Below are 138,941 nucleotides of genomic sequence, written 5' to 3' on the forward strand. Positions count from 1 at the left end.
GAAACCTAACATACTACTTTATAAGAGATGTGTAATGTAAATGTAACTCATTTACAAACATTTCTGCACCCCCTATAGTCTAAACTATTTCTACCGCTATTAATCCCACGTAAATTAGTTAAATATAATTTGTAGATCTCATAACCTATTACAAATGATCCAAATGTGAATTTAGGTAATTTGATAAGCTTTCTGCATCCACTAAAATGAACATAATAACTTTCAATGGAGCACCTTTCCTTAAAAACACAATTTTAACGGTTACAACGTAATTGCTGTGTCATAATTAAGCATGAGAGTCAACGACACAACACAATGGAGTAGAGTGTGCTGGTTTGACTGACAGCTCACAGGTGCCCTGAACGATGCGCCCAATGACAGGCCTGTTATACGAGTGATGGTTAGACAGCTGACATTGTGGAAATAGTTACCTGCTCCACATACAGTAAAGAGATGATGGGAGGGGGGGGGGTAAGACATTTACAAAGAGCGCCTTGGTGTGGGCGAAACTGACGTGTGCTTATTGAATCAGTTATGCAGCAGTAAGCACAGCACATGGCCGCTGACACCTGCTCCAACATCCAAGTGTTGTCACAACTGTCGAAACACACACACCAACAGTAACTCTACAGAGCTCCCTCACACCCCAGCTGGCCTGAGGACAAGAGTATTAAAACCATGAGTGTGTCGATGCCTTGTCCTCACTTTCTGTTGTCTCAACATGGCACGCTGTTAATTAAGTGCCGGTCTAATCACCCAGACATTAACGGTGTTATCTGTGGCAGCGTAATGGGCAGCAGAACTAAATGATGTCCAGCTCAAGAGCACTTTAAAACTGTTCACTGTCACTGCTAATTATATATGCAAGAAGGGAAGATGAGAGCACACAACTCCACCAAGGCCAAATCCCCTATCTCGCCATGTTAAAGAAAGTCAAAAACAACGTGTGTATCTGATTTGGATTTGCTCCAAAATGCAACAGGTTCGTCATGGGCTCTTGCTTAAACCTTGACATAAGTTTCACAAAAATCAGACAAGTAGTTTCAAGGTAATATTGCTGACAAACAGGTGAACACTGCCTCCTTTACAAAGCTAAACAGTTATTTTTCTACTATAACAATTATATATTTTATGTTGGTTTCCTTTTTAGTTTGACTCAAATCACTCTGCTGTATGGATTCACTGTTACACCCTGTCAGATGATTGGAGAAACAAGTACACAGTATAGTGATGAAAACCGATTGGAGGTATTTGATGGAAACAGTTAAGTTGCTAAAAACAACAAAAATGAAAAAACATCTTGTTTGAAACTTTAAACAGCTGAATTATTTTCTTTCTTTGATAAAATGGCACTATTGCTATCTCTATGCTTCACTAACCTTATTTTATTCTGATTTTTGATACACACACAGTCGATCAAAGAGCTATTGACTCTATACTAGCGTTTTAACAATATACTGTTTGTGAAGGAGTAACCTACAATGATTTGAACAAGAAAACAAGGAACAATCAGGATTAGTATCTATTGTATTTATTTTGCAATTATGAAACCATATCAATGTTGAAGGTTTCTGAAGTAAATGCTTACCAAAAGTGCTCTTGCTCTTATCTTATATAGGCTCTAGTTTACAAAGTGTTTATAATATGAAAATGCACAATAAGACTGATACTGTCTAAAAAAAAATATTTTTAAGAAACAGTGAATACTTTGTGAGATCTCATTATGATTTTCGCAACAAAGAGGGGAAATCATCTTATCCTAACCCTGTCTCCATACCCTCTTCTGTTGCTACCTGAGTAAATACAAAAAATCTGATTGAATCTCATGTTATCAGACTTCCAAAGCCAGAGTAAACAACGAGACAGTCCTCAAATCAGGGCAACTCCGAAAGAATGCTTTTAACTGAGAACAGTGCGATCATGCGCCGGATAGATTTGGACCTTTTTGATCCACAGCCCTGATATGGAGCACACTGAGGCCTTCAGTAGCTTTGGGCCAGAGACAGGACAAGACTTGAGAGGTGGTTTAGGCAGCTAAAATTACAAACTGGAATCAGATACATTTAGAGGTGCAGGGCTAAAACGCTCCTGACAGGATGGTGTGGCTGTCTTCTGTAAATATCGTGTAATATAGCTCCCACTCAACAAGCAAACCGTCACTGGGTTAAACATTATGTAAGCTGATATACAGTATATTTCAGACTCACACATGACTAAATATACAACTGAGGAAGCTAGGTTGCAATGTGTTGGCAGCAACAGTGCACATATAATATTCCATTAAAATGAAGTGAGTAAAAATATGTCTGTCATTCAACTGGTAGATCATTCAACTACTCTTCTGAGCTGAGTAAACACCACAAAGCCACCAATCCTAAAAAGACACACACTGGGGCATAATTAAAACTTTTAAGGACAATATCTGTTTGGTTTTCCACAATTCTAAAAGTTATCTATTGGAAACATCTGTGTTTTAAACAGTATGGAAGCTGGCAAAGTCTACAACAAGCAACAAAATTATGTAGCATGACACCAAATGGGTGGGCCTTATCGACATTCTTTAACAAAAAATACTGCTTACAATCCCAAACCTAATAATGAATAATTATAATTAATATTATGTTAAATGCTTTTGACAAGGGACTTTTGTATAAAAGATGCTGTTTTTCTTATTTGCGGTTTTTCAAATGAAAGCAAATCTCATATCTACTAAGTGTTTATAATGTGAAATATGCGGAATTACACTGAAAACATTTGTTCAAACAACTAGGGTATAATTACTGGATAACTCTTAATTATGTCAAATTATCACTATCCTTTGACAAAAGGGAGGCTCTGCAAGCAGGCTTATACAATACACTGGTCATTCATTGACATCTGATTAAACTGATAATCACTCTGAAATGCAGTCAGTGTGGAGGAGGTCCCTCTGTCGGTGGATAAAGGGAGTGGTCTAATAACGGTGTGGGGAGGGGGGGCTTTCTAAACGAGGCACACGCGGCCATGGACAAAAACACACCACTCCGGATCATCGGTGACAAAAACAACGAAGCAGTACCTACAATACATCCCACAATTACCAAAACAAGCCAGAAGCTGTCCTTGCAGCACATGGCCTGATAAGCAAACAATGTGACAATGTGGTTCAAATTACCATATAGAGACATTACTGTTACTGTTAGTTAATACGAATAAAAGCAGCGCACTGCATTATGCTCCACCCTCCATTATTCACTCATTCAATTGCGCAATAAAAATATTTGCATTCACTCAGTCACTCCAGCTGTATTTACTCATTCATTCCTTCACTCGGTCATCTCTTTACACCCGCCCTCCCTCTTTCTATAATGCACGTGTCCTCTGTAGTACTCACCCTCTCATCCGTACTCCCTCCCTCTTCAGTGAAAAAAATCCACTCACTCCTTCATTCCTCCCTCCCTCCCTTTTTTCACTCATTCAATCCCTCCCGGCTCACGATACTCACCCACCCTCCCTTTAAAACACCAACAAACTAAACATCAACTCAGTGTGAGGACACAGCTGGAGATACAGTAGAGTGGAGTAGAGATATTTTCCTCTCTAAATTAAACTTTATTTTTATTATTTGCACTATTTATCACCCACAAAAAATATTTTAAAAACTCTGGTAGGATATAAAGGTAATTAGGCATAATGTTATTTTAACTAAAGTTCATTGATTCTACACTCCACTCTGCACTGTGAGGACCCCCCACTCCCCTGGTGTTTTTTTTGCACCATAGATGTGGATGAGTACAGAAAAATGGTTATTATCTGAAAAAATAGAGTCCATTACTAAGATTACCATGTCAAAAAAGTCGAGAAAAACACTACTCCAGTGGATGTGACTTTCATATAGGAATCAAAATGGCGTTGCAGGGAGGGACATCAGACCTGCTATTAAAATAAGGAATAACACAGTAGAATTAGGCTAAAGTTAGTCAATTTTGAGTTTTTTGAAGGTCAGCACCAACACCATAGACCCTCATAAAAATGGGGAAAGCCAAATGTGAACGCTGTTATTGAGTGAGCTGTGATGCGCCAGTTCCTGAACAAAAGAAAGCCATCATTGCGCCCTATATTAAAAGGACTCTGCTTTCGGATGCGGTCCCCCTCACAGCTGGACACACAGCAGCCACTTACACCCCTATTAAAAATATTCTGATCAATTTTAAGATCCAATATTCGAGTCCCTGATCTTTGGAGGTGTTGGCAACTTTCCTGACAATGGAGCTCGAGTGGCGACTGCCATAGTGACGGTTATAAGCAATTCTGTCCAAATAACAGCAAACACAGCAAACCCATCCACCGTATTTCAACCTATATAAAGCCACATTATCATCCCAAGTGTCCCCTGTCACTTAGGTGTCGTGACATTTAATTTATAGGAGGTTTAACAGCAAATAATCTCAACCACGTCACTCAAAGTCAATGGCCGGACTGTGTTAGTTGGGAAAATGTATCGATGTATTAAAAGCAAAAACGAAGACGGAATCCGACCGAAGTACGTGCATCCGTTTGAGCATAGATACAATTTCGATATGCATTGGATGATTTGGCCCGAGGTTCCGTCTGTTTGGGTCAATTTAACGCGAATTGTGCAAAATTGTTCACAGCCCGCGTTACTTCCAGCGGGTTTTCCTGGAATAAAAGTTGTTCGCCGGCGCGGATGAATACGGAAAAGTGGTTCGGCGTGAAGCCCAATGTCTCTGCTATCAGCCCATAATGTTTTGTGTGTCAATATTCAGCCGTAGCTTTTATATTTGCCAGAAGTTGGAGGATGAAGAAACACAAACGGGACGGCGCCAGTTCCATGGAGTCCGCTAGATCAGCTGCTGGCAGTTGGTGTTCTCAATCACGTCCGCAGATAGGCTTCATAGGCTCATCGAGGCGCCTGTGGAATAAGACACTTAAGAGATCCCGGCTACTGACACGTCACTTTGTGTGGACAATAATTATACCGTTTTTTTATTGTAAGGGGGGCAATTGTCTGCCAACTCGGACTTTCTAAGGGAAAGCTTTTATTTCTGGCTGCGTTTATTTCTCCGTTTCTGACGCTCCAGCTGAGCAGGGTGAAATTACACCCCCTGGACTTTCTTTCTGTTTGTTAACCAACTCCAAAGAAAAAGTCACCATGGCAGAAACGTCGTCAACTCCAGCCAAATCCAAAAAGACAGCCAAGCCTAAGAAACCTGTGTCTCATCCTAAGTACTCGGACATGATTAAAGCGGCCGTCGTGAACGACGCCAGCCGGAGTGGCGCGTCCCGGCAGTCCATCCAGAAGTACGTGAGGAAGACCTACAAGGTGGGCGAAAACGCCGATGTGCAGATCAAGATGGCCCTGAAGAGGATGGTGGCAGCCGGGACTGTGCGCCATACCAGAGGCGTCGGTGCGTCCGGATCCTTCAGGCTGACCAAACCAGAGGACTCCAAGAAGTCCACCATGGTAGCAGCACCTGCCAAACCAAAGAAGGCAGTGAAGGCAGCCAAACCCAAGAAGGCAGCCAAGCCCAAGAAGGTGGCCAAGACACCGGAGAAAATCAAGAAGGCAGCTCCAAAGAAAGTGAAAAAGGTGGTGAAAAAGGCGACGCCAGTGAAAGCCAAAAAGGCACCAGCTAAGAAGGCAAAGGCACCCAAACCCAAGGCGAAACCAGTCAAGAGGGTCGCCAAGCCCAAGGCAAAAACACCCAAAAAGGCAGCCAAAACAGCGAAAAAGAAGTAAAGGACACTATTATAAAGTCACTGTAAATACTTAAGGAAATGTTTTCGTATATGTATTATTTTTGTAAGGTCTCATGAAAACTTATGCTGTTTATACCAGTAGTTCTCTTCATTGCACTATACACGCTGTAGAATTAATGTTGAGCGTTTTTATTTGGCGTTAATAATAAGGTTAATTTCTGTCTGATCCTTGGAGACAAAAAGGCTAGACTGGGGTCTGCCTGAAGAGGAAGAACATGTACATACAGCTGAACTTATGAATAGTTATTGTTAGTGCACGGGGTCATACTGAAAAAACAAATGTGACAATGGTGATCATTGTTGAGCCTTTACAATGTGCAGACCACAGGCAGTGGACGTCAGCTAGATTTTCTTTTAAAGGCTCTATAGTTGTCATTCAATCTCCATTCTGTATATTTCCTCATGTTCGGACGACTCCTACTCTACCAACATCCCACTGTGATCAGTCACTTTTAAAGACTGTTTATACTGTAATTCAATAAACCTTTGTCATCTTCTACAACATGTGTGGGTCTACTTATTGTGCGCATTTTACGCGTGCGTAATTACACTTAGGATGGAGGGATTTGTGCGCATATCAAAGACTAGTATTTGTAATACATTTAACAGGCACAACGTTGATTCCTACGTTTTGATAAAAATACGTTATCTAAGACATAACACATTTAGCCACGTGCAAGAAATTAGTTATTGTTCATCAAAGTGATGCAACAAACCCCCTTATGGAGCCTCAGATGAGGGATTATATTGCATTGCTGAGGCAGGATGGACATACACAAAATAAAGACAGGTGGTGAAGACTGAAAGGTATTATGTTATAAGTTAGACTTTAGTGTTAACTGCTTAACAACCTAGTCCTGAGGGCAGGGATGGACTTTCTAGGACACTTTGTGATACGAAGTGAACGCTTGTATACCATAGAGAATCGGTTGGGAAGCAAAAGTGCACAGGAATAAAGTCCCTTAAGGGAATAAATCCGTAGTAAACAAGGCCAAGAGATGGACAAGAACGCAGATCTCTGAAAAAAAGGTAAAAACATTAAGTGCAAAAACTGCCCTAAATAGAGGAAATTAAGGTGCATTTTTTATAGTGTTTTACACCCTGGTTGTTCTTGAATATAAAAATACACTCAAAATCTAAACATCCTCCTTCCACAGAGTGAGGAGGAGGCTTTGTAGACACACCCAGCCATCAGTTCCCTGCCTCTCACCTGAATGACATGCAACACTGCCATCTTGTGGTGTCTTTTGGGAACAGCCGACTCCTCTCCACTGCAGTTGGGACCAGCACACAGACAGACTGGAGTCAAACTGATGAAAGTCAAGATGACAGAGACAAATTACCCTCTGTACAGTGTTAGTCATTGTGTCTTCTTTATACAGGTGTAAAATGTTAAAACACCTTGTTGAAGTGACCTAACTGGAACATCCGGATGCCAAGAGAAGCGGTCTTCGTCTGTTGACATCCCATGTGGAGAAGTAGTAGTTGTTGCTTCAACACACAGTAATCCAACATAATATTTTTATAGCACAGCAGAAAAACAACTTAAGAAACAAGGGTTTTGCGATTAAGATTTATCTGGAACAATAACAATACTCAAATAGCCTATAGGTGTTTAGAACAAAATTGATCCGTTAGCATCACTTTAAACGAGTAATGCCTCATTAGCATGGCACACACACATTAAAGAAAAAAAAAAGTGCACTGTCAAGTTTTCGAAGTCTGATAATAGTGTATAAATGCTGGAAAAAAAAAAAAAAATACAAAACAAAATCCAGTTAGAATGTATCAGCCATTACAATTAGCTGCTAGGAATTAAAAAACTGAATTTGTGGTAAAAAGAAAGCACCAAATGTCAGGCATTTTAACTTAAAGCACAGCAATCACCTTCCATCCAACATCCATAACGTCTTTTGGGTAAAAGGTCCCACCCAGTCTAATCTGGTCTTTTATTAAGCATCTCAAATCAGTTCAATTTCAGTAAGAAAAACAGCCATATTTTAAAAGTCACAGAAGCGGATTCTGCAGAAACAGCAGGTCCCCAGCTGAACTGAGCAAGAGAACGTACATAACATGACTGACTCATGTCGGAAAACAATGCAATGGCGGATTATGTAACAAGGTCAAAGTGAATGCACAGTGTCAGGTGTGTGTGAATAGAATAAAATCACAGATCATCACGCTATTTCAGTCTATCAAAATCAACCATTTCAATATGAACAGAAGGAAGCTGATTGGAAGCAGAGATTAATTCAACCAGGTTTTTTCGTTTAACATTTTGTAATTTTTAAAGGTTTGCTTGTCTCCTTATGAGAATATATTTTCGGACCATTCTCCTCATGCACATTTCTTCCTCATCACTGGAGGCCTTACTGCTAAACACTTTAAAATGTTTCATTCATAGGCAAAAATAATATGCCTTGGAGCTAATAACATGCTATGACTTGTCATTGCTGCTGGAGTCATTTGGCAAATCAGATTTGAACATTTAGTATCAGAGGGAAGAGTGTGAGTTCATTGGCGGAGATTGAGTGGCAGCCAATCAGAATGCTAGGTTAAAATGCTCCATGTGTTGCCCTTTGGTTCTTCAGTCTAGTCAATTTGGCATTTTTGTATATTATACTTAATAAACACTGCATGTACATAAAAACCTCTCCAATCTCACCATTAACATTTCACATATAATTGAGGGGAAAGCAATAGATGAAATAACTGTTTTCCTGCATTTCCTCCTCTCTGATAAAGCACCTGATGTGAACAGTTCTTTGTGTATCAATGCACCGAGGTTAGCTCCTACTTAACCTGGTTGGGCAACGTGAGGCGAAAAAAGCAGCGAGGGCAATAATATGACCACTATTTTCCTATTGATTTTGTTGTGATCACCTGACTCAGAGGGTAGGATAAGGTAAAGAAGAGCAGAGATATGACGAGTTTCCTGGGAGGCTTGCAGGTGAAAAGTAAAATGATGTGACTCTGGTCTCTGAGGTTTGGTCTTGATGGATGGATGGAGCGTCAGCTGGTTGTTGATCATTTCAGTCTGGCCACGGCTCTGTAGATGGCAAAGCCCAGAACTGCAACCACAGCCGAGCCCAGCGCCACTCTCAGCCAGTACGACGTGTTGCTCATGTCTGAACCATTCAGGTGTCTGGAGATGGGAGGGAGAAATCATTAGCGGTACGAAGCAACAGCTGATACCATGAGAACAACACATCTAGCTTCTCTACCACATGAACCTTTAATCACTAAATGTATGAAACCACATTTGCATGTAACTCATCTGTATATGTTACACGTTTTCAAGGATGTCCTCAACAAGGCCTGGGACCCTCAGACTCTTTATTCCTCCCAAAGACACAATGCATTACATTAAGGCACATTGTGAGCCATGTCCCTTACAACCTTACTATTATATATATTGCACAATTTTGTAAAATACTATAATATTAGCAAATTGCACAGCTTTTCTACTTCAAATTCTAGTACAGTGCACATATTCTATATCAGTGGTTCTCAACTGGTGGGTCGCGGATGTATGAGTGAAGAAAAAAAAGTTGAAAAAAAAATTGCAATTTTTTTTTTTTTTTTTTTGGGAAAAAATGCAAACTTTTATTTTGAAGGACCGATTTTCTAACGCTGTGCATTCAGTAGGCGTTGGACTGGAAGTACCGGAGACCATAAATGGTTTTGAAAACTTCTGTCACGTAGTGATCATCTTCTCAATAAAACATCTCTGCTGATGTTTTTTCGAGTCTTCTGGCCAATCAGAATCAAGATTGTTGGCGGAAGTCCCCACGGAGAATAACTGAGGTAGAACTATTCTTTATACATCCATGGGTACAACTTCAGATAAAAATGAACACATAATGAAATATGACCCCCGGTTTGATGATTGACAGGTCACAGAACAATGGGAGCTATCTACCCTTACCCACAATTTAAAGTAAATCACACAGACTATCTCCTCTTCTCGCAGCAAGATGTCAGAACTAAGTGAAAAACAAACAATGGCATAAAATATTATTAATATGTCGGGTAGTAATAGATTTATTTATTTTCTTCTCAGAGTGTACCAGAATGCGTAGTTTATGTTAGTATTTTTAAAAATCTCCTGGGGGAGAATCCCCCCAGACCCCCTTCTGGGGTTGGGTTTTCAGCATGTGTGCCTTTTTATATAGTTCAGCTTTGATTCCATCATCTCATTAAACCTTGTTTAAAAGCATACTTTAGTTCTGTGAAGGGATATATGCACTGTACTTCACTTTTATTAATATTGTATTCTGAAAAGCGTATATATATTACAGCACGATTTTTTGTTGAATAGATTTGAGTGCTTCAAAATGTTGGGTCGCGATGTATTGACCAAGTAAAAAGTGGGTCCCGAGGCCTGACCAGTTGAGAACCACTGTTCTATATTATTATTTATGGTAATTTGTCATATTCTTGTTATACTAACTTTCTTGTGAACAATATATATTTTTTTATTTGTATGATAGTTGTTATAATACTTCTATATCTACTTATTTTACAACTTTATTACTCTTCCTCTGTTTACGCACCATTACACACCAAAACAAATTCTTTGTATGTGTCAAATTTGGCAATAAACCATTTTGATTCTGATGTCACATTTATCTCAAGATCAGTAGTTTGTGTGTGGACGACGTACGGATATACTGCTGCCCACGCCAGCCGGGAGTAGATGGTCTTGCTGGTGGAGTCGAGGAACAGGCTGGAGAAGGGCAGCGGGGGAGGCAGCTGGTGTTTATAACAGAACTCGGCCGGAGTCATCCCGTGGAACTGCTTGACTTCAGGAAGGTCCACCTTGGAGGCGACCAGCACACATGGGATGTTGCTCTCCATGTAGTGTTGCTGAGTAACACATTGGATAAAGAGGTAAAGCTCAGTTGTGAAAGAAAAAATAAATGTTTAAATAATGAATGTCAAGTAAAGCTTATTGCAATGCGTAATAAATGTATACAAACTGAAGAAAAATCAGATTTATAATAACACAGATCTTTCAAAGTTGGAAAGGTTACAGTAACGGCCCGTCCACACGGCAGCGTGCGTTGCTTCAACGGAGACGCTTCCCATTCACTTTGAATGGGGTGACGTCAGGCTTTGCCGAACTGCATTGTGGTTCCGTCGCTTTGCCTCCGTTGCTCGCTTCGAAAGTTGAGAAAAGTTCAACTTTTCAAGCGTCGACGGAAGCGTCAGCCAATCGAATCATATGCCAGTACAAGCACTAGCCAATCAAACCGTGTGCTTGTGTGTCTGGGGTGGGAGATTAATGTGATTGGTTGTTGGTCGCGCGCCAGACACGCCCACCGGCAAGCTTCAACGCACGCTGCCGTGTGGACGTACCGTTAGTACGTGTTTATTTAGTTGAATTAAATAGTGGAGACATCCATTTCTTCCTGTGTCAAGTATCAGTAATAAAGTGAAAACAAATGGTTTTGATTATAAAAAAAAAGGTTTATGTAAACAAAGCACCATGAAATTAGAATAAATAGCAGGCAAATAAAATCATTTTAATTTTCATTCCATCATTTGTTTAAGTTAGAATACAGTATATCTTACACATACAATTTCATACTCACCAGAATCAGCTATTTTAATTAAAGTCAGTGTTAGAAACTGCTAAAGGGAAGCAAAGTGAGCTGTAATAATGCTTTTATTAGCAAAACAAACTGTGTGAAAAGACCAGCACACACTGATGGGCAGCCTATCTAAACGGCACACATTTAAACCTTCTAAATAATATTTCCAGCAATGTCAGTGGAACTGTTGTGACTGACCTTGTATATACTGGCACAATAGTCGAAGGAATGTGGGTCACTGGCGTCATACATGAGACAAGCGACATCACAAGAGGCGTCCGATGCCTTCAGGAACTCCACCTCCACATCCACCTCATTGAGCTGCATAAAGAGAAGAGTGTAGGTCACAGTCCTTAGTCAGGGTCAGAGGAGAAGGGTCAGCATTAGGATTAGGATGGAAGGTACTTACGATGAGGTACTTCTCTTGGTTGCTGACTTGGATAGTGTTTATTGCATAGGGGGAGAAGGCACTGCTGGGATTTCCCTTATTCTGTAGAAGGCAAAAGAGAGAGAAAAAACCAACAACAAACAGTCACTTTTTAGCCTCAAGAATGTTGACGAGTGCAGATTTAATATTTTATTCTCTCCAGACTAGCAGATGGTTTCATACCTCAACGCTGCGACCCACAAAGGCCTGCAGGAAGGCCGTCTTTCCTGTCCCCTGCGGTCCAATCACCTTGCAGAGAAAAACTGACCGCTGTGTCTGGTGCTTCTCCAGTTCCACCTCTTTGTCCTGTGTAACTGCACATGTAAACAAGCACAAACACTAGATATAAGTACTAGGGATGCTCCATATCGGCCGATACACACTCTCTGCCGATCGATCGGTGCTCTCTAAAAATGCCGATCACGAGAGCCGATCGCATGATGTAAAATACATGACACTTTTCTCTGTGAGCGGCAAAACAAGCTCGCCAAAATGGCTTCACCAGTCTGGCAGTATTTTAAGGTGTCGTGTAAATATATTTATTCTTCACTGTCGGGTCACTCATTACTGGATCAGTGAGCTGCATGAGACGATACTGACAGGCTGTAAGGAGAGGGAGAGAGAGGGAGAGAGAGCGATTCAGCTAATTTCTCCCGTGTTATTATCCAAAGTTAATGTAAACTTGAATAATGTACTTCATTTGAATGTAATAATTATGTTGGTTGTTGTTTGTGGAAGCGCCAGTGAATGAGCCCCATTAACTGAGTTTTAAACATCACTTTAAATGGAAGATCCCCATGCCCGCCCACTCGACCGGATCGGCCGATACTGATTCCAGCGATCGGCCCCAAAATTGGCGATCGGAGCATCCCTAATAAGTACTAACGCAAGAACACACAATTCTTCCACCTGTCATTTGTCAAGCTTTCACTGACCGTAAGGCAAAGTTAGAAAGATGGAAGTTGTCTAAATTACAATAGACAATATTTTATAAATAGACATTCCTATTAATAGGCCTGAGGTGGGAGGACGACCAGGCCAGAGAAGAGGATGCAATTCCTGCTCCCGCTTAGAAAAAACAACCTGCCATATGAGCTGTTTTTTTTTTAGCACTTCTACACACATCCAATGAGTCTGTTCCCTCCTGTTTAATCACCATGTGGTTTGTCTTGGCTGCCAAACAGAGCAGAGAGCCTACAGCCCAGCCTGCAGACAATATCACTTGTGCGGTGCTAACCAGTTTATCCTAGAAGATCTGCAGCTGTTGCACCTCAGATCTCTTGAAAAAAGCTTGTGGAAAAGTAAAAACAATAGAAAGAGGAATAAAAGTAATACAAAATGAAGAACAAGGTTGTTTCCCTCTTAACAGCTCCCTTATCAGTAACCCACATTATCTTCTATTCAAATGAATCTATTATTTACAAGAATATTAAATAATGAAAAGAGAGAAACGACATGTTTTGATCCCAAACACTAATGATACAAAAACTGTAGTATGGCCTGGGGTTACTGCCACAGGAAAGTTATATCAACAGCAATGATGGCTTGTAGGATAGCCATTTAGGATATGTGTTTCTCATCCGTCAAACTCAAACTTGAGAATTGTTCATCAGTCAAAACTGTACTTTGTTAGCCCCAGCTGTTTTGGCACCAGATGGAAAATCAGGAGTTTAAGAATTGAGTATTTCTTAGGTAATGAACATCTGCTCCAAACACTGTAGAAATCCATCCAACAGTTGTTGAGATGTTTCACTCAGGAACAAAACTGATAATCCAACTGACAGATGATTAGAGCAAGCATCTGAGAGAGCTACTGCTAGTATAGCTAAACATAATTCTATAGTAACAATTACCAACACAAATTCCTAATGAAAGGTTGGTTAAGCACCGAAACAGAGCACATGTTACAACTAGAAACTAGTCCCCTTGTTACAAGAGCTGTGTTAATCTCTGTGGCTTTCACCTGACATCTGTGGCCTCGCCTGACATCTAAAAGATACTCCCCTGAGACAGAATGTGTTTGATTAGCAGCACTGAGACATATTACATCACACTTTCCAAGCTGTCTTTACAAACTGGCTTCAGACTGACACTAGATCACACACAGCCTGCACAGAGACACCACTACCATATAAGAACAAAACAATTAAATCAGTAATCATTGTTCTTTTAGTTAATGCTTACACAAAACAAAATATATAATATGTGTGGAAAGTGCAATATATTTCAAACCATGCATGCATAAACGTGTGGACATACATGCAATTAACAACTGTTCCTTTACATCTCAAGGACGGATGTACAAGAATGTAAATCTATTAGGTGACAGCGGACAGGATTAAGAAGAGCAATCCTCTTACAGAAACGTATTTACCTGGAAAAGTGGTAATTACATTTTGCATTTCAACCTTTCTAATTGATATGCTGTTTGTGGGATTCCCTTCAGTTAAAAGACACAAACACACACCTGTGACAGCGGCAGTCTGGGACTCCTGCTCAGTGAGGATAGGGTAGCCTAGATATCCTAGATGCTCCAGGCAACGGTGGATGTCAAAGTACGCAGAGAGCCTGCATGTGAAGGGATTGACATACATGTGACCTTTGAACCAAAAAAGTGCAGAAAAGTGCAAAAGTAATGCATGCAATCTCATAAAAACCATTAACAATTGTGAGATACGTACGTCCACTGACAACGGTAGCCGTGGTTGGAGATGTAGCCCTCGTCTGTGGTGGGGACCGCCAGGTAGACCTCGGCCCCCCACGGCATGTAAGGACACACACAAAACAGGTTCCTAAGCTCAGCTGGGGACAGGGCTGAGTCTTTGTCCTGAGAGGGAAAACATGTATCTTTGTCAGAACAAGGAAACCTCCATTATTGAATGTGTAGAAAACTGATAGTAGTAACTTGATATTTACATATATTATAACATTTCCCACAGCATTTCACTGTGCAGTGGGATATTGTGACAGGCAGCTCGGATTCTTACTCACTTCATCATACTTGTCGAACTGCCGCTGGAGGAACTGGTAACCTAAAGGATTGAGCTCTGTGGTGCAGCCAACAGGAACTTGGATTCTTAAAAACATAATGAAGAACAAAATACTTGAATACCTCAGCATAAGGGACAAAAATGCACAAACATAAAAAAGTTAAAAGCAGGAGAAACACGGCAAATCTGATGAGAACGCAGGGACAGGTATATCTATTCTAAAATACTAATGCAGAACCACCTGTTGTAATGTTATAGTTATCACCAAAATATGTATTATCTGAATTGAAAGATACAGTAACGTAGTGTCAGTAAACATACTCAGGATAAAGGAAATCATCAGTGAGCTCCAGGTTGTCGTCATAACCAAACTTCCTGAGGATGGTCCACGTGGTTTCATGTCGGCCCCTCTGGATAAATAATGTGTTAAGGAACAAGAAACCTGAAAGAGAGGACATAGAATACATGGGAATTAGCTGAGTGTGACCTTGCAACAACTCTGTTTAAAGACACATGTTGTTATTCTTTTACCATTAAGGGTCAGGCCGTTGTCCTGCACCCCATCGCTGGTGTTCTTCCAAACAACAGTCTTCACGTCTTCTAAGGCTTGAGGTGCCAGAGGGTTCCCAAAACAGGATTTCTACAAATAAAGATGGATGGATTTTATTATATTTTGCGTCAAATAATAACTGAGAAGACCTTATGTTAATTAAGTGATTTAACTGGCTGACCTGAAAGCAGTTGAGTTCTGCGTCGCTGAGGATACGGTCATTGTCCTGGTCGGAGATGTAGAATATTCTGCTGAGGGCTCGGACACACAGGGGCTTCAGCTGCAGGAACATATTGGATGTTTTGATGTTGCATTATTCAACCAATCATTTGCATGCGCATATAAATGGAAAGAAGAGACACATGCTGACTCCATAGTTATATTACCAAATCCAAAATGTCTGACCTGTTTGTCCTCAGGGTCATAAAGAGGGGCAGTGGGGTGCAGAACCGCCTTCTGTGCATAGTAGAACAGCTCAGAAATGTTTTTTAAGTTCTTCGCAGAACACTTGAAGAGAAGAAAATAGGAGAAAGAACATTTAAGGTACAATTACATTTGCAATCTAGAGGTCATATTAAATGTGCACGTGTTCATATTTGTTTGAAGCCAAGCAGCCATGTGTGTATCTCGATGTTGAGGTCAGCAGGTGTGTACATGCTGCAGTGATTAGCCACTGTTCAGTCTCACCTCGACACACGTCTCAATCTCAGAGAACTGGTTCATGATGGGGAGAATGGTTTCCATCGAGCTCCCGCAGCGCAGATCAGACTTGTTCCCCACGAGGATGATGGGAACTCTAGAACATATGGAGACAGGGTAACGCTCAATATGAGATGCAGCGATCGCAGTCTGTCTAAGAACTATAATTGAAAGCGCACAAAAACTTGTATGTACATTTACTTTAATTTGGAAACACTATTAACCAACTATAATAATTTACAATTCTCCAAAACGGCACCAAGTTACAGGACTATCGCTCAATAAAACAAATTCTAAATGAAAGTGCTCCAGAAATATATATCATGCATGACATCATAATAATACAAATCAATAAATCTGTCAGCAATGCTCTCTTACAGAAACACTTCATTGATGAATGATTATTGCTCTTTTACAGCAGCAAATACAATAACCTTTCTTTGTGCATGAGAAAGTAACATTCAGTTTTCCCACACGGTGACTAAATGTGTGCAAATTACAAACTAATTAAGTCTTAAAGCACACTGCCAATGGGCTAAGGTGGGTGTTGCAGCGACATATAACCTGACCTTTTGTTTTTCAGTGGAGTGAAATAGTGGAAGTATGTTGCGTTATAAATATTATATTATCTATATATTATAAAAGGGGACTTAATGTCCTTTTTGGAGTTTTCCCTTCCCTGTAGTGTGTTATAATAGGTTTGTTTTGTGCATGTAAATGGTCTGCAAAGGCTAAGATCCCAAAGTTCCCTCCAGAGGAAGTCTTTTTAAGTGTATTTAAGTAGAAACACACACAAACACACTATTTATGAAAAAAAGAATTACAAAAATAAAACCACTAACAGGAAAGATGTGTGCTAGCAAAGAGGCGCGTTACCATTGATTCAAAGTATTTGAACCACAAAGATTTCTTTTTGCTTAAAAAAGTAATGAAATGCTAACATTCTGTCAGCCATAAAGGATGCATTCAGTTATTAAGTTTTGTCTATAAGCATCACAAATGTTATTTTTTGTTATTTTTTAAATGAACAAACTAAAGCCAAACAGTGACATCATCACGTGACATAACACCGGCTTTGGTTTTGTTTTGTATTGAATAGCAGACTCTCAGAGCTGCAGTCCCTCTTCATTCCAGATCGGTGAGCGTTCAGTTGGATCAGAGAAACCTTACAGTCTCCTACAGAAAACACACATCTCCACCCCAACACAAGTCTACAGACTGTGCCATGGATAGGAGAAGCTATTCAAACAACAGGTGTAATACCAGAGCAGATGACCACGAAAATACAGTGGAAGAATCCCTGAACAAGATCCACTGCAGAAATGGTAAGATATACGGCCTGGCTGATTTCCGCATTGCATATGATTGCGAGAAGATGACTTTTGCCCATAGGATGCGCAAAGAAAATGACATGGTGAAAAGTCTGGAAGAGGCTGCTTGGAAAAAGAAGTTTGAGAAAGAAGACCTGGCTCTTAAACAGAGCAGGGAGAAGAGAGAGCTTGAGGAAAAGTTCTCAAAGATGGAGATGAAACTGAAAGAGGTGGAGAAGGAGAAAAATGACCTGGCTGAAAAACACCTGAGCTCCGAAAATGTGGTCAAACAGTTGGTAGACCAGTTGAAACAACAGGAGGAAAAGTTTTTCAAGAACAAACCCCAGAGCTTGGAGACTGAGCCTACAAAGCTGGAGATCAAATTGAAACGGGTGATGAACAAAAATATCCGCCTGGCCAAAAAGAACAAAAGCTTGGAGACAGAAGTCAAAGTGTTGAAAGACGACAGGCAGGAGCAGGAAGAAAGGGTCAACAAAGACCTGGCCGATCGACACCAGAGCTGGGAGACTGAGCTAAAGCAGGAGATGATGAAGAAGAATTACCTGACCAGGAGGAACAAAACCTTGGAGACGGAGGTCCAAGAGTTGAAAGACCAGAGGAGAGAGCAAGAGGAAAAGGAAAACCTGGCTCAGAAACAACTGAGCTGGGAGGCAAAAGAGAGAATGGTGGAGGATGAACATCAAGTCCTGCAGGACGGGTTCTTCAAGAGGGCGACTGAGGAAAAGGTCATCCCTTTGCAGAAAATGCAAAGCCAGAAGCCACAGAAGGACAGGGCAAGGGAAGCAAAGACGGAGGAAGCTGAGGCAAGTATAAACGCCACAGAGGTGACGGAAAATATGGAGGCGACGGAGAACTACGGGGAGAGTGTGTGGAGCTGGACGCACCAGAAGTGTGACAGCGACATAGAGTAGGAGGAAGCTTGAGAACAGTAACTCCCTCTTCCTCCTCCCCCCTCCCTCCTAACTCCCTCCTCCATTTCTCCCTCAACCCTCTCCTTTTCTCACATTGGGTTTTGTCCTGGACCCCAGGTTTTCCCGCAATCTATATTCTTGGAATTAGGATTACAAAAAAATAACAGCCAACTTCCTTCTCCATTTACCTCACCTCCTTCCTCCTACATCACCCTCTCTCCCCTTACTTCACCCACCACTCCATCCTCCATTTACCTCACCTACAAACTCCCCCCCTAACTCTACCACCAACCGAAGAGTCGCCAAAGACCCATATTCATAATAAAATGAGGGTCAACAAAACGTAAAGGTTACCTGATTCGTTATTGGCTGATTGTTGCACAACCCACAAAACTGTTGTGACATCACAAAGTGGCCAAATCTGATCTAATTTTCAGGTTTTTATATACTCTGGTGTTTTTATTTAGAAGGTGTATGTATAGATTGTTCTTGGTGTTTTTGTCTCAATATACAGGTTCAATTCCATTTTTTTTTTTTTTTTTTAATGTGTTCATTTCATATAAGCTGTTGAAATCAAAAGGTGTTCATCAGGCTGCAAGCTTTATGTCTTCATCACCTGCAAATTGTGTATGTGCGGCTGTGTCATTGTGGCCTGTTCACATGTGTGTGAATTAAATAGATATTAAGCAGTGACTGATCAATCAGTACATCTCTATTCTCGTTGCAACACTATCATGGTTTATTGTGTACATTCAGGTATTCCTGCAATATAATATAATGTGAATCAGTTGACAATCAAATGCACTCAAACCCCCACCGCTCCCATATTGGGCATGTTGCTGATACTTTAAGGTATTTTTTGCGCTACTTAAACATGCACAAATCCAAGATTACCAAGTTTGCCAACATTACGTGCTAACAGTAGGGAGGAGTGCAAAGTTCCATCACATATAAGAGACCAGAGGCCTGTACTACGAAGCTGGTTCAACCTAACCTGGATATGTTTGAGTTAGCCGGTTGGCCCAATCCAAAACATACGCGCTGGCGCTAAGCTGTACTACGACGCTGGTTATCAAGTGGATCGCTCAAGCCAGCCGTGTCCTATCTAGTTAGGTGCGCGTTCACATGAAAGGGGTGGTATTTGGAGCATTCGACCAATCTCAAACACGGACAAGCGTACTGACAGCGCAGCGTCATACTTCCTGAATGAAAAGTGAACTTTAATATTAGTCAAATATGAAGAAGTTAAACTTTAAACATCCATGACTTAAACACTTTATCCAGGATAAAAGCCACATAGCTGCACCTGCAAGGTGAATACAGCTGGTAAAAGAAAAAGTGTTTGAATGCGTACATTAACAGGTTTATGAAATCACTGCCCCGTCCAAGACACGAGTGGATCTGACTTTAATTAGGAGAATTTGACTCGAGTGTTTCATCAACTTAATGTGTTGCTTAAAATAATACTTCTGCATACAGTATGTGACACTGTGAGTGTTGCACGGCCAGATACGGCTCAAGAAGCTGACTCAAATAAGGAAATATATGATACATTATGATGTGATATGATATGAATGATAATGGGACACATCGACGTCTGCCTCACAGTGCCGCGGACTGTACTTAATGTCCGGTTACTTATATCGTGGCAGATATTTAAGTAAGCTTTCTTAACGCTAATATTATAATAGTCAGATTGCTCTGAAGATGGGAGGGGATATTCTATAAATGTTCACGTTCACACAGTCAGTTGATTTTGGCCGGCCGTCGTTCCTGCAACGGCAGTTTTTCTGTATTTCCTCTATCCTGTAATATGAATTGATCGCTTTAAACTCCGCACACGGAGCTCTGATTGGTCAGCAGGCGGTGCTTTCACTGAGTTGATCTCTTAGCCTGCCACCTAACCTGCTCCGGAGCAGGTTTGCCGCTCAGCATAAGTTACCATGGAAATCTAGCCTGCTAAAAAGAGAACCAGCGTCGTAGGACCGGAAAGCCCGAGATTTCCCTGAAGTTAGCCGGCTAAGCGAAAAATCCAGCTTCGTAGTACAGGCCTCTGGTAACATACACCCATAAACAGCTGATACATACTTGTTTCCTTTCTCTGCATCTCCGTTAACTAAAGGGATCCATTTAGTTTTAATCTGAAGAACAAAAGCAGAGACAGGCAAAAATGCATTAAGTCAATGTTATACGTAGTATGTGGAATGCTTATACAGTAAGTTACAATGTAAACCAAGTATCAGGTTACTACCTTGTCTATCGTGTCCTCGTTGGTGACATCGTACACAACACACACCACATTAGCCTGTGTTGTTGAAGAAAGAACAGGTTTATCAAGAAGAATACATTGAGCTAGAAAACAACTAAGAAAAATATGTGGATGTTTATGTTCCTGGCATGAATGATGTAAATACAAGGCCTTGTAGACAAATAACCTATGTCTTAACAAATTATATCTACAATTATATTCATTTATCTGGCTCCAAGTTGTTATTCTAAATGAGGGAATATCAATAATCATTACCCAATTCAGTCCATTAATTTAAATTGTTCAAACAGATGACATTAGTGCAGTTTGGTGTACTTACCTTGATGATCTCATTTTTAAGGACTTCATCACTCTGTTCTGTTTCTGTTGAGGACAAACAACATTTTTGTAAGTCATAGTCAGAGCAATCCAGTTTGACAAACCGCACACACAAACAGACACAGAGGACTGAGTAATGTTGTTGTTAGCGTTCAGGTCATGTTACCCGAGTAGTCCACTATGTGTGTGGGCACTTTCTCTGGAGTCACGTCAGCAGGGATGGTGATTTCCTCGGCTCTGAGAGGAACCTGTCAGAGATTACATCATGGATAGACTGTCAAACTTCACTAAATCAGGCTACAGCCTCCAATAACACAAACGCCAATACTTTCCATAGACATTCCTACCACAGTACAAAGGAAAGTATGCTTATTTCATCATGCTGCAAAAGCACAGGTAAAAGGTAAAAATCTAGTTTAAAATCAACCCAGTGATTCTAGTCATGAAGGGGATCCTTTTCAAATGTGTTTACATGAAACAATGTAAACAATAACAGTTTGTAATATCATATAGGTTTCCATCTTATCCTGCAAGTACTTTTTTGTAAACATATAGAAAAAGCTGAGCATATTGCTGAGTAAACAGCAAAGGAATTTAAACTTGTAATACCTTGCCCTGCGTGGACATCAACAAGCAACAATTAGTTGTCTTCACTGCACACAAATAAACCAGTTTGCTCTGAAGTGGCTACAATAGAGTAACTGTGGCTATAATAAGCAAATCATATTATAGATATTAGAGAGTCAGCTGGTGTAAATGTCCCTAGTTTTCATGGACATACTCTTCGGTAAAATTGACCTTTAGGTACAGCAGGGATACATAGTTAATCTGACACTTACCTCTTCTGGGAACTCCTCTCCAACCAAAGACATGATGAGTGATGTCTTCCCCACCTTGGCTGTTGGAAATAACCACATGAAGAGAATGAGAGGGGCTCACAGAGGAAGAATACATGATCAAAATTGGCTACAGCACCTACTGTAGAAATAAATGTTCTAGAAAGTTAGCTGACTAGTCCTTATGTTTTCATTTACATAAAAACCCTGATATGGACTGACTAGCTCATTATTCAGTACAGGATCTGAGTACTTCTACTTTTACTAAAGTACAAGGTCTGAGTGCTTCTTCCTACTCTGACTGTTAGTTTAGTAGCAGCCGTTATGTTCATGTTAGCTTACATGTCAATAATCTCAAACTAACGGATAACTCAAATATCAGAAAATTAAATAAACATTACATCTGTTTATTAGGTAATGTATATTTCAGTGGACGGCAGCTGATAATTTAGCAAATAATAATAAAACACGTTTATTAACTTCTCTATGGCAGCTAACTAATAACCGTTCAGAAGTTACTGAGCTAACGCTTAGTTAGCATTGCGGAAATCAGCACTTGGAAAGCGGCCAATTCATAAAAAATATAGAATTTAATAACATAGAATACAGTGGGTGCAGCTATACATATTAGGACAGTTTTTGACACCATGCCACCAGGAGTACCCGAGGTAAATTCAGCGACAAGTTGCCAAGTTAGCTTAAACTGCTAATGTTTGCTAGTCTTTTAGCTTGTGGTTAGCTGTCAGTGAAATGACTCACGTTCCCCCAATAACAGAATCCTGACGTCCTGCTTCATGTTTCCTATCTGTTTGACGAACAGTCCGACACGCTGCGGTGCTACAGTAACATTTATCTTGCATTTGAATGTCAAATTCTAGATGAAATCAAACGTGTGGCTGCTCTCCACAGCGATATGCACCCAAGGTGAAAGCATATCATTCCGGTTCACAGAGAGGAGGCGGGGAAACATGCCCCCTGCTGGGCAAATGGACACCCTGCAGACACTGTTTACACCACATTGTATTTAATGAGGTTTGATTGTTGTCTATAAAACAAATAAAGTATCTATTTATCTATCTATAAACGTACATTTGCACAAGTACTGTACCTCAGTACAATTTTTAGATACTTGTACTTTACTTGAGTATTTTCATTTTATGCTACTTTGTACTTCCATACTACTCCACTACGATTAGGTAAACGTTGTACTTTTACTGCACTACATTTATTTTATACCTTTACAGTAGTTACTTTACAGATTTTGATTAATGATGTGAAATATAATCAACAATTAAAAAATACTTTAGTTACACCTGGAGTAAATTCACAAGCTACCCTGCAGTATACAAAGTTATTAAAACTAGCTGCACCTTTACCAGCTTTGATAACACTTTAATGATCAATCATTATAATCAAAACATATGATACATATTCATTTCTGAAATGGACAAATCTGCAGAATGAGTACGTACACTCTGGTACTTCTACTTTTACTCAAGTACCAGATCTGAGTACTTGTCCCACCTCTGTACATTACACCCAAAATGTTACATAACTAATTACAGCATTATTGGTTAATAATTTGGTGTTTAAATATAAAATAAATGAAGTTGCCAATATTTTGTTTACTTTTTATTTATTTCTATTTTTGAAAAAAAAGAGCAGCGATAAAAAAGATGGACGTCTTATTTAATGTAATTATTACCAAAAATAATGGTGCTCTGCCTGAATCTTTAAGACACAGTCATGTAAGGGATCATCATTTGAGTAATTACTGTTTGAATGACTAGGGCCTTTCCTCATTCAAACCTCTAGTGTTGCTTTAGGAAAAGCAACAGATTGTTAAAATCTGGGTTTATTATAGTGTCTATTCCTCAGGGAGATCACAAGGAGACGGAGTTATGTGTATTAAATAACAATCTCATAGCACAGATAAGAGAATAAATAGACAGGATAATTTAAGCCCTCACAAATGATGTTTATTATAGTGCCAGAAACAATGACTATGGCAGCCTCCCCCCTTGTATGTGTGTGTGCACCATCCAATCATTGTGAAAGTCATCTTGCATTATGGTTTTTTATTTTGCATGCTGCTTTTTATTTAAACCCCATACCATCCTTCAGCAGCCCACAAACCATAATTCTATCTACAACTGAAAAACAATAGAAATAACAGCAACGTATCATTATACAAATCTTAAATTTACAGTAAGAAAACCTTAAAGAAATTGTCAAAAATGACAAGAAACTGGACATACAAATCAATCTCTTAAAAATTGTAATATAAAACCATACACGTAAAAAATAAATCTATGTGGCATATCTACAAAAAACCTCTCCACAAATTATAGCTCGACTTGATAAGAAATAAATAAATATGGAACAATAAAACTACAGAAAAATCCCATTTCAACTAGGCACCTGGGAAAGAGGGTACACCTAAAAGTGTTAGAGGGTGAAAAAGGCCCTCAGAGGTCCTGCACCTCCCACAGCAGGATCTCATTATAAGCTACAGTGAAGAGGAGCTTCCCTGAAGGCGAGAAGCGACACGTCTGCAGCGAGTCGCTGTGCTGCAGGAAGTCCTGGAACCTGCCGCTGGACGACTTGATCAGCTTCAACACCCGCCCTGATAAGAGATTAGATATATAGTGAGACATCAAAACGTACCCTTCTTTAATATAACACATTACTGGAACCATATGGTGACACATCATTAAAAAAGTTCACCTTTTGATCCCACAGCTATGAGTTGGCTGTGACAGGAGAGGCTTAAGCATGTGGCCCAGTCGGGAAGGGCAATCGTTTTGATTATCTGTAGTAAAAGAAATATCATTTTATAAGAGGTAACACACATGTCTTCCCTCTACAGTGACAGGAAACATCACACACAGTGGTAGAGGAGAGAAGCAGGGGGAGCTGTTGTACCTGTTTCTTTGCCAGGCTGTAGAACGACAGCTCTTTCTCCACTCCATAGCCGGTGTAGACCACCAGGCCGGGGTCTGCGGGGCAGAAGGCAGCCAGGCTGGGAGGTGGGCTGTCATCCTATTGCATCAAACATTTACAGATGTACATGTATTAGATGTGCAAAGGTCAAACTTAGACTGAGCTTCATTCGGTAGAAATATCCTAAATACACTGCAACAAAATGCTGAAAGAACGCTGAAAAGAACGCTGAAAAAAACGCTGAAATCTCAAAAGACACCTAGAATTTAGAATAAAATAGGCTGTTAAATGCACATGTGTTAGGTTCGAAGGGCTGAGCCTGTCACTTTCCTGAGCTAAGACCCCAAATCAAGAAGCTCATTTAATTGAATCCTGTGAAATGACAAATAACATTAGATTCAGCAAAGACAGTCCTGAGTATTGAATGAATAAAAGGGTTTGGGGTTGAATAACAGCCTTCAAAATACATGTTAATAAGTCATAATGAAGGCTAATATGAATTTATTTTAGATGGAAGATAAGAGTATCTTTCAACATTTGGAGGTACATTTTTTTTCATTACCATGTACTACTACTTAAAATACAAACTGTACCCCGATATAGGCGGGAGCAGGAAATGTCAGCCAGTCAAGTAGATCACATTTGTCATTCAGCCAATCAGCAGCCCACACACTGACGCGTCTGTCAGCACTGGCAGCCAACCACATCTCCTTTCCTTCGAGTTCGAGATTCTTACACTGAGGATTAGGAGATAAAACAGGCGTCAGTTCAAACTAATGAAAAATATCAGAAAATGGCTACAAAGAAAATCAGAGCACACATGTGAATCAATGTCAGACAATCATTTGTATAGGATGAAAGCAGGAAACATGTCAAGAGCACTTGTACTCGAGGAGCCAGGTGCCACTTCATTCTCCAACATACAATATCTGATCAATTGAAGTGCATATGAAAAGATCTTCAATGCCTCTCAAATAGAAAATCAGGCTGCTATTGATTTAAAATTCTGCATGAAAGCCACAATAATAAATTTGTATTTATTTTAAATCGTTTATTTGGCAGAGACAATGCACAGTAATGAACACTTAAAACATTAAAATGTGTCAAGCGTAACAGTGCCAGATTTAGCTTTGAGCTAAATTCCATCCGCAGTCCCTCACATAAAACATTTAAGAAAATTACATTTTACAAACATAGCAAAAACAAAATACATGATATGCAAAAAGTGCAAAAGAGCAATACACAAGTATTTATGATATGGTAATACAATATAGCAGCAACGACAAATGACCAATGGCACTTTTATATAAAGTGATCATACAGTATAAAACCAGTAGTGTAGTGTTTAAACGATAGGTGCAGAAAAAAAACTGTGAACTCTCAGGATCATATTTCCTATTCGATTGACTTGTATCCAATCGGAGGCCATTCTAACCTCCCTCTGTGTTCCTGATGGCTGCCATGTTGAGCAATGTTCAAGCTTTATTACTTGCTCTCATTCAGTGCGCTCACCTGTTCATTCACACACTGGATGGTGGTAATCGGGGCTCCTTTGTGATCCCGGATTATACGAATAGTCGCTCCATTCATCGGGCTGCTGACAGCCACCAGACCATTCTTCCCCGCTGAAAGGATCACATGACCTGTAGAGGGGTTCGGGTTATTAGCTTCAAATAAGCCAAACCATGTTAAGAGCTAGTGCAATAGTTTGAAATCAGTCAAGTACGACAATATTGTATTTATTATTTGTGTTAATTGACCAAGGTGAAGTGGAAAAGGGCGGTTTTCACTCTGTAGGTGCATGGCTCTTCTCTCAAAAGTGTTAAAAGGGCATGTAAGATTAACAGAGACAAGGAAGACTAAGGCAAAGACAGTTACAACAGTTACAGCATTTCATCACGAAGTTACTCCTCAAAAGTCAGTAGCACAATCATCAAAATAAATAAATAAATACATTAAATACAGTACAGTAAATTCTCACCGTCAGCTGAGTACTGGATGGCAGTGACGGCCACTTGATGAGGATGCAGCTTCATCTCCATCTCTGAGGAGGAAAGCCTGAAGATCCTCAGAGTCCCATCGCTGTATCCTCCAGCCACACATGCACTCTCTGTGCTGGAAGAAGGGCTCCAGCACACGCAGCCACAGGCCTGATGCACAGAGAGGAACAGGGGGGCAATATTTGAATAATGTTATGATCAAATCAGAATATATTTTTGTTTCACCACAATATTGAAATGTGCTATGGAGTAGAAACAATGGGAGACCGCCAATCAGTGTAATTCATTCACTTAATATAACTCTCTACCTGAGAGATCATTGAGAGGGGCAACCCCCATTTTAAAAATAAAGGGAAAGGAAAAAAACAAGACGATAACCAAACAGAGGAAAGGCAAAAACTATTATACAAATATTTGAAAAAAAGTAAAATAAATTAAATTAGGGAAAAGGATTTCCTAGAGACATTCATATATTTAAGAAGAAATAAAATACAATATGTAAAACAAAAGCCTAGAAATGTGCAATAAGGATAGAAAATGTGCAATATAAAATACAGATATGTAAAACAATAAGGTCATATTTAAATCTATTTTCCAGAAAGGGCTTTAGAGATAAAAATAGAGAGGACACACAACACTATCATAGCACTATTCTTCTGTTATATTTGTCTTTTTTGTAAAATGCCCCGATATTCTCCAACTTCACCATCAGATGTACAGTCTCAGATCCTCCATGGAGGTGCCCATTAAAAAGCAACAAGCTCCCTCCATACATTACATTAACTCAGAATACTTCCCCACCTGGTTGAGCACCTGGAACTGCACCACCAGCTCGTTGCTAGGCGCCGACCACACCCTCACACTGCCGTCCTCGCTGCAGGTGGCAAACTGTCTCTCGTCAGAGCTGAACACCACATCATTCACCTGGACGACCACACACACACTCATTGATACCGCATGAAATGTGTCTGTGGAAGAATATGTGTTGTTGAGGTAATACTAGGTGGTTGTTATCTCTGAAGTGCTTTTACAGTACATGACTGACTCACGAGTGCGACCACAGAGCATCTTCTCACTCAACCCACACAGGCTTCCTCGACTTTTTATGAAAACACACATTCATAAAAATGCGACACACACACACACACACACACACACAACACACACACACACACACACACATCACACACACACACACACCACACACACACACACACACACACACACACACACACACACACACACACACACACACACACACACACACACACACCACACACACACACACACACACCACACACACACATCACACACACACACACACACCACACACACACCACACACACACACACACACACACACACACACACACACCACAACACACACACACACACACACACCACACACACACACACCACACACACACACACACACACACACAAAATGTGTTCAATCGCATCTAGATATAAACTTCATTTCATCGTCTGGACAGAAAACTGGAAGCTCGAAATGGAACATTTGTAATTAAATTGGTGTTCATCGTGCTGGGGGCTTTTCCATCAGTACTTTGGAATGTCAACAACAGCTGTGGTAATTGCTTCCCTGCTGTTTCTTTGATTTGATTTCATGATTCACACCCCTATGTTCTGAAGAGCTACAACTGCCTAGTAATATGAAATACTCATATCCTCACTTTTATGTGTGATTGACAGGCTGTTTATACAGGTTCCCACTACATACATTAGTATTTTCACATAGCAGAAAATACAGAATTAGTGAATCACTGTCTCCAGTTTCAGCAGCATTTCAGTGGAGTGGTACTAACATTCACCTTCATGTACAGTATTTAAAGAGTACGGCAATAGTTTAGGCAAATATCAAGTCACGAGATTGGTCATGAGAAAGTAATGCTTTGAATTAAATTATAATGTGATACTTAGCAGCTCATGCTGGTGTAAATGCCAATTGTTTTTGTAGATATCTGGCCATATAATAAAAATGTTTTTCAGAGGTTCACCAAACTCAACAATATTTAGTCTGTATATTTAATATATATCTGGACTGAATGTCATTACGATAATTGTTTTTAGATTTGAATAAAAGCCATGAAAATCTACTTTTCGCAAGAGGAAGAGTCAGGGGAGGGACTCCTCTGGTGACTGAATGTTAATATAGAATTTCATGAAATCATCTCATGGTTGTTGAAGTATGCTGAAGTGGTGGACAGTACAACTGAGACTTAGAGGTTTTTAGGTCTTAAAATGATTAAGAAAAGATATGCAGTTCCTATTTCAGCATTACGTTTTGAATTGGAGTTGATACTCTATTTGTAATATAATTTGTTGTTACTATTATAGCTATAGCAGTCATATTAATGCAGACCATGCCATGAAACTATAAGGAATAAGGTGAACAACACACACTAATCCCAGTTAAAAGCTGTATGGAGACACAGGATGTGCATACGGTTATTCTTTGTTTCACAGATCTCTCCCTGATACCTGGGTCTTGTGCCCGCTGACCAGCCGGATGCTGCTGCAGTCCGACCAGTTGATGTACCAGAGGGTTCCCGCTGTGGTGCCAACGATGCCCATGTCCATCGAGGTATCAAACGCAGCGCTGACCGTCGTCCCGTCCAGCATTATCTCCTGCTCCAACACCACCGAGGTGCCACTGAGGGACAGAACAACAACAATGGGCAGACATCGTCACTTAAGGATGAAATGGAACCGTATTTCCACTGTTTTGGTTGCTCGTTTAATCATTAACATCAGTCAGTCAGGTCTAGCAGAAGGGGAAAGCCTCATAAAACTGCATTAAACCACTATATTTAGGACATTCAAAATCCAAAAATATAAATACTTATTTGTCATACTGAGTGCGAGTACCTCAAAAGCAATTACAAGAAATAACACATTTCTTCACGATGCTCCAGCTACTTTACATTGACTGAATTTTGGGAGAAGTGGAACATCCATCTTTCCATAAATTACCCTAAATGTTCCGTTATTGTATCTCAAATGGAAAACACCTACCATTATGATGAGGTACAATGGTAGGTTCAATGTATAAAGACATATATTATGACCTTATACCATTATGTTATTGTTGCCCTGATGCAAAATGTTATATAGACTGAAATGAAACACAGGTGTCCCACTGTGTGTGAAAACTGTATCCGGACGGCATCAATGTATTCATGCCACAAGATAAAGAGAAAAGTATACGGTCTGGATCTCCACAGGAAGAATAAAGCGGAGCTACAGACCTGTCTTCCCCGATGCAGACCTTTTCCTGAGGCTTCACACCCCGAACAGCTTCTACCTCCCACAGACGCAACCAGCGGGTGTTGCTGCCCGTCAACAGATGGTTCCCCCGACACAGCAGCACTCCTACATGAAGACACCAAATCATCCCATTACAACTGGTAGAAACCCAGACCGGAAAAACAAATGCAAGCCACAAAATTCAAAATGACGAAAAGTAATGTTTTAGGCATTTAAAAAAATAAATAATCCATGAATACAACACAAATAGCTTGAAGAGAATAACACTTTTGTAGCAGACTCCTATAGCAGTCAAGTCTCTATTCCCTGATGTTTTAGCTTCACACTGACATAGTAATAGTTGGACAGTGTCAGTGTGTAACTATGGAAACATGGCATTGAGAGGAACATTTTCCAAGGATTTGTGGGTAAGATTTTTCCCCTGTGTTAATAAACGACGCAAACGTTTAGTAGTCAAACACTATTGTGAATTTTTTAACTGTAAGAACAATAAAAAGTATTAAGCAAAAAAAAATGTTATCCAAATTAGATGGTTAGAAAAAAACAAAAGGTTTATTCGTACCAATCTCTCCCTCATCGGCCTCCCAGGTCATGAAGCAGCGCTGTGTGTTTACGTCCCAGACGCAAACGTGTCCTCGATTGGTGGCGGTGAACAGGACGGAGTCGGTGTGGTAGCACAGCGCCGTCAGCTCCACCTCGCCCACCTCTGAGGGGGCTTTCACCCTCTGCACCTACGAGTGTGAGGGAGATGTCAATCATTACCCAACAATGAAAGTACAGTTTCAAAACACTTTTCAAGGTAACAACGTGGATCATCAATTATTATGAATCATGTTTTCTCTGTGGTCCTTTACCTTGAGGTCTACATCTGAACCCTGTGTGTGGATCAGGCAGAAGAAAGCCCCCTGGCGGCCCACGCAGGCCAGCTGGCCGGCTGCGGAGGGGCTGAACGCTGCGTCATGGAGCGGCCCCGACACACTCACACTGGACAGCAGCTGGAAGGTCTTACTGCTCCACAGAGCCACCGCTGGCTCAGAGAAGTCTCCTACGGGGCGAGAATCAGGGGTCAGTAGAAGCAGAGTCACGTGGTTGGCCATGGCTGAAACATTGTCCTAATTTTAAGAATTTAACTGACAGAAGACAAGTCACATTTTTCTATGAATTACTCACAGGAAATGCAATTTGATTGTACTCTAACTTTGCTGCAAGGTAACTAACTACTTTGTCTGAAGCCATTTGCTGCATTAAAATCACATTGGACAGTTATGATTTATAAAAAGGCAACTAACTTCCCGAACTCTATATTTTAAACAGCAATATATTAATGGTACTCTGGGACCTGTAGTATACAACTACATTTCCTGTTCCATATCAAAACAGGACTACAATATTAAGGGTTGCCACTTTATTTGGTCATGACAGTTGAATGCAATCTAATTCATATTTGACTGACCAACAGAGAGAAAGAAGCGATCATCCCTTGAGAAGGCCAGACTCTGCACCCCCCTGTGGTATGAGATGGTACTTCGACAGGTTCCATTCTGGACGTCCCAAATGCAGATGAGGCTCCTGCTGCCGTTACTGCCTCCAGCTGCTGATGCCACCGTCTGAACAGGAAGCAAAACATACACACAGCACTTTCAATTTATATTGCAACTCCATTAGACTCAGGACTAACTATGCCGAACACGAGAAAGCCTGCTTCATAATCCTTGACTTCTTGGGCCCAAGCTTTGTGGAAATGTCATTCACAGACATTAGATCCAATAACTTTTGAGAAGACCTTTAGAAACCCACTTGGACAAAGACATCAATTTAAATAGAACCACTTGCTTTAATACTGCGATGACTCAGCCTTGTAGCCATTAATAACCCTGGTCCATGGTTAACTAACTTAATCGTCACATCGAAAGTGTCAACTTCTGTTCTATAAGAAGTCTGAGTGGTAACACCCTCCCATGGCAAGTGCTGAACACAAAGTGCTCCCACAGCATTGAATAAACCAAGCAGTATTTCAAAGTGTCAAAATCAATCTTTCTCCTGAGCAGACATGTCCTTTTTTGTCCCCTGTTGAGAATGGACTGACGGTGTAATGCATTGCCTGAATGGAATTGCCAATCAGCTAATGTACCCAATTTTCTTTCCTGCTGAACTTACCGGCTGACGCCTGTTAAGCCAATCACTGTCAAATAACTGGGAAGTGTGGAACTAAACGTACCTGTGCATCATGCGTGACTGCGAGACAAGAGATCTCCTCGCTGTGGCCCTGCAGGTGTCTCTGACTTCCTGTGTGAAGATACTCCACCACCACCACGCAGCCACACGAGTACGCAAACAAACCTGCAACAGAAACCCATTCCTGATCAGGCAAAGCAATAAACAATACATTTGTGTAAATCAATTTATAATCAATTATTCTATTAAATTTTGCTTTAGTTAGAAGTTAGACTGTGAAGCATTTTAAGTTGTAATGTTTAAAAGCTATATTTCATATTTTTCAAATCTGAACATTGATTAGAATGATATTCAACATTAACAATGACCTTGTACATATATACAGTATAGATACATATATAGAGCTTCATGTCACGATTTGAGAATGTCTCTGTATACATTTATTATTCACTAATACTAGGAATATTACTGCATAACACTTTAAAGCAATAACCTGGTTTCCGGCATTGATATCTTTATTAATACAAAACTGTATATATTGGAATATACATATGTTTACATATTTATTTTATGTACTACAATGTGGTTAAGTTCTTAAGTTCATATTTATATGTTTAGTTTATTCTAAATAGAGCAACATGAAACCCAATTCTCCCCCAGGATAAATAAAGTATTCTGATTTGTATAACAACAAATATTTAGCACTTGGATTTGACGGACCAATTTCTCACAGTTTTTTATTTTACTTTTAATATAATAGTATATTATAATAACCTCGGTCAGGGCTCCACACCATGTTGCTACGGCCGTTTCCATTGTAGCCGATGACTGCTTTCAGCTTTATGCCCTCTTCTCCTGCCTGAGGAGCCACTGCAGCCTGGATCAGAGAGGACATTAAGACAGGACAGCAAACAAACCAATACATCCAATCACTGCTGTCATTATACAAAGTGCTCTCTACCTGATCCAGAGTGGAGGTCTTGAAGCGTGGAATGAAGTGCCTGTAACAATCAGGACGTACTGGCTTCTTTCCTTTCAACTCAACTATATGGAAATGTGACATAATTAGAGATAAATACATTTGAGAAAGGACAATTGTGCCATTAAGAAGAAAAACAAATTGCAGAAAGAAGTTAAGCTTCGGTAGTTAGCAGGGATGCTCCGATCCATCGGCCGCCGATCGTTATCGGCCGATATTCACCCTCTGCCGATCGATCGGGGCTCTCTATAAAGGCCGATCAGGAGAGCCGATCACATGACGTAAAATACATGACACTTTTCTCTGTGCGCGGCAAAACAAGCTCGCCAAAATGGCTTCACCGGTCTGGCAGTATTTGAAGGTGTCCGAAAAAGACAATAAAATAGCGGTATGCAACGTGTGTGAAGCAGAAATCCTGCAGCTCCACCCGCTGTGACGGACCGGTGAGCGGAGCAGAACACACACTAAGAGTTAACACACTTAGCTATTTGATCTACCTCTGGAACAAGCTAAACTAGTTATAAATATATGTATTCTTCACTGTCGGGTCACTCATTACTGGATCAGTGAGCTGCATGAGATACTGACGGGCTGTCAGGAGAGAGAGACAGGGGGGGAGAGAGGAAAAGAGAGCGCTTCCGCTCATTTCTCCCGTGTTATTATCCAAAGTTAATGTAAACTTGAATAATGTACATAATTTGAATGTAATAATTATGTTGGTTGTTGTTTGTGGAAGCGCCAGTGAATGAGCTGGAGTTTTAAACATCACTTTAAATGGAAGATCCCCATAGGCCCCACGCACTCGATCGGATCGGACGATACTGATTCCGGCGATTGGCCCCAAAATTGGCGATCGGAGCATCCCTAGTAGTTAGCATTGGAAGAACAAGCAAGAGTAAGTTAGATTTTACAAAATTGTCTTATTATTTCTCTCTTTGTCTTTTTTGGTCAGAGCATTCGATGTATTGATGCTGCCAGGAGGTAAAGAGAGTTTCAAAATATATGAAAAAGTGTTTCTAATGGCGCTTTTCCACTGCAGCACGTAGCACGGTTTGGCCCGGCCCGCTTCTTTTTGCTTTTCCACTAGGGGTAGTTCCGGCTCAGGGCTACTTTTTCACCTTTTTTCTGGCCCTCCAAAATCGAGGTTCTTACCGGGCCAACAACCGGGCTGAATATGCTAAACTAGTGACGTCAACACTCGACTGCTGAATGGTCAGAGAGAATCGCTGGCAAGGGGGCTACAACTACAACAAGATGGACATATTTTACCGTGATTTAATTGTAATACACGTTTCAAAATGATGCCGAAGTAACAACATACTGATACCGGTTAGTAAAAACCATGAATTAATGCTTTGACAAGTCTGCAGACAGACGGCAGGCGAAAAACCTTTTAAAATGCGTGTTTTCTGAATGGAGATCGGATCGATCAGGTCAGCTAACGTTGTATATGCTCCGTCCACACTCACAACAACGGCCTGCAGTCATAAATGAACCAGCGACTGTATTCGCCATGACACAGACAGTCTGTGGTTTGTACTTGTTTAACTTTTGTCTAGTTTCTGAACAGATATGAGGAGCTGTGAGCTCTGAGTGCTAACAGCTAACGGCGGATGTTTTGGTTTTGTGGTTCATATTGAAGATGACGTCACAGCAGTTTTACGCAGCGTCGCTCCGCCCGCCGAACAGCCGATCGCCCCGCCTACACTGCGTTACTATAGTTACTACCCCAGTTACTAAACTGTAATGGAAACGCAGCTTAAAGTGAGCCTGGCCTACCAAGGCCAAACTAAGCTGTGCTAAGCCGTGCTAGGTCCTGCAGTGGAAAAGCGCCATTAAATACATTACTAATCCTAGCTTTAATGCAGAACAATGCAATGAGGCCCTTTACCAGCGTCCGTAAGACTTGAGTTGAGTGGAGATGTGTGGGTCAGCTCTGTGACTCTGAGGAAGGAGGATGAAGGTCTGGGGTCAGAGGAAGGGTCTGCAACTGAAGCGGGTGGGACTGTTGGGGGGTCATCAGATATCGACAAGGAGCCCAAAACTGCAGGAGGGGAAACAGGTGAGAAACAACGACTCAGCGTTACAATAAATGATCATCACCAAGCTCATTGAACAAGTATAGCAACACATGCACTCTTGAAACATGTGTTGTGAGCAGAGGTCGCGTTAACCGAATATTTTAACAATGACGGAAAAATCTGAAAGCCGTCCGTCATTTTGACAGATTAGAACAAACTCCGAACAGCGCCAAAGTTTCCCCGCAGCGGGGCTCCGGTATTATGCCGTGTTATGCATGCCAAAAGGAAATGATATCGTTTCCAAACCTAACTTTGTCGAACAGATCAACGAAAGTATTTGCTTTACGCTGTGCGCGTTCCTGCGAGGTGCTGTGGGCACGCATAACACGGCACCCCCCCCCCCGTTGACAGTTCACGAGCGTGCTCTCTCCTCCCCCCCCCCCCCCCCGGCAGAGTTGTGTACAGGTCGATGGGTAATAATGGATTTTGACGGAATTGATGCGATCCTGTCTGTCAAAATGACGGGCAGCGGAAAAGTCTGGCGCAACCACTGGGTGTGAGTAAATGTTGGTGTTTCTAAAAGAAGTGTGTTGCTTGGCATGAGAAATGTGTTTTTAAACTGGAGATTTCATTAGACATTTTGTTGTATATCTATACACTACGTCAGCAGGCATACCTGACTGTATATGGAAATAAAATCAACAAGCTCATGAAAATAATTCAGGGCAAAGAACTCCTATTTGAGCCAGAAATAATCCTGAAAGAGCAATAACATCATTTGGTTCAACCTTTTACTCCTTCAGGTACAAATAAGTAAACAGTGTTTGATTCCATAATAACATATCAAAGGAAAGTGCTTTTGTCAACTTCTGAAGAGCTTCATAAATGGCAGTTACAATTGAACAGTTTTTCAAATACACATTGGCATTTAAGAATCCCACAAGCAAACACAATAAGTGTTGTTAGTGACATTTCAAGATTAGGGGTTAATGAATAGTTACAAACCTATTTTTAAATAATATTTTTGGAAAGGCAGATTTGTCTTATTTCTTTCGTGTGTGACTGGACAGAATTGATCCAGATTAAGCTACAAGTGAGTGTGCTTTCAAAGCTAAATAATACAGATAACAGTAGATAGGGTGTGTTTGTAGGTCATGTTAAAAATAGAAAAAAAATAACTCACCCCCCTGGTCAACTAGGTCGAGGGTGCTGATGTCGAGTCGTGGTGGCGGAGAGGAGGGAAGAGGAGCCGTCCGTCGAGGCATCCCATTGGACAACCGAACTCCATTCACTTCAGTGTGTGGTTGAACTAGGACATAAAAACACAAGACAAACAAATTGAAATCCATTTAATCTGATTTTATTGTAGCATTAATACAACATTCAAATGAAATTACCTGATTTAGGAGCAGGGGTGTGTCTTATTACCAGAGGTGAACTGTGAGTGAGGACAGAGGGTTTCAGATATTCTGCCAATAAAACTACACGGTGTAACACACAGATAAAAACATGCTACAGGGATTACTACCGGCTGTCAGTCAAAGAGTCGACAGGAAGTGCCAGGAAGTCCCAAAGGAAGATGGCGTCTCCCACTGAGACCACGCCCAGTTGGTCGGGGGTGAAGCCCACCTGGCGGATTGGCTGACTGTGGCCGATAAACATCTGGGTGAAAGAAACACACCTTTTACATAATTATTAAACAACATGAAACACTAATACTCCCACTGATCAATCAAAATTAAGACAATTTACTTGAATGCAACAGATTACTACATCATTATATTGTTAAAATCATTTGTTTAAAATACAACAGAATCTGTAGTTTATTTTCCAGTGACTAATACTTATCATAAACTATAAAATGTTTAACGACCTGTGAGTTTATATGGAGCTGCATGTTGTAATCCCACACTTTGACAGCATTGTGTCCCGCTGTCAGCAGGAACCGACTGTCCTCACTCACAGCCAGGGACGAGCACTGGTGTTTGTGCACCTTGGACACCTGTCGGGACAGAAAGACAGACAGTCACAAACAAACACTGGTTAGAAAAAGAATAACATGATTGTGTAGGAACAGAACTGTACTTATTAACACTCTCACTGATGTTAGTCTACTGCATTTATAGACATATTTCCTACAGCAGACACAGCAAGTACTTTCAGGTAATTACCTCTCAGACCCTCTCAACAAGTCCCGTATTGATTTGTACATACAAACTCCCAGAAACCTGCAGGTCCGCTGCAACTCTTACTACTTTTAAATCCAGGCTGAAGACTTTTCTTTTTGCCGCTGCTTTTAATTGAACTATTCACATCTTAAACTGCACTGTAACTTTTAACTTTTATCCATGTATTTTTTCTTTTAATGTTTATTTTATTATCTTTTCTTTTTAATGACTGATTTTAAATGCCATTTTTAAAATGTCTTCCATTTTTGTAAAGCACTTTGAATTACCTTGTGTTGAAAGGTGCTATATAAATAAACTTGCCTTGCCTTGCCTTGCCTTGCCTTGCCTACATAACATAGAATTACGTTTATTTATATGACACGTTGTTGAATAAATGAATAAATACATTTGCCAAGATGAAACATGACAAAAACATATAAGATAAGATTTATTGATTTATCAACTTTTAATACTTTTTAAGACCCCGCGGACACCCTGAATAAGCCATTACGAGGCATTTTTTATTAAAAGGGAGAAATACAAATACTGACACAAAAATAAATTAAAGTTGGCCCTTTATAAAACACATTAAACTTAACTTAAAGCCTGCAGAAAAATAAGACAATGTTGTAAAATAAGAAGATAAGAAGATTAACCTTTATTAATCCCCCTAGGGGGAAATTCAGTTTTTAAAAGACCTGCCATGTGGTAGAACATTTTAGAGTAAGACTGAATAATGACAGAAGGCATCATAGGGTTTTATAAATGTGTCCTTATTTATATATAATAATCTGTCTGGTGTATATGTGACCTGCTCCATCGAAATCAGTCGCATTGACCCGAAGACACATTTTGAGTTGTATACACTGTTGGAAAGAGGAGATTCATAGCTTTCTAATGATATCAGGATTGTTGTTGTACTCCAAATATTAAGCAAAATATGTCACATTATATAATGACTATCACCGAGTCATCACTTCTCTGGAATCCATCGATCTGATTGATTATTAGCGGAGCAAATGATCAAAATACTACGGAGGGAAGATATTTTCGTTTGGATTACTGGTCTGGAGGAGGCTCGCGAGTGTGTGTGCGTGAGTGTGTGCGTGAGTGTGTGTGTGTGTGTGTATACGCGTGTGTGTATTTTTGGGTTTGTGAGTATTGTTTGTTTCCCGGGGAAAACACTCAGGAGAAACACCGGCTGTTGTTATGCCTGCTGTGACGTCAAGTTACTCCGTTCTCCGCTTGTAATTATGCCGTTACAAGCTTCATAGTTGTATTTATCATCTGAATTTGCCGAAACAAGTTTAATATTCTGAAAGCCAAGACTTTGTTTATTTGAAATCAGATGAAAACAAACTGTAACGGGCCCTGCCGTGTTATCTATGATTACTATATGCCTTACATTCATAATTTCAGCCGGAGGGAGGGGGCGGCGCTGCGGAACAGCAGAGTGGCGAGTGAGAGCTGTCATCTTCCCTTTACAAGCTTCAAACATGTATTTATCGTGTGATTTTGGAAATAAAAGTTTCATATTCTGAAAGCCAAGACTTTGTTTATTTAAAATCAAACAAAACACCCGAACCCCGAAGAACTAGTTTTTTACGCAAATCCACGTTTATTTTGAAATGAGCCGTTGCGACTTCCGACTGATTTCGATAGAGCGGGTCACATATAAAGTTAGCCTGTTAACACCTTAGGAAGCAGCTAATCCATTTGTAGACATAACGTATTTTAAGAGTGATTTAGTTTTACTGGGAGACAGTGAAGAGAAGTAAGAATAGGAGTGATGTGTAAGTATTCTGGTTGGTTGCAGCATGGAGTTTATTTAACGTGATCAAACACATGTTCTGCTAATGTGTAAAGGCTTCGAAAAGTTACCTCTCGGAGCAGGCGGCCTGTCTTGGTGCTGACCCAGAGGATCTTGTTAGAAGATGTGGCGACCAACAAGTGTTCAGTGGAGGCCGGAGAGAAGCAGACCCTCAGAGCAGAATCCAGACGGGGGCTCTGCACGTCCAAAATACTCACATCTACATGGAGCAACTAGAGGGAGGTGGAAGGGGGACACAGGAAGAGTAAGACAGAGGAACTCACAACAACATCACCTCCACATTTCAGGAGATATTAACATTATAAGTTGTCGGATATATTACATATTGGTTAATCATTTGATGTAAGGTGTATACAGAAACAACTGAGTGTTCTTTTTCTATATGACTCAAAGAACAGGTTAATTTAAATGCAAAAAATACTTTAGATGAACCGTTTGGATTATGAATTGTTATGCTCAAATGTGTATGAACAGATGACGATTGCAAACAAGCCACATGTAGTTGTTATGTGGAAGGGCAAGAGGGATGGGAAGGGGAGGAGGGATGGGGTGGGCAAGGAACTACCTGTCGTGTTTTCTCTTTTTGGTACCCTTATTTATATCATTTGTATGTGTATATTTGTGTCTCTCTGTACAGGTGACTGAAAAACTTGAAAAAATTCAAAAAGTGAATTTTCGATTGACATGTGGTGCCTCTTTCTCATCAGTGAAGATGATATTGATTATGAGATGATTATGATGAGATATGATAGACTGTAACAATATTCCTATGAAAATAAAATACAAAGACTAAGTTATAGCTAACGTAGGGATTTAAAGAAAAGGTAAGCTAGTTAGCCAGCTAAAGAAAATTAAATTGTTTGGCAAAAAAGTAACTTTCACACATCCCCGTAACATCAAGCTCTAGTTTTAGGTAAGGCTGACGCTCCCTCCCCATTCCTTCACAACTGTTATGTGGAACCAGATCTTAATTTAATTGGCGTTGCGACAAATGGTGTGATGCCGACGTTGTGTAAGGTACCTCATCCAGAGAGCGCGAGTCAGCGATGGTGACGATGTACTCCGAGGGGCCGATGAAAGCCAGACAGCGGCTGTCGCTGCTCACAGCGAGAGCGTCTGGAGCGTGCTCAGTGCCTCGAGCCACCACATTACCTAGCCAATCAGGAACAGAGAGAATCACACAACAGTGATGCTGAACATGGCTGCCTGATAAACTGTGATTCAAACTGGTGATTGAGAAACTCACAATATCAATTGATAACACACAACATATCAGAAAGTGTGTGTTATATATTAAAGTGTTGTTTCCATTGTGAGATTTCTAATGATTGTAAATATGGATCTAAGTGAGGTGTGTTTGTGCAATGTTGTGTGTGTCGCAGCTTCCTCAACTGCGCTTTTCACACAAGTTGCCCATGTCTGTGTCTCTTAAGAGTCTGGCACTGTGGGAAATGTTGTCTTTTATACTTCCTTGACTGCAGAGGTCACAATTAGGTGAACATATTTGGCCCCTTTTACAAAACAAAGACTGGCTCTAACAGTGTGCATACATACACACAACTCTGATCACGTTGAGGTCTTCCTCTGAGGCGTTGTAAAGTGCCAGAGAGCCCTGAGAGTCAGCGCTGTACATGAACTCCCCGTCCGGTGAGAAGGCCAGACCCACCACTTCACCTCTGTGCTGCCTGTATTTTATTGTTGTGAAGAAAGAAAAAACAGAAAGAACATGAGAATAAAAGCAGTCATTACGCTCTCTCTCGAAGGACAGCGTCTAAAAGCTTTTCTATAATGCAACGCAACAGACCCACAAAAACGTCCTTGTTGTAAGTGCATGAGGTCTATGTGATGTACAGTATTTTCACATGCCATACAATATGTTACTGCGCCCACACAAGCTTTTAGAATCCCAGATAAAGAAGTGCTCTTAGTGGGGGAGCTTGAGCTTTGACGTTAGTTCAGACGTACTTGTGTTCAGCCAGCAGCTTGGCAGCGGAGATGTCGAAGACTCTGACGATGCCGGAGCTGAAGCCACAAGAGAAGACCTGCTCGCTGGGATGGAAAGCCACTGAGCAGGGGCTGTCCTCTGACGCGAAATCATACAACTAAGCACAGGAGACAACAGACATTCAGTTAAACAGGTAAAGGTAAACCAATGGTAACAAAGGCAGGAGGAAAGGAGGTTTAATTATACTCATTTGTCGAGCGCCTTCAAAGAAAAAAACATGAAAAATAAAAAAAACATCGACCACGGCATGGCTTTGCTTCAACAGAGAAAGGACAGCTGATATAAAGCCAAATGCCACCTTTTTATTGTATTTGTATTTGTTATTTTTACGTCTTGTCTGGTTCAACACATTGAAATCCATGTTGAATGATTATAATCAGAACATTCAAACAGTAGGAGCTGATTATTAGGTGAACATTTGTTCTGAAAACTCTTAAATGTGGTATTTATTGACCTGATGCAAGGAATCCATGTTCCAAATGCGCACGGTGCCGTCGGAGGAGGCTGAGGTGAGATGCCGGCGGATGCCATCCACGCTGAAGCCGAGCACCGTGTCAGTGTGTGACCTCATCAGCGTGTTGTAACCGCGGCTGCTCACATCGAGGAAACCCAGGTTACCAGTGGAGGTGGCTGCCAGCACTTGAAGGCTGTCAGAAGAGACTGACACCAGGCTCACAGGTCCTTCATGCTCTGGAAGACAAGGCCATGTGTGAGGAAGCACATATACATCTCATAGTTAGGAAGGTCGGTTCACAGAATGATAACATTTTGATGTAATAATGTAGCAAATCTCCAAAACTGTGTTTAATTTTCAAGTTCTCTCAGACATTATTATAAGTTTATGTTAACAGCTTTGTTTGTTTAAAGATTTCTATCATTGCTGCCCTCTGCGGAGGTGAAAGAGACTTTTATGTGGATCATGTTTACTGAAATCAATCAGGATAATGAAATCTCCTCCATGCAAACTATAAAATGTCTAAATATATTGAAGAGTATACAAGGCTTATGCATGCATCACTCCCTGTGGTGTGGGAGCTGCCTGTAAGATATTGTAATTTTGTTGCAGGGAAATATTAATCCACGCCCCGCTGAGCGTACCAGCCTCCAGGAAGACAGCGGAAAAATCCAGGGGCCAGAGTCTCAGGAAGCCATCCTCAGAGCCTGTGGCGCAAAATGATGAGGACACACTGATGCTGTTGATGGCAATGCCTGGACCTGAAACACAAACACACACAAAATTATGACATTAAAGGCTGTTCCCCCTCTACCCAACCCCTGTTTTAAAGGTCTCCTATTATACTATTTTTAGGCATATATTATAGGTCTCAGATACATAAAAAACATGTCTAGTAAGTGTTTTGTTTAAAATAACAAACCGATCACCCATTTTAGCCATGCCTCATATCCCTCTATTTCAGCCCTGTTAAAGAAGTGCTGATTCCGGGTCCGTAGGTTTAAAAGAAAATATATATAGCAACGTTTCTGATAGGGCCGTGGGCGTAAGGCCAGCCCACATTTCCGATATTACGTCATATCGGCAGTAAATCTGGATCAGCTCCGTTGTACCCCCGTTTTTAGGGATGTGGGTAAGGAGGAAAAGAGAGAGGATTTTTCTTTCGGCCACTTTGTGAGTCTCCTGTCACTAGGACTGTCCCGAATACAATTTTTCGGGCTCCGGATATTCGGCGGTAATCGGCAGCGAATATTCGGCCCGCGCGCGCGCGGGGCAGGGGTAGTAATCAGCAGCGAACTGCTTCAACACGTGTATTTCGGTTTATTCACGGCATTCATTTTGTTATTCTACAGTACTGTTGTTTTATAGTTATTCGTTAATGTCTTTAACCCAATTTGTGTTCTTTGAAATTGAAAAGGATATTGCATTGTGTTTGTTACTTTCGTTGCAGTTGTATATGTCTTAAAGGTGGGGTATGTAATTTTGGAGATACCAGCTCGAGTGCGCTAGAATTTGAAAGTACACAACTGGAGAAAATCTGCCACTTCCTTACAGAGCCCCTCCTCCAACACACACGAACTCGCACATGACCAATGAGGGCACGAGATAAGTTTGTGCATAGATGGAAGGCTGACATTTTTTTATGGATTTTTTGTCAAAGCACTTAAGATATTAATTGCTATCGGGATGTTAAGAGCATTCCATGGAATATAACAAAAAGTGTATCTCGAGCCGGTTTCTCAAACTTACCTACCCCACCCTTAAGTGTAATTTGGCTTAGCTTCCAATTTGTATGGACATGCTTTTATTTTGAAGGAGGGTTAGCGCTGTTGACAGAAGTTTATGTTGCTATGGAAACAACGTGACGGAGATTAACGGAGAAAAAGTAATATCTATATATAAAGACGGAGAAAGTAAACGATAACGTTTATTGTTAAGTGTTAGCACCCCCCGAAGAGGCACAAGCTCTTACGTTGATATTGGAGATTTCAATCAATTCAATTTGGCAGCCGCAGTGCAGTCAAAATTGACCCGCGAACACCATGAACGGTAACAGCTTTTGAACACAACACAAGGGTTCAAACATAAAAGCACAGACCTGAGTTAAAAGTCTGTTTCTCCCTGTGGTCTGCATGCTGCTGCTGAGCAGGCAACAGCCGCCTGACGTTTCTAACAACCACTCTGCTGTAGTCGATCTCAAAGATGTAGCCACTCCGACTGCTGGCAAATCTATACGAAGAAAGAATCTTTTAATAATCATGATTTCAGAGGATTTGGGTGTTAAATGAGATGTTTCAGGACTGGTTTGCTCTCTCACAGTGTTCGATCATCAAGATGCTGGTGGAAAGAGTTTCCCTCCTCAAAGGCCACATCGGTGAAGTCCAGTGAGTGGTATTCAGCCAGGTTGACGGGACAGGAGCGCAGCGTTCCATTCCTCACTCTCCACAGGCGGATATTATCACGACCACATGACACCATTCTGAAACCAGCACAGAGTTATTATTTAATGACAAGTCTTCACAAGGCCTACTTTTCTCCTGCTTGAACAGCTAGCATCTTTCCACATCTCTCACCGGGGTTTTACACCTTTCTTTACTAAGTGAGAGTGGACTCGTAAACACTTTGCAAGACCTTCTGCAAGATTAATAGACCTTCTCATTCTATACATGTAGTTGGAAAATACTATTATTCGCTGCAGCATCCTGACATGACATGGTACTCTATATGTGTACGATGTGGACCATTGGCTGTCATGACATAATTAAATGGAGCAGAGCAGTTGAATCTTAACAGAGAAGTTGATATATGCACAGAAATGCAACATGCAGTCAAGTACACTACCAACAAATCTAAATAGAGGGTACCTTGTATCATCAAAGAAGGCCACCTTCATGGTGTGTATGTCCACATCTGTGTGAGCTTTGGCTATAATGCTCACTTCTCCACCTTTACTAACGTTCATAGTGTTCCAGACGACCACCATCTAGAAACACAAACACAGACAGTCAGCTCACAGCTTTGTCCCTTGATTCTTATTAAGAGAATAACTTGTAATTTAAAACATTTTTCAGCCTTAGTAATGATATAAAGTGTTGCTTAGCATTTTTTCATCAAGATCTAATGATACCCCTGGCTCTCCTCAGATTACGCTCAGCTAAAGCTCATTCCACTTGTACAGATATTAGAAAAACTGAATTTTTATGTGAGAAATTTACATTTGTAGCGCTTACAGTTTTATTGTGGCTATCTTTACCCACTCCACAGAGAATACCACCGCTGTATGAGAAGCTTCGAAAAGGGGAAATAGCAAAAAAGACAACATTAGTAACTTATCATAAACTTTGTATGTATGCTAAGAAACTTTCTGCAAATAATGATCTATTTTTGCATAACAGTGACTCACATTGAGAGACTTTCTCTAAATGATGACATTGACAGTCTCTTGAGAATTCCTGGTCATTATTTTTATACAGACAGGTTGTTATTTTTGAGCTACTGAGTTTTCATTTTGAAATGAACAAGTCACTATTTTGAGAAAGTTTCTCATTATATAGGGAGACTTAGTCATTATTTTGAGATATGAGGTAATTCTTTAGGAAATAAATGGCATCCAAGAGTCTCCATAGAGAGGCGAAGTCCCTCCCTTTCCGGGGGACCTCCATGGGACCTTATTTCGGAAAAAGTATGTATTGAAGTCAATGGCGAGAGAAAGATTATCTTTCGATCCCGTTTGAATTGTGCCACGAATTACACATAGGATGTTTGTCAATTTAAAAGATAATTTTGCAAGTCAAAAAAATTCAAATGTGTCGTAAAACTGTGAAGTACTGTAACACTTTTTTTGTGTGAAACCGCTCAATGAACTACATCTCCCGTCTCGCACCACACACCAAGACGGCCGTCACGTTGGCACATTTCACTTCTTTCTTTCAGAATGAGGCGAAAAGTATTAAAAGAGGTGAAAATCACTCCAAGTCTGGGCATGTTGAGAGCTGTACATACACACAAGGAGAGTTAGTCGGTTCTGTAAGAGCCAGCATGCGGGACCGGGATTCTGGGATTTGTAGTCTTTCTAGTTGCGTATTTTTCATAGTCTTATATTTCAACAGTTTTACGAAAAACTGTGACTTTTTTGACATGGAAATTATTTTTTATGATTGACAAACATCATATGTGTAATTCGTGGCACAATTCAAACGGGATCGAAAGATAATCTTTCTCTCCCCATTGACTTCAATACATCATTTTTCCGAAATAAGGTCCCATGGGTCGGAAGTAGATGGGCGGGACTTCGCCTCTCTACTGCTTAAAGCTCATTGATAATGAAAGATATCTGTGGGTCTGTGTGACAGAGTACAGTATATTATGCAGTTGGGTACCTCAGAGAGGACAATGAATGAGCATGAATCCTGGACATGGCCAGACACTTTCCCTTATGGTAATCCCACACTCTGACTACACTGTGGCTGCCGGTTTGTGCTGAGGCCAGCAGTGTTGTGTTGCCATTAAAAGCCAGAGCAGAGACCTACAGAGAGAGCACAAGCACAGATGTTAGAAAAAGTAACAAAAACTCTAGAAAAAAACGTTTCCGATATTACGTCATATCGGCAGTAAATCTGGATCAGCTCCGTTGTACCCCCGTTTTTAGGGATGTGGGCAGTGGTGTAGTGGTCGTTGGACGCCGGGGATCGCTGTACCCCCACTTATTTGGAGCCCCCACTTTTTTTAATAGTCTAATAAATATAAAATCATTGCCAGTGTTATCAGTTGCAAGTGTGTATTTGTTGTAATAATGACGAAAACAGCCTGTGTGTCAGGGGCAGTGCTGTGTGTGTGTGTGTGTGTGTGTGTGTGTGTGTGTGTGTGTGTGTGTGTGTGTGTGTGTGTGTGTGTGTGTGTGTGTGTGGGAGAGAAGCAGCGCTGTCTGCTTGTTTGCAATGACGTAGCTCAAGCATTTATGCAACTTGATTTGAAGCCTGTGTGTGTGAGGGGCAGCACCGTGTGTGTGTGTGTGTGTGTGTGTGTGTGTGTGTGTGTGTGTGTGTGTGTGTGTGTGTGTGTGTGAGAGGGAGAGAAGCAGCGCTGTCTGCTTGTTTGCAATGACGTAGCTCAAGCATTTATGCAACTTGATTTGAAGCCTGCGTGTGTGAGGGGCAGCACTGTGTGTGTGTGTGTGTGTATGTGTGTGTGTGTGTGTGTGTGTGTGTGTGTGTGTGTGTGTGTGTGTGTGCGTGTGTGTGAGAGAGTGAGAGAAAGAGCGCACACGCCAGGAATAATACCGAAGCGTGTGCATACAAGATCCGTTTATTCGCCATGCATGTATAATCAGATGTTAGAAAAAGTAACAAAAACTCTAGAAAAAACGATCTCTCTTTGGATTAGATTTACTATGTTGATCCTAAATTGGGACATTATTTTGTTACAGCATGTTTACAGGGCTTTGCATACAAGTTCATTCATTATATTTTCTTAAAACTAAAGATGTCCGTACAGCTCTTTCAATCATTTGGTGACGAATTCCAGTTTAACCCCAACTACAGAGTTGCTCATCTGTTTTAAAGTAGTATGTGCAAACTGATGCCTGTTGAAAATGTTATAAAACAAACAGTAAATATACATATCCAAAGTAGAAAGATATATTTCTATAGACTATTTTTAGCATACATAATATAGAATATACAGAATAAGTTTGTAATAGACCAACCTACTACAAAGGATACTATATACATACATTATAGAAGTGTGAAAGTTGCAGTTTATAGGTAAGTAAAGTGTGAGTTATTTTAAGCGAAAACAGAGTGAAATCGTTTTTTGTTTTTTTTATTATGAAGCTGGAAGTTGGCAGCAAATATTTCCTGTTTCAGTTCTTGTAAAATCTTGATTGTACAGAATCTAATTGCAAAGGCCAGGACTTGTGTGAATAGCCAAATTATGTTATGTAAGATGATGAGTTAGTATCTCAGTTACCTTATCAGTGTGGCCGATGAAGAATCTCTGCTGGTTAGACGATATCTTCATGGAGACGATGATTGCGTGACACGGATACACAACTTCATCACCTGATTTGCTCCACAGGGCCTGTAAAGTAAAGAAGTCCAGCTGTTAGGCTCCATGGCATCAATTGCATCATTTGTACCCTTTCAAACTGTACGCGAGTCCAGCATGATGAGAGTCTAACATTCACATTTTTCTTTTGTGTGTCAGTCATCCACACCAATCAGAAGTGCTGTGCTCCACATGTTCCAGCCATTGTTAACCAATCAGAAGTGGCCCATGATAGAAGGTGATAGACAGATTGATCCAATCAACTGCCAACTATTTTTGAAAGTGCCTGCCCTTTCATACGACCTTCCTTGCCGGAGATATGGCCGCATTTTACAATAAACTTCCGTTGGGTCACTTAAAAACAAATATCGCAAATCGCAATCGCAATATCTGTCAGAAAAATCGCAATTAGATTATTTCCCCAAATCGTGCAGCCCTACTTCACATGAGCATACATATTTAGTAGTGGCTCCTCCGAAGCCGATGATTCGATTGAGCCTGAGAATGGGGTCTGGGAGCAGCTTCTAAGGAGGAGAGAGTAGAAAAAGTGATGAGCTTCAAACTTTTGATGGACCTGGTTTCACTCTGTACTGATCTCCTCTCTCACCTGCTGTCTGCTTTCGTTGGATGATGATAGATGCACCGGGCGTGGAACTGGAGTGCAAACAACCTGGGAATATAACAAGAAGAGTGTTTATAACGCTGACATGGTGAGCAGGAGAGGACTGTGGTATATACAGTAATGGCTTTTCTGTTGCCGTTAAGCTAAATTGAATGTACGATCTAGTGAAAACAAGCTTCACCTCTTGTTCACTTTCCTCCCCGTGTTGGCTGAAGCCGTCCTCAGGATGAAGGTGCACATGAACGCCCCCGTCATCGGTGTCCCAGAAGGGCCTGGGTGTGAACTGCTCTGAACTAGTTGTCTCCTGCTGATGCTGGTCAGTATTTTGGCCGAGGGAATCATCACTGTGGTGAGTAGAAACTAGACCTAGCTCTGGGATTTCAGTCACCACCATGGGGGGTTGATTCCTTGGGATCTAAGAAGACAGAAGGAGGACACTGAGAAGGAAACATATAGCAGCCTCCTAGGAAACTCTACCATTTCAAAACAAATCTAAAGTCGGCCCTATTTTCAGGGACAAAATTCAAGCTGATTCGATTTTAAATACTTTATTAAAAAGGTAATTAAGTCTAGGGCTGCATGATTTGTAAAAAAAATAGATTAATTTCAAATATTTTGACTGATTTTGCAATTGCAATATGGTTCACAATATTGGAGGGACTGATTATTTTGTAATCATAACATAAATGTATTCAAGGATTATTGTGATTCTACTTAATTCAAAGTGAAGAATATTGCACTAGCATGTTATGGCAGAATCCTTATTACAGCGTATTTCTGGCTTATTCAGTAAGGTCACAAGGTAAGCTATATCATGTGTGTTATTGAATTTCAGTCTCCAGAGTTAGAAAGGCTTATGAGTCTCTTTGCTAATTATCCATGGTCTTTGAATTATCAATAGATGTATTAATTTAAAGTGAGCTGATGCATAGGTCAGAGAGGCCCCATCGTCTTGTTATATCAGTCTTATGCCTAGTCACATGGTTAGTTAAGACAAATGTATATTTGAGTTGGGTTTCCAGAGAAGAGGACCCATCGCCTCTTCCGTAATTATTAGGGGTCAGCAGAAGAGCAGGAGAGGTCTTCCTCAGATATCATTGAGTTAAGTGTTGTTAGTTGGGTAGGTTCAATATCCTGCAAGACTCCTAAAGACGTCATGAGATAATGACCTTTCGACATCTGGAACATACATGTGATAAGGATGTTCGTGTGGTTGGCTGCATGTTGTTCTCATGTGTGTGCGTCATTTAGAAGCTATATATGCCTATGTGAAACTTCTACTCTGGGGGCATTTCTGCGATTGGTTGCTGTGAAGCAAGGTAAATGTTTCCCCATTATTATTTGTTTGTTGCGCAACTGAATAATAATTAATCTCAACCATATTTGTGTTTGTGATTTATTGATCTCTCTCTGTGTTAACATTTAAGGTTGGTGAGCCATAAATTGCACTAAGAAGCACATATTGCGATTTGATAAAATGCAGATTAATTGTGCAACCCCACTTAAGTCTTACTGATTTTGGAGCGGTGATCTGCTGGATGAGGGACACTCGGTCCTGAACGGGTTTGCTGAGGCTGACAAAGCAAGGCTCCTCTCTAATTGGTCTTCTTTGGTCAGAGACACAACCTGGGGAAGAGAGAACATGCAGTACCACAGCTACAAGAAATTCCTGTGAGAGGACATGGATCCTGTCCAAACAGCTTTGATCCTGCGTAATTGTACGGCAATAGTAAAAAATGTTCCCTAATGGCTCTTATATAATTTGATGAGTTAGTAAATCTACAATAAAATTAAAGCAAATAGACAACAAAGGATATAATACAGAGAAAATCATGGTGCAAAATACATTTTAAGTTTCAAAATGCCAAGACTATGGCATGCAAAGACAGTAAAAAAGCTTTAAATACTGTATGAATGTTGAGAAGTGTGATAGTTCATGACTCACTAGCCTCGGGCCTGGGAGGGTCTTTTTGAATGGAGTCAAAGGGTAGCTTCGTTCCCTCTGAGGGAAACCTGTCAAGGAAGGATGAGATCAGATGAGAGACTAAATAGGTGTACACTGTGACGAAAGCAGCAGCTGCAGTTTCCCAAATTCATAAATAGCCAATAATGGGAAGTTTGTATTGTTATGTTTTTATTCTGGTAATGAAAGTATAGCCGATGAATATTTGGTTGATAATACAAAGCCAAATTGCTTTCATTGACTTAACAAGCACAGCATATACACACTGTAGGTGGCACCTTAAACGTTTTTGATCAGCCAATACACTCAGAGAAGAAGACAACAACAACACAAAAAACAACCAGCGCAGCACACTGACTAGAGAGCCCAATATGTTGTCACCAGTCTGGAGAAGAAATGAAATACATTGACATTTGAAGAGTCAGGACTATTCTTTGTTTTGTTAACATCAGTGACAGTCAACAGGGATAATAACTATTTCAAAATAAACTACCAAACATCACAGCCCCAAAAACGACAAAAAGGAGTTCAGGGTAGATTCTGCTTCTAGAATAATATCAGCGATGTACATTGAGTTTCCAGGTGAGGTTACCATACCTGATGTGATCGTAGAGGTCGTGCCAGGAGCCTCCTTTGGGAACAGGAAATGACATGTCTCTGGGGACGGGACCCGTTCCCTCAGAAGAAACCAGACCCATCAGCTTGGCTTCACTGAAGGAAAGACCTGTTGAGTAAAGATGTGATACGTGAGTCACTAAGAGGACACTATCTAGAGATCTGAGGTTGCAGTCTAATGAGGAATAAGATAAGATAAGATAAGATAGGACTTTATTTATCCCGAAGGACATTGTTGTGCCAGAGTTACAAAAATACAATAAACACAGCAGCATAATAATAAAACGGTACACTAACAGTGCAGTAAAAAGAGCAATTAAATATCTACAGGAAACGTAGACGGTCACATAATTAATGTAAAATACTGTACATTGACAAGCAGTATTTAGTAGTGCAAAAAAAACGTAGTGGCAGATACGTAATTGCACGTTATTATAGAACATTATTAATAATAATAATATTGCACATGTTATATAGCAGTGAGTGGGCAGAATGATGGGTATGAGAAGATTTTGTTCCCACTTAAAGGATTTGAAGTGTGCTCTAAATATTCTTGGTTATCAATGTTGGTTGCTAATTGGGATTATTTAATTAAGTGGTTTGAGTGTCCCTTAGAGAACAGCACTTGACATCATCTTTCTTACTTGTATAAAACCACCAGGGATATACACAACTATAAACAAAGAGTATAATAATACTGTACATATCTATGCCATCTTAGTCTCACCTGGATCTAGCAGCAGGTTGCTGGTGAACATGTTTTTTACTGCCATGTTGGCACAAAGCTTAATGCTTTTGAGTTGACTGTAGCAGCGGTTGAGGTAGACGGAGAGAGCGTACTGCAGATCCAGCGTCAGACAGGTCCAACGCACTGACGTGGGAGCAGGACCCACTAAACCTGGACCACAGAAACACAAATATTGCAAGATTATTTACATTATATACAAAATACAGCGAACTATCAGCAAACGCACGCAACAAATGGCTCATATCTAGATGAGTATGGCTGTTCTTGTATCTTACCGTGTCTTGCAGATTTAGCTGTGCTTTCATAGACTGAATCCTTTGCAGCTCCGCACAAGAAAGGAAACTGAAGCCAGGTAGCCGTGGATTTAAATTCTTTGAACATGTTGGAAAAAGAGATACGGACCACCTGGCCCTCCTACAGTACACATCAAAGCACAAGAGAGAAAGGGAAAGAAAATGTATTTCTTTTTAAATCAATTACATCTTACACCATAGCGGCATTTATAGTAGATAGTTATTGAATATTTTGCAACTAAGCAAGTTGCTGTGGTTTTATTTTTAAGAGTTATATAAAACCAATGAAAATCCCCCACTGTGAGAGCTAATTATATCCAACAGTGTGACATGATTTCAAGTACCAGAATCTACGCTAAAACCTTCATAACACACAAGGGGACGGGTAATAACTGGAAAAGCATAACATGGGACCTTTAAAAGAAATGAAATATCGTTAAGATAGCACAAACATATCAATGAAATCTGATCCGATACCTCGACAGAAACATCCAGGTGGACCACAAAGTATTTTCCGGGGGTGGGCCTGAAGAGAAGGTAGAAGAAGCGACCGGTCAGCCCCAGAGACTGGTTGATGTTTTTGGGTATCATGATGAAGCTGTTGGCAGGAACAGGACCTCTGATCCTGAACACTGAGCACTTCAGGCGCTTGTCCTAGGAGATTTATCAAGGACATACAATTAATTATTCTTCTCAGAAAACCACATCAATCAACTTGTCTGTCCTTTAAAGTTGGATGAAAAGCAGTTAATTTAGCATAAATATCACTTTTTCTACATACTGAGCCTACAGAAAATGGAACTATGCTGCAGGATTTGAAAAAAAAATTGTATTGAGGGTTTTCTATCCCGTGTGAAAACCTGTCACTACACAATACTTTGTAGCTGAAATGAAATTCATGCAAAGCTATAGACGAATTTACACTTTTAACAGTCACTTATCAATCATACAGCAGTGAGTGATTGGTAAATAAAAGATAGTTTGGGGGTCAAGTATAACTTCAAATATCATAAGTACAACATTAGTGTGCAGCAAGGTTACCGTGCATGTTGACACTTCCCCCTCTTTGGCCGACCGTTTCCAGTCTTCAACCCTGACATGTTTGAATATGTTGACGTAAGGATGCTGCCAACCTGGGAAGTCAAAACAAGGTGAATAACAGCATTAAACTGTCAAATTGTCTTACAATATTGGTTGCATAATAAGATAAGATAATATATACTTTTATTGATCCAGTTTTTGAAATGATGTTGTCACAGCAGCATTGCACATGAACTCAACATTAAATGAAATACAAAATACAAAAACAACAGCAGATATACATGTATTAACAGTAATAAATAAACAAAAAAGAACAGTACATATATATCAACAGTGAAATATGTATACCTAGAGTATCTCTATGGAATATCAACATTAATATACAGATTAACATTGAGAATTGAAGTCAATGTACTTTGATAGGCCAACTCATAAGTAACAAATGTAAACTATTGACATTATAAGTTAGCAACGTATACTATTTGCGTTATAAGTTAACAAGTGAACAGGACAAGACTTTAATTAAAAAGGTTAATTTTACCTTTGGAGGCCATTGATACACAATGCTTCAAACAGGAGATGTTGATGTCTCAGTGTCTGCAGCTGAGAACACGGGCAGCTAGTGGGGCTTTAGAGAGGTTAGCTAGCAAACAGACAGCTAAATGAACGGAAAAGCTCCTTATCAGAATCCCACAGTGAAGAACTATGATAACACATTTAGTTTCACATCATTTTTTAGATAAGAGACCTTTTCCAGTTCTCCCGGGAAGCAAGTGAACAACAGTTTTGATTTGACAACTGCTAGAGTTGTATCCTTCCCGCTCCAGCCTCCGCCGTTGCCAACGACAGCACGACGCTCATGACGTAAGTACGTTGCTTTTCCTGGTGCTTCTGGGTAATGGAGTTCACTGAGCAAAAAAGCAATTCAGGAAGAAACGGTGTTATTTTAGCAGAGGTTGGAGAAATATTCAGATGTTGTACTTAAATAAAAGTGCTGTATAGGGTAGCTTGTGCAATTTACCCGATCTAACTGATCTTATTAATGTGTTGTTACAAAATGTGCAAAGTAACTAAAGGTATTCAATAAATGTAGTGGAGTAAAAGTACACCATTATCCCTGAATTGTAGTGGGGTAGAAGTACAAAGTAGCACAAATAAATAAATCCTGAAGTAAAGAAGAAGTCTCTCAAAATTGTATATTTTACTTGAGTAAATGTACTTATTTACTTTACACCACTGTTTTTTGTAATATGAAAACAAAAAGGCTAACCCAATATTTGTTATAAAGAACAGTGCATATAGTTCAGGTGTAGATTGACTTAAAGTTTGACATTTATAACCTTTTTCAAGACCTTGTTTCTGATTACTATAATGCTATAATTCTGTTCATTCAACATATATATCTTATCCAGTTGTAACAGTTGTAAATATGCAGTGGGGTTTATTTGTAAATTATTTTGTATAAACACACAAATTCTGTGTTTTATATTAAGTAATTCTGTGTTCTTCATTTTATTGAATGTTCAATACCTGACAAGGTCGGAGATCAGTGGGCGGAACCTCTGAAGTGTGGTCGCTGTGCTCAGGAGATTATTGTTGTGAGGACTTCCCCCCCTATATATTAAAGGCTTCTCAATTCTCTAATTTCCCCTCCTCGACTCCTATCCTCGTGACATAGTCCCGCCCACAGGAGATGCGAGCGGAGGAGTCGAGGAGGGGAACCGAGGAGAGAGGAGTGGAAGCAGCAGGCGGTTAGAGAAATGAGAAATCCTCTCCTCTGAGCGGTCATTTTAAAGAGATGTCCATTAATGATGACAGGAGGCACAGCAGCCCTCTGTCTGATGGACAGATGTGTTCATGACGACTTAAATATTTACTTTTAATTCATTCACAGTGTGGTATAATGAGACAATAACAGGCTACAGATGCGGACATATATACACACATATATTTATATAAATATACAATTTCAGAATCAAACAAGTATGAGAGCACTCTCATAATAACGTAACACAATCAGAGACTGGATTGTCCCTTTTTGTAAATGTTCCACGTGAGAAGAGTCACTGTGAGGGAAACCTAATGTAAAACTGATCATTATATCTGTTATCAGATTGTCAGTAATAAAAGGGAGATCGTCAAAGCTGTATGCTGGCTCGGGTCATCCATGAACAACGCAAAACACAACGCAGAGAACGCTTAACGACACCGGTTACACAGTGACCTACAGGGGCTACATCTTCAATCACATATTAAACAATATAGTGTAAACAAATATACGTTTAATTTATATACTCCATTTGTATGAAAGATAGTAAAGTCTTAAATAATCACAATCACTTGTTCACAATTGTACAACTCATATAACAATTACTTATTCACAATTTTAAGTATTCACAAGTCACAACAGACCAAATATCATCTTAAAATGTACAGTCAATGCCAAAACATATTCAATCTGAGTCCATATTTACAGCATTTGGGAGTGACTCCACAGGGTCTTGAAGGTGAATGAGGAAGGACACCTGCATTGCCACTGACGATTGTCCAATGTCCTCCTGGTCCAAATGCTGCATAGAATTGTCTCGATTCACCACTGATGGATTCTGCAGCAAAGAAGCTTCAGGCTGTGGTGAAGTTGGTTGAAGTTGGCGTCTAGAAAGAAGTGAACCCTCAGGAGTCGGTGAACCATCAGTCATTGCTCTTATGGTCGTTATGGAGGATCTGTTGCGCTCTGCCACTTTGGCGTTGGAGAACGTTTCCACACGAGAGCCAAAAACAGCTAGTCACTGTCCACAGCAAACAACCTCAGCCTCTATCCTCCAGCTGCGAAGCTTCCTCTTCAGCTCTGTCCTAACCTGCAAACAAAGTGGAGGTGAGCCATTTCAAATACCATTCACAATAGTATTTATTATGGTTATAATAAAATCCATTTCAGAGTGACTGTACTATTTGGTGTAACATTTTATGACATTTTCCAGTCCATACTTGAAAAATGAAGTAATTTATCACGGTATTTATGAAATCAAATACACACTGCCCACAAGTAGATGACTAAAACAATGGGCTTTTCATTCTAATGCATTCTTTAATGATCTGTCCAGCTGTACATCTCAACCTGACGACCCTACATGGGTTTCTCAATAAAGATCTCCCCATTATCAGGATTATTAACAATGTTTTAATATGATTTAAGACATACTTCACATTTTCCATATAGATTAATGTACATATTTCAGATAATGTGACATTGAGAACCTTCTATGTATGGTATAGAAAATGTGAGTATGAGATGAAACAACAAACCTCTTTATTAGCATAGCAGTAAAGCACAGCCACCAGAAAGCCCTGCAGAGGAACCACAGAAAAGTCCTGTTTATTTCGTTTGCTATGCAGGAACACAACAGACATTATTTTTGATATATTGGCCAAGAAAGCATCTCTCTCTGATTTAATTAAACCTACCTGAAATGAATTGAGAAAAAGGGTGAAGAAAACTTTAATGTATCGCAGAACACCTGAAGTCTGCTCATCTGTTGCAAAGATGAAAATTATCTCATGAATGCCAAACAGAGGGATGAGGGTGAGTGTTGCCTTGGCAAGCCTAACAGGACAGAACAAACAGCAGAGCAATTAGTCATAACACCATCACAATGCTTCTTGTCAACATTTGTTGTTGTGACATGCTGTAACAGCGAGAATGTTAAGAGTTGAACATATGAAATGTATCATCGACATTGAAAAAAGGCTGAGACAACTTGCCTGAGTTTGTAATCCGCAAATCTGCTTTGGCTGCTGGCTCGTAATTTTGAAAGAACGACTTTCAAGATCTTGATGAAAATCAGAAAGTTGATCTGTTGAAAATCGTAATGTTAATTACTATGTTCTGTGTAGACATTCATATTATCCAGATGTCAGATGATGACTCACTAGTGAAACCAGAAGGATGGGGAAACGTATGATCCACCAGTAGTTCATGTTGGAATTGACAGCCCAACACCTGAGACGAGAAAAGACGCAGCTGTTACCATTTCTCTGCTCTCTAATATGGACCTGTGAAAGCAAAAATGTAATGATGAACAGATGGAAACAGGGCAACCACCTGCACACATTCTTACTCTTTGTTTTCTTTCAATTGCTTCATCACCACCCATGGAACCACAAAAAGAAGTGGAGTTCCTGCGACAAAATCAGAAAATATTGCAGGGTTCAGTGTGGGTGCTTTTAAAAACATTTGGTTTGATAAGTAAACACACTAAAACATTTGTTGAAATCTGGTATGGATATGGTATCAACCTGATGTAATGAGTTCATAATACCAAAAACATGATTGTTATTTATCGAGCTACACTGCTGTTACAGGGGATGCTTTGCTATATTCAAATTAATATAAATATATGATGTTTTGCTATATTATAAATAAAGGTAATGAATCCCAGAGAAGGTACTTACCCCAGCCAAGACAGATGTAAGGTAAGTATTTGTTGTTGTCGATGAACACTGAGGCAATAAGCACAGAGTACAAATAAATGGCCTCTCCAAAGAACCAATAGTGATTGGCCAGGACACAGTACTGCATCACTACCTGAGCTATCCTGCAGCCAATAGCAGCCTAAAAGGAATGGAAATAACACATACAAGTTACAAAAGGCTAATGTTTAAACTTCAACAAATAACAACAAACCCACCTCGTCACTGAGCATGTCCTTTACATCAGTTTGTTTCATGATTTCTCTTCCCCAGTGGCGGTCAAGCATGGTGTCTTTAATAATGACCGATACAGCTCGCAGGATGAAAGACAGGAAGAGGTTGGCATGAATGTAGTTCCTGGTGCAACGCAGTTTCCTGCCAGGAGACATACAAATACCCCACGTTTACATTTGGTATATCAAGGGCATTACATGTGTATATTTATCTTGCTTCTCTGATCTTGATTTTGTTGGCTTCTTCATATTAAAATAGGCAGATTTGATTTTGTATCTTTTGTGTTGTTTTGTAATGCCATTGTTTTATAACCCTTTAATCACTTCTCTCGTTTGACAGCTTACCTCAAGCTCAGAAGAATAATAAGAGCCGTTATGAGCGTAAACAGCGACAAGGAATAGCCGACAGTGTACAACATCCTGAAGCTCAACATCAGTTGTTTGAACCACAGCTGTGAAGACAAATCAAAACCTGTCAATTTCAGGGAAGAAAACAGATTGCTTCACTAAAGTTACCACCTATTATTGACTCTTAACGGCATTAAGATTAAGGGGTGTTGTATCTGCAAGATTTACAAAATCAAAATATTTCTAATTGTGTTGTTTGATTTAAAATCCACCAAGTCTTTTCACTGCAGTTTCTGATAATGCACCTCAGGTGAGTGCAAATCCAGGAAAAAATTGTTTGATTCCAGATTATAAATCCTTTGACAGGGCAATAAAAAGGCAGCAAATCAGCTCAAATTATCAGCAACTGCTAGACAGAAAACAGCAGGGGAAAAAACTAATAACGTCGAGACTCATACCAGGAAATAGAAAGACACCAGGGGTCCATAAAATATAAAATATATATACAATATTAATGAGAAATAGAAAAACACGGTGGTCATTATATACATTCACTAATAGATACCATGAAGGATCAAATACAGATGTAAAAGTATGTAATCATGCAAAAGGAGGTCGACAGGTTAATCAAATAGGATTCCCATCTTCAATCAGGGCTCACATCACACAAGGCTTTGTGTGGATCAGAATTTATAAATACACGATATCAATAATAAACCCAACCAATCAGATAAGGAAGGGGGGACATCCATGTCACTCAAAACATTTTTTTTTAATTCTCTGATGTGGATGAAGGGCTAAAGCAAAATTCCAAGAGGAAGAAACCCTCGGTGGTTATCTGCAAATGTTGTTGTTGTTGTTGTACCCGCAATGAACTTTGTTAAACAGCTAAATAATATTCATAGGATTATATAACAACAATACAGCGTTAATTGCAGATGGATTCTTGCCATTGTGCAAAGGTGAGTCGTTTCAGGTGAAGGTCAATTCATTGTATCTCTCAACTCCTACACCACAGGTTTCCATCATATCCCTAAAAGTAATTAATGGTAATCATAGTGCTCATCTGTTTATTCACACACTGTTGGAGATAAAAGGTTTGCCCTGCCTTAAAGCTCTGATAGCCTTATCATGTCATACATATAAATGAGCAACAAGTAGCAACAAATTAACAACAGAGATGGAGACATTTTGGTTGTTGTACCTCTTGAGACGTGACCTCTTTTTCCTCCTCACACTGAGTCATGTCCCTCCACACCTGCCCGTTGTCCCCTCTTTCCCAGAGGCCATCAGAGCCACACAGCCGACGCACAGCGCCCTGCGACACTGCAGGAGAAACAGTCAGACTGTCAGTCATTACCCAGTCTAATTACACCTTATTATAGTCACAGGGGGTAAAAGCTAATTGCAGCACACATCAGGCAGAAGTGTAAACAGCCTGGACAGGTTATCATTCCAGCATAAAGGGGAAATTAACTCAAAGACATTTGCATACACAAGCACAATAAAATCTAAACATAAATAATACAATAAAAATCAAATCCCTAAAGGTTTTATCATTTTGGTATCATTGGTCATTCCAAAGGAGAAAAAACTACGCTCTCTCAATACAAGGTTGCTGTGGCTAAGGGGGTTAAATGGGCTAACAATCAGAAAGTAGGTGGTTCAATCCCCAGCCCCTGCAATCAACATGTCAAAGTCTAAAAATTGGGGGGGAATGCAGTGGTTCAACTTAACAAATAAGCTTAGATATAAATAAGCTTTTGAGGTCCTGTGAGATGGATTGTATGACCTTGAAACAGATCAAGCTAGCAGCTCTGGCTCCCCCTGATTTCACTCATCATTCTAAACTAAGCTAAGCTAAGCTAATTGTCTGCTGGCTGTAGTTTCTCCTTGAATGATAAATGGTGACTAGTTCTCAAATAAATAATTAGAAGAAAAAAAGATGACAAAAAATACAGATTTCAGTATTCTGAGGCTCTGAGCCCCATTTCTTTTCCTTGCGGACGGCAAAAAAACTCAGACATTATACAATTTAAAATAAAAGGGATAGGGTTAGGCTTAGGGTAAGAAAATATAAGAAAAATGTTTTTATGAACCACACAGCTTCTGGTATTCCAAGACCCGACCGGACAAAAATACATGGTGCAGGCACGAAACATACTACCAATAGAAATACATTGCTTTTAAAATCGTTCTGTGTGACACGAAAAAAATGCGAAAATCGTGTTGGTGAACACGAATCAATAGATTAAATTAATTTCGTGACTATAACACGAAATGCCGTGAGACTGGGTTGAAATATAAAGATGCAGGGTTGCTTAAGCAAATGTACATGTTGCCAGTATTAACTAATTCACTCATTACTGGGGTGAACAATCAATATTGCCCCACATCCAAAACATACTCAAATGTATATTATATTTCAGTTTGTTGAGCTGTCAGTCAGTCTTCTAAAAGTGTGATTTACCTTTGTCATACCAGGGCAGGTAGAAGGGGCATGAGATGTTGACCATAAAGCCGGCAGGAGTATCTGGCCAGCAGGCGTATCTGTCAAATGTCCTGTTGCAGAACAAGCCTGTTATAAACACAAACAAAAAGCAGCTGAAAAATATATTTGCTCCTCAACAAAAAGCCATAGATTTTAGATGGGAATTTGAGTAGCATAATTTGACATTTTCGTTATGATCTTGTCTTCACTTTCAACCTCTGCCATAATCCCTTTTGCTGGAGCAGTCAGTAGTAAATGATTGAAGCTTCCCATACTGTACCTTGAGGGAGAGGCTCATTTTCTATCATTTTGACACAGTCATCTTTATACTGGACCCACTTTAGATAAGTCTCCTCAAAGACTTTCCCGCTGGCCATCGCACACTGTAGGGACATTTACAAAAGAACACTTGTGAAAAACGTTCCTTCATTTTCATGTCAAACTTCCCGGAAAAATAAATCTGCAGTAGGGTTAAAGTCATCAAACCTTTCACGTTAAAGAAATATTGCCATTGTATTTGACCAAAAACTAACCTTTGGCAGTTTGAGAAGCATCAGGCAGAACAGAGCAGTTATCTGTTGTGCCCTGTCCATCACTGCAGTCAAATGTTCTTCCTCTTTGGAAACACTGAGGGGAGAAAAGGAAAAAAAAACTGTTTTGACAGCTGAAACTTTGGTAAGTGCTGAAATTGATTTCAAAAAAGGGTGTGCAGATCAATTCCTGAATAAACGACATGTTATTTTCTCCTTATAGCATTGTGAAGCACCTTGAGATTACGTTGTTTTTAAAGTGTGCTATATAAATGAAATGTATTATTATTATTATTATTATTATTATTATTATTATGTTTGCTGTGTGAAATCCAGCTGAGGTATTTTGAATACACTTATATGAAAAAAACATATAACGGATAATTATTTAGAGTTTTCATTGAGGGCTGTATTTAGATCTCAATTTACTGTCAATCAAACATATTTTTGACCAGGAGGCAGTGTTCATTACCCATAAGACCTGATTTTTCTTCATGGTATGCCATAGGTCCAAAAATATGACATTTAGCTGATAAACACTTGAGAAATGCAGTGTGGCCTGCAGGCCCTGCTGCTGTGGAAACGCTTTTATTAGCAAAGCGACCTCAGAGGCACCCATGTCCCTGTCATCTGTGGGGGTCCGACCTTAGGCTCAGCGTAACCCACCATGGGTACAGACTGACAGACACTGATTTAATGTCACTGCCTGTAGCGGGTTGATAAGGATCAGTTTCTTATACTGTATAGCAGAGCTCCCCCACTCTGTTTGACACAATGGCAGAATAATGTGACTTTAACACTTACAATTTCAAGAGTGGTATATACCTCTCACAGATCAGGAGTATCTTCAACTGTTCAGGGACCAAAAGGAAGTGTGTTGATATCTCTAGTGTTAACATCCCAAGAGGGAATTCAAAAGCAGATACTGTTCTTCTGAATATGAAAACAGAGTCTGATTTAGAAAAACTGCAGGAGTCTAATTTAGAAAAGCAGCAGGTGTCTAATTTTCAAGTGACCGTCGTTTGAAGACCTTGCTCATTAAAACTGCATCTGTAATGTGACTCACTGTTGTGATATCAACAGGTGATTTTTGGAGGGACTTTTTTTGGTACACGTATTACAAATTGGCTCTTAGTAATGTACACAACTACATTTAACATCTGGCAAGGATACAAGTAAATGATTGAGTGCACCAAGCTGTTGAGAAGAAACATAAATATCTTGGTAGAGCCCCAACAGTATAGTAACAACAAGCAGCTGAGCAATGCAGCCCCTATAACAAGCAGCAGTCACCAACATCATGTGGATGAACTAAACCTCATACACAACTTGTAAAGCTTTAAACTGCACACAGTCTGGCTTCTCTAAACACAGTTGCACCGCAAATACTGCCGGGATTATGCACTTTAATTGTGAAAAAGTACGTTATAATTACCTTTTATTAAGATTGTTGTATTCTAATCCATATGGCTAAAAGTAAAGTAGAATTTGCTGTGAAAACCTCTCTATTATTTAGTAATAAATACATAAGAAATCCAAAGAGAATTAACAATCAACAAAGTTTCTTTTTTCGTGACATTTCACTTAAATGCGTTCCGAAAAAAAAATATTTTCTTCATTTTATTTTGCGTAATCCTTGCGTAAAATAGTTTAGTTCAGACTGAACCAAGAATACAAAAAATACAAGCATGTTACTTACATACAAACGTCTTTGGAAAGGAGAAAGCTGCCGTCAGATGCTCCGTCCTGGAGGTTGCAGAATAACAGACTGCACCTGAAGCAGCGAGTCTCACCGAGGTGCTCTGCGCAGTGCTAAGTGACATGCAAATTAGCAACAAGTGTCTCGTTTCCGCTCTTGCATTTCTTTAATATCCTAGGCATGTAATGAGCGACTGATTAATGAGTCACAGCATATATTCACAAGCCTCACAGAGAGATAGAACATATGCAAATCTGCAGTTTGCACTTCATTGCAATTAAGGGGCGGAAATGGTGCTCTTATGCCATAAATAAGTATAGCCCCTATAGGCCTATTGATCTGTAGTTAAAAAGAAAGCGAGATCTCTCAAAAGAGCTTATCCATCAAGGTGAATATGAGCTAAAGCCTTTTACGATTGAAAAACACTTAATGTGAAATGTATGTCAAGAGACACGTTTTCTTGCACCTTGGGACTATACAGTAAGTATTGTTTTATTTACCATAGATTCACCACAGTGGACCCCCTGATTCCCCAATGTCAATAAATCCACAAATGCAACTTGTTTGCAAATATTAATGAATGGAAATGACTAATTTCAGAAATACTGTACCTTTAGGTGAATATGTGGCATTTTTTACCTGGATCAAATTAGATGAGACAATATCAGCTTGCAGTACCAGCACAAATGGATGGTTGAATAACAGATGTGGTATAGCTGAGTGATAAGAATATTTAATTATTGGACTAAGAAGATGTGGGTTTCATTCATGTTCTACTCGATCAGTCAATAACTGGTTGGAAATTAATCACCTACAATCTTGATGAACAGTGAATATTAAAAGTTATTGAAGCTCATAGTTACTGTCCACAACACAACAGTTGTTTCTTTCTCTCTTCAGACATATGCAAACAATTAGGCTTTTTTTGTATTTGTCAGACTTAAAAAGTGAAGTGGCTGTCAAAATCCATTCACGTCTTTATCAATGTCCACATGTCTTAACTGTGAAATATTGATTAAAGACTGCACATTAAAGATTGAGTTAACGTTTTTTGGAGCTTTAGGTCAATCTTTTACATCTAATGTTAATAAACCTCTGCGGAAATTTCAGCTGTGACAACTTTGTTTCGCCCTGAGAAAGGCTGTAAACATGTGCAGGATGTACCCTGCCCATGCATTGGGTACAGTTACCGCCATAGGCTACACAAGTAGTATAGATGGATACTGTTAATCATAGGCCTCAACTCACAGTAAGATCTAGATTGACAAGTACCGAATATATTAGTTTTCCCATTTAAAGCTTCGGGTTTCGGAATGAAGCTTTGAATGCCTGTCGTCAAGGTTACTTAGATTTAAATGACAGGGCTGTTGTATGTTATTTTGAAAATGTATTCTGCCGAGTAAGATTAGAAGAGCAATACTCTCATGTAATTCTGTATCATGCTGTCTATGGTCTGTATGCTAAATATTAAGCTAGAGCTAGGAGGCAGGCTAGCTTTAAGACTGCAAACAGTTTTGGTTGTGTCTCACAGAACAACAAAATCTACCTTCAATCACCTCTATTGTTTGTTTAATGTCTCCTTTTCCAGTTTTTTTGTGGATTCTGTTACCTTTGAAAGATCCAACCGAGGATAGGTTTGAAGCTTTGTTAACTGTCCTCAAGTAATTATTTTGTGGACAGGATGTCTTGACATTAATTGGACGGAGGAGGGCCTGAGCACAACCTATACGTGTTACTGATATCTCCATCTTATTTTTGATTAGGTTCTTTCATTCTGCCATTTATTTTGAGTAATTTCTCAGCACCTCTTTACCTCAATTATGTGTTTGGAGAAATAAGGCCAGGATTTCCCCTCTGCATTTGAATAAGAACTGTTCAAGGATCCAGACACACCTCTTTAAATTAATATGTGCCTCGGAACATAAATAATAGTCAATGCAAATGATTTCTCAGAACCATCAACACTAACCATTTCCAGGAACTCATGACATCTTGTACAACAAAAAAGACTTTAAGTTCAAATGTCTTCAATACCGTGATTTGATTGACAGCACAATAAGTTGTTGTTTCAAACCCCTGGAGCTGTTCTATTTTCATGTTATGAAAAAAAATCATGTATTTTGAGGACAAGACAAGTATAAGCAAAGAAATGTTCATATAGGCTACAGGATGACATTCAAAAGAATATATTGTATTACCTGAAGATCAGGGATATGTTTTGTCCCTTGACTATTGGCAAGTAGAAAACAAGTAAAGGTTAAAACACTAGAATGCTTTGTTTTCTCAGATTCTAGTGCTGCAGTTGTGATATACAGTATTCTGAATCCATCACTACACTATTGTCTGATCAAAGGTGGAACTATGAGTAGTGCTTTGTCAATTTGTTTTCACTGCCACCAAGTGGACCACAGCAAAATAAATCAGCGAATGCAGGTTTAAAACTAGACACCCGTAACAGATACCATATTGTGCAAAGGTGTGTCATGACTGATTGATTAACATAACCATTTAAAAAAAAGAATTAAGCACACCAGTTGATAAATAAGCAAGAAAAAAGATCTGTGCCAAATGGGAAAGCAGGAAGTACACACTCTTTCTGCCACATTTTGGCAATAAATAAATACATTAAAAGAATACATGTTCCTGGAGAAATGTATCATGCTGCAATAGTGGTTTGCTGTAATATGACTAAACGTCCCTACATCTTAATTTATACAAGTAATTATATGATTTAATGGAGAGCACATCATAGGCTATAGAGAGCATGCATTGACATCTCTTTTCCACATGATTCTATCCCTCTCAAGACGTTCACTTATCATGGCTAATGTAAATGGAGAAGAGCTGAACACTTGGTGAAAAAAAGGAAGGCCAGAAATGAAACTTCCCGACACCACTTTTAATTAACTGCCTTGAACAAAGTGAAAAAAATTTTAACCATGAAAGTGCCATGACATAATGAAGTTACATTTTTCCTTGTGATCCTTAACAGAGCTAAAAAAATAAAGATGGGTTTGGATACAGTTTTCATTTTGCACTCATGCACTTTGATTAAGATTATAACATGTGAACCAATCAGCGTCAAATCCACTGCGTTCTGCATCTAGATGATCTATTTAACTGTCACTTACATCGACCCCAGAGACCTTAACTCCCTTATTACCTCCCACCCCCAGTACACCCCCAGTACACCCCCATCCTCCTCCTCCACCCCAGCTGAACTGGTGAGTCACTACAACAACTGTGGCCGTTTCTCAATCGCGAGGATGCTTGCTTGGTAGCACAGCCGAGCATCTTGCTTGAGAAGCAAGGCAAGAATACTTCCTGGCATTCGGAAAACAAAGAGTGGAACAGGCTAGCAAGTGTGCAGGTGTGCGTCATATTAGAGGCCCCGCCTTACATCTTCCGCCACAGATTTGGGGAAATTGGTCCATGCGCAAAGCATTGTGGGGATTTTAAGGACACGAAGTCTACTCATGTGCAGCCTCGAAATTTCCCCCAAACCAAGGACGCGGCCTCGGTGGAATTCCAAGTATGCTGGAGATTGGAACAGTCCTTCGGCGGCACTCGATGACATAGCATCCTTGAAATATTGGCTTGGAAGCCAATATCCTCGTGATTGAGGGTGTTTCTCAATCGCGAGTACGCTTGCTTGTCTGCCGAGCATCTTGCTTCAGAAGCGAGGAAAGAATACTTCCTGACATTTGGAAAACAAAGAGTGGAACAGGCTAGCAAGTGTGCAGATGTGCGTCATATGATAGGCCCCGCCTTACATCTTCCGCCACAGATTTTGGAAATTGGTCCGTGCGCAAAGCATTGTGGGGATTTTAAGACCGCGAAGTCTACTCATGTGCAGCCTCGATATTTCTCCAAACGGAGTACGCCGGGCTCGGTAGATTTCCAAGTATGCTGGGGATTGGAACAGTACTTCGGCGGCACTCGATGACGTAGTATGCTTGAAATAGTGGCTCTGGAGCAGCTTTACTCGCGATTGAGAAACACCCTGAGAAACGGCCTCTCTCTCATCTTCCCTGGATGCTCTGCCCCCCCTGAAAACCTGCAGTCTCATTTGTGCACACTGCTCCCTGGTACACTGCAGTGCTGACCAACAGATCAGAACCACTGGCCGCCATTTTGAACGTCTGTCCAAAAAGACTGGACTCTCAAGCCACATACAGCTCTACAAAGAACACCTGAACCTTAGAAGAACTCTCCACCGCTAAGTCCTGCCAAAACCCAAAAGTACTCCCGATCAAAAAAAACTCTTTAGTATGAGCCAGCACACATGAAGTATGGAGCTACTGCTGAAGTATTGTCAATAGGTTTAGCGTATGCAAATATCACTTCACTATGGTCACCTGGGTGCAAATAACTGATGCCTATAAATATTTATTTTAATCTAATATGGTGCAACTGCAACAAATAAAGTTTTTGGATTTGATAACAGTAACTTTGTTTTGAGTGTGAAATGCTGCATACATAACATTGTGTACTATTGATATTATTATTATAATGATGATTCTCAATGGTTATTATTATTGCACATGCCTGTTCAAGGAAATCTCTTTCACTGCGGGATGCCGTCCCTAATAGGGATGGTTGTCATAGATACCATTCAAAGCTTTTACTGCTGCTTTGTTAATGAAATGACATAAACATGAGGATGATGGACTTCACTTTTTTCTCTCTGTTTCTATGCATACATGTGTATATCCAGCATGAGCAACATAAATACACGCACACACATCTCTCAGAGGCTCTTCGGACCGATTAGGGCCTCTTGTGTTGATGAAAGCGGAGTGCTTTTATCATAGTTATAATAACCATTCAGCACTGTGATTTATTTCCATTTGTTTCTTGGCTTTCGTGAACATAAATACACTTTCTAAACTTCTTTATTAACTTTCTATTGTGCGTCACTCTGTTCAATGCCGCCGAACTTTATAAAAGAACATGTTTGTATTTACAAGACACAAAAGCAAATAGTAAGATCCTTTTTGAGTCGATTCCATTTCCAAGAAACTTTTTAAAACTCTCGGTGATGTTTTTGTGCTCGAGTACTTCTGTCATGCCATGAGTGCAGAACTCTTTAAATATTGTGTTCATGAGTATTTCATCCTGAATCTCATGATGTTAGCACAGCAGGCTATTTCGAGACATAATAATAATTGGAATTAAACTGCTCGATAAATGACAGTGTCCATTGTATTGCTATACAACAAATGATCTTGTGCAAATACAGCAAATGTACAAAATGACTTAACAAAATAGATGTTATCATGGATGCTGAGTGTATTTTAAATTGAAATATGGTGCCACTCTAAATATTCTCACCCTCGTCATGTCTTTTTTCATCCCTTATGGCAACAGCTACCTCAACAATAATGTCATAATAAATATGTTAACATCTATCTTAAAATACAGTGAAACATTTACAGAGTGATAATTAGTAACCAAACATAGCTTTGACATTACATACACCTATATGTGATAACACTGCATTCTGTTCTCTCTATTTTACACGTGCAACTTTCCACAGTAGAAGCCACTCTTTTCTTGAGATCAGATGTCGACCACACAGCCCGGTGCGTTGGCTCGTATGGCGTCTGAGATGACCTTTGCTCCCGATTCCCCAATGCTATTCCCCTGCAGACTGGAGAACAAATCACATGTTTTAGTATAGGCAAGGCAAGGCAAGTTTATTTATATAGCACCTTTCAACACAAGGCAATTCAAAGTGCTTTACAAAAATGAAAGACATTAAGAGCATTAAGAAACATAATTATAAAATGGCATTTAAAAACACTCATTTAAAAGCAAAGATAATAAAACATGAATAACAAAGGTACACGAATAAAAGTTACAGTGCAGTGTGAGATACACACATCTGAAATGTTTAGTTCTGACTCAATCATTGCTAACTTTTTAGCAGAAATAGTTTTCTACAGTATGACCTGACTTTCTTTCTACTTTCTTTTTTAACTTATCCTTTAGTTATGTGTGTTTCATGCTAAACGAACCCCCCTTTGGAAAATTCTAATCCGACCCCATGGTACCTTAAAGTATAAGCAGCATAACAGCATGTACTCATCCTTGAGATGACACAAACACACATACTACTGTCTACTCACTTGATGTATGTCAATTGGTGGTTTCCTTTCAAGGCTGTTGCAATGAATATGGCTCCATCCATACCCAGAGAGTTCTCCTGCAGACTGATGATACATACAATAATTTTTTATCAAATATTTATTTTTTAATAACAGCAAAGTGCTGAATTTGAAAGGAACAAAACAAGTCCAGTAATAAAAAAAAAAGGACATTTTGATTCACATGGCTCATGAGCCAGAACGTACTTCAAAGACTTGAGGCTTCTGTTGCTTTTCAGTGCGTTGGCCAGAGCCTTCGCTCCCTCCATCCCCACGCTGTTCCCTCGCAGACTGAAATAGAGGATCATTAAGTACAAAGCACAACGTTTTTTGTACATTTGGCAGTGTATTGTACGACTGGCAGCATCAACAATGAAACCCTAATAGAAGAGGTTGTACAGATGAAAGATGAAAGGCATCAATGACACAAGTGACTGCTGGGCAATCTTGAAGTTGGCTTTGGGAGATTGGAAGCTTCACAAAGAGACGCATTGTGCTTGTGGTGTGCCATCGTTCAGTTCATAATAAGATTCCTCATAAACAATTTTCTTTTGTTGCCCTTTTGTGAAAAACAGACAGATGATACATTTTTCATACTACTTTTCTGTGTATATTCTAAACCATATTTTGCTAGGTATACTATATCTTGCTAGGTATATTTTCTTTTGTGGTGTTTTTAGAACAAGCTGTTTGTGTCAATACTTACCGACTATGATTGAAAACCGCTGATTTCAATTTGCTGGCTTATTACACAATATTTTAACTGCATAAAAACAAGCAAAGAAAAAAGTTTGACACAAAAGAAAAAGTTTGACTCACTCCAGTGTTTGCAGAGTTTGGTTTCTCATTAGAGCCTCCGCCATTGCCAGGGCGCCACTTGTGCTCGCTGAGACTCCCTGGAGACTATGGAGACAGAATATGTGAACACATGGAAAAGTGACAGAAAAAAAGGGTTTCTATATATATTTAAGACTGACTTCTGTTCTTTATTTCAGGTTAAATACCAAGATATTGATCAATTATGGCACATAAATGCAATACTGACCACAATGTACGCAGAGACATGTTGGTTTTCAAGGCTTCGGCAAGAAAGACGACGCCTTCATTCCCGATAGCATTCTCCTGTAGACTGCAGTAAAGACACATACCGTGACAATTGTGAATAATACCTACGACTGAAATGACACATAATATAAGTAGCTCATGAGACCACGATCAGTCGTGTCAATCCTGTCACTAATCATTTTCACACAGAGAGGCGAGTTCAATTAATGTGGTAATGAGGCTGAAAACGGCTCTGAAACATTGACCTTACTCCAAGAGCTGAATTGTGGCATTAGTGAGGAGAGCGTTGGCCAGAGCTTTAGTGGCAGAGCACTTGATGAAATTCCACTGGAGACTGTAAACAGAGGCACAGAAAGTCAACCACAAGGCAGATACTGTATGCAGGTTTTTTTATACGTCACAAGTAAGGACAATACATGCAAGGAAACATTTGCGATAACAATATTGTCAGCTTCTTTACTACAAAAATCAAATGCATGAATTGACTAAAGACAATGCTAATTTGAGATGTAAATGTGACCTGAAAACGAGTGAACTTGTACGTTGTCTACTCAAACTTTATATACGCTAAAATCTCGGTATTGCTGATGGGAACTGCAGATATTCTTACACCACTCCAAGTGAGCCTTTCACATTTAATGTAGTAATTTCCATAAGTACAAACATATTAATTATACCAGCTTCAAAAGGTACTTATGCATTAAAATAAAGCTACGTTATTTATTCTGCATTTTCTTTCAAATGTTTCTGAGACAGTTTGTTTCTGAGACAAAATCTCCGCATATGCTACAGGTGCATACTTTATTTACAATGAGACGTTTTGAAAACTTTCAATCTTTTTCTTCTATTCTTGTACAAATGTTATGCCGTTTGGGAAAATGTTCAAAGCGAACATAGCTGATCCTTTAACTACTCGCAGGCTCAGGTGTGTGTCCGTGTGTGTTTTTGCATTTGTGTTAAACGGCCTGACTTACTGCAGAGAGGTGAGGCCTCGATTCACTTTGATCGCGCCAGCTATAGCTTGAACCCCTTCATCGTGCAGGAGGTTGGCTGTGAGACTGGGATACACACACACACACAAACACATATACACACAGTAGATAAAGTTAAACAATCACACAATACCCAATGACTCAAGTTAGGTGTTATAAAAGAGTGCAAATGTGGTGTTAATTAAAGTCTTTTACTGTTTGCTCAACATGTCTGCAAATAAAATGTAGCTGCTGCGAAGTTTGAAGAGGCAACTATTTAGTTAGGGAAAAGGCAATTAAAGAAATTACAACTTAGTTGACTTATGCCTTGAAGTTCAGTTTTTGAATAACACCATAATTCTTCACAGTGTTCATGCAGTATTCTCATGGGTTTGTGATTTAGCACAGGCTGGGGTTGAGTGGGTGTAAACTTGACATTCTGTGAGCAGTGGGATAATGCAGGGAATTACAGAGCACACTACTAATAATAAGGTGACTCACTCGAGGTCCTGAAGCGAGTTGTTCTCATGGAGGGCCTGGGCCATGTTCTTCGCCCCCTCGACCCCAATGGAGTTCTCCCTCAAACTATCAGATGCAGAAAAACATATGGAAAAGAAAAGATAAGAAACTACAGTTTTCACAACAATCTCCCATTGTTATTTGTATTTAACAGCGCTAGATAAAAATAATGATAGCACTCTTACATCTGTAAAGGTTATATACTGTAAAGCAATAGCCAGCATTTACGTAGCTTAGCATTTTAGAAAAGACTGAAAATCAATGGTAACAAAGTCCACCTAACATCACCTCTAGAGTTCTGAAGCTAAGCTAACTAAGGAAGTGCATTTTTTTTGTGAAAAAATCAGCAGTTCTTTTAATGTTTTACTTTTTCAATAGCTTGCATATCATGTGACCAAGTGACTTTGTTTTTCTACACTGGACAAGTAGGACAAAGTTTATTTTGAATAGCTTTAGAAGCTATTGAAAAGAAACAAGACTGAAATAAACTCAATGTTCATAACAGCATTCATATACATCCTATAAAAAGGGTTTAACAGTTCTGTATTGATATGGAGTCATAATGACACATACAATATTAAACATAGTCCAAAGTTCTTATTTAAACTGCTTAACAAAAATAATCATTTAAACTCACCAATAAACTCAAATTACAAATTAATTGGTTATCAAAAAAGCTGTGCCTCATAAGGAACATTTATTAGATATTTAAGCATGTTTTTTAACAAAAATGGGCATGTTATCTTAGAGGTATTGAATATAATATTTGTTTTTTGTTATTCAAATGGAAATGTACTGATGGTCCCTAATTAAAATCCTGTGGTTAAGAGAGAGGGATCGGATGTGATCTAACCGTCCTCTGACTGCAGACAGACTGTGGACCAGAGTACGTGCCATGGCTTATTAAGGGATGTGTCTCAATAACAAGAGGTCAACCTGTGGTGTTTTTGTTGTTACATTTGGTTGTGACAGTGCTGTTTCTCTGTCTTTAAAAAAACACGTCCTTATTTTGCGTCTTGAATCAGTTGGTTTCAAGAGCTGGTGGACTTTTGATAAACATATCAGATTTGTGTTTGCCAAAGATCAGTACTCACTTCAAGGAGACCAGACCACGGTTCAGCCGGAGCGCTTTGGTTAACGCCGTCATCCCCTTGTTGCTGATGGAGTTACTCTGAAGTCTGTCGAAACAAATGTAAAAAAAAAAACAGAAGTAAAGCACTGGCAAGACAAACTGCGTAATTGTTGCACAGTATGTAAGCCATAGTGTTACAACAATGGTAAAATGAATTAGCAGTGGAATTTCAAATGGAAATTGATAATGGTAGAAAGCAGGAGGTACTGACTGCAGCGACAGCAGCGTGTGGTTCACTGTCAGAGCCTCGGCCAGAGCCACTGTTCCTTTGTCCCCGAGCTGGTTACTACAAAGACTGCAGAAAAAGTAAAATCAGTATGTGACCCCCTAATAGGCTGTGTAATAAAAAACCTTTCATAAGAACATGTCTGGCAGCATGTTATTATTGAGCTTAACTACTGAAAACCTGAAAATAGACACGAAATAAACATAGATAAAGAAGAATATGTATGTCTTAAATGCATTAAATATGCATTAGATTGGAAGTGATTTGTTATTGCATAATTATACATGACATCAATATAAGTGCAGTGAAAAAGTCTATCTTTGAACAATTACATCAGTTTTGTGAGGGTCCGGTTTGTCTTCAGCGCCTCTGCAATCCTTTTGGCTCCTCCAGCTCCAACCATGTTCTTCCGTAAGCTAAATAATGACATGCATGAAAGGCAAAAGAAGTGATTTCTCTCCAAAAAAAAACGTATAAAATAAAATATGTCTTAAATAACTAAAGGGAAACACTCACTTCAGAGACACCAGTTTGCGGTTGCAGTGCAGCACTTCTGCGAGAGCCTGAGCACCTTCCTCTTCAATGGAATTGTTCTGGAAGCTGAGAAGTGGTGGAAATTGAGCAATTACATCAACTCCAGCTGTTAGACTGGCAACTGTTAGGGTAATTTCTCTATGGACTACGCCAATTATACTCACTTGATTGATACCAGGACTTGGTTCATTTTTAGAGCCTCTGCAAGGAACTTCGCGCCTTTAGAGCCAATGTTGTTGTTCCGGAGACTGAATTATAAAAAAAGCTGGTTAGATGAAGGACAGTATACATAACTGTAAAATATGAAAACTTCAGCACAAATTGTGACATTTATTTTTAAAGCTGCATTGAATGTGACAGATTTGTGATCTAAAGAAATGCTCAATATGCAGAAAATGAATTGAATTCCAAAGGTTGTGCCTGTCACTTGATTCAATTCTGTTATAGGTCAAAGGCAAACAAACAAATCTCACTTGAGAGACGTTAGCGTCCGGTTCACCAAGAGCGCTCGACTCAGAGCTTTGGCACCTTTGTTGCTGATGGCATTCTCTGCCAAACTGAAGGAATGAGTAAAAAAAAGTTTAAATATGACAAAATATTGATCATTGGCTGTCTCTAACATAAAAAAGACACTGACTTGTTATAAAAAAGTGAAACTATTCATGTCAAAAATCCTTTCAAGTTCAAACTACAGTGGTTCAGAACAGATCAAATGTTCTTCATACTGAAAAATAAGTGTTATCGCACCTTATTTTCTGAATATGGCAGTCTTTAGCACTTAGGAGGCTTCCCAGCAGCTCCATGACATCATCTTTAAAGTGATTGTTCTCCAACCTGTGAAGTAGATACGTTAAAAGTGTTACCCTTCTCCTGAGTTTCAGTTCACTGGGAGATGGTGCTTTCGGGATCTGACCTGAGAAAGCTGCAGTACAGCAGCTGTGGGAGCAAACATTTGACCGTGGCGTAGTTCAGGGAGCCGGTGAGGTTGGTCTGCTCGCTGCACTCTGCCGACACATGCAGCAGGTAGCCCAGCACCACACAGTGAGTGCGAGTTAGCTTCCCTGCCAGGCTGCCCAGCTGCAAGTCTTCCTCCACGCTCCGCAGCAGCTCTGTGTGCTGCAGCTCCTGTAAACAATAAGCCAGGTTGACCGACCGCAGGGACACCACCGACCCTCCACTGACCAACAGACCCTGTAGAAACCCCGCTGCCCACGCCTTCTGGTTCCCATCGTCCTTCCCGAGGGCCAGCAGCCCAGCGAGAGGCTTTATTGCCGCCGGACACAGCAGGCCTGTCAGGAAGCGCACAAACACGTCCAGGTGACCGTCCTCCGCCTGCTGCGAGTGCTGGAAGGCGCTTTTGAAGTGGTTCTGGAAACCGATCTTGGGCCAAGACATGGTGCTCTCTGAGAATAAGTCAAAGAGTGCCCGCTTGGAGGAGATGTGGTAGAAGGTAGCTGCAAGAAACTCCTGCAGAGTCAAATGAGTGAAGCGGTATGTCGTGGACAAGGTCGACTCCTCCCGAACAAGAACTCCAGCCCCCAGACTGCACTGGGTCAACAGCAGGTCTATCCCATAGGCCCGGAGGTCCTGCTCGCTGAAGGTGTACTTGTGTTTGAGGAGCCCATAAAACGCCAGACGCCCAAGGTTTCCCAGCAGTTTGCGATTAGTCCCGTGAACCTGCTCCATTTTCACAGGCTCCCGGCCCCTTGGTTCACCTACTTCTGCCTTCATAGAACAAAAGTGAGCGTAGAGTTCGGTACACGTCCTGGGGAGGCTTTCCTGTGTTTCACTCTGCATGATGTACATCAGAGTGTCTGCTACTATCCACGAAATGCAAGGTATGTAGCACATCACCATTAGGATCTTATTGGACTCCAAGTGCGCCCAGATCTTACTGGAAAAATCCCTCTCGGAGAAGTGGTGGTTTAGGAAGAGCTGGATGTCCTTTGAGCTGAATCCTGGGATTTCAGTCACCCTGTCAACCAATCCTCCGGGGATTAGTGAGGCCACCCCGGGCCTGGAGGTCACCCACACCGCTACGTCAGGGAGAAGATTCCCCCGGAGGATGTTAGTCACCAGGTCATCGATGGACACCTCTTTCTTTGGGTCGCTGCAAGGAGCTGCATCGGAGAAATTTAAGGTGCAGCGAAATTCGTCCAAACCATCGAGAATGAGCAGTGTGCGGCAGGAGCTGCTCAGGACCAGACCGGGGTCCGTTAGATGAGGAAAAGCCATTTTAACCAGCCTCTCAGCAGAGACTTTCTCCAGGGAGTTCAGCTCGCAAAAAGTGAAAGGCAAGACAAAGCTCACATCGGTGCAGATGGCTCCTTGGCTCCACTGTCGGATGAAGTGTCGGACCCAGGTTGTCTTGCCGATACCAGCCACCCCGACTGTGAGGGAGACCCGCGGGGGTAAACTAACCCGGGTCAAAGGCTCCAAGAGTTTGGTCAGCCCAAGCTGTCTGAGATGATTTCTCTTCCTTCCTCGAGTCGCCCCGACCTGCATTAAGTCGTGTTCTTTCTGCTGTATGTCGGAAAGTCCATCAACCAGAAGTAATGTCCTGGAGGAGATGTTCAGTTTGGGGCAGATGATTGAATCTCGGTCTCTGTACTGCTCGTATCGTCGGAGGAGTGCCTCTTTGTGCTCCTTCACCATGGATTCTGTGGAGAATAGGTTCAGGTTATTTGTATTTCAATTACCAACTTGAGAACAGGAAATGGATTGTGTTAAGAGTGTTTCTTATTTCAAGAGCGGGGCAAAGTGCTTTCCAATGAGTTACATTAACACGCACATATTCACAACTGCTCAACAGGAGCATTTTTTGGGGCATAATGGGTTGGTACATGCTGTTAAAAAGATTCAGGAATGAAACCAACACCTTGGCTATTACTGACTATCTTCAGCCTTTACAAACGAATACCAAAATGCTATCTCAAGCACCTTACCGTGGTTGATGATGAGCTGGGCCACCTGAGAGTCTGAGCTCTGAACGAAGGCCCGCAGAGCGTCAGACCCTTGAGAGTCCTTGCCAGAGACGATGGCTGTGAACATGTTGACCTGTTCCTGCAGCCGGCCCGCCTCCTTGACCTTCGTCTCTTCAGCTGAACTCAACACATCCATCTTTCTCAGGTGTGTCATCATGTCCTCCAGGAAGGAGGTTGTGATGAAGCGTTGCAGCTGGTCTTGGTGCTTTTGGATCCAGCCAAGTTCTAGATCGAAATATTGCAGATAGTCTTAAGACATAGAAACTGAAATGATGATGTGATAATTAAAAAAAGTCTATTTTCCTAAAGTAGAACAACCCTTTTTGCATGGTGCTTTATAAGAGAAGCAAGTTTTCCTCTGTTCATGTTTGTCTTATTCTCAGATTTCATTCATTCTTTGTCAATAACTGAAAACTACGATAGAATTAATGTGCAAATTCTGGTCATTTCTGTTTCTAAAAGAAGGAAAACAAAATGTATAATCTCACTTCTTTGATGAATATTTAATGCATAATTTTTTTATTTTCCATTTTGTGGAGGCGGTGGCTAAGTGGATAGGGCGCTGGACTTTGAATCAGAGGGTAGCAAGTTCGAGTCCCACTGCAGTCAGCATGTCGTTGTGTCCCTGGGCAAGACACTTCACCCCAAATTGCTCCTGTGGGGATTGCCCACAGTACTGAATGTATGTAAGTCGCTTTGGATAAAAGCGTCTAACAAATGACATGTCATAATAATTGTCTGTCAGGTTATCACGTTTCACAACATCAGTATTCTAAATAACAACCTGTTCCTCTTTTCATTTCACAATCTTTTCAATGAATTAAAAATGTCAGACGTCACTCAAAAAAGAAAATACAGAAGGACCAAGAGAGGCGGATATTGTGTGTGCAAATCCCCTGACTTTCCCTCTGACCTTTCCTCTAATGCAAACCGCAAGATAGATGTTTACATCCAGGATTAATACCCCTGACCTTTCCTCTAAAGTCCACAAAGCATCTCTCCAGGTGATCATTATCTTGTATTTAATTGTTCTCCAAAATGGTGGTATTGATCAAATAAATGCCAATCAGATTGACTTTGTCTTAAGTGCGAATTTCAGTTTTTAAAATGTCTTCAATTATGCATCCAAAAACACCCATTTGAACATATAAAACTAGAAGAGTGTTCACAACTTCATGTAACTTAAAAAACATCCCTAGAATGTCCATCTATCAGCTTTATTTAAAACCCTACTAAAATTGAAATGGATCCTTACATTTGATAGATGTACAAACCTGCAAAATGTGTATCTGCGAGGAACATTGGTTTTATGTACCAGGACATCATTATCCTAAAGATGACCTTTGGTTATTCAGCAGAGAAAGACTCTCCTCTCTAAATTAATGAGTTAATGAGATTAATGTTTGAATACAAAGCTGTAAATCTCCAGGTTTCGGTTACAACTTATTTGGCATTTTCAGGTTCTTAAGAGCAGATCAAAGTTATTCACCAGTCTCACAGGAAACTTGTGAGTGGATGTGGTGAGCAGTACTGTAGGTCATAGTTTGAAAACTAAATACAAAATAATATATCTAAATATATACTTTTTCTATAGTGTTTGTGGTGGATACTTCAGTAGGAGTGCTAAACCAAAGTAAACTGTTTGACGTTGTTTTGCTGAATAAAAGGGTTGAAAACGTCACCGTGAAATTCATCAAGACGCCTAAATTAAGCTCAAGCTGACATCACATCCACGTTTGAGTTTTTTATTTGACAACATCTGAACTGCTCTTACTCTTCTTGTTTTTTTCTCCCAAACTAATCCTTTTTATTCTCTTCTCAACTTTCACCAATTCCCTTTGATTTACCACCAGGCTTAGTGTCACCAAACAATAACACAACAATCCTCCTGCAGCTGATGATGGAAAAAAAAGTCCTGGTCTTTAATAAGAAATCTTATTGTAAAAGATTAAGCTGATAAAACCCTTACTTGGTTGCAATAACAGTTGGAAGAATTTAATTAAAAACTTCAATTATGAAAGCTAGGTTGTTCTTTCTTCAGCTTTCATTAAAACACAGCCCCTGATGCTCTACAGATAAAGCTGTAATAATGGATAATAACCTAAAAATAACTTCAATGAATCAGGAATGATATATTCAGTTTAATCAAAGTGGAGTTCATTTTCTTTGGCTGTATTGTAAATTAAATAGTGGTACTTATCTTATTATAGATTCATTTAAAGGAAGCTATTATTATGCCTACTGGTAGATGATTAAACTCATCTGACTGAATGGATACTTTTCTATATCATAAAGGTGGGGTAGGTAAGTTTGAGAAACCGCCTCGAGATCGCTAGAATTTGAAAATACACAACCGGAGAAAATCTGGCACTTCCTTACAAAGCCCCTCCTCCAACACACACGAACGCGCACATGACCAATGAGGGCACGAGATAAGTTTGTGCCCCGATGGAAGGCTGACAGGCAGGTAGGCCATCCAGTTATTTTAGCCAGGCCGGCTAAAATGATTGGTTGTGCTTTTTACAGTACTACGGCTTCCACAATAATAATTACAGTACTACGGCTTCCACAGATGACATTTTTTTATGGATTTTTTGTCAAAGCACTTAAGATATTCATTGCTATCGGGATGTTAAGAGCATTCCATGGAATATAACAAAAAGTGTATCTCGAGCCGGTTTCTCAAACTTACCTACCCTACCTTTAACATTCAATAGCTTCAAACGTTTTTATTACATTTTTAGGTTGTCAGTCTTACTTTTTATCTACTTTAACTGTGTGAATGTATGCACACCAAGGTCAATTCCTCGTATGTGTTAACCTACTTGGCAATAAACCTATTTCTGATCAAACACTGCAATCTTCACCATTATGAGCCTTTCCATCCAACCTCCACAGTTAGGATAACTCAAAATAAAGGGGAAGACGGTTCAGCTCCATCAAATCCCGGACAAATAGACATAAGAACAGCTATTACCCCAGTGCCATACGTGAGCTGAACACAGCCAGACAATCACAGCACTAATGGAACTGAACTGAATTGATGCTCAACTAAGTACATGTTTACAACCAACTGCACCTTATATTCTACCTCATACCGTTTTTATAGAACACATATTTATTTCTAGTTTTGTAATTATGAACTGCACTGATAAATACATGTACTTATTGACTTGTTTACTGCCTTGAATGTATTGTTCTTGTATGGTAATGTTGTATTGTTTTGTAAGCGTACTGTTCAATGTATCATAGGTCGAATTTATAGTCACTTTATATATTATATATTAAAAGTTGTAGCTTGTATTGTCAACATTATACTTATACTGTCTGTTATGTGTGATTGCACCATCGGGAATGCTTGGAATTTCGCTGTACTCTGTGTAGTGACAATAAAGGAATCTAATCTAATCTAAAGGAGTTTTAAACACAGGAAATGAACCAAAAAGGTCACATGATGATTCTGAAACTCGTACCCTCTGTTTCTGCTTTTGAAGAGACGGAGCAGGGTGTCGACTGAAGGTCCACGTAGCAGTCGTCCTGCCACGTGATGCGTTTGCTTCGATCCAGGATAGAATCGTAGTGGGCCCTCCTCTCCATGAGGAATCTGGATATGTTCTGCCCACCAGATGCTCCTGGTTTAGTCTACACAATAAAAAACAGCATTACTTACACAGTGAGGATAAAAAGAGGTGAAGAAATAAACTAGAACTGCAGCGATTAGTTCATCTTCAGAAGCATTATCGCCTATTTTGATCATAATGTCATTTTCTTTCATGAAAATGTTGTAGAAAATGTTGTTTTAAACCTTTCAAATATGGAGTTTTGTATCATGTGACTGAAAATCTTTGGGTTATAAACTGAACAAACTAGACATTAAAGACAATACCTAGGACTTTGTGAAACTCTCATACTGTAGATATTTTGGATGATTTCCTTACCTTTCATGGACTAAAATGTATTATTATTATTGAAAACAAGTCTTACTGTAATTTCAGCCCGAAAATGTCAGTCCTCAGTCTAATTAATGCTCCAAATGTGAGTTTATATTGCAATTGGGTGATGCAAAACTGATTCAGAATGTCTTTTGAAAGCCACACAGATGACTTACAAAATGAGATGTATGGACTTATTCTAAAACTTTCACTGATAATGTTAACATCTATTTTAGAGAGACAGATTTAATCAACAGATGGCTATTCGTCTTTCTGCATATGCACTGAGAATCTATCATTAATTTACAAGAGGCGACAGATGGCTGATACCAGAGCGACGATCCCTTTTGAAGGCTCTTTTTCTCATGTGCTAAATGTAATGCAGCGCTTTTCATAAGAAACTCAGAGAAATGATTCAAAAGGTTTCCAAATGATGCAGCCTTGAATAATAGCATTTATAGAATAACTATTCTGCTAATTGCCAGGTTTCAAATTAGTATGTAGTGTCTCTACTGTGACATGTTTCTATGCTTTAATGTTCAAAAAGCTCTTTATTTTTCTCATACTGCCTATGCTGCAGCACCTCTTTTCACCCTCTGTCTGAAATCAGAGCCCAGTCTGCTCTGATTGGTTAGCTGGCAAGCTCTGTTTTAATAATAATAATAATAATAATAATAATAATAATAATAATACATGAGACTTGTATAGCGCTTTTCTAGAAACTCAAAGACACTTTGACAGAGAATAAAAAACAACAAAGAAAAAAAATTCAGAACGAGATAAACAAAAACAGAAAATAGGGGGGGGGGGGGGGGGGGGGTGGTCAGTGGTTGAATGCAGTGTTGAACAGGTGGGTTTTGAGTGATGTTTTGAATGCGGTGAGGGAGGAAGAGTCTCTGATGGATTGGGGTAGTGAGTTCCAGAGGGTGGGTGCAGCAACGGAGAAGGCTCTGTCGCCCCAGGACTTGAGGTTGGTCCGGGTGGGGGGGGGGGACAGGAGGTTGGCAGCAGCAGAGCGGAGGGAGCGAGTGGAAGTGTGTCTGTGGAGGAGCTCAGTCAGGTAGGATGGGGCCAGGTTACGGAGGGCTTTGTATGTCATCAGGAGGATTTTGTACTGAATTCTCTGGGGGATGGGGAGCCAGTGGAGCTTGATGAGGACGGGGGTAATGTGTTCACGGATTCCGGTGTGGGTGAGTAGACGGGCGGCGGAGTTCTGGATGTATTGAAGTTTGTTGATTTTTTTTGGTGAACCATAGAGGAGGCTGTTGCAATAGGCCAAACGGGAGGTGATGAAGGCGTGGATGAGGGTTTCTGCAGCAATGGGGGAGAGGGATGGACGTAGACGGGCGATGTTTTTGAGGTGGAAGAAGGCTGTCTTGGTGATCTGTTTGATGTATTTGTTGAAGGAGAGGGTTTGGTCAAATATGATGCCTAGGATGTGAGGGGAGGTCTGGACTGGGAAACCGTCTATGTTGAGGGTGAAGTTATGGATAGATGTGGTGAGCTTTTTAGGTCCAATGATGATTATTTCGGATTTATCGCAGTTGAGTTGGAGCCAGGATTTTATTTCAGTGATGCAGTTTGTCAGGATGGAGTGGGTAGCAGCGGAGATGGACTTGGTGGAGGTGAGGAGCTGGATGTCGTCGGCAAAGCAGTGGAATTGAAGTCCATGACGGCGGATTAAGTGACCAAGGGGAAGGAGGTATGGATGAAGAGGAGGGGGCCGAGAACTGAACCTTGGGGGACACCTTGTGATTGGTCAACCGCTTAGAGATGTCCCGCCCCTTAGTCTATCATGTACAAAGTGTTGGAGCGCTTTCCAGTAGGAGCACGAGTGTTACATAATTATGTCACTATGTTCGGGAAGTAAACAAAGGAATCCAAAGGTGGCGTTTCGGGAAGGGGAGGGAGGGAACTTTGGGATTTTAGAGACCATTTACATGCACAAAAAACTTTATAACACACTACAGGAAAGGGAAACCCCCAAAAAGCCTAACAGGGGCTCACAACACATTGTACTCTTTACTGTCAGAAGGATTTACTGTTAGGGTGATGGCTGTTAAAACTAAAACACACATCCTACATTATTTGATATATTTTCTAAACTGTTTAATTTCCATCGTTGCAAAGCATATTGTATTACATTTATTTAGTAAATGTTCTACTGATAGGGTTGATAAGTGTGATTTCATGTCACGAACTGCAGATATATAAATGAAAAGTATGTTTTGAGGTTTCACTGACACAAAATGAGAAATGTCAAAGGCCTTCCTGTGTGGTTTATCGCTGATCACGTCTCTTTTCATAAAGGAAGCCGGTTCAAAAACTCAAATGTACTTCAGACAGCGTGCACGCATCCGTTGCTAAGTTTACAGACTGTCTCAGTGCCATAAACAACTCAATGACATACGGTTACTGTAGAAATGTGTTGTTAGTGTGATAGGGAGACCAAACATTTACTAGAAACAAGTCTGGGAAAAAAAACACAAGCAACACACTGTAAAAAATAAGCCAGTTGATGCATGAGGTGCAAATATGTCAGATGTATTGTATTTTAATGTAAGGCATTTCTTTTATCCCATATTCATTGTCCTGGATGCTCAAGGCCGTGGTTGAAAGGAAACATAATAAAACAGCTGGAGTCAAAAGGGACAATTATAAAGTGCCTTGTGCAATAAGCAAAGCTCAGATAACTCACCTCAGGCTTGTTGAAGCGGTCTGTAGGCGTCAAAGGATGTGAAGCGCTGCCCACACGGATACTTTGTGCACGACCGCCATTATTGTCCTGGAAGCAGCTGAAGGAGAAAGTGTGAGTTGGAGGAATCTAAAAGGAGTGAAACCTGGCCGAGGACAAACGTCAAATAAACGTCCTGAAGTCAGTGCTGCTGCTCGAGAAAGCGTGTCATGCTGCAGCTCCTTCCTGTCTACCTAATCTGACTTCCTGTGTTGTGGTTTGCAGGTTGAACAGTGAAAAATGAAACAAATCATTTGCCTTGTTCTTGTGCAGGCTAGGCCTTAAACGCAGGCGATGTTGAACCACAAATAAGACCTGAGAAGAGACACACTATATGATTGGTAAGCTTACAAGAGCAAAACACACTTAAATGCTGAGAGGTCATAATTATAAAAGGTGTTTAGAAAATTGTAGAGAAAAAAGCTCTCCACGTTTATCTTGGCAGGAAGTCTCAAAACATATTATATATAATGTGTAGGTACTGCACAGCAGAAAGGGAAGTGAGTGAATGCTTTTCTACAAAACAAAAACAAAATCATTATGTAGGTACTTCTTCGCCCGAGAGCAGCGTGAGGTAATTCGTAAAACAGGACATGCTGAAAAAGGACTGGGAGGCTGCACAAATTGCACATCAGCTGAAGTGTTTTATTTCAAACCTGCTACATGTGCATGACATTGGAAGGAAAATAAGACGGCAAAGAAACACAAATAAAGCATTTAAATTGTGTCCCAGGGTGGAAAAGCATTAAGCATGTTCTTTCAAATGTTCTTTCTCTCTGCTGCTATGAGAGACTTTTCGTACCCATGAAAAGTTTGTGGTTTCTCCTACAGTTAGATTTCAACTTATGATTGATGTGAACACGTGCTTCATCACATTTTGTTTGCATTTTTCATCATTGTGTAGCGTCTTCAGTGCGAACACATCACTTTTAATTCCACGCCAACATATTATTTTGAGTGCAATTTCTTCCTTCCCTTTTTTTTATTTTTCTTTATAATGTACCGTTTTACATACAACCTAGAAATATAGAAGTTTACAATAAAAGACATTTATACATAGCATAATTTCCGGGGGGGGCGGGGGGTTTCCTTACAAAAGAGGATTTCATTTACATGATTTTTCTGTTTTAAAATCTAGCTTTCTTTTCAAATGTATTTACAAGGTAACTGAAATGATTTGCACTACAGCAGATGAACGTTACAAGGTAAGCAATATTAGAAATAGAACATCATATCCAGGCTGAGATGATTATTTAATGGCACTTTGTATTAGAAATGTTATGATTAATTCCCCAATTTAAATATTTTTTTAAAAGAATTGAATCAAAACTTTGAAAATAGATGTTTTTTTTGTATTTTGACAATATTTTCTCCTTCAGATTGATGATAACTGCCAACCCTGGGAATAACTAACAACATATCCATAGTATTTACACTTATGGCTGTACTTTCCCCCTAATAAATGAGGAATCAGCTGATCAAATAACACAGAAGTAAAATTAGGCACAGTAGAGGTTTCTTAGCCACAAAAAAAAAAATCACAAATATTTTTTTCTGATTTTCTTAATAAGCCATTTTTCATTTCTCAAAAACAAATACGCTTTATTCATTTACTCTCTCTCATCCCTTTCTAATTTCCGTTCAAGAAAATGTAAACAGTTTGCTTGAAGTAAGCATACAAAAGTGGTTACCGACGGTGATCACATGTTAGCTAAAAGACATTCACATTAAAATCACAATCACGCCCTAACGTTTTTACAGCATGTAGCAGGAGAGCGAAGCAGGAAGTGGACCGCTTTGTAGACTAAATGTGAGCGTCACAAATATTATCTTGGTTATAACATCTGAATGTGATGAAAGTCATTATGTTGATAGAGCTTCCTGCATAGCATGGTGGTTCTTATATTTTTAAATACAACATGAACAAGTCAACAAAAATGACTCAAGTATTAAAAAGAAAATGCTCCCTTTTCTCTTCCTTTAAAAGTAGTAACCAGCACTGTTCACAGGCAAAGGTTGCACATCGACCTTTATAAAAATATGGTATTATCTGGCGTTTCTTATTAGATTCATGGATTGCTGTCGAAATGTCAACAGTGCCATGGAATATACCGCACAGACTCGACACAACTAGGCTGTTAACAAGACAATCCCGAGTCATTTCATCAGTGAGCCACTCAAAGACACTCAGAAGGACACTTGTGGTGGAACCTGTTTTTAACAACCGCATAATCAGTTACGTTCAGGTCAGATTAACCTCTGATTACCGCCCGCTCCCTCTGATGAAGTCCTCCCACGCACACGAGTACCTCCAGACGCCTGGATTATAGATCTGACAGTCCCTCTGCGTGCTCACTCAGCTCCATGGTGTAGTAGTCCATGGGGCGCCTGGAAATAGAGACCACGTTTAAAAAAAAAAAAACACACACGATTTTTTTTTTTTTTTGTGGCTAAGAAACTTCTACTGTGCCTAATTTACTTCTGTGTTATTTGATCAGCTGATTCCTCATTTATTAGGGGGAAAGTACAGCCAGAAGTGTAAATACTATGGACATGTTGTTAGTTATTCCCAGGGGAGCAGTTATCATCAATCTGAAGGAAAACATTTTTTAGAAATACAAAAAATGTACTAGTAACATTTCTTTTTTTTTTAGGTTAACAAATCTAAATATTTAAATTGGGGGAAATATCATAAAATTGCCAACAAAAAGTGCCATTAAATTGACCTTTTTAATTTTGATGTAAGCATCTATGGTTACTTTTAGCATCTATTTACGAACAGTTATATTTAAAATGTTGTATCTTGGTATATTTTCATTTTATAGTCTTATTTAATGTGTAAATATGTACGTCGTTGACATTTCATTTAATCTCATTGGCTTCTCATTGCATTGCATCGCTGCTACCTCTGCTTGTATCACTGCTTTTATGTATTTGTGTCTATGTATATTACTGCAGTGAGAGATGCCAACTAAATTTCGTTATACCGATGTATGATGACAATAAATGTTCTATATTATATATATATATATATTATTTCATTATAAACACTTCAACGTTTAGACATTTAAATTCCAATCATGAACAACGGGTGATTCTGACAGGAGACCTACTCGTATCCAAGCTCAAAATAATCATATTTCATCAAAGCTACTTTATGCTTCACATCTCATTTAAAATTCTATTTCCTCTGCGCATCAGGGAGGTTATTATTGACTGGACTGAGAGCAATGGTTGCATAATCATTGTGCAATTTCAAGACAACGGCTGCATATTGACACAGAGCTGAGAGGAGAGGACAGGAATATAAATACAAAACTTTTCTCATACAGTTTTTCAAGTAACTTAAGGCAATCCGGGAGTTATGATGATTAAAATGTAATGTAAAGAAGAATGAATAAGTATAAAGAATAAAGAATAAGTAAGAGCGTGGGAGAAATCTGTACAGTACATTCACCATGGACTTCTTTCCCTTCACATTTGTGTAAAATGATAAGACAAGAAAGAAGGTCATGCTCTTTCATTCTGACACTTGCTGCTGACATTTTGCACTTCCTGAAACTGTGATATTCTACTGGGAGAATATAACAATAAAAACTGATATCGATTTTTTGTGCACAGCGGATACTTGAACACCTTCTATCCTGGAGTTTGAGGTGATGATGTGACACTGAAACACGTCAGCTATAGATGTGTCACATCCTTCTAGGGGGGGGGGGGTAATCCTGAGTAACAGACCCTTGGAAAACTAACCATGGATAAAGCCACAAATAGCTGTATACAGTATACCGTGAGAAATTAGCCACAAAAAAAGTCATCTTGAAAGACATTTCCAGAACAAGCACACAGCATTGGCTAATTCCTATATTATACATACACTTTCTGCATATTTTTTATCTATAAGTTCATAGATGCAATAAACAAAGTATAATTATATATAAAACCTTAAATAAGCTCTGTTATCAAATATGTTAGGAGGCTCCAGACAAACTTAATTTGGTGGCAGAAGGAGAGAAAGAGTAAAGGTTGCAGACCCCTGCTCTAGGTTAGCTACAGGTCTGGAAGTCCACTCCAAATGTTTCTTAAACCTCAATCTCTACATTTATGGCAGCCTGTTGAATAACACTAACACAGAGAAATGTTGTCCGTATAGTTTATAGAATAAAATTAAGTTTGACTAAAAACACATACCTTTAAATAGTAAAACCAGAGAAACTGATAATGCTGTCGTGGTCTGTTTTTAAACTAGCCGTTTCCTTCTTATTTCAGTCTATACGGTGGACAGAGCTAATCATCTGCTGGCGTACCAACACTCAGAAGTCAAATAAATCATGTATATGTTGCATATTTTCATTATACTGTATATTATATAATATTGTTATTACAGCATTTCCACTATTTTACAATAAATGACTTAAGATGTTCTTTCCATGCACTGCTACTTTATATTTTCTTCCACTGAGAATTCAGACGTGTGCAACCCGTCAAGAGAGAGGCACAAATTGAGAGTGACTTTTCTATAATAGACCCAAAGTCTTTTCTGAAGAAGTCATCTAAAGACGGGAATAATGGCAATGAGCTGTGTGAAAAAGAAACAAAGCAACACATTTCCAGCGCTAGACTCCCAACAATGGGGCTAAATTGTTATCATTTCATCTCAATTACCAACACTTATTTCTAAATATGCTGTCCACAACACTCCATCACTCTTCATTTCTGACGTCAAAAGATTAAGCAAATGTTAATCATCTGGCTTTGTGATGATTTATGGCAAATGATCAGAGAATAAGGAAATGAAATGCTGTTGACATGGTGAAAAGAGAGATCTGTGATCAGCGTGCACGCCCAGCAGACAATAAGAGAGGAAGACAGCAGAGGAAAGTCAAGCGTGCTCACCTCCTCCTGTAGAAATATGTGAATAAAGCTGCGCCCAGTCCCAGCAGCAGGAGCACCGCTACGATCAGCCCGATCTGTAAGCCCAGGGCGGACGCTAGGAGAGAGAAACATCAACATCTGGTTACACTTCTATAAACAAGTCAACACGTTTAAATAGCAATTCAATCATCTATTGAACATTTCAATCAGCACAGATATTGCATGTTTGTGCCTAAATGCCTTCACACCACTATTCCAATTCCACACTTGCCCCTGCTTCTTTTTTCTTCTCACTTCTTCTACTCTTTCTCAATTATCCAGAGCAGTGGGTTTGGTCATTTTTCTCCGTAAACATCAGAGAGATTCAGCGAAATTTTTTTTACTTAGATGATGACTTTGTTATGGCTAGCAGGAGTATGTGAATGATTAGTGTAGTTGTCATCTTACATTTGTTTGTGTTGTTTGGCTTGTAACAGTGGCAAATAAAGCACAACTGGTTGTAAAACATGAATATCTAGTAGGAGTTTGGGGAGATATGGAAAGAACATATTGGCTCCATGCACAGGTTTGCTGCAAAAACGTTAATCATGTTATAGCAAACTCTTACTCTCTCTACTGACAACTTTGCTCTACACCAGAGGGTTTCAGGTTCGATATGCCGGTGATGTGTTAAGAGCACAAAAGAAACAGGTTGTTAGAGAGAAATTGGTGTTGTGTCCCCTAAAACTAATCATTGTATAATGTTCTGGATATCTCAAGGAAAAGCCTGGAGACAGGAGCATATGATTTTGGATGTTTACTTGCAAGAAAAGGCCACAGTCTTCTGTTTTTTATATTGGGATGTACCAAATCAAGCTTGCGGGGGGGTACATTTGAATTTCAGATTTAAGGGAACTGCACATACATCTCCCGTAAGTCATATTGGGAGAAGTCAAACATTTTAGACAACATGAACATTAAGAAGAACTGATTTTTGCTAACCTGTGCCTGAGTAGCGTCCCGTGGTTGGAGCGGAGCAGAAGTCTCCCTGAGCGGATGAAGGACTGGTGTGGGACGTCTGGATGATGAGGGCCTTCTGGTGGTCCGACAGCGCCTGGATGTTCCCCCACACTCGCAGCCATCCAGACACACAGGAAAAGTTGGCTCCTTGAGCACAAACAGAACAATCTCTCATTAAATACTGTACATGTGCAAGTTTAACCCAGAAAAACACAACAAAGTACTTATATATGAACGCTGCCGGATAATGTTACACGAGAAGTAGCCGCAGCAGGGCTCCTGAGTTCCTTTATGTTTCCACAGGTGTATAACGGCCTCTACAATTTGAAATCCTAAATACGTACTCTCCAAAAGCGTCTGCCTGAACATAATAACAGTTATTTAGGACAACTTTAGAGCTCCATGGTAACAGTGAAGTGAGGTTGATTGCTTTCATATTCTTCTCTGAGTGTCAGAGGTCTGTAATCATCTCCTTCTTCTCACAGAAAAAACACATTTCTTGCATTCAAAATAATCTGCCATATGTGATGGATTTATCCTGAGAGGGAAGTTCCTCACCTTGGAGATACAAGGCGGAGATGCCACAGTGACACTTTTGCTCCAGGTATTCGGCCACTTCAGCGACCCTCTTGCCCTGGATCAGACCACTGCAGTCTGGGAGAAACAGAGACAAATATAACACTTTTATAAAAAGACATATTTCCTGTGTTTTGACCGAACAGATACTGTAACATTTTGTCAGAAAAAACACCAACATGTTCGGTTTAAAATTCTCACACATTTAGGGTCTGTGTTTATTGGTTTGTTTTTGCGGTCTTCCTAAAAACAACGTTTGGGCATTTTAACCTTTATAAGAAACTGTACAATTAAGATTAAGACTAAGAATAGAAAGAGGATCATGACATGCAAAAATCACAAACTGGGTTCAACAAGAAACACATACCATTTACGTTACAGCCATAATGAATTTTGCATATAATCATAGTAATGTTAATATGGCAAAACTAAAGCTACATGTATTCCATTAATAAACTGAAATGGATACCATTCAACGGCACTATGCATTGTTTAAACTTGATATAAATACATAATTCAGAGGTCTGAAACCACACTTATTGCACCCCTTGAGCCTAATTGTGTGACCCTGGGTAATCAGTCTGATGTACCTAGTTGTAAAGTGTCTCTTTTAACAAAATAATAATAATAACGTTTATTTATTATAGCACCTTTCGCAGTAATAGAATTCACAAAGTGCTTCACAAGTAAGAACAAAAGTTAAAATTAAGACCACAGAAACATGAATACAATAACCACATGAGGCAGAAATGTAAGGTCAACATAAAAACAAACGTGGAGTCCTGAAAGGAACAGACATAATAACAGAACACATCACACACATTTCAAGTAGACAAACAAAAGCCAATGTAAAAAGATAGGTCTTCAGTAGTTTTTTTAAAAGCTTCTACAGAGACTGCAGAGCGGATGACTATAGGGAGAGAGCTCCACCGTCACAAGGCACCAGGTCACACTTCATAGCTATATCTTTTCAAGTTGTTAATGCAATTTAAGACTATGTGCATTTTTTTTTTTTTTAAGGAATGCCTCTATGAGCTTTACACCCTCTATTCTTGCTCCATAGTATTTTTCTACATTGTATTCTCACCTCCGGGCGGCTGCGGCTGTGCGTCGCTGGGCAGTGGGCCGAGGCACAGGTCGATATGACTGGAGAAGGCGGAGCTGGGACAGAGGTTGGTGCTGTGAGGAGTGGGAGAGGAGGTGGTCCAGGAGGAGGGGCTCCTCACCTCGCAGCACGAACACCGACTGAGCGACACAGGACCGTCTTCCACTGACCTGCACATTTTTTTTAAAAATACAAACATATTTGTGTGTTAGCGAAAAGCAAGAAAAAAGCAAAAAATAAGATATTAAGTCAAACAGAATGAAGGTTTCCATGCACACAAATTAGTGTAAGCCCATCATGTATTTTGCATCATTTAAATGGATAACACAAAACATTAAGCCTACATAGATTCCTTGAATAAACAAACATGATTAACTGCACTTTGCAATATTTACACTCTGTATAAAATACATAATTCAGAGCCTATGTAACAAAATGAGTGTTTGTCATTGAGTCTAATTTTGTTAACCCTGGGTAATCATCTAAAGTGCCTCTGTTAACCTGAACTTTAAATGACTATGTACAAAGCAGTCTGTTAGCTGGTGATTGAATACGATTGCTGCTGTAAATAGGAAAAAAACTAGCCAATCACCATCGGAAATCCAGAGTTTACCGCAAGAAATAGTTTAGTAGAAGTGGTCACATCCCCAGGTGATTGTGACTGATTGAATTATTTACCCCCACCTGCAAATAACCCCTGAAAAGGTGTTTATCTGACACAGTTTCACGCTGCTCTAATCAAGTAAAGCTGAAGTGTTCAACCAGCAAGAATAAGCTAGATTTTGAAAGTACCACACAGAAAAATATCCCCCAAAACACACGAGCGATGTGGCAGGACGAGACGAGAGCGTTAGGGAGAGCAATGCAGCACAATATTCTCACAGTATCCTCACGTGTCGTTAACATGTTAGCAAACATCTAACATTAAGAATGAACATTACTTTTGTTATTACTCACAGCAACCTTGTGGAAGACTACAATTACGTGCAATTCAGATTTATTTTTCAATAAATGATTCCACAAACAACAAACAACATAATTATTACATTCAAACAAACTACTTGTAGTAGATGAAGTACATTATTCAAAAGTTTACATTAACTTTGAATAATAACACGGGGGAAACGGATCCTCTCTTTTCCCCTCTCCCTCCCTCTCTCTCTCTCTCTCTCTCTCTCTCCTGCCAGCCCGTCAGTTTCTCATGCAGCGCGCTAAACAGTGGGCGGGGCTTCAGCTGATTATGCAGCAGCTGATCTGATCTCTCTCTCTCTCGCGTCCGGTTACACTTCACTCGCGTTTATGTCCATATCGATCAGATCCAGCTCTCCTGATCGGCCTTTATAGAGAGCACCGATCAAACTATTAAGAGTGAATATCGATCGGAGCATCCCTAATTATTACCGGACATTTTGAATTTACCGGTTTTTAATAAATGTTACCAGCTAAAAAACGGTAATTACCGGCTAACGGAAACCCTGGTATGTAGGCGAGTGGATTTGTTTTAATCTAATGGGTTTTGTCTTTTTTTAGTTTAGCGTGCCTTAGTTAGCACTGCAGAAAAAGTTGCCATGGTAATCTTTGGTTAAAAGAGAAGAAGCTGGGAAAAGATAATAAGGTTAACGCCTCTACAGCAGTTTGATTAAAGCCCTAATTGAGTTTAAGAACGTGACAGCTCTCAGTGATTCATGCTGTGTTCACCTGGCAGCTGGGATCACTTGTCTCCCTCTGCTGGACGACAGAGAGGAGAGCAGCTGCTGGTTTTCACTGAACACCAGCACGTCTCTGAGGCTGGAGTTGGTCAGCGCTGTGCCGGCTCTGCAGACACTGAACAGGTCGTAGCACAGGACCACCGCTCCTCGGGCCGGCACTGAAGAACCTTCCAGAAACGTCTGATCTAAGCAGGAGAGAGGGGAGGCGTGGTGAGACAATCAATCAGAAAGCCTTGATTCCTAGCAGGGACATTTACATTGTTACAGGACAAAAGTTAAATGAATACAAAATAAATAAGCTAACATATCTATTAAAACACACGTTATCATATTAAAATAGGCATAAAACTATGGTATACATAAAGAGGCAAGCAGTGATTACAATAATAACGTGTTTAAAGAAAAACTGATTACTGATATTGCAATTGCGGTATGATTCACGACATAGGAGGGATCGGTCGTTTTTGAATCCTAACTCTTATCATGATTCCTAAATACATTACATTATTACGGTGTGTTTGTTTAAAGGATTTTTTGCAAACAATTTGGTTTTGTTGAGTCTGTAGAATATGATTTGCAGGCCGGGATAATTCCCCAGCTTCAAAACTTTATAAAAAATTGTGTTTTAATACATTTAAATATTGCACAAGTTCATTTTTGCAATTTCTGAAAATATTCAGATTCATCTTCAGTACTAGTTTATTGCACATGAGCAGTGTCATTGCACAACAGTGGTATAGTTTCAAAACAAGTCAAATAAGAAAACAAAGACACAGAGAGAGTGTGTGGGAGAGACTATTCAGAGTGCACTATTATTAATAAAGTGAGAAGAAAGACAACAAGACCTCCTCCTGCCCTCACCTGCTCCGGTGACATTTCCCACCACGTAGAGTCCATCGTCGTCCACAGAGCCGGTGAGAGGCATCGCGATGACGGTGCCGCTGTGCTCCTGATCGAACACGGAGAGCACCAGGCCCCGCAGGTCTGTCCTGGGGGGGCCGTGCAGCTCCACAAAGCTCCTCTGCTGGTTGTGATTGGTCCAATGGCTGCTCGCCACCTCGCTGATGACCACACCCTCAGGGGCGGGAGGCGGGCGGGGGCAGATGTTCTCCCTCAGAGGCGTGGGCGGAGCCACCTGCAGAGATTGATGAATTTAAACATTTATGGTTGAAAAATGTCTTGAAAGAATCCCATAAGGAACAGCTGCATCACTTTGGATATGGGTGCAATAACAGAAAAAACACTTTGTTAAGGTTTTGTTTAAAAACTTCCTGAACTATCGCCTTTGGTGAAAATACATTTCCGGAAAGTTATAGAAGCAATTTACGGCTATTGACACTGGGTCTGTTGCAAACCGGACTTATCCCTTCTTTCTTTTATTAAAAATTCTATTAATTTTGATTTTCTTTATTCAATTTTCACTTTGTATGTATTAGTTTTTTCTTAGTTTATTCATTTAGTTATTTTTGATTGTATTTATTTTTCGTCCAATTTGTATTTGTGTTTATTTATTTGTACGTTTATATATTTTAAACATTTGTACATACTAAAATTACACGTACCATGATTATTTTCTTTGCCTGCGTCTTTGTGCTGACTTAGGCTAACCAGACCTAGCATCATATTCATAAATATGAGCGGTAGCTGTATTCTCATCTATTTCCCAGCAAAAAGGTGAATAAGTAAACTTCCCTTTCCCTACATTATTTAATTAAATATGTTTTCCACAATCTTGTGTTTCTGCCACTTGGCCACATCAGAGTTAGTACTAACAAAGTGTTTGAATTCATCATGCTGTGAGAAACCTCTGCACTCACAGAGAAAGCGGACAGGTCGTACGGGTAGAGGCCCCTGCAGCGACTGAGGGCCTCGTCTCCGGGCAGAACATCGGGGTCCTCCAGCAGAGGGAGCTGTCCCGGGGTCAGAGCTTTACTCAGATCCTGCGCCTCCTTATCCGACCCCCTCTGCCGGTACACCACCGCATCCATGAGCCCTTTGGTGGGGATGCCCCTCTGTGAGGCGGACGGGGGGCCGTAGGGGCTTCGATACAGCGCCACAGCGTCAGGCCCGTTCTGGATGGTGTTGGGGGGCAGGCGGAGCGACGGAGCCGGCACCAGCCTGTCACTGCCCAGCAGGAAGTAGCCCTTAGAGGTGGTGTAGTGTCCACTCAGGCTGATCTCCCTGTAGGGTTTGTTGTTGTGCGCGCTGAACAGCAGGATCCAGATGCCCTGCAGGGACACCCGGCGCCCCGACGGGTGCCACAGCTCGATGTACTCGCCGTCCTCAGCGGCGCCGGGGGTGTCCGTGTTCAGCTCGTTGATCAGGAAGTCACCGTTCCCCCAGGGTGGGAGGTGGGGAGGGGAATCTGTGCCTCCTGGAGTCACTAACGCATAAGGAAAAGTTTTAATTTGCTGCTGTTAAAGGAATAGTTTCACAGTGGTATTTGTGTTGACTTAACAGACACATAACATGCTATTAAAATAACTTTACAGATTATTTTAGGCAGAATTCATTTCTTTTGGACATGATCAGGCTAGTTGTTTCAAATAATTTATGCTAAGCTAAGTGTCTGCTGGCCATAACTTCATATTTGTTTAGGCATGTTTGAGAGTGGTGTCTATTTTGTTATTGGCAAAAACGGGATTGAGTTTATTAAGCAAAAAGGACCTGTTTTGAATGCATTTGAATGAATATAAAGGGACATTAAGAACGTTAATTATATTAATGCTCTCATTTTATGTTTGGTACAGTAACACAATACCTATAAAGTGCAACAGATGGCAGTATCATCTTTCAGGAATCAATTCAATGAGAATTTAGAAGAAGTATTTCCCACATAATCGTTTTTTTTCTCTTCCATTAAAGTTTGGCTAACCGTGAAGTATTTTCCGGGTGTAACCTAAGGCAGGGTGGACAGCCAATGCTTAATATTGTAATAAATAAAAATCAGAATCTGTCTGATCTGATTTTGAGGATCTTAAGGTTTAAAATATTTTCCTGATCTTGGGAAAAGAAGTTGAGAAAGAAATCTCACCACCAGGTCCATTCAGTAGCTGTTCTGGAGCTTTAATAATAAGAATACAAATAAGGTCTTTAATCTTTAAAAGTTAATGTATCCACGTGTTCCTATCTTAAATCATATCTGGCTGCTTGCAGCATATTTTTCACTTTCATATTTTGAAAAATCTAGCTGCATTCTACAATATGCATCCAAATCATTTTACATATTTACATATAAATCTTTTCAAGGGAAAAGAGGAAGAAGTCCACAAGGAAACTGATTCTCTGAGTTCATTATTATCTTTCATTTCTCTTAATGTTGGTTAATTCTTGAAGCAACATCCATCAACAGATCTCAGTTCTTTAATTTGTAATACTTGTGTCAGTGATGTAGCTTTGTTCCCTAGTTCCTCAGCTGACCAATGATACAATAAATAATTTCCCCGCGGTCAGCAGACTGCAGGATGGGCATGATGACGAATGTCTTTCTGAGAATGATTCCATTGTTCCTCAAGATTAAGAAGACATTTACTAGAAATTATCCATGATGGCATGCCTACACATGTAGCTCCTAATGTGCCAAGTATTCAACATTAACAGTCTCTCCTTGCAGATGACTCATCCCAGGGATGCGGGAAGTCAGTCAGAGTTGGGTGTGGGGGGGGGGGGGGGGGGGGGGGGGTCGGTGCTCGCAGAAGGCCCCATCCGCGAGGTGTGCAGTCTGTGTGATCTGCGTGTAGGGAGGGGCGGCCCTGTATAATAACGTCATATTAAATGCAGTCATTTGGTCTTTAGCAACAGCTTGTGCGAGCAGCGCATTCATCGGTGTTCGTTTTAATGCTGCCAGTTTGTTGACGGCCTGTGTGTTGATGGGCCTTCTCATGCTCCCTACATGTTTCCCCTGCCTTTCGCCAGTTGTTAAACCCTGCTTTCACAAAACTCCCATCCCTGATCTTGTCTGCACTGACGAGCTTCTTTTCTATAGCAGAGCAACAGAAGACGCACACCGCATTATCACTTTCTCTTATATAGTGAAGCTTTTTATAGACTGCTTACACCAACATAATAACTCAAAAATAGTAACTCAAAATAAAACTTTTGTATCGATTTGTTTAGTGAACTTTTTGGCGTTGCAGTTACAACTCTCCACCAACAGATGGGGGTGCTGCAGCCCCCTCAGCACCCCCCCTTCCCGCGTCCATGATTCATCCTGTTTTTCTCACAGCCACACGTTATTTCTCTTTATTGTTGAGTCATTGTCACTACTTAATGATCTTGTTCTCATGCCTACTTATCATGGCCAAACGTTATGTAATTTGCACAATGTCTGAATCAGATGGGCGTTCATACTGCCTGTCAATCATTACCTATTCCCTTTCTTACTGCATGCAAACTGCAGGAAGAATCTTCTTTTGAATCAAACCAAATACAGATCTTAATAATGTTGGGTATATACTATAAATAACAGTCATGCAGCACTCACCCATGCTGTGCGGGCAGATCTTTGGCCAGGGGCACTGGTTTGGCTGAGCTGGGGTCTGCGGGGCCTCCCAGAAGACACCAGGGTCTCTGGCCCAGGTGGCCACACCACAGCGACTCAGATAGTAGCCCCCCTCTCTTAAACTGAAACAAAAATGAAATAATTAAAAAACAAACTCAATGAATCAACCCTTATTTTATCCGAGTGCAACCAGCTGGTTGACTTCATGGGTTCTAATAAAGGTCCATACGTTTTGGTTTGTGACTAAATGACTGCAACACTAATGAAACCCACATCAGCTCCAGCTGTTGCCAACAATGTTAAACATTAAATATTATTTTTGTCATGTTTGTCTTCAGCATTTTGCTCCAAGCACTGTTGCACTTCAGTAAAGCCTCACGGCGACGCTAGCGTAACTGAAAACCTTTCAGTATTGTTTTGTAACCTTCAGTTCTCATCAGTGACGTGCGAATTAAACTTGCAATTTCAAAATCAATTTCTATGTCTTCGACTCAGTGTGAAAGAAAGTCTACTTGTGACGATTGCTCCACAGGGATGACGCACCAAACTGTAAAAAAAGTATCAGCAAAGAGGAACAATGGTCACAAGCTGACCCTTTGAGATAAATGCTTCAATGTGTTTCTCAACACTTGCACCTCTTGTTTTGTACTGCAGTCACATTGGTTTGGTTTTACTTGATGGAGGAGACTCTCATAGTGTCTTGCCTGTTGCTGAGTTGGTAGGGCTCTCTGCCGGGGATGAGAGTCTCAGTGAGGTTGGCGCTTGGCTTGTTTCCAGGTCCAGCAAACACAAACGCATCTAGAGGCTGAATCTGGCTCAGTGGACTGCCCAGGGGGAAGTCCACGGCTCTGCCACTGTAAATAGCCACTGCCCCAGAATCATCTCCTGAGAAGAAATCAAAACAGGAACAAATAATTTATAATAAAACGAAAGTGAGTGAATAATTAAAAGAGTAATTTATTCCATATAGGTCATCGTATAGCCCGAGGCTCACCAAGACCCCTTTTTTTTTCCCTTCCTAAGAGTCCATAAGGACCTGCAATTTTAAAGCTCCATCTGATTAAAACAAATTCCCAGCTCACTAAAATCTCTCGCATCATTTAATTTCTTAAAAGCATCTCTTTTCTCTTTCAAACGACCTGCTCTTGCTTCTAATTTCATTTAAAGAATGATGATTTTGGTTCCTTTCTCTTTCTCTCATCTCTTTCTCAATGTGTTGATGCATGCTCATATATACTGTATACTGTGTATAGCGCTGTAGTATTACATGCAATTCAGGATATGTATATTAGTAGGCATGGGAGAGCTTTTGTCTATGTGTGTGTCTTTTTTTGTTAAGGACTCCTTTCAAAACAATATGGTTCATCTCAAGGTGCTTATTCTTTAAATAAACTCAAATGAAAAGGTACCAAAATTCCCCAAAGCTCCTCTTAGCTTCCGCTTGTGAAACCTGATGAAATAGAAAGCTCAACCCAAAAGCAATCATAATCAAAATAACATTTTCCAGCATAAGATCCCAACAAACCCACAGCCCACTGACCTTTCATGAAGCTCTTCTCTATGTTCACGGAGATCAACCCGTTCCTGGATGTTGCCAAGTTCACGTCCACGCTCACGCTGACCCTGTCCGTTCTCCCGTCCAACACAACCAGCGCCAGAGGACCCGCAGCCGGAGCCTCCGTCAGCTCCACGAAGCCGTCCACCTGCCCTCCTCCCAGCTTCAGCTCGGTGATCACAGGGATGGTGGCTGGAGCGGCAGGAGGGGTGCAGTTATTCCTCTGACCCGGGGAGGGGGAGGACACCTGGAAGCCCCAGCGATCTTCAGACAGCAGGCACCTCTCGATGGACTCGTCCCCCTCCAGGGTCGATTCATCCTCCACAAACGCCGGCTCACCTGGGGTCAGAGTCTCAGCGAGGAACTCTGCCCCTCCAGTACGCCGGGTCATGTACACCACGGCGTCCACCATTCCGAAGGCGGTGACGTTCATCTTCTCGTTGTAGCGAGATGCAGACGTGTGGTAGAGGACGATGGCGTCGGGCCCGTTCTGGACGGTGTTGGGAGGCAGGAGGATGGCGGGTTTGGGCAACATGTCCACCGAGCCCACCAGGAAGAACCCCCTGTCGTCTGTGCTGTGGCCTTTGAGGTCCAGCACCTTGTAGGCTATGTTTCCGTTTCCGTTAAAGAACACCAGGGTGTAGCCGTCCAGGGAGGAGCGTTGTCCACTCGTGTGATACAACTCCACAAACTCAGTGGTGTCCAGTCGGGGGTTGTCGGCGTTGATCTCGCTGATGATGAGGCAGGGGTCGCCTCGGACTACCACCACCAGGCAGAGACAGGCCACACAGGCCAGACTGACCACCATGATTTACAGCTTCTCCGAAATAACCTCAGCAGGGGAGATTCTACAAAAAAAAGTTACATTCCTCAGAAAACATTACTGATGAAATCTCATTGTGTAAATATTGTCTCAATGCACAAATAGTCAACCCTAGATATTGTAGGCTCAATGTTCCTGCTCTTAGCGACGGAAAGATCTGCGTGAGGAGATCAGGCCTGCAAAAGCTAAAACCTCTTTTAAGTCACATTTAAAAACTCCCTTTTCTTATAATTGCATTTTTATTTTGTTACATTTCATTTATTTTTAAACTGCTTTTAAATGCTGATGTTTAGTTCACTTGCTCTGTGTATTTTTACCGTTGTTCTGTGTTATGTGAAAGCCCTTTGTAACTATGTTTTAAAATGTGCTATTTAAATAAAGTGTATTATTATTATTGTTATAAAGTCAATAGTGGGGATCAGAAATATCATGATATTTGCTATAACCTAGCATTCTTCCATGTCACAATCATTGCCAATAAGGTTTACACTAACAAGGAAATATAGAAATGTTCTTAAAACGTGTGAAACCTGGTAATCTTATGGCTAATAAAGTAAAACCTCAGTAATATAAAGTGTTGATTCAGACAAAGTGGGGTATTACATCAGAAATATCATGATATTGTCACCCAGCCTTCTTCCACATCAGAATCAGGTTTATCTGCAAGTAGGTTTACACATTCAAGGAAATATAGATATATTCTTAAAACCTGTGAAACCTGGTCATCTTAAAAGCTAATAAAGTTCAGTCATATAAAAGTGTCAACACTGTGGTTTATTAAACTGAAGCAGCACTGGGATTTCATTTGAAGGGACACACAATCTGAGCCACAGAAAAGGACTGGCTACTGTTTCCAAAGCGTGTTCACTGTACTGTAATCAAATCTTATGTTTACCACTTGCAGAACAGACTCCCTGGAGGAGAAACCTCATAATATCATGAATGAGTCTTCTATGAGTCTATTGTGGTGACATTGGGAATGCACGTCTTATGCATGAGTCATGAAATGTTGCGAAACTCACACTGGCAAAGCAGATGGAAGTTTTGTATGAAACGGCCAAAATGCTTTTAGCTGTAAATAAACGGGATACATGTGCACATAATGTAAAATACAATGCAAATGTGTCATTTTAATAGCAACAAGCTGAGCACTACATGCAGTTTAGCAACCCACTTTCATCCCTGAAGATCTTAAAATCGTCACAGATTTAAGGATAGCGACACAAATGAGTCCTTAAAGAAGCTCCATTAGTTTGCACGACATGCACTCTGTAAGCATACCACGTTGTGACAAAAACAGAGGTTTTAGGATGTAAAAAGAGACTATGGAGTTAAAATTCTGCCCTGGAATTATCTCCCATCTCATGGCAGTTATTCCAGTCACGGTCAGCCTGCAATGCATGCATCTTTCCGTCGAAAAAAACCCCTGTCAATCTGCTTTCTATCACTGCCACACAAGATTCTAAAAACACGTCGTGACTTACCGTGTTTTCTTCGCTGCTAGTCGGCCAGGTGTCGCCTGTTGCACCGTCGAAACGTGTCCGGTTGGAAGTGAAAACGTCGGAAATGGTTTTGGTAAAGTTTGTTTTCTGCCCTCCGCCGCTCCCTTCATTCACAAAGCAGCACTTTCTCCCCCCGGACTGTGGGCGGTCAGACTGACTGAGGGGGAAGATGCCTGCCAGGGGAAGCTTCCTTTCTTTTTCTTTTTTTACGGCTCACCATTCAGCCATCCACAGCTGAAGATAAAACACCAGCAGCACCCTGAGAAACCAATTAAAAGACAAGTGTAACCCCCCACGCTATGTTGCAAAGACACAGAAATATCTGCACTCTAAAACTGGTTATTTATGTTTTTTAGAGGAAGATAATACCGTGGCAATGAGTTCATCCCAAGAATCCTTATAAAAGACCTGAAGGGGGCCCCTGACCCCAGTTTGTGAATTAGGGGAGAGCGGGTTCACTGAGACTTCAATGACAGCAGAAGTCCCGCCCATTGTCAGGTCACTACTTCCTGTAGAAAAAAATACATTTTAATTTTCATTGTTTAATCTGTTTTATATTTCAAAGCTGGACAGGTACCTCTTCTCCAAAAAGTAAAAAAGAAAGCAGAAATATTTGCCTGCGAATGAGTGGTAAATGTTAAATAAAGGAATCTTTATTTATTTACTAATGATCTTTAGTTTAAATGTTAAATAAAGGAATTTAAACTAAAGATCATTAGTTCTATAGATTTCTCACTTTAGGGTTTCAGTGTTTCTTCAAATTTTATGAAAAGCTGTTTTAATATTTTAGGTTTTCTATTTAGGTCCCCTTCTTTGAAAAGTCAAGGTAGAAAAAGAAGAAACAACTTTATTCCACCTACAGGTCATAACTTCCTGTACAGTAGCTTTACGAACAAAATATTACATTTTGTATTTTCAACTGAACAGGTCCTTTCCTTTCTGAGAAGTAAAGAAGAAGAAACATCTTTATCTGTGTAACACTTAAAGCTCATAACTTCCCATAGCTTTCAACACAACTCATTTTAGTTTGTCAGGGTTTCTTCTGTATTTCTGAAGAGCTGTTTTAATATTTTAGGTTTTATATTTTAAACTGAAGGTCCCAACTTCTTATAACTTTGATCACAATTCATTTTAGAAAAGCTGTTTGAATATATTAGGTTTTATATTCTAGGTCCTCTTTTCCAATAAGTAATATACGTTACATTACATTGCATTTAGCTGATGCTTTCATCCAAAGCGAATTACAATAGGTGCAATAAAACATGAAGAATCAAACTCAGAACAACAACACCATAACAACATGTTAACAAAAGAAGAAGCAAACGCGTTTTCGGTGACGCTGAAAAACAACAGTGTTGACAGAGCATGAATAATAGCATACTGCTTCCGTGCCAGGCGCAGAAAATAGAATATACTGATTAATAATGTATGAATAAAGAAATAGGCTACACTGACACACACATAAGAACCTAAAATTGCATTTTCCTCAAAACGTAAATATGTAAAATATCAAATCAAAGATATTTTTGGTTGCCACAGGATACAACTCATTAAAAATACTACAATAAAAAGGTTTGACAATATTATAATCTTTTTTCATTGGGGCATTTTAAGCTCTGGCTATTAGCAGTATTAGAATACACACACCTGACTATATTAATGGTTTACTTATTGTCATTTTGCTTAAGGCTACTAACACATTTCCAGTAATAGGTTTACTATCGTGGGGGCCTTGAGTTATGCTTCCCTTGGGAAATAGAAGAATGTGTGACAAATGATTCAGTATGTTGCATTACTTCCCCTAAACATGGCTAAAAGATTACTGAGTTACTGTCAGACCCTTTCAGCCTCACTCCTCTGGGGATGGAAGGAATACTCAGATATTTTCATTTAGTAAAGGGACAAATACTACGTTGTTTAAACACAAGTTAAAGCCATTTATCATAAGTGTAAGTGTTCCAGGGATATGGTTTTGCCCATCCAATAGTTTTTAAGTTTCATTTCTGCTCTTGACCAGGGTGAATATTGCCACATGAGTGATCTGTGGCTTAGGGAATTTACAATATGTTGTGCAACAAGTCCATTTATTTTATTTTTAGAGTTTGCTAAATTGGGTTTTTTCAGGAACAAAAATGTCTTTGTTAAGTCTTTCTTTAATAACCAATAACGAACATACTCATGAATTTTGACTAGTCATTGTATAACCATATCATAAATATATTTATGTTAATGTATCAGTATTACTCTCTCAATTAGATTGAAAAGTGTTGTTTACATTTAGTTACTTGTCAATTATCCGGCAAAAATGATTGTCAAGGTCCAGCTGGGAGGTGAATGAACTTATTAATTACATAACATTACATGTCACTTGTTAGACGCTTTAATCCAAAGCGACTTACTGCGATTCAGTACTGTGGACAATCCCCACAGGAGCAATTTGGGGTGAAGTGTCTTGCCCAGGGACACAACGACATGCTGACTGCAGTGGGACTTGAACTTGCTATCACCTGATTCGAAGCACACTAAGTTCAGCGCACTATCCCACTAAGCCACAGCCTCCCCTATTAATATCGTAATATTAGACTTGACATAGTTTTTTATTTATTATCTTGAAATCTTGTGTAGCTTGAATGTTGTTTTTACTCTAAAATTAAAGTGCTACACTTTAATTCTGCAATTTTTTGAATTTGTTTTGGTCTAAATGAAACAAGGAAGTCTGTTTGGTCCATAAAGTGACAGTTACTCAAAGTGTGTGGGGTTTAAAGGACTTTTCAAAGAGGACATCACCAGTATACAGTCAAATTAATATATTTGGTATATGGTAAAGTAAAGTATCTAAAAAATATAAATGATTTAATATCTGCACTCTGTTTTGGATCTAGTTAATTTTAGCCTGAGCTAAAGTCGCTGAGGTAGTGTTTATTTCAGTTTGAGTCATTCAGCTATTTTAATTACAATCAGTATTGAGATATTTTATATACATTCAAACACCACACACTCACAGGCAACATTCCTCTGTGGTCTCTGTGGTGGAGAAACAGTAACAAGAAAGTGATGTGAGATGTCACATAATGAGGAACTGCAAATATTTTACCTAATTCCTTATGTCTATGAACAAGCTTTCTAGTCTGAGGTTATTAAAAGGACACACATTTGTTTCATCATTATTGTTTATCTATTATTATCCCTATATGAGATAAAGTTGCATGTGTGCTCACTGTGGCATTTTAACGTGAAAGCCTTTTGTCTGTATTGTATGTCTAAGAATCACAAAACAAATCCCTTTTTTCACACCGAGGCCCCTATATTGATCTTCCCTCGAGATTAGCCTCCCTTTAGTACAATCCATTTAGGAAGTGAGAAGAGAGGTGGGAACAAAATATGCTTTTAGTGTCAGAAAAAGACCTTACTGTACATAAACTTGCTTTTACTTGTTGAAAGGAAGTGGAGACAGTGAAAAATGTTGTTTATCACACACTATAAATGTGTCACCTTTTGCCTGCTAGGCATTCTTAATGAAATGTTGTATGATCAACAGACTAACTGATATAATCTATTTATTTAAAGCCTTCGTCATGCAACCTATTTTTGAGTTCTGTATTTAATAGTAATTTTTTTGTGAATGACTCTAATGCTTTGTATAGCCACAAGATGGCCCTATAAGCATGGCTGTGTGCTTTATCTGTTTCTATGTGGACATAATTCAACTGTCAGCCAGGGAAAATACGCAGAAATGCCTCCAATAAGTGAAGCTCCGTGAGGTTACACTGTTTATATGTGATTCTGTCTCTCTGTGATATTTGTCTGATTTTCTGGTGTTTATTTGTTGCTGTCTGACATGATTGGGTATATTTTGACACTGAGAAAAGGTCATCTGAAATGTTAATGATGTGCACATTTTGTTTTATAGCGTGTGCATGAAGCTGCTGCTCCAGGTACTTGAACATTTAATTGAATTTCTGCCAAAAAGGCGCTTGCTTTTCAAGAGTCAACAACCTCGTTGACAAGGTACATCTAATTCATCTGTCTGGTTTGTTTACATGTCTCACTAATCAGATGTCATTGCATTTGAATCCCCACTGGTACCTGCTTGTGGTAAAAAAACTCTTTCCTGCAGGTGATATGGAAAATGCTATACTCAGTGAAACATGGAGATCAACTTTATTAATTTGGTGATTTAATACAGGCTCATCTGTCCTGTAGAATAAATTGGAATTTAATTTAATAATCCCAACTGAATGAGGGGAATGTGAATCTAACCTGACACTCTATTAATCAACAGGAACAAAGTGTATTACAATCTAGTAGTGCAATACATCAAATTAAGTGAATATCAGTCCAGAAATGTACATAGCTTCACATCTAAATAAACCCTGCACCCACACATTTCTTTGTTTTGTGTATCAGTTAAAAATATGAAGCCCCTCAAAGCAATCTGGATCTGCATGCCAGCGGTGACAAACACAGCAGGCTGCAAGCTTTTTAAAAATGTTATCCCAGAAAAATGTGCTGTCATGTCACTCGTTTCAGCGTGACAGCATCTGAATGTGAGTGTTGAGTCATTTTATTGGAAGTGTAAAATGCCCTCATCATCCCAGAGTCAACCATCAGATGGATTTCAGGAGCAGCAGGAGCAGGATTGGGAGGATATCGTCACCCGCTGGGAGTAAGAGACTAATTTAGATACTTGAGCCGGCACGGTCAAATAAAACCACAGAACATCCTGCCCCTAACTCCACATGAAACACCACCTGCAGGCTGAGTCAATATTACACTGCAGTAATGCCATATACTGTACTGATATAATATATCCACTCACAATGCATGATGTTCTGCTTGCATGCCGATGGATTAGCCTGAAGACATTTATATAAATACAGAAGCAATGTTGACATATTAAGACCATGTGATTTCATATTGGTCGGCTTTTATTTTTTAACACATTTCCTTGGGCTTATTTTCTAAAATCGTTTGAGATGTCGAGTCAATGAGTGAATAGCTTAGATTGGATTGGATATACTTAATTGATCGCAAAGTGGGAAATTGTTGTTTTACAGCAGCATGTTAACAAGACAACTTAACACTTGAATAAAATAAAAATAAACTGTAAATCAGAATCAGAATACCTTTATTAGTCCCACAGAGGGGAAATGTACGTTGTTACAGCAGAAAAAGAGCCACAGACAGCTTAATGTTACATATGTTACATATGTTACATGCATTAAACAAGTATTAAAGTAAAAAAAAAAAGTTATAATGTAATAAAAAGTTACACAATTTACAAAATACACATCCTGTAACAGTTCTTAGGATTTAGCAGCCAGGTATATATTGCACAGTTATTAACGGCATATATATATATATTGCACATATTGCACATAGTTGGTTGGTAAATATATACATGTCAACAGTTTATAGTATACTGTATATCTATATAAAGTGTCTATAGAAATACACCATAGAAATATACAGAATACAATGTAATAGACCAACCTTACTATATGTTGTTAACATTTAGGGGGGCAAGGTTTCTTATTTACAACAAAAAGCTCATTATTCATATTTTAGGGCAACATATAAAGTCATCAATAATTAAAAGATCAGGTTAGCACTTCTTCTAGTGTTTTGTGCTTCAAGAAACCCTTCATAAAAGACCAACAAGTGTTAGTCCCATTTATCATGTTCCCCATCTTCTCTACTACACACTACTGTCCATGTAACTCAGCCCTAAGTCCATTTATTTAAACTGAAAATAGAGTGTTTATATTTTCCTAAGGCTTGTTCTAGAAACAGCTGCCACTGTAGTTTTTAGCAAATGTAGCTCAAACAGATGGAAACATGGGACTTTCTTCTGGAGGGGATTAATACAAATTCAGTGTTTTAGTGAAAATGTACAACAGGCTTACATGACTGAAAATAAACTACGGTAAACTGCCCGTGTTGAAGATAATGGAGGCAGTTATTAGTCGGTACAGCACGTGGCTAATTGATTTGTTTTTAATAGCTTGGAAAAACAATGGAAGTCTATGGCATTGACAATAAGCTGTATCAGGAAATACTTAATTTAGTTGTTTTGCTCTTTTAATGTGATTTGTTCACAACAAGATGAATATACAACATCCCCAGACTTGCTGATTTGAAAGACATTGGCCTCTGAACTTTTGTTGACAACATGGATGTCAATGGCCTTTTAACGATCTTTAGTTCTTTTTATACATAACTACGCAATGCCCTACCTGCAGCTATCTCACACCAAAAATTGCTTTGCATGCTGCTGACCCTAAAAGCTTCCCTGGTGTGCTTCAAGCAAATTTTTCACCTCATTAGCCTGAACACAAAAAAGTGGGACACTGTGAGGACAAAGCAGGTTTGTGTTTATATCCAACACAGAAAAAGGCACGGGACAATGCAACGGAGACGGGAGGCCATGTTGACTGCAGTGTTTACACTTCTCAAAGACGTAATGACAATGACTGATGTGGTAAGAACGGGCAGCAATGCATCACTGAGTCACATGTAGAGGTTTTTCCTCCTATGGTTGTCGATATGTGATTGGGCTCACGTGCACGGTCTAACCAGGAGGTGAGGGCAGGGTTTGACGTTGATGAATTATGCTGGTAGGTCTGTTTTCTCCCCCACCCCCCCCTTACCCCTTTCTCTCTCTCTCTCCTCTCTTTCCTCTCTGTCTTGCAGGCACAGAGGAAGCTTTCTATCGCACCCAAAGAACCTCATCAGCATTCAACATGCATCACCAGCTCACTGCATCCAATCACGTGCGCTTACCATACAGAGTGTGTGTGTGTGTGTGTGTGTGTGTGTGTGTGTGTGTGTGTGTGTGTGTGTGTGTGTGTGTGTGTGTGTGTGCGTGTGTGTGTGTGTGTGTGTGTGTGTGTTTGTGTGTGTGTGTGTGTGTGTGATGGGTGCAGACAGGCAGAGACAGGCAGGGAGAATCCCTTTGTGTTCACTGTGAATCCCCAAGGTCATGTATAGGCGCTCGAGAACAGATCGGAGACAGGCGCCAAGTGTGAGGTGGAGATCATGTTCCAGGTCACAGTGTGAGATTAGGGTTGAGCACTACATTTAGGTTAATGGCTGTGAAGGCATCACCAATGACCGGCTGACCAGATGTGTGTTGGATTATTGATCTAAAGTGGTGCTTCATCTCCCATCAGCAGGGAAAACCCCCTCAGGCTCAGTCTGAGCTTGTTTCCACGATATTAACTTCCCCCCCAGTGAATATTCTCACATAATCCGAACACAAGGAGGTACGAGAGCAGGAGTTTGGCTACAAGTCGATTTTTCCCGAGAGATAGCAGTTATGTTTGATACCCAGTTCCCATGGCAACCAGCAACCATGCCGCACCTGACCTACATATGTGTACACAAACACGCATGCACTAACCATCTGTTACTGACGCTCTGTAGAGTCTGATGAGAGATGGCAAGAACAAACAGAGAAGCCAGGAGATGCTTCCGCCATCTTTTGAGAAGATGGCAATGAGTTGTGTCAACAAGGGCTTGAAGTCACTTTGAGACAAGCTGTGTTTGCATTAGGGTTTATGAGGGTATTATTGGGGATATGCTGACATTTAACGATGGCATTACTTGCCATGTGCAACAAATATTTATTAGAGAAATACAATTTGTTCAAAATCAATCAGAGCCATGTGAACTGTTTACTTTGATCGTAAACTGCCAAACTACTACAGAACATAGTTACAACATACATTCACTCAAGAGCTGAACATAACTATGAGGTAGTTGAACTTATTCTTCTAATCCCCAACACTTCAGAGGAACATTATCTTTCTCCATAAAACTCATTTGACATTATTTATTATATATAGGCTAGTCAAAGTCAGTATAGTTAATCAACACATACATTAATATGTCTTATTGCTGAGTAGCTACCTGTGATATTTGAAGTTGTTTCTTAGGAGAATAATGAAGACATTGTTGGCCAGAAAACATAAGGATGCTCAGAAGATATCTAGAGGGAAGCTGCAGAGTCAGACTGCCTGTCGTGGTTTCATCAATACTAGCGACGTCATGTGTTGTTAATGTAAAATACTGTCTTTGGACACCATACAAATGTCTACCTTGGGTTAAACCAAAGTTAACTTGTGAGTTAGGTGTAGGAACATGCTATAGCTTAAAACTGACACCTGTATGAATAGAGCTTATGTGTACTTCATGTAACAATACATCTAAAATAACTTGAGGACCTTAAGACTTTTATCTTTCCCTTTCCTCTTGTCTCTACATTTCCTTTGCTTATGAGATCTTCTCTTCCTCTCCTGGCTGCGCTCCAAAATAGCTGGTACATCTCGTCTCTGTCTTGCTCTTTCCTCTCCCCTCCATATTTCATTGATTCTGCCGAGACAGGGCAGGGGACAGTGCTCCCCTGTGGGGCATTCTGGGTAATAAATCTAATTCCTGTCTACATGTGGAGGCTCATGGGAAAATTCTGGCCCAGTTTTCACCCAGGCAAATATATCCACAAAATGAATCAGAGCGTTTGCTTAAAACCAGCTAGTTCTTTTTATCCCAATTAAATCAATGCCACTGACTGAACTTTTTCACAGCAATGACAATAATGTTTAATAGATTATTTCTTAACTTGTTTCCCAATTCACCAGAAGAAATATTCTTATTTTTATTCAAATTATGCTCATTTTCAGGTTCATATTTGTATTTTGTGCCTCAACTGTGACATGTTTCCTTGCGTTAATGTTCAAAAAGCTCTTTATTTTTATCATACTGCCTGTGCTGCAGCACCTCTTCTCACCCTCTGTCTGAAACCAGAGCCCAGTCTGCTCTGATTGGTCAACCGCTTAACCCATAATAGCCATAGCCCATAACTATCATCTATCGTTCATGTTCCTGTAAGTGGCACGTTACAGCTTCAGGCAACAGCTATATTGTATGTCTTCTAGCCTTCTATAATGATTCATATCTTATAAGAAAGATAACCTCATGAATAATAAACAGCTTCAAGAATGCCAAGCCATTACAGTACTGTATACATATTAGGACCAGCAGCAAAGTATGACTCACTCCCTTGAAAATACTCCGTTCACTCAATTGATCTATCGTTCAAAACCTCTTTCAACTCTCATTTCTATTCATCATTATAAGCAGGAGTGAGCTCAGTGCACGTCTCCCGGGACAAAAAAAAAACTCAATGAAGATACAGGACTGAGATCAACATCTAATAGCAGCTGTTGTGCTGAGAATAAAGCCGCGTAGGGATCGTCTTCTTTCACAGATTTGGGAGAAAACCTGGACTAATTATCTTGCCCCCTAGATGATCACATATAGCAAAACTACCGTCTGTCTTTGTACAGTCTGTATAGCGCTGATTGAAAAGCCAGACTGGCGATAAAAGTGCACTTCGGGACAGTAAAATGAAATGGTCTTGTGAAGTTGAGTCAATGCAATGTGGCGCACCAACATTGAGCTACAGGAGACATATGCATCCTTTTTCCAGAGCAGATTGCTCACAGTTGTCTGCTAAACACAGCAGCTGTATGGTGCATTTGCTTATAGAGCACTAACTCTCTTAATCAAGGCTAAGGCAAGACAAGGCATCTGAAAGAAATTAGATCCAAGTGCTTGGTAATTAAGCATTTTCTTTAGATGGGGAGTGTGCCATTTAGCCTGATATGGCTATAAACCAAAACATGGCCAACATATTTGCATAAAACTCAGACTTCTAAAACTCACACAGGATGAGAGATATTTCCTCCCCACAGTACGAGCCACTCTGTGACTTTCAGCTATAATTGCACATCTTCACCTTTGCTATCTCTTGTTCCAGGAACTGGTTTCATATCTTGTGCGGTTCAGCTGCGTGAGGTCCCGGGAAATCTTTCCGCCTGAATGCGTCATGATAATTAAAAATTGAATTTATAGTCTGGAGAGCAACCATTTCTGAGGGTTCGTTAATTTTTAATGGTTTACCAGAATGGGAATGGGGGAAATTATGTAAAATAATACATCACACTTACACTTTGAGAGTCACACAGCACAAACAATATGAGGCGTCACTTTGTCAGTGAGCACACTTTGAGATCTTACCTAAAATATTCACATATGGACAGCTTAAACTTTCATTTCTATACAGTCTACCAAACAGAGTCCCTTTTATAATGCATGCTGGGTACAAACTCACCCATGTTTTCATTTTAGACACAGTCCATTTCCTCACAGCTGCCCAAAGGAGACTTTCTGCTGGCACAAAGTTGACAGACACTGTGCAACCTGCATGCTGATCACTGAGAAGCTACCACAATTAGCCTGGAAAGCCTTCTCTTTCCTCAAAGGCCCTTTTTTACACTCTTTCATCTCACAATTTGCAACATGAGCAAGCTCTTTTTCACTGCCTCCCCCGTCATGAATACCTCCGGAAAAAAAACAACAACAAAAAAACAACTGAAGACAACCTTCTTTGTTGTGAGTCCTTTGAGTTTTTTACCCTGAGCTGAAGGCTAGCTGGTTCACTAGGCATCCGGATTAATTTTGTTTCCTTTCATTTAGTCGCTTTCCCTCCTCGCCTAGTCAACATTTCCCCCCCCCCACAGTTATCAATGTTTTTCATCCAGAGACATTTTGACAGTCGGGGAGATGTGCGACCTCACTTGAAAGCACAATGTGATTAATATATATCAGTGGAGTGCTTTTTTGCATGCATAAATAGTTTTTGGGGCGTAATCCTCATACATAAACAGACGTTTAGACATATAGGCCGCTACAGAGAGAATGTGCAGTACTCTTTTTTTTAAAAACTCCTTTCAAGTCTGTCTGTGTTTGTTATGGAAAAATCCTGTTGGACCCTTCTCAACCCCTGCCATAATTACTTTCCGAATATGAGGAGAAAGCTTTTGTGTCGCAGCACAGTGCTCATCAACAACAGATGAAATCCTCTCACACGGTTCAGTCAAACTGTTGCAAGGACAAAAACACATGGAGACATCCATAAAGTGGGCTACTTTCTTTTTCTGTCTCGCAAACATGAATTTCAGAGCTGAGGAAGTGTTATTTAGTAGTTATTCATTGATTTACCGTTGGAGACGAGAGCAGCAATGTATTAATATTCTCAGAAAACATGCATATGATGGAGTTATAACAAATATAGACTGAGTAGGAGTGATTCTATTTCAGTATCTTCAATCACCACGGCCACCAAAGTATATTTTCTGCATGGAAACGTGAAGGTTAGAGCGCTTATACTTCGGCGAGGCTTTTTTTGCCCCGGGCTTCAGGCTGTCAGCAGAAATGAATCGATTGTTAAGTCTGACTCCACTGCTCTGATGACAGTCCTGATTGGTCACCACATGGGAATATTGTTCACAGCTGCAGCTAGCATAGGCCGCCGCCACCGCCGCCGGCTGTACTGAGAAATGATCGCAGGAGATTTAAGAAAGGTTGTTGATTTTCATCCCAGAGTCGAAAGTCTTCAAGGTCACGGGCACACGAGCCTCACCGTTTCCAAGTCTGCATATTCAATCACTGCTGCCTAATGAGTTGTACAAATTAAATCATGTACAGGTTTGTTTAGTTTGCCACCAGGTCCCCATTAGAGTGTGAGAAGAACAGGGTCTCATTTCGTCACTGTCAGCCACATGAGGCTCATCCATTAGTCACACTGATCTTTCAACTACATTTGTTGTTCACTTTATTCTGTGCACCCCTCTCAGTGCTGTGCCGAAGCTGGCGGTTTATTTCGAGACATGGAAATGCTCTAACATCATGTGTTTGAATCATTGCCTGCAGCAAAAGTTGACTCTGCATATGTAATATTTTTTTTTTCAACATATATTTTTTCAAATACACCAAGAAAAGTGGTTTACAGCCGTTTGCAGAGTTGCTGTAATGCTGTTCATGTTTTGTTAAATAAACCCAGTGTCTCTGAGCGTATTCTAACACGTCTCGCTGCTCGGTGGTGCTGTTATCTATTTAAAGGTTTGCTAAAGAAGCGTGACATACATTAACAGACCCCCTGAACCATTTTCACTACACACTACAGATCACCACTTAGCTGCAGAAAAATGGGTCAGACAGAGACAGCAAAGAGCGTCGGAAACACACAGCTTGCCTCAACATGCATGAAACAGACACCTACACACGCACACACACACACACACACACACACACACACACACACACACACACACACACACACACACACACACACACACACACACACACACACACACACACACACACACACACACACACACACACACACACACACACACACACACATTGAGGGAGGAGCCTGCTCAGGGCATCAGGGAAATCAATCCTCCAGAAGAACAACACTGAGCTGCAGATGAAGATCTGATGATCCTGAGGGAGTGTGTGTGTGTGTGTGTGTGTGTGTGTGTGTGTGTGTGTGTGTGTGTGTGTGTGTGTATTGGCACAGGGGCTTAGTGTTTAATAGGTACACAGCCCTACTTTCTCAGAGGAGCAGTGTCTTGTCGCTTGTTCACCGTCTTAATGCTCACCCTCTTTTGTCACTTAAGCTGACAAAAATCAATTGAATTCAATCATTCGACATCACAAAATGAAACATTGACGTGTTTGCACATGTGCCCGGAAATGTGCGGTCAATATTGACATTTAAAAAAGCTACCCATCACAAACACGTCAGCCTATTTATTCCCCTCGGACGTATGTGTTTCCATCACATATGTCCCTTTCATATTTATAGTAGCTTGTTGGAATCAGTGCCAGGATCAAGTCTGCCAAGGACAGATGGCACTTCCCCTGTAAGCCACAGCTTTTTAATAAATAGCATGGCAGGAAGGGTGCAGACCGAGGGATGAATAAGCATGGTAGGAATAAAAAATGCAAGATAAAAGAGAATATAATCAATGTATGCAAACACATAGATAAAGAATACAAATGTCAGGGTAGAGGTTAAACTGAAGAGACAAATTAAATGTAATGTCCCTTTTCATCCACGGTTAACTGAATTTCCCTGTTTAGACTTCCTGGCAAGGGTGCAGGGTGGGGTATTTTTGGTTTTCTTTTAATAACTGCCAGTTTAGACATGATTCATCCTCAGCATCCAGACTTCTCTGACGCTGATGATGATGTAAGAGCTTCAATTGGCTATGACACTGATGGACCCATCACAATATTTCATTTAAGATACTGCTTTAAGTTGCTATGATATGATAAATCAGTTCCCATATTCATGGAGCCCGTTTAAAATAATTGTTATTTGCCATTATCCACAAAGAAAAAACATATAAAAAGAGGTTATTTTTCCATCAGGGTTGTGTATCACGACAAGTCGATACATCTCAACATTTAGAGGCTTAAGCTTCTCTGCTCTCTCCTTCACTTCCATTTCTGAAAGCTCTTTGTCCTCTGAAGATAAGGGAGAAAGGCGATGAACGAGAGATAAGTCCCAGAGCAATAACAGCGGACCAGCCTTCAGTGTTGGGGTTTATCTTTCCCTCCACACAGCCTCAAACGCTGCCTATTTGGCATCCCTCTAATGTCACTGACTTCCAGGATTTCTGTAATGTTTGGCAGCCTGTCAAAAAAAAGCACAACAGAGTCCCATGAGGAGGATTAGGGTGGGATATTTAATCTTTGTACAAGCTGTCACTTGACGCAGTGTCAAAGACCATCGTTGCTTCAGATTTCAAGACACACGATAAAACTAAAACCAACTGCAAATGGTAAAAAAAGAACATTTCAAGCATGATAACAACTCCAAAAATCAATCTGACATTCATTCCATAGGGTCCCAGTTAATGACAACAAACAATTGCTTTTTACAGAGGTCACATTATTCTAATTTTCAGATTCATATTATTCATATTTTGTGCCTCTACTGTGACATGTTTCAATGCTTTAATGTTCAAAAAGGTATTTATTTTTCTCATACTTGCTGTGCTGCAGCACCTCTTTTCATAGTAATGTCACTATGTAAACCATGGCATATCTCACACACAGTGTCATGCAACATGTTCAAGCAGAGACATCCTCCTAACGCTCATATTTGCACCCCATTTCTTTCAACTTCCAACTTTTTTCTTTACTTTCTCATTTCCTACTCGCCCACTCTCTCACCCGTCCCCTGTTTAACTTCCTCTCTCTTTATTCCCCTTATTACAGGGATCTAAGGATAGGAAAAAAAAAACTCTTTCCCCCCAGGATCCTGAAGTAGGTCTGACGTAGATCCACGGGAAGAATGACGCAGATGTATTCATGAGAGTAGGTGGTGAATTCTGCAGGAGAGGAACAGACAGAAGGGGGAAGTGGCAAAATGGGAAACGGGGGACTGAGCAAGAAGCTATAGGGAGAAGAGTGAAATGGAAAGAGACAAGGAAATGGGAGGAGATTGAGGGAGACAGATGAAGAGGGGGAATGTGAGAGGGGGACAGATTGATGAATGAATGTTTGTGCGAAGCAAATGCCAATTTACTACACCAAGCTAGTGTTTCAAATTGAAGTGATGTCCAGAAAGAAGCTTGAGGCTGGAGAGGGGGATCCACAAAGCTCACCCTTGTTTTCATCCTTTCATCCCAGCTGGAGTTTAAAAATATGAACTCAACAAATTATTTAACCATTACCCAAGAGTGATTACTCCTACATTGCCAAAATACTGAGCGATGCAGTATATCATCATAACGGCTATAAGCTTTTGTATCAGCAAAGTTTCACTTCACTACAGCTGGATTGCAGGAGCTGAAAAGCAATCTTCTGCTTATGGCGAGCTTTTAAGATCTGAAGAAATTCAAATGAAATGTACATGACATATTATTCATATGGTTAACTTCCAAGAATCAAATCAAATCAAGATTTATTTATAAAGCACATTTAAAAGCGATTAGAAAAGAATAAAGTAACCTATTAAACATCCTGCAATTCCCTAGCAATGTTATCATTCATTAATAATAAACATATATCCAATCGTTTCTCTCTTTTAGCTCGGTCTTTGGTCTCCTCCACCTCCTGAAGTAAATATAGGATTCTTTGGCTGCTAAATACTCCAATACTTCACCAGGTAGTGTCTCTAAATTGTCTCTCTATACCAGCTGATGAGATGGTAGTGTATACTGGACTTTACGCTACGAGCGTGAATCAAAACAGTGAGGTTACGGCACTGCAGCTTAACAATGTGTTGAAAAGGGGGATTTTTTCGTAGGTTCATATACGCCCTGCCCCTTTTGAAAACATTTTGTTATAAATAAAATATTGACCATGGCCACTTTAAATGTCAATTATGTTACACTTAAATTGCTAAAAAGTTCTCATCAGTTATAGTATGACATTGTTGAGAGAGCGCTGTGTGCTGAGTCTTCGGTTGAATCGATTTTCTTGTGTCAATCTGTGGTGAATTATGTTCAAATCTGTTTTCATTGAAAAATGCATTAAAGGCTTAACCAAAGTGAATGGAAAACAAAGCTTCGGTGCAACACACTGATTGCCTCAACAAGAGGATGTGCCTGTACACATATTATGATGTATATCCAAGACTGCTAGAAATAATGTTAGAGGACATGTCGTGTGTGTGTGTGTGTGTGTGTGTGTGTGTGTGTGTGTGTGTGTATGTGTGTGTGTGTGTGTGTGTGTGTGTGTGTGTGTGTGTGTGTGTGTGTGTGTGTGTGTGTGTGTGTGTGTGTGTGTGTGTGTGTGTGTGTGTGTGTTTCAGGTTGTAATATATACTTCAATAAAGACTGTTTGTCTCCATGAAACATGTTGACTATAATGCTGGTCTAGGATTACTCGATGTAACAGCAAGTTGTGAATTTGTCTTTTTATTGTGCAACCCTGTGGAACTAAACTTCAGTGTTTTTATTTTATTTTAGGAGGTTTATGCCCTTGTAAACTACCTTTACCTTGCATCATACTATCATATTACCAAGAGCTGATATGTGTAAAGGCCATTGTTTTTTAGTTTTGTTGCTATTATAGCTGAAAAACTGAGAAATATCTAATAACTCATATTTTGCTCTTAGAAAAGTTCTTAGTTCTGATGATTTTCAACATATTATGTCATTATGTGCCGTAATATAAAGCGGCGCTGAAGGCAATATGAAATGTTAAATTTAACCGTTGAATTATCATTTCTGTTAATTTGAATTCCCCACATTTAGATATCGATGTTACCCATCCTTTATACAGTATATGTTTTGGGCCTAAGAGTCGTGAAACGTTAAACATTCTGAGTCTTCATGTGCGGAAATTTGTACTTTATAAAATATAAAACATGTGTAAATGTTTAATTGTAAAATGCAATCTTCTCCATGTTGTTATAGTCCCCAAAAGTTGGACTCAGTGTCTTCAACTATAGCCACAGCCCTCTGTACACAATGTTTGTTATGAGGGTTCAAAAGAGAAAACATAATTCTTTGAACTTAACATCCTACAGAACCATCCCTTATTTCTGAAGCAACATCCGCAGAAATGAACCTGAAGCAGGAAATGAGCTACTGAATGGAATACTTATGTGTGTAAACAAACCCTCTTTGTGTGCTGAGCTGTGATGAAACACCAACATGTTTACACTAACTTATTTAAAAGATTAAGCTGATGGTGATGAGGATGATTGCAGCACGGTACAAAGCGCAGCGGTGCGTCGCTCCCTCCTCAACATGAGAACATCAATATATTCTGGGTTGTATATTAAAGGGTTTCAGAGAGACAGGATAAAACTGTTCATGCATGGAAAGAAAGGACATGAGGAAACATTTATGAAGTAGGGGACGTAGAGGATGCTAATGGGTTTTAGCTGCTTTTGCGTGCGTCTACTTTCTCCTTGAGAAGAAAAGAAACAAACAGAATTAACATGAGCAGGAAAATGAAGCACACCTATACCGTGAAATGGAGCAGATGCTATTTATTAACAGGGATGGTGAATTGATACACAGTACATTACAATGACGCATGCAAAATGCTAATTCAATCCACTTGGTTGATAAAGTGCTTATTCATAATTGTTAGCATTAATTTATTGGCTAAATTTTTGCAAAAAGGTACAAAATGAATTAATCACATACAACAAATCTTATAAAAAGGGACACTATGTTTTATTCAAACTATACAGGTAACAGCTAGATAGACAGCTTCCTTTTTTACTTAAAGTGGACCTATCATGCTATATTTGAATAATATAGTGTAGGACCATACCTATATAAGGCATATTTATACTTTTTTTTTTTCAAAATACCAAACAGATCATGCATTTTAGCCATGCCTCATTTTGCTCAATTTGACATTTTTTATCACTGTTTTAGCAAGGGCTGATTCAGTGAGAACAGCACCACCTACAGGCCTGGCATATGTACTACAGCGTCTCCAGCGCTTTCGAACGGCAATGGCCGTGGCTGTCTCCTCCTGATTGGTGGAGTTGGCCCAATAGCCGTAGCGCCACTGTCCTGACGTCAGGACAGTGTTCAAATCTGGATCAGTTTTTATCAGATCCGTTGCAGCCCCTTTTTTAGAGATTTGGGTATGGAGGAAAATAGAGAGGGTTGTGTTTTCTGACACTTGGTGAGTTCCCTGGAACACCGGGGACACATATTCATGTTTAAAAGACGTACAAAAGTGCATTTTGCATGATAGGTCCCCTTTAACTTGCCACATGAATGTCTGGGAGCAAATTCATTTTATATGCTACACAAATATTGCCAGGATCCGTTGAATTTTCGGAATATTGGGTTGCAGATTAGAATTTTCCAAAGGGGGGTTCGTTTAGCATGAAACACTTTTATATAACTATTGGATAAGTTCATAAAGAAAGTAGAAAGAAAGTGTGGTCAGAGAAAACTATTTCTGCTAAAAAGTTAGCAATGATTGAGTCAGAGCTAAACATTTCAGATGTGTGTATCTCACACTGCACTGTAACTTTTATTCATGTACCTTTGTTATTCATGTTTTATTATCTTTGCTTTTAAATGAGTGTTTTTAAATGCCATTTTATAATATGTTTCTTAATGATTTTTGTAAAGCACTTTGAATTGCCTTGTGTTGAAATGTGCTATATAAATAAACTTGCCTTGCCTTGGAAACCATATATCAGTGATGTTTTCATCATGATGGAAGTTATATCAGCAGAGCACCAAAGTCACGGTAGAAAATCCTCTGTGGATTATTACAGGCACAATGAAGCGAATAGATTTGTGCAGAACAAAAAGGAAAAAGCTCTATGCAGACTTCTTCCATTCATCACAATCATTTATCCAAAACAGCGATGCCCACAGCTGCACTGAGGGTTGGCTGAGGAGAGCAAAGAGGAAGCTTGTTTTCTGCCTTCTGCTGCTAGGCAACTTCATCTTTAAAGCTGTTGATTGGCAGCAGTGTGTGTGTGTATGTTTGCCAGCAAGTCCATTTTACCCCAAAGCTACATTTCCTGTATGAGAGTTTCAAAAAATGCAAACATCCACTTGCCTGAAATGTAATCACCATCCACTAAGTGACGTTCACAATAGAAGCTCCTTCCAAATGAATCCTATGCATCTTCTTCAATTTGGGGCCAATGTTTTCCAAGTCAGCCAAGTTAGTCAGACAGGCCAAAGTACTTTAAGAACGATTACAATTTAAACTCCTTTCCTGTTTCCTGCCAGGGCGTCTGCAGCCCAGCATTTCAAGAAACGCTTACGTAACGACGTGATAAAATTCAATCAACCACTGAGTGTGTTGCATAAGAAGCTTATAGCAGAAGCCCTGAACATATTGTAATTATATTTTGGCAACCTGAACCTGATGTAGAGGACATTATGGGTCATTTGATACGTAATCAGGTGCTGGTAATGCTTTCATTTTTATTGTGTGGACTGAGGTTATTCTCAGGTTCAGTTTGACCTCCCTGATCTCGGATCAAAGCTGTAATTCACGGCTGTTCGAGGAGCTGGCATCTTTTTCTGGTGTTACTGAGGAAGTCTCATGTGAATTTAACCCTGTGAAACTTACATAATTAATCAGGTTAAGGCCATGTTTCTCATTATTCTTCAACATTAGCATAAACGTAAAGCAGGATATAACATAATATAGTCCTTTACACACAATTTCAGTATAATTGACATTGTCACATTGTTATTCAAGACCTTTATCCAGTCTGCTGGAAACTAAAGAAATATATCATTTGCACACAAATCCTATATTATATAGTTAATAAGGTTAGGTTGAATGAAAGTGCAAATCCACATACTGTATTTACTGTAAGTTGATAACAGCTAGTAGTGTTAAATGTAGAATTTAAGGTTAAATACTGTTATCAAAATCAGCTAAATGCACTTTAATTTATAAATGAAGGGCTCATTCTGCAGAAATTTTTTCCCTGTGACTGAAGTATTAAGATATTATAACCATTTTACATACTGATGTATATAAATATTTCTATTGTGTTGTACCTGCTGGAGTTTGGGAATTGAAATCATGTCCAGGGGTTTTTACCTTGGTGTTCGGTTGTCTCTAAAGGGTCACTGAACTAACCTGGAGGGTTTTGCGTGAGTTTTTTGTGACCAATTATCTATGAATTTTTCAAGCCATCAGGATGACACAAACATACAGATACAAATTATGCAAAGGTTTTTTGCACAAGTTTTAATGATTCAAACACCTTCCCTTTAGAGAAAAAGGCTATTTATATCTCCTCCTCTTCTTGTGCTTCTAGTGTCCTCAAATCTGATGCTTCTCAGGAGAAACACTGAGTCACAAAAACACAAGTTCACACACTTTTGAGTTTTTCTTTTAGATTTAGAGACTCAAATAGGACACATTGAACCATCATCAGACAGGTAACACATTTGGTACAAAAACATCTTTCGAGATTTCCTCATTTGAACGACAAACCTGCATTTTCTCTAAATGTGTTATCCATCCCTGAAATGTCAACTTCATAAGCTCCATTTTGAGCTTGATGACAATGGTATCTTCATAAACTCGGGTGTTTTTTTATGGTTTATTTAGTTTAAAAATAGAAGAACTTTCTCATCTCATAAGGGAATACTTCTGAAAATACATATAAATAAAGCAAGAACGCAGACATTCAACGTTTTCATTCATCATCAGCTGTAATTGTATTCATGGTCCTTCTCCTTTTTGTTCGGTAGCCAATACATTTTAATTAACATAAAATGTATTGTAAAGTGTTAAATTCGTTTTCAGACATCGAAAACATTATAGACTTTACTTCATTTAAAGAAGTACATGTCATGTCTTGTTTGATTTTTATTAAAGAGTCCACTGCTAAGACGAAGATACTGTATGTTCTCTCAGAACCTGTCAGTGCTAGAGAAGCAATTAATTGGACGCGTTTTACTTTGACACTGTGTATTGATAACCGAGTGAAATTATTCATGTCTCTCTGAATCAAGCTCAAAGACTGAGCTCAGGCTTGATAATCAAAAAGCAGAAAATAAATTGCCTCCTTTCTCCGTGGGCACGTCACAGATATGACATTGGAAAGGAACATGTTTCTACCTTACATAATAAATCCATGTCTTGATGTGCAGCAGCGAGATTCTGCATTTACGTAAAAACTTGTTTTGATGAGTTCTGCTTTCAGATTTTTTTCTTCAATTTGACCTTCAAATGTTTGGTGACCTCATCAGCCGAGCAATCTCCGGCGGTAGTGAAGCAGACCCTCGGCTCGCTTTAATGATGTGGTAAAAGCGAAGAGCTAGCAGAGCTGTCTTAATTACAGTATACACAATCAGATAATTAATGAGGTAGTGTATGCCGCATGTATTTTTAGTGTTAATGTAGTTAATGAGATATACTGTAGAGCTTTTGTGTCTTTCTTCTCCTGCCTTGAGAAGCCATTTTTCTCCTTTTATTAACACAAAACGTTGTCAGTCCCTCAGTCAATAAGAAATCCTTCAAGCTGCTGCTTTTTCATCCTTTTTCATGATGTGTTATGTATTTGAGAAGGATTGAATGGCTGTCTCAGTGTGATTCCTGTTTGCTTCATAAAAGTAATATCTCCCCTCAGCCGTTTTAATGACAAACAACAAGCATCCAGTCATATCCTGTTACCCACCACGGCGATGAATTGAGATTACCCTGGCAATATGGGCGGGTGGTGTGTTTACGCCAGATGCAAAGCAACCACTTCAGGCTGCATGGGGCTCATTTTAATCACCTCTTGGAAACCGGCAGAGTTGTGTTGTCAGACTCAATCAAACTTTGTCTTCGCAGGAACAACGCTGAGTTCAGAGGTTGTGACAAGAGATCCAGAGCGGCATGAAGCTGAGAGTGAATCACTTCTTCACTTCATTCACAGGGGTGTAGTATGACTCACTCAGGCCTCAACCTGCAGTGCGTCGACTCATAACTTTATTCACATCTTTGCTATTTTCAGCCGCATACGCATCTGCCTCCGCTCTAAGCAGCAAGTGATATTTTATATGCATTTTATTATTGTATATGTTATTTTCAGATGCCTCAGGTCACTGTAGACTATTGTTTTTACTTTATTTCCCGTATCTCCCCCTCAGCCGTTTTCAAAATGTACCATATTATACAAGATATTAACTTGGTTTGATAGTGGTACTGTGTTTCTGTTGTCACAAGGCGTAAGTAAACCTGTCCTCAAATGTAGAATGGAGGGGAGGCAACAAGCGAGTTTTCTTCAATCAAAGCTAGTACGAAAAACTAAAACAGAAGGAGTAGGCATGGTAAAACTAAAGGAAAGTGACAAAACAAAACAATCCAGTATGACACAAAGCAGAGAGATCGGGGAATCGACAGCGAGAACACAAGGAACTAACTTGGAACAGTCTGCAAAAAGAATGGAAAATTACCAATCTGGTACCACTACATGTTTTTAAAGCTCGGTTGGATGCTACACAATCAGATGCTGTTGGTACCTGTACATGTGGATAGATATGTAAATTGTAATCCCTGTAATTTTTGCTGTATGATGTCCTTTTGTTGTTCTGTTGTTTATGTTTGTATGTCTTCATGTGGAACCTACTGCAGCAGGTCTCCCTTGAAAAAGAGATCAATGATCTCAATGGGATTTCACCTGGATAAATAAAGGTTTTGAATTGAATTGAATTGAAGGAATTGACCAGAAACAGGAAAAACAGAAAGCTAAACAAGGGTACGACATTGACTGGGACATTGACAAGAGAACGACTAAGAAAACTTGGACAGACAGGCATATATAGAGACAGGACTAATTACTTTAATGAGACACAGCTGGAGATGATATAGGCGAAGACACAGCAGCAAGGAGATCAAAGACAGGTGGAAACAATCAGTCCAGGGCAAACACTTACAAAGGGGGAAAAAAGACAAGAAGTAAACAAGATAAGACCCAACGAGAAAATACAACAATATCATGACACAAAACACAGTATTTCCCACTTAAATGTGGAGTGCAAACACATCATTTTACCATCATTTCTGTAGTTTCATGGAAGAACTTGAATTTGATACTGATTGAGAAAACAGAGAGTTAATTATGTTATTTCAGTTAAAGCTTAGTTAGTTGCATTGGCTCTTGTGAGAAGTTGTTAAGAAGAAATCCCCCGATAGATTTGCTCCATTTGTTCCCTTTATTGGACACTTTATTCCTAATACATGTTGAATTGTACACTTGCCTGTGTAGAAATGTCAATTCTCTTCAGCTGGCCTGCTGTGAGCTAAACTAAGCAGTAAATTGTGATTATTAATTGGAAGTTAATCAATGTAATAACAAACCCATAAGAGATTAAGCAGTATTTGACAGCTGCTGTCGTTAGCTATATATCGGATCATTGATTAACATGTTGCATAATCATCTCCACATGACTTCCTTAAGAAATAATATGAATTGATATGGAATAAACTAAGAAAGGATCGACCCGTGAAACAAATAAAATAGTTACCTGAGTTGAAATATTGGAAGTACAATACTTGGAAATGTTCAAACCACAAAGTTTAAAACAGCTATATAATGACAAAAGCTAGAATTTGACAACAAAAAAAGTGAATCCTAACTAAATTAAGATGGTGCATTTTGATGTGAAGCAATACTTTTTTCAAATTTAGCTCTACAATTAAATTTTAAATTTTAATTAACCACAAATTCAAATGTATGAAATTCCATTACGATCTCTCCTGGCTCTAATCTGCCTCCATAAGTATGTCACACATAATGGATCTGTATTTCCCTGGCAGTGACTGCATGCAGGCTGAATTATCTGCAGCAGACAGGAGAGAGTGTGGAGAGAGTGTGTTTCCCAGGGAGTGTCTCTGGTGCTCTCGTCTGATGGAGGTGCCGCAGGTCTTGAGGTGAGTAAGTCTAATGTGCGACATCAGCACCGAGGCTTCTTCATTAGCTTTTGGTGCAGCGGGGCACCGAGCTTCATCATCCAGCCTCACAAAAGCTGCAAGCACAGGAAATACAATAGCAGACAGTTATTTGATACGGGTGAGAAAGAGTCCAGTAAATGTGTCCGAGAAGGCTGACTTTCTCTGTCCATCCAGATCACTGCAGCTTTATTATGTGATGCAGTGTCGCTTCAGGCAACACAAACAGTCAGATCCAAAAGATATCTGCAGCTGAGCCTGGTTAAAATAGACTTAACCTAATTAAAAGATAATGTTTCAAAATCAAGGCAGATTTCTTCTGCTGGGTGAAAAATGTTGCCTCTGTATTTCATATATGACTTGTTAAATATGTGGAGCGGCTCCAGCTCCCATTGGCATGTCTAATGTATTAAGTGTATGAAAGTCACTTCGGGTAAAAGCGGCAGCTAAATAATTTGTTGCGTGATGTAAATAATTAATGTTTTAGAATCAAACCCCTTTCATACATGCAGTGCAAATTATTCAGAAGTGCTGTATGTGTTTGTCTGAATCATATGAATAGAATAGGGAGGGATGAAACCCCTCTTTAATGGTCACACATGCAGAGCACACACAGTGAAATTTGACCTCTGCATCTAACCCATCCTAGTACCAGGAGTCTAGTACTAGGAGCAGTGGGCAGCTATTGTACAGCGCCCGGGGAACCAAAATCAAAGAGACATTACATTTCCAGCTCCCTTAGCCAATGTGTGAAAACATAATGAATCTGATGAACTTTTGACCTTCCCTCTAGAGCCACTTTGATGGCGAGACTTCAAACTAATTTGCTGTGGACATTCATGGCCCACAGAGTCTGTGTTTTAAACTGTACGCTTAATGTACGGAGAATTCATGGCGAGCAAGTGGGCGTGAATGACGTTTCCAACACGGCAGGAGCAAAAATAGAAGAAAATAATCAGGGAAAGCTGATAACGGTGTCACTTACACAAATCACAAAGCACATAAAGAAGAGGTTTGAAGATTTAAAACAAAATTACGATCCAGTTAGCTGATGCAGTGTTATCCAGGTCACGTCACCCCTAGACTTAATCAAACCAGGTATTTCCAGTAAGAACCTGTCTCACAAGGACAATCTCCTGTTGTGTTTAAAAGGGCATCTATATGGACAATGTGCGACCTGATCTCTAGACATTTTCTGAAGGTTCATTTGAGAAAAAGGGCTTTGGACTCCCATTGCTTTGATAAAAGACAAAAACATACAAGTCTGATCATGGAGCAGAAGAATAAACTGCTGTGGTGTTCATTCACAGCGGGGGGGGCATTCACAGCCTCACAGTGTTTCAGTGCCTTTCAACCACAGCATGCAGCAAGGAGACCTCAGTAAGGGCTCGGCCAACAGGCTGTTTTCTCAATAATATAAAATCCATGTCCCTGCAGGTGTCTTTAATTCCCCTCTCACTAATTGAGAGACTCACTGGAGGAGACTCACTGAATAGGGCTGCAAATGAAAGCATTGATGGAAACTTTCCATTGGAAAGTGTTTCCCACCTTTTAGTTTGTTGGTAAATGTCACGGCTATTGAGGTGGGCAGCCCAAGGATTGGCTCCCTTACAGAAATGTGCTCGGGTCCACTGTAATCAGGGGGAATGATTCATCTTTGCTTGTCTTAGCCAAACAAGAAGCCATTGAAATTATCAAGCGGAGACAAAGCAGGGAAGCATCCACCATGTCCAGCCGGAGTTGGCCGTTTGCTTTTCTGCTATCTGGGAGTCGGTGGACATGAATCATCCCCGCCGAGCCACGAGCTGTAAATCTTCTGTCACAGCTGCACCTCTTGTTTCCCCACTTGTTACCGAAACTCATTAGTAGATAATTGAAAGTAACGACACTGATTATGAGGAGCACTTCAGCGGCATCCCAGGGGTCTTTGCAATTTATACGCTGGCAATGACATGCGGAAGACGCTATTGTCTACCACAAACCAAAAGGGAGTTGTGCTGTTTGCAGGCAAGAGAAAATGAAAAAAAGTTTTGTCTAATTATTATGGCCTTTTCAATATCACCTCCAAGATTGGGGTGCCTTCTCACTTGTAAAAACCTATTTAAGTTAAGGAGGTGAAATTAAAAACGCGTACCATATGATAAAGAAAACAATATCCCCAAGACATTCAAAAGAAAAGAAAAGACTGAAATGTTTTTGGAAAACGTTTTTGTTCTCTTGCTACATTGAGATGAGAAGATCCCTTTGTAAAACTTGAAAAAATAAAGTTACAGCCAGCAGTTGGTTAGCTTAGCTAAGCTAAAAGAATAGAGCCAAAGTAGCTGTTTTCCTTAGTCTTTGTGCTACGCTAAGCTAAGCTAACATGCAGCTAGCTGTAGGATTCTGGACAGATATGAGAGAGTGATATCAATTTTTTCTTCCAACTCACGTCAGAAAAAAATATATAATTTTCACATTAATGCTATTAGAGACAACTCCTTGGCTTACTGTAGCTAAGCAAGTGTTAGCTAACTCTAGATATCTGCTGACCTGAATCAGTTTTCTAACATTATTTCTATGTGCGGTCATGCTTAATTACATTCTTTTGTTTACCATGATATCTTAATTTTCACTTTTCTCCATGTTGAATGTGAATAAACAACCGCAACCCTTAAGAGGCAGTGAGAAGTTTTGATATCAGTCTCCTAGAATCAAACCACCGATTTTCTGTGAAGTCACAAATTGGACAAACATTTAGCCTAGTAGAAAATCCATCCAAGAGGCAGGTTTATTATTTTTACTATTATGCCTCAGTAGACCATAATAAAACGCAGCCAGAGGCAGCATATCCTATTTGCTTTTTCTCAAGTGGAACATTTATTGGTACTTCTCTGTCTCTCTTGAGACCTTAAATGAACCATGCATAAATACATGTATTATCTGAGGACTAAGAATCATCATGTAATAGGTCCTACTCTTTTTGCATTTACTTGAATGGATCCAGTTCCCAAATACAGTTAATACCTATCATCAGATTTACAGACAAGGATTATGGTAATTATTAAGATTTCGCAAAGCTTTATACATATCTTTTTGATGCTGTGAGGTAACACTCAATTTGACTTATTTGAAGTTGTTTTGACTGTAAATTCTAGCATCTCCTGGAATCAACAACTGAGACAAAAATACCTCAGATACTTCAATACAAAAAACAACTTTCCCTCCTATAATTGACTTCTTTTGTCAAATGTTTTCTTCCAAGTCTAAAAGCCTCATCTTACTTGTTGTTGTTTTTTTCACATTTGTTTCAACTGTGCATTTAAAGATTTTCAGGTGTACAGAGTGAAGAATGTATTAAGCTTAAAACCAATGGTGGTACCAAAGCCATGGATTTGTGGGCTTAAGTTAAAGAGCTGAAAGTATTGAAGCATGGCAGATGACAGATGTTGTTGGGTAGCGGACGATAAACATTAAGGCTTTCAAAGTGCAGGGATTATATCTGCCCCGAGTGGTATTGGTATAAATTAGGATGCTTTCAAGTGTCATGATTGACATATTTCAAAAGCGACTCCTGAATTAAAGCTGTGAAATTAAGTTTGTTTCAATCTGAGCATATAACATATTTCAAGGCCCCTTTATTAACACTGCAGGATACTTCCATATTGAATTGAAAATCCATCTATTAAACCCGCACAATCTGCAATCTGTCCATTCATATCTTGAATGTTTAATTTTAAGCATTACACTGATTGGTACATTTTTTGGCTATAGTATTCGATCACATTTAGATTTTTCATCATATATTTCGGCCTGATTGTGTCGCTAGAGGACGGAGGAGTTCACACAAACACAATGATTCCTACTCAAAGGGTCATTAAATCCATTATGTAGCATACACTGGAAATCATAGCAGATGTGTCAATCTTCTCAGTAGTAGGTTGATTGAAAAATAAATGTAATTCACCATGTCTGGAGGCTTTGATTTTGGTTGCATTTTGGAGGAAACAGCACATAATCTGCACAAATACTGAATTGTGTTGCCTGTTGATAACACCTGTTTGATAGGCTGATACTTTCACAGTCTGTTACCTCTCCTTACCTGCTGCACTTTAGTACTTTTCCAAAACCCCCACCTCCACCTCATCTGTGCTCCCAGCTGCATCTCATCTGCAATCAAGCCTATTTAAGCCTCTCATGCTCTCACACTCACTGCCACATTGTTCTTCACCCTTTCATGCAAGACTCTCCAGCATTTTGTTCATGGGCTGATTTCCCGTTGCCTACCTCTGACCTGCTTTTCTCGTCTGATTCCCCATAAACCCACCAGCCTTCTGTCTCTGACTTAGTTTTTGCATTTAACCTGGTTTCCTGATTCCTCTACCTGGCTTCGAACAACCCTTTGCCTGCTCCTTACTGGCCTGTCAGCTTGGACTTCTTATATATCTCTGCCCTGCTCTGTACCAGCTGAGTTTTAAAAATAAACATTATTACAAGCTGTTCCTGGTTTCCTGTGTGCTGCATTTGGGTTCAAACACTCCCTGTTACAGATACACTTCATAATGGCTGGTTTCATAATCTACTGGATGCTTGCCAGCTTAAGCACGTTTTGTCCTGAGGAAGAGATTTGCTAATATGCAGCAAAAACAGCTTAATGATCCCTCCGTGCTGGAGAGAGAACACCCACTCTTAACATAAAGGACAAAATGTTTCAGTATCATTCACCGCATCAACAAAAATACCCAATGAAATACTCAGTAAGTGCTCATACAGTGGCTCCACAGAGAGGAATATATTGGTGGTTTCTAAAACCAACTCTTCTAAACTGGGACCGTCTCAGTTGCTATAGCAATGGTGGCAGATGACCACACACTGTCTGAGAGTTTATGTCTAGCACTAACAACATTTAGACGCATAGGCATCACACAGAGGTTTCTAAAGGGATACAGGTTTGCAGCTGCATAAAAACTGAGAGAATTCAGTATAAACAAGATAATTTTGAATGACTCCACTGTTCTGAGTGTTTGATGTCCTTGTGTGACGTCTCCTCTAACACATTCGTCCCACTTGACACATTTCTTCCTCTGCTATTCTCCCGCTCTCTTTTTTCCTTCTCATTCCCAGCGTTCCCGCTGTGATCTGACTCTATTTAGCATGATGCCTGAGTGTAGATCTGAGGAAGCGGGGAACTTCCCTTCTCAGTCAATCCCTGCTGAGATCACTATGCACGTTTCCAACATCTTTAAACATTTTCAGCTGCATTTCCAGTGTCATGCTTGCAGCTGTTTTTCCAAAATACATCAGGGACAGAGGAATAGTTCATGCTGCATACGAGGGTTTCGGAGTGATTCATCTGTAGGTGCAGAGGCAGGAAGCTGAAGTGACGCAGCAGGTTTAATACTGTACAGTATGCTCCCTGTGGTGTTTCAATGAGCTAAAATTACATTACTCTGCAGTCTGAGAAGAAGAAAACTTTAAAAATATCTCTGTTCTTTGTTTACTATGCATTCAACCTCTAGAAGAATGCCTTGCCTGCACTTGTTTGCCCACTTACAGCTGAATTTCCTTTGAAGCAAGCCACATCAGGTGGTTTATGTAAAGCATACACAGCAGCTGCATCTTTTTATTGTTCACCATTAAGACAGAACTGTTCAGTAATTACATGTCTGTGACATCTGTTTACACAAAGTCTGTGTATATGTGAAAGATATACAGTATTTGAAGTGTTACCAGGCAGGATTTGGAGGTTGTTAGCTACAAGATGTTTGAGCTGACAGTCTCCGTCCAAAGTTACAAAGACATTTGAGAATTACCTTGTTTCATTTATATATATATATATTCATTTATATATATATATATATATATATGTATGTCAAAATGTTAAGCAAATCAGCTCCATATGCTGCTAGACCATCTAAATGATTTATTTCCCGCCCTTTGATTCAGGTACACCGGCGAAGCAGCAAGGATGTGTCAGATTCCTCTTTCTGACAAACATTTCATGCTGAGATTTCATCAAGATGAGAGAATGAGTGAGAGTTGGTTTTGGGAGGCTGGCACTTCTTTGGAAACGTTGTCATATTTGTCAGCGCTGTACATCACAGAGATAATGGTGACATGAGTCAGGACAGTGAATGGTTTCTCCGTCAGTCACACAGTCGCCTCATGTTACCAACATCAGCCCTTGCTGAGAGAGCATGACTGAAGAGCATTTAACACTTGGTCTCACGGAGACAGCTGCATCCAGAGGGATCACTTTCCTAACCGTCCACGCTCCTGGACCACCTACTGAAGGCTTTACATCCAGACTCCTCCAGTCCTGGGAATCAATTTGGTTTAGTTGATGGTCTTTTGAAACCTGCAGCTAAGAAAAAATCCAGTATTGCTGACACTTCAAAGGGTCTTTTCAACGGAAATTGGCAGGGGGAAACACATGTTCCTATTAAACCTATTGGTATTTAGCCATGGCACAAAGCTACATAATTATGAATTATCCTGAGAAATCTGATATTGTTTTCGGTATGATGAATCTTTATTGTTAAATTAAGTTGGAAATTGTCCTTGCATCACAGCAGATTTATTTGCAACATCAACAATGACTCATATTTAACCAAGAAACAAGAGAACAGACATTTAACATAACATTATAATCAATGAAGACAATTAGTTCAAGACCCTTTTAACATACATTGGATCTGGGATTGAACCCTCTATTTCATTTTAACTTAACTAGACTGGTGGACAAAAGAGTGCTTTATTCTAACCTTATTCAAACATGTGACTTTGTATCTCATATTTGATGGTTAAAAGTCATATTCGCTGTTGAGGACATGGTTGAAGTCAGAGAAAATGTTGATGTCTAGCCTTTCATTTGTTAAAATGGAAAGATTTTGTAGGGTTAGGGTTAGGGTTAGGGTTGAACGAAATTTCCCTTTTTCATGCTTTGTAAACAGAGAAAAGTAGTTTTTTGACATAAGGGATAGATGGGGGCAATGTGTCTTTTGTGATTTAAGTGACCTTACCTTTTAAACCCAAGTGTAGCCTCTTTTAATTCCCTCCACTTGTTGGCTTAGCCTTAGTTTAGCCTCTTCTATCTTCATGGATCCAACACAATTAGGACTCTTACACTGACACTAGGCTGCTGTAGCCTTTAAGGCCAGGGACAAGCTTCCACTCACTACACAAGCCCTGTGTGTCATGGCTGACCTTTCCGTCCTCTTGCATTGTCCGAGCTGATTAGCTTTTCTCCATGGCAGATACACCACAGCCTACTGCCACTGTATTAACTCTGTCTGATAACAACTTGAGCAAACTCCGACACAACAGCTGAGTATGAAGGGGCGTCGGGCTGATAACTGTTCTCGTCTATAGTGCCATATTCGGGCTGTCCTTGAACTCATTGGAGGGCAGCAGATAACTCACATCTACAGATGTGTTAATTGGGGTTTCAGAAAGAAGTCAGCATATTAAAATAGTCTGGAGGCTCGCTGGCAAACCAGACCAAAGCCTTGGGAAATAACATGTGATTTAAGCTGACCTTCATCTAATGTACAGTCTGGGGACCGTACAAAGTAGAGCTGAATTAGCCTTGCATACACAGGCAGAAATAAATACCACCACAGTAGTTATAAACACACAGAGAAATATCCCGGAGCCATGAGATGTGGTGCATCAATTTATTTATTTAACATATATGAACATTGTGTTTATTTTTTTTGTTAAAGACACAGTACATTCAGTATTTACATGAGATTCTACAACAACACTTGCTGGCAGAAAACAGCTTGATCATAGGATCAGGATAAACCAGGTAAAAGGAGGCTACTCTCTAAAGCTTCAGTATAATAATGAAATAATTTGACACCCCATTATTAAACTTGACAATCCTGTCATAACAGTCCATGAGAAACAGTCTTGCACATTGCAACAACTGATAGTAGTCTAATAATCCTAATAGTATGATGTTTAACAAAGCCACAGCTGCTCACATCAAATCACTGTGACACGGGCTAAATGTAATGATAAGTCAAGTAATGTGACGAAGCGTTGTATTATGATAAGTCATGTTATGTTGAGTCATATAATGTGTTGTCCTGTCATGATGCTTTGTGATATGATTCCTTATGGTCAAATATGCCTTAAGATGAGTCATGCTATAATACTTAATGTTACAATATGCCAAGGTATGATGCATTATGTTATGATACGTCATGTTATGATGCGTCAAGTCATAATGTGTCATGTTATGAAGCTTCATGTTAGGATTTGTCATGTTATGATGCAACATGTTATATTACGTCAAGTCATGATGCGTCAAGTCATGGTGCATCATGTTATAATGCTTCATGTTATCACTCATGTTATGGTATGCAATGTTGCACTCAGTATTGTTAAGTTGCATTATGTTGAATTGCATTACTTTGATATGATCTTTTTACCGTCCATCTAGTCTCTGTCTTTTTCTACTATGTAGATTCTACATCACACTGACAGAATGGCGAGGTGTAAAGCAGGGCTAATTCACATTTCTCCACAATGGACTGATGGATTACCTTTTGACAGATCCCATGGGGCCTCTCTGCACACAATACATCCCTTTGACTAGTCTTCAGCCTCAATCAGGTCTCCTTTGCAGAATCAAGAGTAAGTATGGAAAGAGACAAGGGACTGATGGGGACTATCAAAAGCTTTGATTTAGCCTGATGAGGCTTGATAAAGACTGTGATGATAAAACGCAGGATAATGTAGTCTGCAGAAATGTGTCATCCAGTATAATAAGCTAAGCAGCTGTCATGAGGAGCGGTGGGTGACTTGGAGGCAGGTTGGCGACCAGTTGTTTCATTTGGGCTAAGTTAAACTTGGTTTTCAAGAAGAGGAGAGAAGGGGAACCAGAGGAGAACCAGCACTGTCACTATAGCGACAGAGCTGATCATGGAAGGAGTGTAAAATGAAGACCAGCACACACAAATACGTACACACACACACACACACACACACACACACACACACACACACACACACACACACACACACACACACACACACACACACACACACACACACACACACACACACACACACACACACACACACACACACACACACACACACACACACACACACACACACACACACACACACACTAGTAAACTATAACTAATTCCAAGCAAAACAGATAATGGTACGCGTTGAAGCATTCACATTAATCTTACGCTGCTTTTTAAAAGCTTTTATCATTATCAGGATCTTCTCTTTGGAAGCTGAAGCTGGTCAGGCTTAATCATCAGCTCCCAGAAAAATTCATACGTGACACAGAGGTCATCCATCCAGACAATAAACACCTGGGCTCTGCTATTCGCGTGATACTTTTGGATGAATTCCCAGAGAGAGGCAGGAGAATAAGAAATAATGCCAACATAACAGGTGCAACAACATATTCTGCGCAGTTAGGATTGTGTGATAATGTCGCATCTTGATAATCAAATATTGGAACACCTTTTGTAGTGTTGGGAAATTAATTTGCCACTTCTCAAAGCAGCCTTTCTGTATCTTTAACCGATTGAATGAAGAAGAACAAGCTTTTCATTGACAAGCGTGGAGCATGATGATTTTACACAGGAAATGAATGTTGCTCATGATGATAGGAACATTTGTGGTGTCTATTCACCAATTTGTGTGGCAGACCTCTAAAAGAAAACATGTTTTTTTCAGATAAAACAAACACAAAAACTATAAAAGAGCAGCTGCTGCTACCATGTTCAACATTGTGATAGGCTCTTGATCATATTTCTATATATTTAATTTGTTGTCATATACTGTACATTCTGTCTTATTTTGTTGCTACATACAGTGCATTGCCCCAACATTAAAAGTAAAACCCTAAAACATCTTAATCTGTCATAGAAAATTAGTAGTGCTACATAGTTGAACTACCTGATAACACGGTGTACTCCTAGAAATATCAAAAATATTTACAATACATAGTGGTAGTTTTCACTAAGAATTCTCCCTCTTTACAAAATTCTTGTGCTTGAGCATTTGAAACACACACACATACACACCCAAATAAACACAGCAGGTATAAAAGAAATAATAAAAACACATTTCTTCTCCCCGTCTTTGTTCACCTCCTTTTCACTCAGAAAATGCTCGGTCCCTGTAGCCTATTATTTTTACATTGAATTGAATCTCACTGGGAGCAGTTCAGAAGTGGCAAAGATGTGTTTTTCAGCCAGTCAATCTATTTCCATCAATAATAAAACAGAAAGTGACCCACTGAGGTGTCCTGAGGTGATGCCTATCTCTAGTCTAGACACGGATATAAAAAAAACATCTCATACAAACTGCTACATTTAGGTTTTTTTCTATTTTTTAACACTTTTACGTTGAAAAAAGACACATTTTATGCATTGGGAATTGGAAGAAAATCTGAGAAATGGCAGTCGAATGAAGTTGCGTAGATTGCCCTCAGATCACCGGCCTCTAACATAACGTCATCAACAGATCATGTTGGCCTCCCTGGAGCTTGTACCTCGAGATAAATAAAGACCAGAAAAGAGACATGGAGGGATGAGTGAGAAAGAAAGTATCTACTCATAGAATCATTAGCACCACCACAGTGTATGGACAGAAAACACAAAAGTCTGGATGGCAGATTGAGCTGCTGAGAGGAGCAACACCGGCGGACTCTTAAACCGCTTCTCAGCTCGGGAAGAAGAGTCTTTGGTCACAAATCAAACCTAAACGGCATGTGCCAGGGATAAGCTGTCCAAGTGTGTACCGCTGATTGATGATGTCCATTTCCACAGGCGGGGATGTGATCCTGAGCTTCTCTTTCATGGTTAAAGTACCTCTCCTTTTTCACTGAAGTCTCAGTGGCTGTCATTAACACCTCTTCACAGCTTGTTATTACTGTGAGGAGCCAGCGAGTGTCCACTGCTAACATTTGTGTGGTCACACACAGATTTCGATGGCAGTTGCCATCACCATCTGGCTTTTGTTCTTGTCTCGGCCTGGCGACTGGTGTCCAGACTCCTCTCTGGGAGACAGCGGATCAGACAAGACGCTGCGTTTGAGCGGCGCCGGGCGGAGGCAGGTTGTTCCAGGGGGGGTGGAGGGCTCAGGGTGTCTGTGGGAGGACCGTGATGAGGTGTTAGACGAGGACGGAGTGCAACTGCCAGTGCAAACTCCTGAGCTTGACCTCTCGCCTCTCTTGGCTCGGCAGGATGCTCTTCTTCTGAGCTCGCTCACCAGCTCGTACTTGACAAAGCAGAAGACGTCCTTGACTCCACAGCGTTTTTCTGGCTCAGCAGCGAGCAGGCGCTGAAACATGCGCAAGGCATCATCCGTGAAGCGGCGCCACTGAGACGGGTACGTCCCCACAGGACACCCTGCTTTCTGCCAGCGCCGGAACTCCTCATAGAAAGCGTCAGCCGGCAGCGCGGCCTCCCAGGGGAAGTTGCCTGTCAGCATACAGAAGACGAGCACACCGAACGCCCACACATCCAGACTGGTGGTGACAAGGAAACCCTCAACACGGCTAGCGCGGCACACCTCTGGCGCCGTGTAGGGGATGGTGCCACTCACTCTTTTCACACGGCTCCCCACGCGCCGGGTCATGCCGAAGTCAGCCAGCTTGATGCGACGGCACTCACGGTCAAATAGGAGCACATTCTCAGGTTTCACATCTCTATGCACCAGGTTTTTACTGTGCATAAAGTCAAGGGCCAAGCCCAGCTGTTGCATGCAGCGCTTGACCATCTCTTCCGGCAGACCAGCCTGAGAGAAGAAGAGAGTGGAGGGAAGAAGAAAGTGTTGGAGAAAGGAAGGCAGAAAAACATAGATTTAGATTAATGCAGTCCAATAGATAATATATATAGCTGTGTAGGAGGTAAGATACGGGAGGCAATATCAGTCAAAAGTTTCATGGTGAGTAGGTTAGAGTTCAAAAGAGTAGGTGATGGTTATATTGAGTTGAAGAATAAAAGATCGTGGTAAAAAGTGAAAAGCTCAAAAAAGGGAAACTCAAACACAAGTTTTGAACCATTTTTAATGAGTCTTTATAAGAACCTTGAAGTCCTCCAAGCACATGAACTGAAATAGCACTAAAGCAAAGAGAGACCACTGCGCAGTGAGGAAACCGGGACAAAGACAAGGCTCCAATCCCAGGAGAGCTTGTTAAAACTGCTGTGTGTGAACAAGGCGGGTGATTGGAGCAGCTCTGGCTGAGTGAGGATGGTGATTGGTGGAAGAAAGGATGATAGCTTTACCTGTGGGGGGATGATGTCGAAAAGGTCCCCAGCGGGCGCATATTCTTGTCCAAACACATAGCTGTCCTCCGTCTCGAAGAGCACGTCCAGGATTTTGATAATGAAAGGGCTGCAGCTTAGAGAGCCCGTTAGACTGTACTCCCGCAGGAAACTCTTGAGCTTCGTCTTGTTCTTGGTAACAAACTTCAGCGCTATCTTGGTCCCTATAAAAAAAATATAAACATATAACTGGTCACATTTAAGCTCTGGTGTACTAAAGTCCAATGTAAATGCTAGCAGAGTGCTATTAAATTATGCATATTGACCAGTGAAAACTGTTAGACATGGAGGGCATGACGCAGATATTTAATGGCGTAAAGAGTAGCCAATAGCGCTAAATGTCCATTACAACCCCTCCCGGCAAGTTTCAGATGTAGGGCACATCAAGTCATAAAACTCGTAAATAACTTAGCATTTCATTACTTCCGGTTCCCTTGTGTCAAAGTCAGTGTTTTTTTGAACATGTGGTTAGAAGCCTGAAATAAGGTCTGTGGTTAAACCAGCCTAAGGGATTTTAACGTTTTGTTATATATATTTATATCAGTAAATACCCCACTCGTGCATGTCTGAAGCTTCTATGTGTCATAAAAATGGCGGTTGCTAACAAGTGACTAGAAGACACTACACAACGTCATCTTGCCGATACGAGACCGCCTTTAGCTTAGTGGTGGTGATGCCATGTGACCATAAAGTAGTGTTTATTACGTGGAGATTATCTTGCTGAACTAAACATGTTAAGTATCATGAATGTGTGTGTGACCCCTTTGCAATGCTAACTTCTGGGTCGGCCTACAAACATCATCATTGCACCACTCTATTCATCTACTGCTCAAAAAGGAAGACAGCCTCTGTCTCTCTCTACCTACGCCAATGGATTTAACTGACTAATCAGACAGGGATGAAATAAAGAAAGGCGACAACCATGAATAAGTCGATTTTGAACTAGGCCATACATGTGCTGCTGGTAGAAGCGAGACACACCAACAATTTTCTATCGTTTTCCACCAAATCACAAACTAAAATACAATCAAGAACTCCTTCTAAATGGGCCTGGTGGTATAGGGCATGTCCCTGTCCAAAGCATCGTAAGGGAATTTGGAAGTGTTACCTGACACTGTCTGGGAGTGGAGAGATTTCCAATCACCCAACCCTGTCTTTGCAGCAGTTGCTACAGCACATTCATTCATATAAACAAGTACAGTGAATGAATCTTATTCCCATTACACACATACAACCAGCTGTTCCTGATCACAGCTGCAGAAAAACAGAAGCTTTTGAGAGCGCTCAAAATATCTACTGCCCCCTCAGCCCCTTTTCACTACTTTAAAGTGCTGAGCCTCACCGCTTTCAGACTGAGCCAGCTCTCTAACCTTGATTTTCTTACAACCAAGGATTAAACATTAGACCTAAAAGAAAATCATTTACAAAACCTTTTTACTGCCGCGACTTGATCTGCCTTAGCCAGTTATCTTCATACAGGCACAATGTGGAGATCTTAACACTGCTTTCCAAAATGACATTTTGTTTTTGTATATTAAGAACAGTGGTGTAAAGTAACAAAGTACTGTACTTAATTAAAATGTTGAGACACTTGTACTTACATTTTTCGCTACTTTGTACTTCTACCCCACTATTCAGAGGCAAAACGTGTACTTTTACTCCACTACATTTATTTAATACCTTTAGTTACTTTTGATGATTTAAATTAGATTTTAGATTTTAGTTACACCTGGAGTAAACTCACAAGCTACCCTGCAGTATACAAAGTAAATAAACATGCTCGACCTTTACCAGCTTTGATAAACACATTAATGCATAGATAATTATAAATAAACATATAATACATATTATTCTGAAATGGGCTAATTTGCATAATGAGTACTTTTGGCACTTAACGTATATTTTGTTTCCTGTCTGACTTGAGTAACATTTTGAATGCAGGACTTTTACCTGTAACAGAGTATTCCTACACTCTGGTACTTCTACTTTTACTCTGAGTCCCGTTTCCACCACTGATTAAGACCCTATAATAAAGCAGGGAAACAGATAACTCACCCTGTGTCCGGTGTGCCACCAGGTCCACCTTTCCGTACGTCCCCTTCCCCAGTTCGCGGATGTGCTCATACTGTTTGGCTACATCTGCTGCCGACAGAGAGGTGATGGCCAGGGCCTGCATGTCCTCCACTGGCACCCCCCCGCAGTAGCCCATCTTGGAAGTAGGTGAGCCCCCACCGCTGCCCACCCGTCCCGGCCCAGATGGAGAAAGAGACAGGCACGCCTTGACGCTGTGGGGCAGACTAAATGAAGAGGAAAAAACATGGCTCAGAGTCAGATTCTCTTCTGCTATGATGATGGCAGGCGATGTAAATGTTATGCAGGATTGTCGGCATGCATCCATGTGTCTGCACGTTGTATCCCAAAGAGTGGTTAAATCAGGGAGGCTTTAACAGAGCTTAATTTCCATACAATCAATTCAAAGATGGCATCAACAGGGGAACTGCTTTCAGTAAATGCATTGGACTCCCTGCTGTCCCTCCAGATTACTCTGGCCAGCTTTCAGATATAGCCGGTCTCAGACAGCACTTACTGGCAGACAGCTATGGGAAAATCAATATGGCCAGGTAGAGGGACTAACAAATGGAAAAAGATGGAAAGAGCTGACAGTTTCAAAGTAAACATGCACTGGTAAGGCGTGCCCCAGATCATCATATTCATACGTTTACAATTTCCAACAGCAGAAACAATCACTGGTGCTTTCAGAAAATAGGTTGAGGTTTAGCCTTGAAAACACATTTGGTTTGCACAGTAGGTGTTTAGGTGGAAATGCTGAAGAGGGGAACAAAAGAAAAAAC

The 138,941-nt window shown here is 40.0% G+C and overlaps 7 protein-coding genes across 8 annotated transcripts in view; 1 reads left to right on the forward strand and 6 right to left on the reverse strand.

The window, feature by feature from the left end:
* The first annotated feature begins 4,911 nt into the window (after nucleotides 1–4,911).
* On the forward strand, nucleotides 4,912–6,262 carry LOC117473834 (histone H1.0). Its single transcript, XM_034119736.1, has one exon. It carries the CDS (start codon nucleotides 5,153–5,155, stop codon nucleotides 5,738–5,740), a length of 588 nt encoding a protein of 195 aa, XP_033975627.1. The 5' UTR covers nucleotides 4,912–5,152; the 3' UTR covers nucleotides 5,741–6,262.
* Nucleotides 6,263–7,664: 1,402 nt separating this feature from the next.
* On the reverse strand, nucleotides 7,665–22,663 carry rhot2 (ras homolog family member T2). Its single transcript, XM_034119779.1, has 19 exons — nucleotides 22,448–22,663; nucleotides 21,692–21,750; nucleotides 21,019–21,100; nucleotides 20,854–20,897; nucleotides 20,517–20,570; nucleotides 20,354–20,406; nucleotides 16,012–16,120; nucleotides 15,730–15,831; nucleotides 15,506–15,604; nucleotides 15,306–15,414; nucleotides 15,096–15,216; nucleotides 14,776–14,860; nucleotides 14,466–14,611; nucleotides 14,252–14,352; nucleotides 11,968–12,098; nucleotides 11,767–11,847; nucleotides 11,556–11,678; nucleotides 10,427–10,629; nucleotides 7,665–8,905 (listed from the first exon to the last, which is right to left on the reverse strand). Exons 1-19 carry the CDS (start codon nucleotides 22,482–22,484, stop codon nucleotides 8,788–8,790), a joined length of 1,857 nt encoding a protein of 618 aa, XP_033975670.1. The 5' UTR covers nucleotides 22,485–22,663; the 3' UTR covers nucleotides 7,665–8,787.
* Nucleotides 22,664–23,639: 976 nt separating this feature from the next.
* wdr90 (WD repeat domain 90) lies at nucleotides 23,640–53,693 on the reverse strand. Of its 2 annotated transcripts, XM_034119147.1 has the most exons (43): nucleotides 53,420–53,693; nucleotides 52,879–52,970; nucleotides 52,315–52,491; nucleotides 51,820–51,958; nucleotides 51,524–51,694; nucleotides 50,779–50,905; nucleotides 50,164–50,231; nucleotides 49,732–49,844; nucleotides 48,400–48,633; nucleotides 48,204–48,266; nucleotides 48,052–48,120; nucleotides 47,519–47,629; nucleotides 45,931–46,076; nucleotides 44,782–44,839; nucleotides 44,416–44,534; nucleotides 43,869–44,030; nucleotides 43,650–43,780; nucleotides 42,196–42,312; nucleotides 41,552–41,787; nucleotides 41,058–41,194; nucleotides 40,647–40,777; nucleotides 40,114–40,244; nucleotides 39,143–39,304; nucleotides 36,967–37,095; nucleotides 36,622–36,755; nucleotides 36,491–36,531; nucleotides 36,277–36,402; nucleotides 34,964–35,116; nucleotides 33,055–33,137; nucleotides 32,868–32,970; nucleotides 32,137–32,258; nucleotides 31,372–31,525; nucleotides 30,773–30,963; nucleotides 30,481–30,649; nucleotides 29,900–30,023; nucleotides 29,133–29,304; nucleotides 27,433–27,555; nucleotides 26,613–26,781; nucleotides 26,144–26,274; nucleotides 25,225–25,368; nucleotides 24,614–24,730; nucleotides 24,416–24,500; nucleotides 23,640–24,314 (listed from the first exon to the last, which is right to left on the reverse strand). In XM_034119147.1, exons 1-43 carry the CDS (start codon nucleotides 53,430–53,432, stop codon nucleotides 24,157–24,159), a joined length of 5,535 nt encoding a protein of 1,844 aa, XP_033975038.1. In that variant the 5' UTR covers nucleotides 53,433–53,693; the 3' UTR covers nucleotides 23,640–24,156. The 2 variants fall into 2 exon arrangements, with proteins under 2 accessions (XP_033975038.1, XP_033975039.1); XM_034119148.1 differs by lacking the exons at nucleotides 23,640–24,314; nucleotides 24,416–24,500; nucleotides 24,614–24,730; ... (1 more) ...; nucleotides 26,144–26,274; nucleotides 26,613–26,781 and having other exon boundaries at nucleotides 27,517–27,599.
* A 1,570-nt stretch (nucleotides 53,694–55,263) lies between these two features.
* On the reverse strand, nucleotides 55,264–61,151 carry LOC117473536 (glucagon receptor-like). The gene is made up of 13 exons (XM_034119149.1): nucleotides 60,954–61,151; nucleotides 60,701–60,803; nucleotides 60,400–60,507; nucleotides 59,134–59,255; nucleotides 57,927–58,033; nucleotides 57,567–57,723; nucleotides 57,331–57,490; nucleotides 56,997–57,057; nucleotides 56,809–56,878; nucleotides 56,641–56,732; nucleotides 56,344–56,482; nucleotides 56,185–56,226; nucleotides 55,264–55,736 (listed from the first exon to the last, which is right to left on the reverse strand). The coding sequence occupies exons 1-13, from the start codon at nucleotides 61,011–61,013 to the stop codon at nucleotides 55,665–55,667; spliced, it is 1,293 nt and encodes a 430-aa protein (XP_033975040.1). The 5' UTR covers nucleotides 61,014–61,151; the 3' UTR covers nucleotides 55,264–55,664.
* Nucleotides 61,152–67,526: 6,375 nt separating this feature from the next.
* nlrc3 (NLR family, CARD domain containing 3) lies at nucleotides 67,527–83,063 on the reverse strand. The gene is made up of 19 exons (XM_034119150.1): nucleotides 82,860–83,063; nucleotides 79,703–79,871; nucleotides 76,191–76,454; nucleotides 74,159–75,905; nucleotides 73,993–74,079; nucleotides 73,719–73,802; nucleotides 73,410–73,493; nucleotides 73,228–73,311; nucleotides 73,044–73,127; nucleotides 72,697–72,780; nucleotides 72,448–72,531; nucleotides 71,336–71,419; nucleotides 70,838–70,921; nucleotides 70,114–70,197; nucleotides 69,844–69,927; nucleotides 69,618–69,701; nucleotides 69,006–69,089; nucleotides 68,781–68,864; nucleotides 67,527–68,302 (listed from the first exon to the last, which is right to left on the reverse strand). The coding sequence occupies exons 2-19, from the start codon at nucleotides 79,824–79,826 to the stop codon at nucleotides 68,212–68,214; spliced, it is 3,405 nt and encodes a 1,134-aa protein (XP_033975041.1). The 5' UTR covers nucleotides 79,827–79,871; nucleotides 82,860–83,063; the 3' UTR covers nucleotides 67,527–68,211.
* Nucleotides 83,064–83,523: 460 nt separating this feature from the next.
* si:ch211-183d21.1 lies at nucleotides 83,524–100,928 on the reverse strand. Its single transcript, XM_034119152.1, has 12 exons — nucleotides 100,523–100,928; nucleotides 98,201–99,063; nucleotides 97,365–97,545; nucleotides 96,643–96,782; nucleotides 93,977–94,542; nucleotides 93,021–93,294; nucleotides 92,149–92,344; nucleotides 90,433–90,620; nucleotides 89,328–89,423; nucleotides 88,752–88,916; nucleotides 87,792–87,885; nucleotides 83,524–85,283 (listed from the first exon to the last, which is right to left on the reverse strand). The coding sequence occupies exons 2-12, from the start codon at nucleotides 99,021–99,023 to the stop codon at nucleotides 85,220–85,222; spliced, it is 2,787 nt and encodes a 928-aa protein (XP_033975043.1). The 5' UTR covers nucleotides 99,024–99,063; nucleotides 100,523–100,928; the 3' UTR covers nucleotides 83,524–85,219.
* A 31,971-nt stretch (nucleotides 100,929–132,899) lies between these two features.
* si:ch211-183d21.3 (serine/threonine-protein kinase SBK1) overlaps nucleotides 132,900–138,941 on the reverse strand; it is a 13,257-nt gene continuing 7,215 nt past the window's right edge. Inside the window, exons 2-4 of the mRNA XM_034119064.1 lie at nucleotides 138,145–138,386; nucleotides 136,051–136,253; nucleotides 132,900–135,559 (exon numbers count right to left, since the gene is read on the reverse strand). Coding sequence (XP_033974955.1) covers nucleotides 134,735–135,559; nucleotides 136,051–136,253; nucleotides 138,145–138,386 — 1,270 coding nt within the window. The 3' untranslated portion in view covers nucleotides 132,900–134,734. The remainder of the gene's footprint in view (nucleotides 135,560–136,050; nucleotides 136,254–138,144; nucleotides 138,387–138,941) is intronic.

This window comes from Trematomus bernacchii, unplaced genomic scaffold, assembly GCF_902827165.1.
Source record: "Trematomus bernacchii unplaced genomic scaffold, fTreBer1.1, whole genome shotgun sequence".
NCBI classification, from domain to species: Eukaryota; Metazoa; Chordata; class Actinopteri; order Perciformes; family Nototheniidae; genus Trematomus; species Trematomus bernacchii.

Bases quoted from the DNA above. Each gene is read 5' to 3' on its own strand.
- LOC117473834 (XM_034119736.1), top strand. From the start codon at position 5,153: ATGGCAGAAACGTCGTCAACTCCAGCCAAATCCAAAAAGACAGCCAAG.
- LOC117473536 (XM_034119149.1), bottom strand. From the start codon at position 61,013: ATGGACAGGGCACAACAGATAACTGCTCTGTTCTGCCTGATGCTTCTC. The intron at 56,879-56,996 runs GTAAGAATGTGT...TTCTCGTCTCAG, and splicing joins CAATTGAAAGAAAACAAAGA to GTGTTGGGCTGTCAATTCCA. The intron at 55,737-56,184 runs GTTTGTTGTTTC...CTTTGTTTGCAG, and splicing joins ACTGCTATGCTAATAAAGAG to GTTAGGACAGAGCTGAAGAG.
- wdr90 (XM_034119147.1), bottom strand. The intron at 52,492-52,878 runs GTAACCTTGCTG...TAAATCTCCTAG, and splicing joins GGGAAGTGTCAACATGCACG to GACAAGCGCCTGAAGTGCTC. The intron at 30,024-30,480 runs GTACGAATAAAC...GTCTTCATGTAG, and splicing joins GGCCGATGAGGGAGAGATTG to GAGTGCTGCTGTGTCGGGGG.
- nlrc3 (XM_034119150.1), bottom strand. From the start codon at position 79,826: ATGGAGAGGAGGGCCCACTACGATTCTATCCTGGATCGAAGCAAACGC. The intron at 73,312-73,409 runs GTGAGTATAATT...ACCACTTCTCAG, and splicing joins CAAGTCCTGGTATCAATCAA to CTTCCAGAACAATTCCATTG. The intron at 68,303-68,780 runs GTGAGTAGACAG...TTTGTTCTCCAG, and splicing joins CACCAATTGACATACATCAA to TCTGCAGGGGAATAGCATTG.
- si:ch211-183d21.1 (XM_034119152.1), bottom strand. From the start codon at position 99,023: ATGGTGGTCAGTCTGGCCTGTGTGGCCTGTCTCTGCCTGGTGGTGGTA. The intron at 94,543-96,642 runs GTGAGTGCTGCA...CTTATGCGTTAG, and splicing joins GATCTGCCCGCACAGCATGG to TGACTCCAGGAGGCACAGAT. The intron at 93,295-93,976 runs GTGAGTGCAGAG...CAATCTCTGCAG, and splicing joins ACGACCTGTCCGCTTTCTCT to GTGGCTCCGCCCACGCCTCT.
- rhot2 (XM_034119779.1), bottom strand. From the start codon at position 22,484: ATGAAGCAGGACGTCAGGATTCTGTTATTGGGGGAAC. The intron at 15,415-15,505 runs GTCAGCCAGTTA...CTTTATTTGTAG, and splicing joins CAGAACTCAACTGCTTTCAG to AAATCCTGTTTTGGGAACCC. The intron at 10,630-11,555 runs GTCAGTCACAAC...TGTGTTACTCAG, and splicing joins ATTGTGCCAGTATATACAAG to CAACACTACATGGAGAGCAA.